General features: G+C 38.3%; 6 protein-coding genes, 1 long non-coding RNA gene, 8 other non-coding genes and 2 pseudogenes across 18 annotated transcripts; 5 read left to right on the top strand and 12 right to left on the bottom strand.

The window, feature by feature from the left end:
• Window positions 1-725: 725 nt before the first annotated feature.
• LOC132128934 (U1 spliceosomal RNA) lies at window positions 726-889 on the bottom strand. Its single transcript, XR_009428418.1, has one exon. It is a non-coding gene; the product is annotated as a U1 spliceosomal RNA (small nuclear RNA).
• Window positions 890-21,070: 20,181 nt separating this feature from the next.
• On the bottom strand, window positions 21,071-21,234 carry LOC132128950 (U1 spliceosomal RNA). Its single transcript, XR_009428424.1, has one exon. It is a non-coding gene; the product is annotated as a U1 spliceosomal RNA (small nuclear RNA).
• Window positions 21,235-23,103: 1,869 nt separating this feature from the next.
• LOC132113669 (uncharacterized) lies at window positions 23,104-24,436 on the top strand. Of its 3 annotated transcripts, XR_009425193.1 has the most exons (4): window positions 23,104-23,116; window positions 23,260-23,366; window positions 23,494-23,585; window positions 24,056-24,436. It is a non-coding gene; the product is annotated as an uncharacterized LOC132113669 (long non-coding RNA). The 3 variants fall into 3 exon arrangements; XR_009425192.1 differs by lacking the exon at window positions 23,104-23,116 and having other exon boundaries at window positions 23,141-23,366; window positions 23,494-23,581; window positions 24,052-24,436; XR_009425191.1 differs by lacking the exon at window positions 23,104-23,116 and having other exon boundaries at window positions 23,144-23,366.
• A 14,168-nt stretch (window positions 24,437-38,604) lies between these two features.
• On the bottom strand, window positions 38,605-38,795 carry LOC132128751 (U2 spliceosomal RNA). Its single transcript, XR_009428324.1, has one exon. It is a non-coding gene; the product is annotated as a U2 spliceosomal RNA (small nuclear RNA).
• Window positions 38,796-50,244: 11,449 nt separating this feature from the next.
• On the bottom strand, window positions 50,245-50,408 carry LOC132128929 (U1 spliceosomal RNA). Its single transcript, XR_009428417.1, has one exon. It is a non-coding gene; the product is annotated as a U1 spliceosomal RNA (small nuclear RNA).
• Window positions 50,409-52,294: 1,886 nt separating this feature from the next.
• Window positions 52,295-52,458, bottom strand: LOC132128923 (U1 spliceosomal RNA). The gene has a single exon (XR_009428416.1). It is a non-coding gene; the product is annotated as a U1 spliceosomal RNA (small nuclear RNA).
• A 1,319-nt stretch (window positions 52,459-53,777) lies between these two features.
• Window positions 53,778-53,968, bottom strand: LOC132128773 (U2 spliceosomal RNA). Its single transcript, XR_009428346.1, has one exon. It is a non-coding gene; the product is annotated as a U2 spliceosomal RNA (small nuclear RNA).
• A 10,489-nt stretch (window positions 53,969-64,457) lies between these two features.
• LOC132128917 (U1 spliceosomal RNA) lies at window positions 64,458-64,621 on the bottom strand. Its single transcript, XR_009428412.1, has one exon. It is a non-coding gene; the product is annotated as a U1 spliceosomal RNA (small nuclear RNA).
• Window positions 64,622-79,159: 14,538 nt separating this feature from the next.
• On the bottom strand, window positions 79,160-79,350 carry LOC132128955 (U2 spliceosomal RNA). The gene has a single exon (XR_009428425.1). It is a non-coding gene; the product is annotated as a U2 spliceosomal RNA (small nuclear RNA).
• Window positions 79,351-80,043: 693 nt separating this feature from the next.
• LOC132116343 (transmembrane 4 L6 family member 5-like) lies at window positions 80,044-85,160 on the top strand. Of its 2 annotated transcripts, XM_059525153.1 has the most exons (6): window positions 80,044-80,408; window positions 82,634-82,699; window positions 84,002-84,082; window positions 84,294-84,436; window positions 84,574-84,763; window positions 85,049-85,160. In XM_059525153.1, exons 2-6 carry the CDS (start codon window positions 82,670-82,672, stop codon window positions 85,064-85,066), a joined length of 462 nt encoding a protein of 153 aa, XP_059381136.1. In that variant the 5' UTR covers window positions 80,044-80,408; window positions 82,634-82,669; the 3' UTR covers window positions 85,067-85,160. The 2 variants fall into 2 exon arrangements, with proteins under 2 accessions (XP_059381136.1, XP_059381129.1); XM_059525146.1 differs by lacking the exon at window positions 80,044-80,408 and having other exon boundaries at window positions 82,385-82,699.
• Window positions 85,161-96,266: 11,106 nt separating this feature from the next.
• LOC132116282 (N6-adenosine-methyltransferase subunit METTL3-like) lies at window positions 96,267-104,942 on the bottom strand. Its single transcript, XM_059525055.1, has 11 exons — window positions 104,481-104,942; window positions 103,899-104,086; window positions 101,450-101,899; window positions 101,190-101,365; window positions 100,742-100,955; window positions 99,636-99,823; window positions 98,813-98,851; window positions 98,622-98,730; window positions 96,837-96,902; window positions 96,625-96,737; window positions 96,267-96,495 (listed from the first exon to the last, which is right to left on the bottom strand). The coding sequence occupies exons 1-11, from the start codon at window positions 104,587-104,589 to the stop codon at window positions 96,384-96,386; spliced, it is 1,764 nt and encodes a 587-aa protein (XP_059381038.1). The 5' UTR covers window positions 104,590-104,942; the 3' UTR covers window positions 96,267-96,383.
• Window positions 104,943-105,019: 77 nt separating this feature from the next.
• On the top strand, window positions 105,020-106,521 carry LOC132116290 (ribonuclease P protein subunit p20-like). The gene is made up of 2 exons (XM_059525067.1): window positions 105,020-105,118; window positions 105,709-106,521. The coding sequence occupies exon 2, from the start codon at window positions 105,729-105,731 to the stop codon at window positions 106,170-106,172; it is 444 nt and encodes a 147-aa protein (XP_059381050.1). The 5' UTR covers window positions 105,020-105,118; window positions 105,709-105,728; the 3' UTR covers window positions 106,173-106,521.
• A 474-nt stretch (window positions 106,522-106,995) lies between these two features.
• Window positions 106,996-114,862, bottom strand: LOC132116276 (erythropoietin-like; annotated as a pseudogene).
• Window positions 114,863-123,064: 8,202 nt separating this feature from the next.
• LOC132113662 (inactive Ufm1-specific protease 1-like) lies at window positions 123,065-124,592 on the top strand (annotated as a pseudogene).
• A 47-nt stretch (window positions 124,593-124,639) lies between these two features.
• si:dkey-85k7.10 (endonuclease domain-containing 1 protein) lies at window positions 124,640-126,849 on the bottom strand. The gene is made up of 2 exons (XM_059521532.1): window positions 125,891-126,849; window positions 124,640-125,475 (listed from the first exon to the last, which is right to left on the bottom strand). Exons 1-2 carry the CDS (start codon window positions 126,182-126,184, stop codon window positions 124,894-124,896), a joined length of 876 nt encoding a protein of 291 aa, XP_059377515.1. The 5' UTR covers window positions 126,185-126,849; the 3' UTR covers window positions 124,640-124,893.
• Window positions 126,850-127,680: 831 nt separating this feature from the next.
• Window positions 127,681-129,035, bottom strand: si:dkey-85k7.11 (endonuclease domain-containing 1 protein). The gene is made up of 2 exons (XM_059521519.1): window positions 128,669-129,035; window positions 127,681-128,457 (listed from the first exon to the last, which is right to left on the bottom strand). Exons 1-2 carry the CDS (start codon window positions 128,960-128,962, stop codon window positions 127,864-127,866), a joined length of 888 nt encoding a protein of 295 aa, XP_059377502.1. The 5' UTR covers window positions 128,963-129,035; the 3' UTR covers window positions 127,681-127,863.
• Window positions 129,036-130,350: 1,315 nt separating this feature from the next.
• si:dkey-85k7.12 (up-regulator of cell proliferation) lies at window positions 130,351-143,245 on the top strand. Its single transcript, XM_059525166.1, has 6 exons — window positions 130,351-130,450; window positions 139,055-139,107; window positions 139,270-139,375; window positions 139,488-139,745; window positions 139,852-140,112; window positions 140,215-143,245. Exons 2-6 carry the CDS (start codon window positions 139,084-139,086, stop codon window positions 142,686-142,688), a joined length of 3,123 nt encoding a protein of 1,040 aa, XP_059381149.1. The 5' UTR covers window positions 130,351-130,450; window positions 139,055-139,083; the 3' UTR covers window positions 142,689-143,245.
• Window positions 143,246-144,179: the final 934 nt, after the last annotated feature.

The raw sequence follows: 144,179 nt of genomic DNA, 5'->3' as shown, positions 1-144,179 counted from the left end.
ACGCCCCTACCTTTCTTTCCACCAATGAGAAACCTTTCAGCACGCCCACCTTTTGCCACGTCCATTGCTCCAGGCTGCAGTTACCCCTACTTGGCAAAACCATGCCTTTTTTTACTACCAAGATGTAGTTTCTTAGCGCGAGTTATTCCATAACGGACACAAAGGAATAATCCATATTACAACGTAATTGCTTCGTTGGACTAAAAATGCTCCATGAGATGTCGTTCAGTGGACCCTTACCTTTCTAACTAAACTGGAATTTACAGCTCTGGACGTGTTTGACACATTACGACGAATCTGATATGTACTGCGTTTTCATTCTTCATGTTTTGATGTGTACTGCTTGCACAAATCTAGCAAATTTGTCTTTATAAGTCTTTATAAGCTTTCCATTGAAAACCAGCAATCAGTCGTTGACGCTTGAGGCTTAGAACTTTATGATATATACTTTGTCAAGATTAAATACACTGACACGTGTAAGTTAAGGGGTGTTGTGAGTTGAGGGTTGTTGAGGACATGGGCTTCTGGGTGCAAGTTAACAGGTTAAACAATAAGCATTTTGTTATTTCAGGACAGATATTATATGTATTATGTATATGTATTATCACAAACAAACATACTGATATAGATATCCACAACTTATTCACAGATGAAATAAACCCCTTTTTAACTGGTAATAATTCCTTAAACTGTGTAACTTACGGTTCTGTTTTTAACCAGAAAATCAGGGGAGAGCGCGAACGCAGTCCCCCACTACCAGAAATTATGCAGTCGAGATTCCCACATTTGGGGAATTCGCAGGGGTCAGCACAACCGGAGTGCAATGGCTGAGCCTCGCCCTGGGTGAACCACCTTCTTGATCATGGTATCTCCCCTGCCAGGTAAGTATGAATTCTACACCGACCCTGAAGGGGGAGCACTTAAGGGAACATTATTGTCAGTGATGATGAGACATTACTCCATTAGATTCATCATCACGATCTAAACAATCTATTCTAAACTCCAGATCTTGTTGAACCACTGGTCCTTAAGTTGTTTTTACAGTAGTACAAAACTACAGTGATCATTGACAACTACATTCAGACAGTTGGGCCTTTTTATGAAAGACAGCTCACTGCAGAGAAAATGGGTGGAGCTTACTTGTAGCTCCCCCTCGCTTGACATCCAGCGAGGAGCAGCAAATATAATTTGTGCCTAATGGGAGGAGATAGAACAACCTCACCCTACCCACAACTCTATCCATCCACCTCATTTGATATCCAGAGAGGTGAAGCTGGAATTAATTTGACTGCAGTTAGTACCATTTGCATCCAATTTCAAGTACACCCAGATGCAACCTGCAGATCGAGGCAGGGCTGGACCTGGGGAGTGGTTGCACGTACAGCCACACCCCTAACTAATCTGATTGGTTTGATCTTCTTTACATTTACATTTATTCACTTAGCTGACGCTTTTATCCAAAGCGACTTACAATTTCCACATATGTCAGAGGTCACACACCTCAGGAGCAACTAGGGGTTAAGTGTCTTGCTCAGGGACACATTGGTGTCTCACAGTGGATTCGATCCCGGGTCTCTCACACCAAAGACATGTGTCTTATCCACTGCGCTAGCACCACCCCTTTCATAGACATACAAGATAGGAAATGTGTGCTTAGTAGGTGTAGGACAGAGTATGTTGATTAAAAAGCTAAAAACGCTGTGCAGTTTTACAAAGCCTTTACTATAATGTAGTTGTATATTGTTTACTCACTATAATTGAATCAAGAGATGTCTGCTGTAAATTTTATCTGGACCAGTCGAATACACAAATTAATCATTGGGACATTCATAAGTGTTTAACATGAAAGTACGTTGCCTTTCGCATTAAAACGGTGTTTTAAAGACCAAACTCCGTAAAAAAATTATTAATAAAGCATTATATTCACAGACAAGCAGATTTGAGGCCAGAATACGAACGCAACGTGCTTAGGGCGTGAAGTATTTTCCTCCCATAACCTGGTTGTCTGTAAATGGAATGCTTTATTAAAAATGTTTACTGAGTTTGGCCTTTTTAAAACACGTTTTAATGCAATAAGCCACGTTAAGCGTTTTCCTTTTAGTCTGATGGTTTTCTATGGGAGGAAAATGCTTAACGTGCAATTAAACGCATTGCGTTCTTATTCTGGACTTATCTGCTTGTCTGTAGTCGTGGGGGTAGTCGTGGCCTAATGGTTAGAGAGTCGGACTCCCAATCGAAAGGTTGTGAGTTCGAGTCCCGGGCCGGCAGGAATTGTGGGTGGGGGGAGTGCATGTACAGTTCTCTCTCCACCTTCAATAACATGACTTAGGTGCCCTTGAGCAAGGCATCGAACCCCCAACTGCTCCCCGGGCGCCGCAGCATAAATGGCTGCCCACTGCTCCGGGTGTGTGCTCACAGTGTGTGTGTGTGTGTTCACTGCTCTGTGTGTGTGCACTTTGGATGGGTTAAACGCAGAGCACAAATTTCGAGTATGGGTCACCATACTTGGCTGAATGTCACTTCACGAATGTCACTTCACTGTGAATAGCATGCTTTATTATTAATGTGTTTATGGAGTTTTGTCTTTTTAAAACACCATTTTAATGCATTAAGCCACGTTAAACTTAGTATGTCCCAAATCATTCCAGCTGATTGAAAATAATCAGCTCAATAATGGTCATGAAATGGGTATCAGAGAAGATACCAATGTAATATATTAATTTAATATAAATAGATGATACTTTAATAACAGTGGTTCCCAACCTTTTTCACCTCGCGGCCCACACAACCAAACACATATGTTTGCGCGGGCCACTGCAAAAAGATTTACTGACCCCGCCCGCTATTGTTGGGTTAATAACTTATTACTCAGAAGCTAGATTGTTAACTGTATTTACTGAATGAACTAGGGCTGTGCGATATGAAAAAAAAAAAAAAAAAAAAAAAAAAAAAAAATCGCGATTTCTTTGAGAAATTGAGATTTCGATTTAAATCACAATTTTGACACATTTCAGTCATAAATGCATTCAGGATGATTTTAAACATTTCCAAAAACAAAAAAACAAAAAAAAACAATTAGAGCTTTATCAAAATGTTGTAAACATCTCTAGAACAGACACAAGTCAAAATAATCACTATAATAAAGGTATAACAAAATGTAGACTTATGGCAAAAATATGAATAAAACAATTCAGATCCAGGGACTTTTTTTCTTTTTTGCCATGCATTGTTCATAGAGATCATTAATTGTAGCAGTGCCTCAGGTGTTGAAATAGATTTGTTATAAATTATACAGGTTCACATGTACGCCGTTTGCAGTGTGTATACAGTATGTGTGAGCGGTGCAGAAGCAGCAGCGAGTTATTATAACGCGAAAGCACATGCACGTGCGTGAATCTCTCTGTTCGCACGCAGATTTCCTTTGCTCCGTCACAAAACCAGACGTGCTTGCTCAGATACACACTGCTCTCTCACGGAGAGTGTACACTTAAAACGTGTCTCCTCTCACTTAAACTGCGTCCTGTGCACTCACAACTCTCTCTATGCTCATATGCTAGATTACATATTTTTTTATTTTCGCATGTTTTTATTTCTAGCCTTTTACCACGTGCAGTGTGAACGCTCTGATCCGTTAACATGGGCTGAGAAAAAAGGCGCATCACAAACAGTGTGTAAACCTGGAGTTAGGCATATGCCCAGTCTGTTCTGTTCTAGCATACTGTGGGATGTCAGTTCAGCGGAAAATTGTGCTATAAAGGCATTTAGAAAACACGCATGCTCAAATCGTGATTTTATGACGATTTCTACTAATCACACAGCCCTAGAATGAACAGGCAATGAACAGAAAATAACTCTGGCTGGCACCGCTCAGCAAAACCAGATCCAGGCAGAGCTCGGCAGCAGGTAGACAGTCAGCGGAGCAAGCAGTTAGTAGGGAACATGTTGACAGCCATTTATGCATGTTTGAATTTGTTGCTCTGTAGTAGAGATCGACCGATATGGGTTTTCTATAGCCGATGCCGATGTTTAGAAGTCAGAGTAAGCCGATGGCCGATATGTGCTGCCGATTTTTAGGGCCGATATCTTGAAGTTTTCTCCTTCATTTGCATGCTAAAATGAAACACTAATAATAAGTGGATGCACAACATTTCTAAACTTATCATCATTTATTGAGCACTGACTTGAACCATCTCTCGAATCTTAATTTTGTGCACTGCATGGTATTTAAAAAAAAATGTATCCAAAGTTAACCAAACAAAATCAATAAATTGACCAAGTATTAAATATATAAAACAGGTATATATATATATATATATATATATATATATATATATATATATATATATATATATATATATATATATATATATATATATATATATTTTAGGGATGGGCGTTTTCCGCAAATATCACATTCGAATATTTGAGCTCACAAAAAACGGATATTCGAATATTCGTTTATTTAAATTAAGTTTAATGAGACAGACGTTATTTTTTCAGCAATATTTGTTTTCGTCATTTTGAACAAGCTTACACACAATAAGCTTTAACATCACACATCGTGTTTTGTAGCTGAAAACCTTTAACAATGCGTGCAAACAAACAAAAGTACAGATTAAAAGCAAAAAAAAAAAAAAAAAAAAAGTTAACGAAGAAAAAGTTAAAGAGAAAACGTAAAGCAGCCTGCAGCAATTAGGCTATTGTGGAACGTAGCCTACACTTAACTTTGAAACTTTTAAACTGTCAGCAAATCTTTTTTGCTTTTTTTTCTATTGTTTTACATGTTCTTGTTAAGAAATACAGGCATGTAAATATGATCGGAGGAAAGTCGGCTCCTTAGTCTGTTAACAATAAGGCCAGCCACGGAGAAAACGCACTCTGACGGGCACAGACGTTGGCGGGACTCACTTCTCTCATGTTTTCATCGAGTAACCTGAGATGTTTGTGCCGAGGGTCTAGGGCATACGCGAGAAGTGGAGTTTTCACTGCATTCTCCAAGTTAGCGGTGTTTCGTTGCTTGAGAGATGCCGCAACAATGTTCTTGAATTCGGTCACTTTCTGTGATTCTCCACGGCATAGTTGAAGTAGGAAGACCGCAGTTCTTAGGGGCCGTTCACATATTGTGTCTCAAGTTCGTTATTTCCAATGTAGGCGCGCGGTATGCGCGCTCATAATGGAAGCGACGCGGTGCGGCGCGCCCGTTTTTTCCAAGCGCGTCCGCACCGCATCGAGTTAAAAACATCTCAACTTTTCAGAGAGCCGCAAGCAAACCGCGGGTCATGTGACAAGAACTAACCAATCAGCTTCATCCTTTCCCTTAACAACGTTGAAAGCTCAGCCAAGATGAAGGAACAGCTGATTATATCTGTATATGGATTGCCATTTTGAAATAAATTTAGTAGCAGGGCTACTGAAAGCCATTTTTTGTGCTGCAAATCCATTTATCCTTTGCTGAAATTTCCGCATCTTCATGGAGAGAGCGCGTCATTGTTGCTTAGCAATGACAGACGCCTCAGGAGCGCTTCTGTCTGAGCGCTTTGGAAAGAAGGAGAAAGCGGCGCGCCTAGCGTTTTCCATGCGTTTTTAGGCGCGATATGTGAACGGCCCCTTATTCATTAATTATTTTTTGCTTGCATACATCTTCAAATATGCCGTGGAGATTCACAGAAAGTGACCAAATTCGGTTTAATTGAGAACTTTTTTTTTTGTTGCGAAATTCGAATATCATTTTTATCGAATAATTAGAGCAGAACGAATATTCGAAAGTTCGACTATCCGTGCACACCCCTAATATATATATGTCAATTATTTGCATTAAAGTTTTAGAGCATTTATCAAGTAGAATTTAAGTTTGTTGGAACATAAATGTAAACTTAAATATACATTTAAATAAATACAATTTTAGAAATAAAAATCAATTAAACTGAAAAATATAAAATATAAAAAAAAATATATAAAAAAAAGATAACAGTAGTGCTGCAAACACACTAGCAACCAGCAACATTTGTGTTTGGTATAAATGACACAGAACATCTAAAGTGCATTCTAATTTCAAACTTACATCGCAGTCTGTTCATTATTAAAATAAAGTACAGTCAACCAAACATTTAAAAGGTTACACTGGTCAGTTTAAATAGACCGTAGTATACCGGTCCACTCTGCTGTTATTCCAAGGACGTTTTTGCTCATGTGTAGAGGATGATCTTTCCGTCTAGTTTACATTAAATAAATAAAAAATATTATAGTTTAACATTCAGATACATTGCGAATATGGAAACATTTGGTTATGTGCAGAACGAGACGTGAGCAATAACCTCCAAATACATCTAGTCAAACCCGCGCTCGCTCGTCCTCGTATGGAGCGGATCATTTTTCGGATCAGCAAAAAAAAAAAAAAGGCCAAGACAAATAATCATACGTTTTGTCTTTTTTTTTTATTAACATTAAATTATTAAATTAAAATATATGAAATCAACTTAAAGTGCACATAATATCTTTTTTAACATAATAGCCCGACTTCTCATCTCCCAGTGTGCTGTGATGAAGTGAGCAGTTATCGTCACAGAGCTCTCCGTCCCCCTGGACGTCCACCCTTCTGTCGTGTGCGCAACAGAGGATGCTCGGGATAGTTCATCCACAACTTTTTTCTTCTCCTGTTCATAAAGATCTGGCACAATTTTTTCACTCTAACCTCTTTCCTTCATCATTATATCTGACAGGGAATCCAAAATGCGCGGGGCGTTCAAGCTCCTCCGTTCCTCCGCTCGCATGACCACTGAGTGTGGACTGAACATGCGCAACTTTTTTTTTTTTTCATAAATCAATCCGGGGGTCACGTGTGTGCCGAACCGAAGATATTGATCAATGATGATCCGTTGCACCACTACTATAGTGTGTCATTTGAAAACATTGCTGTTGCTTTTTAAAATACAACAACGAGCACCACGAAACCATTTAAAGAGGCGCATTCAGCGGTCTTCCTTGATGGGAAACAGTCAACAAAGTAAAATGATCTCCAACATATGGCGCGCTCTCTTCATTTTATCAAATGATCATAATCACATCTATTCATTTTATAGTCCTGCTACTAGCATTTTATTCAGACTAAAACCCCTTTAATTCGGGTGAGAAAGCTTTTTTTCCAAGTGGCTTTTGCACAATGATAATACCGCTGCAGACGCATTTTGCAGCATTAAGGTAATTAATTGATCATTAATTTAAACGACGATCGATCATGGAAATTATCGAATTTTGACATCCCTAAATACAAATGAGTTGGATGGAAAACTGGTTATTGTCTGCATCAAACCATGCTTCCGAACAAATGTCATTCACCGTTCTGGGCAGCTCCAGGACAGCTGTCTCTCCGAGCGCGGTGCTGTCTGTGAGCGGCGGAGTAACCTCAGAGACAGTTTAATTTGGTAACGTCATGCTGCAGTGTTTGTTAGAGCTGTCAACTTCTCCAGCCCATTTACAGAGTGAAATTCTCTGACTACCTTTATCTCCCAGGACTGTTGTTGAATCTTCCAAAACTTTTGGCTTGGGGTGCTTCACATGCTGCAGCAGCAGCACTTTCCACCGCACCAATAACACGGGGCTGCCCGCCGACGTGCCTGACTTTAAATCGGCGCTACTAAACACGGATATCGGCCGATGCCGATATATTAAAAAATGACAAATATCAGCCCGATATATCGGCCGACCGATATATCGGTCGACCTCTACTCTGTAGCATATGCATCAAAAATATAAATTGGTGGTTTATTCCGTAGTTACAGTTTAATATTTATTTTATAATATTTTTGTTGTTTAATTATATATATATATAAAATGGTGTTATGTTATGACTTAGGCATTTTTACATATATTAACAATATTATTGTTTCTTTTAATAGTAATTGGTGGCCCACCTGCAATACCACTGGTTGAAAACCACTCCTTTATAAAGTTTCTCAATATTTCACTAAAATAAGAGCATAATGATCATGAAATTGCGTTAGTTACTATAGCAACAGATTACAGGTGTGTCCTTTCAGAATCATCACTGGCTGGCAGAAATAAAAGTTTCTAGATTTCTTCACTTTAAAATAACGAGGAGCAGCATATTTTTCTGAAATAAAGAGGAAAAAGTCTATGCTTTGCAATATAGTAAAGAAAATTAAAGTTTCATAATGTAAATCGCACACAGAAGACACATTACAGTGTCATTTATAAACTGCATGACAGATAATTATATGTAACAATGATTGTATTGTCATGTTATATAAATAAAAACGATACGGATACATCTTTTCAATTTCCTTACTCATACTCTGATAATATGAAATAATCAAATATTCATAATCATGAAATCATTATTTTTCTAACTGAAGACCTGATCTTTACACTGTGAATAAACGACCCAATTAATTTACTAAATGTAGTGGGTTGTTTGTCTGTTAGCCTAAAGATCAGCTTAATATAACAAAACATTCATTTTTTGTCATTTCAGGGACATGGCGAGTTAGAGGCTAATGTTTTTTTTTTCCTTCAGTGCATTATAATGAAGGCTTTATAAAACTGCACAGCATTATTAGCTTTTTAAAATCAACATACTCGGTCCTACACCAACCACGCACACATTTCTTATGTATGTCTATGAAAGACAATCGAACTAATCAGAGTAGGTATGGGGCTGGGCGACACGTGCAGCCTCGCCTCGATCTGCAGGCTGGGGTTATAACTAGGGATGCACGATCATGATTTTTCATGGCCGATTCAGATTTCTTAATTTTTTTTTTTATCTTTAAGTAACAAACAAGAAAGATAAGTGTGAATAAACAAGATGTTTATTTGGTATTTAATAGGCCAAATTGGCTTTTGGCTATTGAAAACGATAACCATAACCATCTGAAATTAAACGGCAGTATCTGAACAACTAGACTACATTTAAAGGTCCCATTCTTCGTGATCCCATGTTTTAAACTTTGGTTAGTGTGTAATGTTGTTGTTAGAGTATAAATAATATCTGTAAAATTCTAAAGCTCAAAATTCAATACCAAGCGAACAGAATTCGCCTAACAAAAAACAACCCATTGAAACTACATCCCTCTAGTTCCTGCAGTAATGACGTCACTAAAACGTTTTTTTTTGACTAACCTCCGCCCACATGAATTCACAAAAAGGGGGGCGTGGTCTTGTTGCGCTCAGACGGAGAAGAGGAAGAGCTGCCTTTGTTTGTCGCCATTTTGTCGAAACGCTGTTATTTTAATCTCGGAGTCCAATCATCTTTGTTTGGACTTGCCAGGGACGCTGTACTTGCAGATTAATGGTTACAATTTATGTTTAACTCTGTTCCCAAAAATTATAATCCACATGTAAAACTATGTGCAGCACATTTTGCTGAGGACAGCTTGCTGAGGACAGCTTGCTGAGGACAGCTTCCTCAATCTCAATCAGTTTAATGCCGGATTCGCACAAAGATTATTCTTGAAAGATGGAGCAGTTCCCTTTGTCTGGAGAAGGCGTTGTTTATGGACCACAACCGGTAAGTGTATTTTATTATTTAAAGAAGCATTGCGTAGGTTCTGAAATTTCTAACCGTTACTGATACCAGTGGCCGTTAGAGGAACTGCAGCCAGTCTCATGCTTGTTCTCAGTGTGCACGCCCTTTTTTTCTTTTTCTTTTTTTTACTTACGAGGAGTGTCTGTGGTTGTCTGAATTGTGCTGGAGGCTGGTCGCTTCTTCCCATCTGCAGAGTCCATTTGAAAACTCTATTGCCGCTGCTTACTATAATGGCTGGCGTGCCGTACGGTTGTAAGCCCAAGTAGACGAGAACGCGCCAATTCGGGCCCGACTCCTCCACACACAATTGAGCCTACAGGCTGATAGAGGCAACCGTGGTGGACATTCGGGGTGTCATTCTTTTTTTTACATCATGGTTGGCTCATACATGTACAAATGAAAACTCTATCTTAAAGATTTTTTTTAAGTAAAAACCTCCACATAGCTCCTTTAAGTTGGTGCGTTTAACAGTTTCTGTAACTTATTAAACAAAGGGCAACGCTGTTTAGAGTTGTTAACTAGATGTTAGGTCTGTGCAAAAAAATCAAATGCGATTTTCATGCGCATCTCGTCAGTAAAAACGCTCCTGTGATTATAAATACATCTCCAGCACATGCTCCTGCCAACTTGCTTCTCAAAACTAGTCCAATCGCGTTACCAAGAGGGCAGCCTGCGCTCAGCTGCTGTCGAATCACAACACAGGAACCGCTGGCCCAATCAGAACTCGTTACGTGTTTCTGAAGGAGGGACTTTATAGAACAAGGAAGTCATCAGCCCGTTTTTATGACCGTGAAAACAGCGGTATACAGATAGGTGAATTGTGTGAAAAAAATTGTGTTTTACACGCGAAACATGAACATGTTATATTGCACACTGTAAACACAAAGCTTCAAAAAAGTGCGAAAAACGGGACCTTTAATATAAACACAGATGGCACAGGCATCAGCATTTAGCTTTTGGTTTTGAATTGGATTGAAACTACATAGAACTGGTCTTAAATTAAAAGGTTAACTGTAACCATGTGAAGTTAAAGGCAATAACTTCATAGTTCTACAGTCTAAACAACACAATCAACACACATTCTATAAGAGGTTTCTTAGTCATCATTCAGTATTTGTTTTAGTTTTTACATTTGGTTTTAAATTAAAAAAAGGTATTTACCAGTGAGACTAAATAAAAGTATGCTATATAAATATATTCCAAAATGTTAAAAAATAATGTTGGTGCGAATAAAACAAAGATGCAAAGTGTTTCATTCATCCAATTAAAAAAAAAAAAAAAGGGTTATGATTCACATATTTTTTATACTTGAGCCAATGAAAACTAAATAATTGTCTCAAGTTAAAAAAATATAGATGTGAATCATTACCCTCAAATTTTTTAATTGAAACACTTTTTCAGTGTGCTACAGCAGGTGATTTTTAAATCAAATTAAGTCGATGTAATTTTAAGGTAAAATAAAAATAATCATCCTACACAGAACTGAAGTTTACTTCTGGCTTTTAAAACGTGTATGCAAGTTTTTTTCTACAGTTTTGTCACAGTTTAGTCCGTTTCATTTCTCATTCAACATGAGAGAAGTTGAGCAGAATATCCCTTCACTGTCTCCGCTTGTGCTGGGCGCGGACAGGTACAGTACGCTCGCGCAGCTTCAGTGAGCAGGAAAAGGACTCATATTTTGTACGCCAGTACAACAACAGCTGTTCGCTTCCTGGGATCTGTGCCGCAGACGTGTAGCTCTGCACTTACAGTGCTGAACGGCTGCCAGTGTCCTGCGCACAGATTTCAAAATATTTCCACACAAATGACATAGTGAACGATTACAATGTAATCTGTGCATGAGGGCGTAATTCTGGAAAAATAAGACCAAAAACCAAAAACCGGTCGATTGCTGATCGCGTATTTAAAGCAAAAACCGTCCGGTTCCAATTTATGGCCGGTCAACCGGTGCATACCTAATTATAATCAAGGCTGTCTGTTTTCAGTGTTATTTAGGTCTGTTGTGTTTCTGGGTGTTTCTGCTGAAACATTTTGAAGACACCTGTTTAAGGAAAATAAACTTCTGTCCTTAAATATAATTTGATTGCTTGTCTCTTAAACTGTGATGCTATTTGTTAATTGTTTTTGCCACAACAACAACAACAACATCTCCAGAACAGCTCTGAAAGTCACTTAATGAGCATTTGACCGTTTGATTTGAGAAAAAGCTTTAGCCTAAGTTCTGCCAGGAAGACTCAATTACTTCGTCACTAATTACCTTCCTCATTATCCAATCATGTCTTTATACTTTGGTATAAAAGATCGTACTTACACATGTTTGAGTTCACAGATGCCGACGTGATAACAGCAGATTCCGACACGATTGTTCCTTGCTCAAGCTGTCGCGTTAATTGATTTACTCGCTATAGTTAAGTTTGTGTCCTGCAAACTATAGCGAGTTTGACGTTCCTCTAAGATGTACACGAGATCGCTGGCTAGATACACGTGAACCTGCACGAATGAAGTCTCTCCGGAACAGCAGACAGGATCAAGGCTGCCGGTCTCTTTCGGCATCTCGCCTCCATTACTTCAATCTACAACATTATAAGTATCATTTTGTTCTATGCACTTGTGGCGTTCGGGCATTCACTTTATTCTCTGCAAGGCTTTATACTCACATGTTCAAGATAAAGCACTGGGCGTTTCATGCTTGTTTATCTAGCAGACTTGCACTGCATAATTAAGATGTTGATTATAGTGCATGCAATGTTTTGAATAACTCCTTCGTAATGAGACATTTTAAGGCTTGTATAAAAGCTACAATCTTTTATACTGATAAGGATTGTTCACATTTCTGTAAAAAAAATAAATAAAAATATGCTTCGTCTAGCACACTTAAGATTGTTGTTTTAATCCCATGCTATCTTTGTTTAGTCAGTCATTGTTCATTTTCGTCTATTCCTGGATGCTTCGTTCTGGAACAGGATTCTATGGCTGCAGATGTAGAGAACCGCTGCTCTCACCTCATCCTTTCACGGCTTCCTGCAATCTAGGCTTGTTTATTTCGGGCATCTACTGGTGTTGGTTCATTCTGTCTCTCATACCATCGACTTCAGTCTTACTTGGCTGTTGCGGCCTTCACATTACACTTTCAGACTTTCAGACAGCTGTGCCCTCAGCCAACCCCGATCCTTCAATCTGCCCTCTGTTAGCAGACATAATACTAACTAAACTAACTGCTTGCGTCAGCTAGAAATCACATTTCTAAAGGCGTCGCTCCCTCTACACTCAAAGCCTACACGTCTGCATGGTCCGCTTCCTAACGTTTTTTCCTTCCAAATTTCTGTTTACCTATCTAATTTTGACTGTTTGCTCCTTCTCGCTTTAATTTTAAAAATCGCAATCTTAAAATTTCTCTATTCACAGACTCCTTGCCGGCATCAATTCTACGCTAAAATTTTATAATCCTAATTTTCAAAGCCTTTCTGAATATTCCGTTCGATTACTACTTAAGGGGTTAGCTAAATCCCCCAACAAAATCAAAGACAAACGTCTGCCTATTACCATGCCCATATTGCAAAATTAATTACTTCCGTCCGCTATGGCCTTCTTTCTAAGTACCTCTACATTCTTCTCGAGGCAGTGTTTTATTAGCCTGGTTCTACCAGACTCTCGTACATTTCATTGGAGTACTGAAGGGAAATGAAATTGAGCGGAAGTACGTAGGAGGGCGGAGCCAGGCTAGTGTTTTATCTGCCTTCTACGGGTTTATGCGTCCAGTGGAATTCACTTCAGAAACTAATTAATTTGATCCTGCTCGCGGCATTCCTTTTCAGATCTACGATTCGGACCCAAATTCTTCACACTCTTCCGTAAGCACTCCAAACCGATGCGCAAGGCTCTGGCGCTACCTTAATTTCAAATCAATTTCTGTCCCTTCTCAGCCATGGTGAAATTTCTTAAAATCCGGCCTAGAACTTCTAAAAACGCACCGCTCTTTATTTTACCTAACGGAGCACCCGTTTCCAAGGCCTGTTTTAGAACTCACTTAACTGCCGTTCTCAAGCTGCAGTCTATTCCCCTCTCTCTATACCAGCCATTATTCAGAATAAGGCCAGCTACTTCAGCAGCTGAACGAGGAATCTCTACATCAGCTATTAAGATCATGGGCAGATGGTCTTCCTCAGTGTTGGAATCATACATCAGACCTGACCATTTCCCGAAGCTCAGCAAGCTCTCCTGTTAGAAATCAGGTAAATTTATGCAATTACTGGTGGTGGTGTTACTAGCTGTATTTATAAAAAATAATAATAATAAAATAAAAATAAAAACACACTATCTGTATGGTCTATTGAGGCCTGTCTGCGTCTGGCCTATCATGGCTATTTCTGTACGGTCTATCGAGACCTGTCTGTGTCTGCCTATCTGCGTCTGGCCTATCGTGGCTATTTCTGTACGGTCTATCGAGACCTGTCTGTGTCTGCCTATCGTGGCTGTCTGCGTCTGGCCTATTGTGGCTATTTCTGTATGGTCTATCGAGGCCCGTCTGTGTCTGGCTATCATGGCTATTTTACTGTACGGTCTATCGAGACCTGTCTGTGTCTGCCTATCGTGGCTATTTCTGTACGGTCTATCGAGACCTGTCTGTGTCTGCCTATCGTGGCTGTCTGTGTCTGGCTATCATGGCTATTTTTCTGTACGGTCTATCGAGACCTGTCTGTGTCTGCCTATCGTGGCTGTCTGCGTCTGGCTATCATGGCTATTTTTCTGTACGGTCTATCGAGACCTGTCTGTGTCTGCCTATCGTGGCTGTCTGCGTCTGGCCTATCGTGGCCATTTCTGTACGGTCTATCGAGACCTGTCTGTGTCTGCCTATCGTGGCTATTTCTGTATGGTCTATCGAGGCCTGTCCGTGTCTGGCTATCATGGCTATTTTTCTGTACGGTCTATCAAGGCCTGTCCGTGTCTGCCTATCGTGGCTATTTCTGTACGGTCTATCGAGACCCGTGTGTGTCTGCCTATCGTGGCTGTCTGTGTCTGGCCTATCGTGGCTATTTCTGTACGGTCTATCGAGACCTGTCTGTGTCTGCCTATCGTGGCTGTCTGCGTCTGGCCTATCGTGGCTATTTCTGCACAGTCTATTGAGACCCGTCTGTGTCTGCCTATCATGGCTGTCTGCGTCTGGCCTATCGTGGCTATTTCTGTACGGTCTATCGAGACCTGTCTGTGTCTGCCTATTGTGGCTATTTCTGTATGGTCTATCGAGGCCTGTCCGTGTCTGGCTATCATGGCTATTTTTCTGTACGGTCTATCAAGGCCTGTACATGTCTGAAATTAAACATATATATATATATATATATAAAAAAAAAAAAAAAAAAAAAAAAAAAAGAGATTTTTCATTTTAAACATGGGCATATGAGGTTAATCTAACGTTATCATACTGATCACGCTAACTCTCTCTTTATATCTTCCAGGAACCTTAGGATTCACAACTGGTTTGTATACTTTCATCTATTTTGGGGGGAAGGCCGGCCCCGTCTGGTGGTTTCATAATCCACCTATTTTTGGGGGTCGGCTGCGCCCCTGCCTTCGTCTTCAGGCAGGAAATGCAGATTCGATACCCTCGGATTATGAACCATGGACGGAGCCTTCCGCCAAAGAAATTTATAATTATGCTTGCTGAGCTGTCAATAAATGTATGCTTTGTACGTTTTATCTCCCGAGTCTTTCTGGTAGAAATGAAAGCTTTAGCCTAAGTTCTGCCAGGAAGACTCAATTACTTCGTCACTAATTACCTTCCTCATTATCCAATCATGTCTTTATACTTTGGTATAAAAGATCGTACTTACACATGTTTGAGTTCACAGATGCCGACGTGATAACCTCCACCCTCCCCACCACCACCAGGATGGTCCTGTCCTTACCTTCCAGGGGGGGTCGGCTGCGCCCCTGCCTTCGTCTTCAGGCAGGAAATGCCTTACCTTCCAGGGGGGTCGGCTGCGCCCCTGCCTTCGTCTTCAGGCAGGAAATGCAGATTCGATACCCTCGGATTATGAACCATGGACGGGGCCATCCGCCAAAGAAATTTATAATTATGCTTGCTGAGCTGTCAATAAATGTATGCTTCGTACGTTTTATCTCCCGAGTCTTTCTGGTAGAACTAGCATCATATCACATTCACAGAATTGTAAAGGTATTCACGGCAACCCATCCAATTAAAAGTCCAGTTTGTTTGAAGTCTATTTTTCAGTAGAATGTACATAGCCTACTACTACTACTAAAATAAAACCAACAATATTTTTAAAGGAATAAATCACATTTCCATGTTTTCATTTTAATAGTAAATCTTTTGTTTGCCAAAAAGGTTCTTAATTTTCATTAATTACAAAATAAATGAAAAGAAAAAAAATGAAGTTTTAGGCCTTCAAATAATTAGACATGCTGAAACACAGAATTTCTACAATAAACAAAAAAAGGGTGGGGAAAAAAAATGTAGTATTTCATAAGGCCCTAAACATGAAATTGATGTAAGTTGTATAAGTTTCATGATTTTAATTAATTAGACTTGCTTTTTGATTACTAAGTGGAAAAAAATGGAAAAAACAGAATCCAGAACAATTAAAATGGAAATAATGGAATTTTGAAAAAAAAAAATTTAGGAAAAAATTAAATCGATTTCCTAGTCACCTATTAAGAGTGGGGTAATTTCAACATTAACTATTATTACTTTTATTATTATAACTAATACTACTAGTAGGGTTCAGTAGTTTTTTTTTTTAAGCACTATTTTAGTTTTTGTTCAGTATCCATTTTAAAAACTATCTGTTAATTAATCGGCCAGTGTGGTCCAACCTAGCTATTGTATCGGCAAAATCCACTGTCAGTCGACCTCTAAATATTCATTAAATAAAGGCCTTCTATAAATACAATGTGTTGTTCTCAAATCTTTGGTTTGTACTTAGGTGCATTCCTATTGAAATATAGATCTTTTTTTTAGAACAACACATTGATCTATATTTCAATAGGAATGCACCTAAGTACAAACCAAAGATTTGCACAGAAAAATGTAGGAGGATTTCAATATAAAACAAAAGGAGACTGGTTTTCCTTTGCCAAAGAAAGGAAACTTTGCTTTCTTTACTCCAATAAACAAACTCGAGAGACTAGCATAGGTACACACGGTGCGCATACATCTTCAGTCATCCACCGGAACGGCTTACCGATAACTGAAGTGAGAGAAAAGTGTTTATTACATTTGAAATATGGATATTTTTCTTACAAAAACGTATGCTTTCACTACAGAAAGCCTTTTCATCCATCAGAACCGTGTGAGACATGTTTTATTATGAATGTACGGACTTTATTTTACGACTTGTGGACTGTTCAACTGCAACTCCTGCTGACTGCAATGATAGAGCTTGGAATAGCCAGGACAATTTTTTATTCAACTCTGACTGGATTTGTCTGAAAGAAGAAAGTTATATACACCTAGGATGCTTCAAGGGTAAAACACAGTCTAATTTTATATAAACATTTTTTATAACAAGGCTCAGGTAAGGTTAAACTTGAAGGGTCAAGAAACCCCCTTATTGGAGCACCAGTCGTTCACACCTTAGACCTGAAAGGATCAAAAAATAATGAGCAAACAAAGCTGTGATAAAATGGGAGGGTAAAGTGTGGGATGAGGGGTGAAGACAGTATGGGTGGGGAGGGGTCAAAGCATAACAATACAACTCAAGAGTCTTACAAATCACACTCACTACAGACACTAAAGAACTATTATGGCACTTTTCCATTACTAGCTCAACTCCACTGGCCTCGTCTTGCTTTTCGCAACATTTTCCATTGCAGATAGTACCTCAACAATAGTACCTGGTCATTATAGCGATGCCACAGGAACCTACCATGACGTAATCTACGCGACACACACCTGCTACCCACACACACACAGGGCAATGGAGGAAATCGAGTATGACTGAAACACCTCCTCGTTTGACCACGGTGTATTCTTCCGAATTGCCATAGTATCCATCCATCTTCTACTGCTTATCCGGGGCCGGGTCGCGGGGGCAGCAGTCTAAGCAGAGAACCCCAGACTTCCCTCTCCCTAGACACTTCCTCCAGCTCTTCTGGGGGGACACCGAGGCGTTCCCAGGCCAGCCGGGAGACATAGTCTCTCCAGCGTGTCCTAGGTCTCCCCCGGGGTCTCCTCCCAGTGGGATGTGCCCGGAACACCTTCCCGGGAAGGCGTCCAGGAGGCATCCGGAACAGATGCCCGAGCCACCTCAGCTGACCCCTCTCGATGTGGAGGAGCAGCGGCTCTACTCTGAGCTCCTCCCGGGTGACTGAGCTTCTCACCCTATCTCTAAGGGATCGCCCAGCCACCCTGCGGAGAAAGCACATTTCGGCCGCCTGTATCCGGGATCTTGTCCTTTCGGTCATGACCCAAAGCTCATGACCATAGGTGAGAGTAGGAACGTAGATTGACCGGTAAATCGAGAGCTTCGCCTTGCGGCTCAGCTCTTTCTTCACCACGACAGACCGGTACATCGACCGCATTACTGCAGAAGCTGCACCGATCCGTCTGTCAATCTCCCGTTCCATCCTTCCCTCACTCGTGAACAAGACCCCAAGATACTTAAACTCCTCCACTTGAGGCAGGAACTCTCCACCAACCTGAAGTGGGCAAGCCACCCTTTTCCGACTGAGGACCATGGCCTCGGATTTGGAGGTGCTGATTCTCATCCCAGCCGCTTCACACTCGGCTGCAAACCGTCCCAGTGCATGCTGAAGGTCCTGGCCTGATGAGGCCAACACGACAACATCATCCGCAAAGAGCAGAGACGAAATCGTGTTGTCACCAAACCTGACCCCCTCCGGCCCCTGGCTGCGCCTAGAAATTCTGTCCATAAAAATCATGAACAGAACCGGCGACAAAGGGCAGCCCTGCCGGAGTCCAACACGCACCGGGAACAAGTCTGACTTACAGCTGGCAATACGAACCAAGCTCCTGCTCCGTTCGTACAGGGACCGGATAGCCCTTAGCAAAGGGCCCCGGACCCCATACTCCCGGAGAACCCTCCACAGGCCGCCGCGAGGGACACAGTCGAATGCCTTCTCCAAATCCACAAAGCACATGTGGACTGGTTGGGCATACTCCCATGAACCCTCCAGCACCCTGTAGAGGGTATAGAGCTGGTCCAGTGTTCCACGGCCTGGACGAAAACCACACTGTTCCTCCTGAATCAGAGGTTCTACTATCGGCCGGATTCTCCTCTCCAGTACCCTGGCATAGACTTTCCCAGGGAGGCTGAGAAGTGTGATCCCCCTGTAGTTGGAACACACCCTCCGGTCCCCCTTCTTAAAAAGAGGGACCACCACCCCGGTCTGCCATCCCAGAGGCACCGTCCCCGACTGCCACGCGATGCTGCAGAGGCGTGTCAGCCAAGACAGCCCCACAACATCCAGAGACTTGAGGTACTCAGGGCGGATCTCATCCACCCCCGGTGCCTTGCCACCGAGGAGTTTCTTGACTACCTCGGTGACTTCAGCTTGGGTTATGGACGAGTCCACATCTGAGCCCTCAGCCTCTGCTTCCTCAATGGAAGACGTGACACCGGGATTGAGGAGATCCTCGAAGTATTCCTTCCACCGTCCAACGACATCCCCAGTTGAATTGCCATAGTAGTAATGGGTATATCAAATAATCTCTGGCCAAACTAACTAACAGACGCAGTGAAGAGTGACGAAATTGTGGTTTAATAAGCGAAAACGTGACACGATCAAATAACAACCAGCGTAGAGTGAGAGGCGCGCACTTTATAATGCAGTGTGGAAGCATTTAAACCGTCAGAGATAGAAACAAATCATAAGCACTGACAGCGAGAGACTGTTTAGTTCTGCAGCGCATGTCTTCGATGAGACAATGGAAGGGAGATTGTAGCAGGTCACGGTTGAAAGATTATTGGTTTTTAATTAACTTTAGTCAAATGTATTTTCAATCAAGTGTAGCCAGCTGTCTTGGTTTACAAAAGTGTGAACCAAATGGCCCATAAAATTAGCCTCTTAGGTCAACATCAGGTCAATGAATGGGCTCTCCATGGGAGAGATCCTAGCAAGTCATCATAAGGTTAAACTATCATTGGCTCTCCATGAGGTGTTATTGTATTGTTTGTAGCACATTTGTTACCAGGTATAAAGGTCTGTTTTCACAGACAGTTCCTTGGGTTAAGATTGTTTGAAGGATGACATGCTAACATCACTGCAAAAGAACTGCTACACTGCTACCTTCAGTAAATTATTTTCATCACAAGAACTTTGGTCAAGCTTACTTAATGTATTTGAGAAATCTAGCTCATTGGAGAGCCACCCAAACTACTGCTCAGCCGAATACAGCTAAATCAAACACTGTATAAATGACTGAAATCGCGAAATAGCCTTTAGTAAATAAGCTGCAGAATGTAATGTTTTCTAATAAATGCAAGAATTGTATGTATTCTGACAGCGCTGACAAGCTCGAGGTGGATTTGCTTGTTAACCAGGGTTAAAAGTCCAAAGCGCGAGGAAAATCTGCCCTGAAACAGTGTTACTCGTCAGTTGCTCAGACATTTCCATGATTTTTTACAAGGCATGTGAAAATGCAATACACGTGACATTCACAACAAGACTCATTTATAAATCTGCTGTTGTCAGCAAAAGCAGCACTGAGGTCTTCCTGTGCATTCCCGCCAAAATAAAAGTTGACAAAGCAAGAACTCGAATCAACATTCACAAATGTTAGTATTGTAATTTTACTGTTGTTCTGAAAAAATAAAAAGACAATGATGATAATTACAACAGCTGTTGATGCATTAGACCTGAATGTTCAAACTGGGATTGGTAATATTTTATGTTTTTTTTACAAAATTACACACCTGTTTCAATAAGGGGGTCTGATGGACAAAATACTTGACCAATTTATACATTTTAAGTTAAACTGTGCTTTGTTGGTATAATGTCTGCTAGAATTGTAAAATGTTGTGTTAAATATTTTCAAATAGTTTATTTTTTTAATAGAGGTTTCTTTGAAATGCAAAACAAAACAGTAAAAAGCTAATTTTGGCTAATTGATTTATGCAATGGTCAAAACACAATGGGCAAAATACATTGCGAGAAAAAACTTAGAAAAACCGTGTTTGGTATTTGGCCTAGTGTTCAATTTTCTTCAGTTTCGGCCAATATTTTTTTTCTTCAGTGCATCCCTAATTGAGGACACACTTGCATTTTTAAATTGCCCATATATGATCAAAGTAAAACTCTTAAGGAACAATATTTACAGCTATCATGAACAAATGAAGCAATTTTTTAAATTATACTTTCAGACATTAAATAGGCATTTAGTTATTTCATGGCAAAAATTATATCCATTACTTATAAATCATAAACAAACATACTGATGTATTAATCCACAACTTTCACACATGATAATCTCCCTTTGACCTAGTAATAATTCCTTAAACTGAAACTAATGAATCATGTCCATTTTATTTCTATTTTTAACCAAAAGATCAGGGGAGAGCGCGAACGCAGTCCCCCACTACCAGAAATTATGCAGTCGAGATTCCCACATTTGGGGAATTCGCAGGGGTCAACCCAACCGGAGTGCAATGGCTGAGCCTCGCCCTGGGTGAACCACCTTCTTGATCATGGTATCTCCCCTGCCAGGTAAGTATGAATTCTACACCGACCCTGAAGGGGGAGCACTTAAGGGAACATTATTTTCAGTGATGATGAGACATCACTCCATATGGTTCATCATCACGATGTGAACACTCAATCTACTCTAAACTCCAGATCTAGTTGAACCACTGGTCCTTAAGTTGTTTTTACAGTAGTACAAAAACTACAGTGATCATTGACAACTACATTCAGACAGTTTGGCCTTCTGATGTCAGGAGAAGGGTATAACTGCAGCCTGGAGATCTCCAAATAGGGGCGGGAACTCCAAAACGGGGTGGGGGATCCAAAACAGGGCGTGGCTTCTTCCCATTGAGGGACAGGCGCATGACACGCATGCACAATTTTCCCCCCAATCCACTTCAGTGCAAACTTCGCCCCACAACTGATTCAGAAGTTTTTATTGGTTGTGTCAGTTAAAGTGTTTCCTAAACTATGCAACAAAAAAATGCTAACCCCTAAACCTACCCCACACCTTGCCTTACCCAGTGAAATTGACTGAATGACGGGATTGGACCTGAATAGCGTGGTAAAGAAAGTTGCAGTTCAGGAGATAAACTGTTAATAACATTATGCGATATGAGACTCACCGCACAATAGCACCTTTTTATTTACACCCAGCATCACTACCCCCTCCTAGCCTGCAAATTTTGTGTTCCAGGACGGCCTTGTTGCTTAGAATAAAATGACAGAGTAAATCTTTCCCCTCCGCTGGGATGGCTCCTGGGTGATTCCAGTTTACATCATGAAGCAGAGGTTCAGACTTGGGTCCAAACACCACTGGCTTTGGCCTCTGCTCTCGTGGAGAATGTTTGTCGCGTATTTTATTTTAGATGAACTAGAAACAATGTTTCATTTATAAAGTTTTATTTTTAAATGTAAGTCAGTAACAATTGGCTGAAGGCATAGCCAATGATGAAAGTCTTTGCGAAAAGGAGACTCCGTCCCATTTTGGAGGTTCTGCCCAATTTTGGAGTTCATGCCACATTTTGGAGATATCCGGTCTGCAGTTATACCCACTTGGATGTCAGGCTGCTCACTGTAGAGAAAATGGGTGGAGCTTGCATGGAGCTCCCCCTGGCTAGATGTCCAGCTAGGAGCGAATATAATTTGTGCCTAATGGGAGGAGGTAGAATATCCACCCACACCCTAACCCTACCCAAAACTCTATATTTTCACCCCATTAGATATCCAGAGAGCTGGAACCAGAATTCATTTGACTCTGCAGTTATTACAACTTGATTCTGATTGGCCGCAGTGGCTGTAGGTCTTTCCACCAATCATGTAGAAGATGAACTGAACTACCAATCAAAGAGGCCTGTCAAATGACAAAATAACTTATTTGGACTAAGTGATCTGCCCAAGACAAACTAGACAAGACCACATCATCCAAATAAGCCTCACAACCAAACAATCCAAACAATACCTTGCTAACAAGGCGCCGGAAGATGGCTGGAGCATTTCAAACTCCGATTGGCATGACACGGTATTGGAGGAAATCATCAGGGGTCACCAAGGCAGAAAGTTAAATTGCCCTAGCAGTCAGTGGAACCTGCCAGTACCATTTTAAAAGGTAAAATTTGCTCACAAACATCACAGACCCCACTCTGTCCACACAATCTTCTATGCGGGGTAATGGAAAATAGTCGGGCTTAGTGATGGAATTTAGCTTACAATAGTCTGTACAGAATCTGCAGGTTCCATCTGGCTTATCCAGCCTGGAGCAATGGGCGCACCGAAAGGTAGGGGTGTGCCAAAAGGTAGGGGCGTGCCAAAAGGTTTCTCATTGGTGAAAGGAGTTTTACTGTGCTGGCCAATCAGCAGTAAATATACATTTACGTAATTTCCTTAAACAAGGTGGCTGTGATAAGACGTGAGGTAATTATTCATCGTTTATACCTTTATCTACACTTTATATACCACAAATATGTATATTAAGATAAGTTTGTTACAATACGATCATAATTTTTCCTTTGCGTTATATCTTGTAGCTTTAGTAATTAGTTTATTGTTGTTGACAGACATATGTACAGTGAGACAAAACGATGACCGCATCGACGGCGAATCCTTCAGAGATGATAGTTTATATCTGCGTCCTTTTTGTACAAGAGAGTACAGAATACATCCTGTAAGTATAATAATTATTACCACCTCTATTGTAACTGTACTATGATCAATTCACAATCTGAAGACGATTAGACAAAATAAAAATAATAAAAACTCTAATTTAGAGTTTGTTTCTACCTTTCTGCCAGGTCTCCAACTAATGCAGAGTATATTCAAGCTGTCAACACACTGGTAGTGAAGAACCCTTTCCAGAGAAATATAGAAAGAAATGACTGTGTAAGTTTTTAAACCATTGATTTATCTCTATCAACATAAATCACACACAATATTGTAGTAACAAGATGTTGTAATCTTTATTTGCTGGAAAATGACAATCAGTCAAGTTTGTGTTTTGAGCACATCTGACACATCCCTAAACCTGTAATGTAAAGCAGAACGTGCTTCACTGGCAGGTTATTGTAGAATATGTAAGAACACTGCCATATGCATAATTTATTTTTGCACTGTTAATCAATTTTACATTTTCACTTTGTGTAGGTTAATGTAAGGAAGATAATGTACTACAGATATTTAAATCCTTTTTGTATGTACTCCACTTCTTCACTGCCTGACCATCATCTTAATGTTTATGCAGTTCAATGTTTTTATTATTTTTTATATCTAAAACACCTTGTTCAGTAAGTATTTATATGTTTTTCATATCTGTCACGGTCTAAGCATGATCTGTTTCTGTTGTTCTGATGAAGGAAGCTTGTGTTGGGGAGGATTCAGTGTCTGTTGAGGCACATGTGAATGTGTTATAAAGTGAGTATCAGAAAACACATCCAGACACATGGACTGTCAAAGACCACATGACAGGAACATGCTCCTGGAGACGCTGAGAAAGCACGGAAGGAATGTCTGTGGAGGATGTACTCAAAATACACATTGTTCAGGACACCTTCTGGAGTGAGTATATTAAAGAAAAAAACTAAATCAACTGTAAAATATCTCGTTTCAAATCTTTTCAGGTAATATTTTATTCTTCTGTACCTTTTTAGCCCATCTGTTAAAAATTTTAAGCAATAGTTTTAGAAAACAATGTAAGATTTATCAGTCTATACAAGAAAATGAAATGCATCGTATTGTGAACCTTATACATTAGCTTCTGATTGTTTCTGCAGTTCTGCAGTGTATGTAGCTACACTGTCTGAGCCAAAGAGGATGCAACAGAATCTGATCAATCTGAAAAGTGTTTTCTTTTTTTTCTTGTTATTATTATTATTATTATTATTGTTGTTATTCTTTTTATTTATTTATTTTATGAAAGGGGGATCCCGCTACACCTTTCCTACCATACACCTGATGGATACTGATTGTAAAATGTCATAGGAGTTGATTCCTTGACTGTATCATTGCCCAAAGTAAACTCGAAGAACATTCACTCTTTTGAAGTTAATCCAACATGTTGGAGTGGTACATGCACATGAACGAAATAGCTTGCTCTATTCTTTTTCTATTCTATCGGTTTTCTTTTTATTTATAATATTATTTAAAAGCCCTTGCTATGTGTACTGTGTTAAGCTAACTGAGACTTGTTATAGCTCTTATATATCATTGCTCTTTTTGTTGTTTTTGATTGCTTCCACTTTGTCCTCATTTGTAAGTCGATTTGAATAAAAGCGTCTGCTAAATGAATATATATGTAAATGTAAATATTAGTATAACCTCTGGTATAGATGAGTGCCAGTCAACTTTTTTCTGATTCCATTCTTTTAGAAACCATGCACAGGAAGCATATGTACTTTTGGTACTCAGTGAAGAGTCAGTAGTACAGTTGTATTATAATATAATGGAGAAGGGTCTGGCTGCAGACTTGCACTCTCAGACACTTGCGCTTCTTTTTATATTGGATATTTTATTCTACTTATTGGTTACTTCTTTTTTGAATCTCTCAACATTTGGTTTTCTCTTGTGTAGGTATGGTTGACTGGAAATCTGTCAGTCCAGATGTGAGGAAGACATACAGAGTGGAGCTGGAGCTCAGCAGATGTGTGATGCTGTAGATACTGTGGTCTTGGAAAGAAGGGCATCTTCACAGCTTTCTATTCAGACAAAGACTTTGCTGGATTCTGTTCTATGGACTGCTACTACAGAATGAATGAATGAATTAATGAATGAGTGGTTTATCTATCTATCTATCTATCTATCTATCTATCTATCTATCTATCCTTTTACTTGAATTGGTGACTGAAACTGAAAGCTAAATAAATGTTTTAGTGGATAAAGCTGTGTCTGTTTGCTTAATTGGTTAATGGCACTTAAAACAAGGTTACTTAACTCTTCTGACTAATTTTTAAATTTGATAATTTAATAGTTTTGTCATATTTATTTTTCTCTATCAGGCAAAATCTAGTTTTCTAGTGTAACACTTTACAATAAAGTTTCATTTGTTGACTGATGTATTAACTAACATTAACTATGAGCAATACATTTGATACAGTATTTATTAAACTTGGTTAGTTAAAGTACGTTGTTTGTTCTTGTTAGTGCACTAATGTTAACAAATACAGCTGACTTTAAATGACTAACTTAAGAACAGCAAGTGCGACTAACCGTGTTAAGAGACGTTTGTATTCTCAAAAATAATTGTAATCTGTTTTTGATTATTGATAAATTAAGACCTAAACGTGTGGTGGTGATTACGTCAGTAAGCCATTTTGAAGGTACTTTCGAAAGTAATTTAAAATAATATTCTTTACATCATTAACGTTGTTTTTACATTGTATGAATTTCAATAGGTTTTATAGGATTGTGTGTTTAATTTATCGCTTTCTATTAATCTATAGGCCAATAGCGATTAAGAATATGGCTCGCCTTTAGGCGGAACAGCCAGTTTTCGCAAACCTTTTGCCACGCCCCCTACCTTTCTTTCCACCAATGAGAAACCTTTCGACACGCCCACCTTTTGCCACGCCCATTGCTCCAGGCTGCAGTCACCCCTACTTGTATTTACAAGGCAAGGTGAACTCCAAGCACTAAAACTGGGCTCAGCCAAGTTATCTAATAAGCAAACAACCTCCCTTTTCAACAGTTCACGCTTCATAGGATTTGCCCTCCAAGCATGCTGCTTAATTGAGAAGCACCCGGCTGCTGCCTGCAGATCGAGGCGGGGCTGCACCTGGGGCGGGGCTGCACCATCTACTCTGATTGGTTCAATCGTCTTTCATTTACTTACATGATAGGAAATGTGTGCGAAGTTGGTGTAGGACGGAGAATGCTGTTTAAAAAGCTAAAAATGCTGTACAGTTTCATAAAGCCTTCATAATGCACAAAAGAATAAAAAAAAACATTAGCCTGTAACTCGCCATGTCCCTGAAATGATTGTTTTGTTAAATTAAGCTGATCTTTAGGCTAACATACGAATATAGTAAATTAATTGGGTTGATTATCCACAGTAAGACGATCAGGTCTTCAGATAGAAGAATGAATTCTGAATTAAATGATTTTAGAAAATATGATTATTTCATATCATCAGAGTATGAGAAAGGAAAATGAAAGGGGTGTATCATTACGGTTTTAATTTATATAGCATGACAAGACAATTATTGTTACATATAATTATCTGTCATGCAGTTGATAAATGACACTGCAATAGTCTAATGTGTCTGCCAATTAAATTATGATACTTTTAATTTTCTTTACTACAATGCAAAACATAGACTTTTTCTCCCCTTTATTTCAGGAAAATATGCTGCTCCTCCATTATTTGAAAGTGAAGAAATCGATAAACTTATTTCTATCGGCCAGTGATGATTCTGAAAGGACCTGTAAACCGTTGCTATAGTAACGAACACAATTTCATGATAATTGTGCTCTTATCTTAGTGCAGTCTCACAGCCACTGTCAAATATTGAGATAAACTTTATAAAGTATCATCTATTTATATTAAATTGGTATCTTCTCCGATATCCATTTTGTGACCATTGAGCCGATTCTTTTCAATCAGCTGGAATGATTCGGGACATTCTACGTTTAATGTGGCTTTATGCATTAAAACAGTGTTTTTAAAAGACCAAACTCGGTAAACAAATTAAGAATAAAGCATTCTATTCACTGACAGGCAGATGAGTCCAGAATAAGAATACAATGTGTTTAATTACGTGTTAAGCATTTTCCTCCCATAGAAAACCATTAGACTAAAAGGAAAACGCGTAACGTTGCGTAATGCATTAAAACGTGTTTTAAAAAGACCAAACTCAGTAAACATTTTTAATAACACATTTTATTTACAGACAAGCAGGTTATGGGTGGAAATGAAACACTTTGTGTTCGTATTCTGTGCTCATAACTGCTTGTCTGTGAATATAATGCTTTATTAATAATTTGTTTACTGAGTTTGGTCTTTTTAAAACACCGTTTTAATGCATAAAGCCATGTACTTTCACGTTAAGTGTGCTTTTAGAGTGTCCCAATTATTCATTTTTTAATTAATCTGGTCAAGAAGAGTAAACTTGCAGCAGCTAACATCTCTTGATTCAATAAATCAGACATCGTGAGTCAAGTTAACAAAAAACTGCATCATACTAAAGGCTTTGTAAAACCGTACAGCGTTTTTAGCTTATTAAACAGCATTCTCCGTCCTACACCAACTTTGCACACATTTCCTATCATGTAAGTCAATGAAAGACGATCGAACCAATCAGAATAGCTGTGGGGCGGGGCTGCATGTGCAACCCCGCCCCAGGTGCAGCCCCGCCTCGATCTGCAGGCTGCAACCGGGTGTACTTGGCTTAATTGGTAAGGCAGTACCCACATCAATATCATGTTCAATAACTGTAGCGCAACAAGGAACATTAGAGAACAAGTTAGGAAACGAATGCACTAACTTAATGTCACTTTTCTCAGATAGAGAGAGAGATGGGAAACATGAGTCAAATTTTTCATGCATCTCAGAATCATTCAATCGGCCCTCAATAAACACCACGAGAAGGAAGATTAATACAGTCATCCCCAAAGCAATTCAAGGAAAACTTTTTTGAAAAAGAAGTCCCTTCCCACTTTAAATGTGAAGAACCATTTGACACATTGATTACTAACCCAACAGAAGATAAATAAGGCTTTAACAGATTTATATGCAAACCTGTACTCCCTTACGTCGTTCTGGGGTTTTCAGTAGATAATTCTGTCTAGGGAGGCATTTAAGGACAGAATAAGGACCTGCAAAACAGGCTTGGAAAGGGTTATTTACAAGAGGCAACAAAGCTAATGCTTGGTCTCCAACCCCAAATTTCTGAGATACTGCTTTTTTATTAAAAAAACCTCTCCATCTTACTCCGTGACTTCTCCACATTTCTACAGAGAATTGCTCAAGGCTCATACAGTTGATATCGAAAACCACTAACATAATCCAGAACATTTTTGGAGGGTTCATTGGAGATCCAGTTATCAGTAAGAACTGCAGTGGGACCACGAACTTCTTGTCTGAATACCAATTCATTTGGACTAAATCCAATACTCTCAACACCCATAAGCAACCAAGGCAGCCCCTCCTCCCAATCGGACCCAAGTTCCACCTCAATATGACCGCAGCAATGACTCTATGGTCTGATGTAATCTCTCAAGGGCCCCTTGAGTCTGAGGGTGATATGCACTGGAAAATGTTATGACTGATTTTCAATTGTCAAAGCCTTAGCAAACTGACAAGCTCATAAAATTTAGAGCCCTGTTCAGACTGGATAATTCTAGTAATGTCAAATGTTGACAAAATCAGTTAAAGCTTTAAGGAAAGATTTTGTAGTGATGGACCTGACAAGTTATGCAGATGGATATTGAGTAGATAGACATAACTAAGTAAATACAAATGACCAGTCTTTGATCAGGGTAAAGGACCTACACAATCATCAAGTAAATATGCAAATGGTTTTGACATTGCTGGAATAGGTTGGAGGGGAGCCAAAGAGATTTTCTGGTTTGGCTTAGCAGTAAGTTGGCACACATGACAAGCTCGAATAAACTAGGCCATATCTGTTTTTAATCCAGGCCAAAATAATTTGTTGCAATTAATCATGTTTTCCTCACCCCCATATATCCAGCTAGTCCATCATGAGCTAACCTGATCACAGATTGTCTAAATTTAAGCGGTACTACCACTTGAACAAAAACTTTAGTGACTGGATCATCTTCACTGATTCGCCATCTAAGCAACAACCCTTCTTTTAGAAAATAGCAGGAAGGTAGCAGTCTCAATATTGCCGCGTTTCCATCAAAATTACCCGGAACATTTGTACCAGGAACTTTTTCCCCCCCGAGACATGTTGCATTCTGTGTTTCCACCGTGGTCTAAAGTACCGGGAAGATTAGGCAAATAGTCTGGTGACATAGGTCTGCACGCGTTTCTCAAAGTACGCTGATTTTGGACTTGCATCCTCTGTGTTTCAGACTTTGCACATTCGACTCGGGAGTGTGATGTCCACGATGACGCAAATCTGGTAATTCTGCAAACAGCAGCATACTTTATAACATCAGTCAGCTCGCCTATTGCAATATTCCTATCTGTATATTTACAATGAAACGAAATAGGATATCAAATACCACTGGCTCCTTTTGTTTTCATTTGAACATAATAGCCGCAGAAATGTACTGAGTACAGGGAAATGTGTATTTATACAGCCATTATAAATGAAACAAAATATATAAATTTGACTTATTTTCATTTTAACAGATAAATTGAATACAGACCAAAGATTACCTGTTAGATTTACCCAAAACAACTTATATTTTCTGTTTAACCACTAAAGAGACATCAGAGCCAGCGGCACACATCAGAGGGTCTAGCCGAGGTGAGACTGCTCTCTGTGGACACATAAGTACGGAGCTGTCGGTGATCACCTGGAGCTGACCGTCTCCGAATTTGGCCAAACACATTTTTAAATAGGTGCTGTCTTTATGAATAAACTGCAGATTTGAGTTTTTAACTACATTCTCGCCTGAAATACTTTTGAAATTACATTTCATGACATAATAACAGTAATATTTTTTAAATGATCCGAATAAATACTGGTTGAAATCACAATGCTGTGTGAACCCAACCAATCAGCATGTTTAGCACCCAAGTCCTGCCCCCGAAAGTTCAGGAATTTTGAAAAAGTACTACCAGGCCAGCAGGGACTTTCTGAGGGGCATTTTTTTTTTACCTGGAACTTTATTTAGTTCCTGGTTCCTGTGGTGGAAACACAGAGTACCAGGCCAAAGTCCCTAGTTCCTGGGTAAAGTTCCTGCGGTGGAAACAGAGTACTAGGCCTGTCAACGAATATTCTAAATTCGAAAATGTATTCGAATAGTTTTTAAAAAACAAATTTAGAAGGTGAAAATTAATATTCAAATAAAAATAAAAAAATGTGGAAAAAAAGGCCTGCAGTAGTAGAGGCGTGGTTGTCTGCTTTGCGAGTGGACGCGCTAGCGCGCCTGAGGGTTCAGGGACAGGTCACAGCCTCACAGGAGTCGCACTGTCCGGCACAGCATCACTGCTGAAAGTTGACGCGTCTTCATGGAAGATGCCAGCAAGTGCAGAGCCCAACTCGACCGCAGCAGAGAAAATGAGGTAAAATTGCTGACCCACGAGATAAAGTTGTATGCAAGCTATTTAAGTTACAGTTAGCATAGCATTCGACCACTAGCAACACGAGGTCACATCTCAAAAATGTGCACCCAAACGAGCATGGCATAATGTGTGGAACTCCAGCTAAACAGTCACGTCTTGACACTTAACGTTACTTTGCATCGCTCGCCACAAGCACTTTGTCTGCAACACGACAAGAGGCCATAACGGATAAAATAATTTCGTTCATTTGCAAGGACATGAGACCGATCAGTATCGCGGATGGGGCACGCTTCAGGGAGTTCTGTCAAGCAATGGATCCGAGGTTTGATTATTTATCGTTTCATGTCGAGGAAAAGTTCCATGTTTACCACAGCACAGCTCGCTTGGAGCATTCAATGTCAGTTCTATATGCTGTAAAACTTCAATTAATATTAATAATATTTGTTTCAATCACTGAATGAAGCCTGCTATATTTGGGACAACAGTCGCGACCTTAAATTGCTTGCACAAAAATGTGTTTGTTCATTTAAACCATTATGCGCAGAGAACGTGAGGGTGAGAGAGCGTGAGGTCTGCAGTCTTGGCCATTAGTTGATTTCCTTGTTTTTGTGTAGGTAATACGTTGTCATATATGTTTAAACTAAAATAGACTATCTATACAATTAGTTATGTCTCTTTGTATTATTTTTGCCTGTTATTGACGTAATGCGCGTCATTGACAACATGCGCAACCAGATGTTCGAATAGTTCGAATATTCGTGTATTTTTTAGAGGGAATATTCGAACGTCAATTTTGAGCAATTTTGACAGCCCTACAGAGTACCAGGCCAAAGTCCCTAGTTCCTGGGTAAAGTTCCTGAGGTGGAAACGCGGCTTATGTCACTCAATATGTACCATTGAAAACAAAGGTTTAAGAGTTACATCAGCTAACTGCTCTTGAATAAAATTCTCCCTGGGGACATTAAAAATAGAGGGCAAAAGATTATCTGATATACCTTTCTGCTGAGAGACAAACTCCCGAGAAAAATAGTCCGAAGTGACGTTGTCTGTTAAGGTCATACCAAGTGGTTCACCTTCAACTGTCCCAACACCAACTTCATCTGATGAAAGACCACTCTCACCCACATAGTTTTCATAATGAACAGGTAAAGTTTACTCTATGGTTAAGTGACTGTCAGGGTCTAAAGAAACTTCACCTTCACACAGTCAGTCAGCTTCAAGTTGTTTTCTCCTGGCTCAGGTGACAGCACAGGAAGGAAACGCATGGGTAAATCTCTGACCGCATTCATCGTGAACATCTGCAGATACAGGTAGGGCCCTATGATTTCTGCGAAGCAGAAAACGCAGACGAAATCAAGGAATCCAGCCATAAAAACAGAATTTACAGTATAACACGGAATGTCACAGAATTTGTACAATTTTGGATGAATTAATCAAAAGTAGGTCACTGCACTTACATTAAATCACGATATGGACTAGTACCTGTAAATATAAAAATTAAATATGAATCCTGCATGTTCTGCGTGTCTGTGGTAATGAATGGCGCAGAAGTGCAACTTCGTTTATTACACACACGGAAGCACGCGTGACACTCGCAGTGATTTCAGCGTCCGGTTCAATTTAAAGTAAAGTATTTTCCAGAAATGTATTACTATTTTTTCGCAGAATGTACATAGTGCAAGATTATTTGTTTTTAATTAACTTTGGTTGAATGTATTTGCAATCAACTGTAGGCTGCTGTTCTTTGTTCACAATAGTGTGAAACAACTGGCCCACATAATCAGCCTCTTAGGTCAACATCAGGTCAATAATAAGTAATAAATAAAGTGAAGTGACATTCAGCCAAGTATGGTGACCCATACTCAGAATTTGTGCTCTGCATTTAACCCATCTGAAGTGCACACACAGAGCAGTGAACACACACACACTGTGAGCACACACCCGGAGCAGTGGGCAGCCATTTATGCTGCGGTGCCCGGGGAGCAGTTGGGGGTTCGATGCCTTGCTCAAGGGCACCTAAGTCGTGGTATTGAGGGTGGAGAGAGAACTGTACATGCACTCCCCCCACCCACAATTCCTGCCGGCCCGGGACTCGAACTCACAACCTTTCGATTGGGAGTCCGACTCTCTAACCATTAGGCCACGACTTCCCCAAAAATGAATGGGCTCTCCATGGGAGAGATCCTTTCAAGTCATCAAAAGGTTACACTATCATTGGCTCTCCATGGGTTGTTATTGTATTGTTTGTAGCACATTTGTTAACAGGTATAAAGGTCTGTTCTCACAGACAGTACCTTGGGTCAAGATTGCTTGAAGGATAACATGCTAGCAACACTGCTGTGGAACTGCTACACTGCTACCTTCAATAAATTCTTCTCCCCACAAGAACTTTGGTCAAGCTTACTTATTTTATGAAAAAAAAGATTAAATTAAGTTGTTTTATGCCACGAAATTAAAATATTGATATTCCATTTTTGAGAATCGATACAGTATCCCCAAACAAAATATCGGGATACTCACGTGTATTGATATTTTCTTACACTGCTAGTACTCCCCAGGATTTCCATTGGCTTTACATCTCCGATATGCCTGCTTGTTGAAACTAACCTAACTAGTCTGGGCTCGAGGCAACTTGAAACGCTGAACCTCGTAACAGCCGTTCTCCAAATGAGGTCAGCTGCACGAGAAGCGTACCCCCACCCAGGCTTTCCTTCCAAAAACTCAAATAAAATACAACCCGAATTCCGGAAAAGTTGGGACGTTTTTTAAATTTTAATAAAATGAAAACTAAAAGACTTTCAAATCACATGAGCCAATATTTTATTCACAATAGAACATAGATAACATTGCAAATGTTTAAACTGAGAAAGTTTACAATTTTATGCACAAAATGAGCTCATTTCAATTTTGATTTCTGCTACAGGTCTCAAAATAGTTGGGACGGGGCATGTTTACCATGGTGTAGCATCTCCTTTTCTTTTCAAAACAGTTTGAAGACGTCTGGGCATTGAGGCTATGAGTTGCTGGAGTTTTGCTGTTGGAATTTGGTCCCATTCTTGCCTTATATAGATTTCCAGCTGCTGAAGAGTTTGTGGTCGTCTTTGACGTATTTTTCGTTTAATGATGCGCCAAATGTTCTCTATAGGTGAAAGATCTGGACTGCAGGCAGGCCAGGTTAGCACCCGGACTCTTCTACCAAGAAGCCATGCTGTTGTTATAGCTGCAGTATGTGGTTTTGCATTGTCCTGCTGAAATAAACAAGGCCTTCCCTGAAATAAACGTTGTTTGGAGGGAAGCATATGTTGCTCTAAAACCTTTATATACCTTTCAGCATTCACAGAGCCTTCCAAAACATGCAAGCTGCCCATACCGTATGCACTTATGCACCCCCATACCATCAGAGATGCTGGCTTTTGAACTGAACGCTGATAACATGCTGGAAGGACTCCCTCCTCTTTAGCCCGGAGGACACGGCGTCAGTGATTTCCAACAAGAATGTCAAATTTGGACTCGTCTGACCATAAAACACTATTCCACTTTGAAATAGTCAATTTTAAAATGAGCCTTGGCCCACAAGACACGACGGCGCTTCTGGACCATGTTCACATATGGCTTCCTTTTTGCATGATAGAGCTTTAGTTGGCATCTGCTGATGGCACGGCGGATTGTGTTTACCGACAGTGGTTTCTGGACGTATTCCTGGGCCCATTTAGTAATGTCATTGACACAATCATGCCGATGAGTGATGCAGTGTCGTCTGAGAGCCCGAAGACCACGGGCATCCAATAAAGGTCTCCGGCCTTGTCCCTTACGCACAGAGATTTCTCCAGTTTCTCTGAATCTTTTGATGATGTTATGCACTGTAGATGATGAGATTTGCAAAGCCTTTGCAATTTGACGTTGAGGAACATTGTTTTTAAAGTTTTCCACAATTTTTTTACGCAGTCTTTCACAGATTGGAGAGCCTCTGCCCATCTTTACTTCTGAGAGACTCTGCTTCTCTAAGACAAAGCTTTTATAGCTAATCATGTTACAGACCTGATATCAATTAACTTAATTAATCACTAGATGTTCTCCCAGCTGAATCTGTTCAAAACTGCTTGCTTTTTTAGCCATTTGTTGCCCCCGTGCCAACTTTTTTGAGACCTGTAGCAGGCATTAAATTTTAAATGAGCTAATTAAGTGGATAAAAGTGTAAAATGTCTCAGTTTAAACATTTGCTACGTTATCTATGTTCTATTGTGAATAAAATATTGGCTCATGTGATTTGAAATTCCTTTAGTTTTCATTTTATTAAAATTTAAAAAACGTCCCAACTTTTCCGGAATTCGGGTTGTACAAAGAAAAAGAACAAAACAACAAAACAGTGTTCCGATGGAAGGACCGCTTATACGCAGACCACCTGAAACACCCTAACCGGGGTGCAAGCCAATTATCACAGTAAAATTGTGAAGAGACAAAAATGCTCCTTCTCCTGACTGGTAACAAGGATACCGTGGCGGCAAACCCCTTCATGAAAGAAGCCTGCCATCCTGTTTACATTCTGTGCGACAAACGCTTATGATCATCTAAATGATGGATTTTGAAAAGTATGTGAAATAATATAAAGTTTCTATGCCGTGAACTTTAAATATGTCAGAGACTTTTACACACCGTTCTGTTATTGTGGCGACATTTCCATGCCTCGAAACGAGATGAAGGTTGCTGGATGAAGGTTTCCTGCGTGTTCAGTCTTTTAGCACATAGAGTTATTCAATTTAGTTAGGTCAAATCTGACTCCATTTTATTATTTAATCTGACTCCATTTTAGTATGACCTTGAATTTAGGTTGGAATGCAAATTGGTTGTACGTCTTTTTCTAATTAGTAGACCCATTCTTCTGACATTTGATTATTCTACTTAAACTCTTTGTTTATATTAACTTGTGTCATGTCCTCATGTCGCTAACAAGGATTCACCATAAGACTCAAGAGTCAATTCTGCCAATTACATATCCAATTCAAACATATAAAAATCATATCAATACAAAACATCAAATTCTCAAAGATGCATCTTAAAGTAAAATATGCATATGCCAGACCTTAGAAAATGCATAGTGTGAAGTGAAGATACACTCAACACACTACATGCTTTCTGGCTACAGAATCGCCCTGATCCTTTTGCTGCAGTCCTTTAAATACTGCAGACCAAGACAAACATCCCCCGAGATGAAGACAGAAACTAACAATTGTAATTTGCATGAGTTGCCTGAGTGGTTTACAACTCAAAGGGAACAGAAGGTAATTTACATGGAGGACCCTGGGAAAGGGCACTCCCATTACAGTAATCAAAATTTCTCTTGACTCTTAGGATCTGTATAATCTTCTAATCTACTTTTGTAAGATTGAGACTATTGTACCAGTTGCACTGAGACATTTTAAATGATACCAAACATATAGTCACCTGTTGTATCCACTTAACATTGCACAGATTTAGAGTGAGTTTCAGGTGAGAGAGAAAGGATGTGGAATATAGAATGAGGAGGGAGTGTGATGGTGAGGTGTGAACGGCTAGGCGTGGTGTGTCTCCGATGGCACTTTTACCTATGCAGGAGGGTGTTCAGGAGAGTGTTCAAATGTTAATCATCAAGAAAGTCCTTTGTTCTCTTAGGGAGAAGTCATCCCTCAGTCCAGACAATCCAAGTGGGTTTACCGGAGACCGGAGATCTCCAAAATGAGGCGTGAACTCCAAGATTGGGCAGAACCTCCAAAGTGGGGCAGGGCCTCCTTTCGCAAAGACTTTCACCATTGGCTGTGGCTTCAGCCAATTGTTACTGACTTACATTTAAAAATAAAACTTTATAAATTAAAGTGAAGTGAAGTGACGTGACATTCAGCCAAGTATGGTGACCCATACTCAGAATTCGTGCTCAGCATTTAACCCATACGAAGTGCACACACACAGAGCAGTGAACACACACACACTGTGAACACACACCCGGAGCAGTGGGCAGCCATTTATGCTGCGGCGCTCGGGGAGCAGTTGGGGGTTCGATGCCTTGCTCAAGGGCACCTAAGTCATGGTATTGAAGGTGGAGAGAGCACTGTACATGCACTCCCCCCACCCACAATTCCTGCTGGCCCGAGACTCGAACGATTGGGAGTCCGACTCTCTAACCATTAGGCCACGACTTCCCTCAACATTGTTTCTAGTTCATCTAAAATAAAATATGCTATATAAATAAATATTCTCCACGAGAGCAGAGGCCAAAGCCTGTGGCCAGTGGTGTTTGGACCCAAGTCTGAACCTCTGCTTCATGATGTAAACGGCAATCACTCAGGAGCCGCCCCAGCGGAGGGGAAAGATTTTACTCTATCGTTTTATTCCAAACAACGGGGCCATCCTGGAAAATGAAATTTGCAGGCTAGGAGGGGGTAGTGATACTGGGTGTAAATAAAAAGGTGGTAATCTTATTAACCGTTTATCTCCTGAATTGCAACTTTCTTTATCACGCTATTCAGCGCCAATCCCGCCATTCAGTCAATTTCACTGGTTAAGGTGTGGGGTAGGTTTAGGGGTTAGCATTTTTTGTTTCATAGTTTAGGAAACACTTTGACAACCAATAAAAAGTTCAGAATCAGCTGAGGGGCGGAGTTTGCACTGAAGTGGACTGGGGGGAAAATTGTGCATGCGTGCGCATTAACAAGGTGATAGCCCATGCGTGTGTAATTTGCTTTGCGTGATGACGTTAATTGTTTTTGCGTCAAACGTGACATCATTAAAACGCATGTGCATACTTAACAGAATACTCTAATAAAATGTTTAAGTATTAAAGAACATAAAGGTGGGAAAAAAGAAGGGAAAAACAACAGTAAAATATGATGCATCAAGCACGACTTATCCGTTATTTTAAACATGTTTCATCTGAGGTAAAATTGTATGGAATTAGAGCGGAACTTAGCGATTGGCTTTTTTTTTTTTCAACAGTTTCCATGTGTGTGTTTTATGTTAAATGTATCTGCATGATTACCATCTGTTTGAGTGCAAATCAGCACAAATCGGCTCGCTATTACTGTATAATCACAGCTATCATGGTTATAGATGAATGCCATCTATATGAATAGAGAGTGGTTTATTGACTTCAAGGTGTATTACATGTATTCATGTATTTTTATATCAAATAAAAAAAAAATCAGTGTAGTAAATATTGCATCTGAGATATAAATAAATGTTCTCCTTGAGAGCAGAGCCCAAAGCTTGTGGCCAGTGGTGTTTGGACTCAAGTTTGAACCTCTGCTTCATGTATACGGGAATCACTCAGGAGTCGTCCCAGCGGAGGGGAAAGATTTAATCTATCGCATTGTTCCAAACAACGGGGCCACCCTTTTCAGACAATCTGACTCCAGCCTTACAAAACGAACTGTGATTGGTTGTTTGACATGTCGGTCAAATGGCCTCATGGGAGGGCCTTTACCAATGAAACCTGCTATGAATTCCAGACCTTCTATCATGCTACCTTACTACAAGCTGCAGTGAGAACCTATAAACATTTTTACCCATCACTTTTGTGAAAACATACACTTACACAAAGTTTATGACTAAACCCTATTTTCTTGCCTGCTGATTAAATCAAACATACAAAAATAAAAAGTATCTCCAGCATTACTACTCCACATTTTATAAAGGTTAAACTACACTAAACCAAAAATGAAAATATTTCTTTTTTTAAACCATTTTAGGGGGGTGCACCGTTCCCGGAGGTACTGCAATACCGAGTCGATGCGTGGAGTGGACGGAGCAAGCCCCTATTCCATCTCCCTATTCCAAAAATCAATTTAATATATGGTGCCCGGGTAGGGCACGTATCAGATATTAAACTGATAAGAACAGATACTACACTTGATCTTAGCCAAAAGGCCGAGAAGCGATACCCACAAACAGTCAACAGCAGGAAACAGATTCTTTGACACAGCAGATATGATGCTGGTAAGCTTTATTTTATAAATTTTTTACCTCTAATACTTCTTGTGCAGAGTGCTATTGTTAACCCAGCTCAGGTAAAGTAAGGCTTAAAGGGTCATTAAACTCCCCTTACTTGAGCACTGGTCGTTCACACCTTAGACTTGAAAAAGTTTCAAGGAATGGGCAGACAAAGCGTTGATAAAATGGGAGGGTAAAGGGGTGGGATGAGGGGAGGAGACAGTATGAGGGGAGGGGTCAAAACATAACTCAAGAGTCCTACAAATCACACTCACTACAAACAAAAACAATGAGTGGAGATAGACACACTGCATTTAAAAAATATGACCATCAATGATCAAAGTAAAAGCCTTAAGAAACAATATTAATAGAACTATCACAAGTTAAGCAAGTTTTAAAAATTATCCTTTAACCTGTTAGCCAGCACACAATTTTGGTGTCTTTAGAAAAAAAGACCCTTTGGGCTTTACTTTATCAACCAAATTTGATAATGCTCAAAAATATTCAAAGTTAGACACTGAAGTGGCCTTGCAATTTTTACTACACCGATTTTTTTTTTTAAATTTGATATAAAAATACATGAGGCCGTCCTTAAAAATATTCTTGTTTGCCGTAACCCGACCGACCCTGTCAATTTAGCACCGACTCAATTTTTTATTTTTTTTTCCTTTTAGTCCGACCGACTTGCCGATTGTAAATATGCGTTAAGACTGACCAATTATTTTTTTACTCTTCAAACAACTAATACAAACGCAATAAAATACTATTAATTATATTTAAGTATTGTAAATATATAAATTGCCTTGGCCTACATACAAATGAAGGCTATCTTCTTTAATTAAAAAAAAAACCCTTGACATCATCGGTGTTTACACGGATGTCACACTGTGGCCTGTGCGTTCGCTTCGTCTCATACTCACTCACTGTCAGAGTCAACGGCTCGCGCTTGGTAATGATGGCTGCGGCTGGAGTAAACTAAATGTTCGAGTCACTGTTCAAAGTCATACGGGTTCGGGCACCATAATACATCTAAAAAAATTCATTAAAACAGCTTGACACCACTTTAACTTGGCACAAGTTGGCATCAACCAACACAAGTTTCGGAAACGAAAATAAGAAAAAAATTATTTTAACGACCTTTTCTCGGAGCGCGTCCAGTTTTTTTTTTTTTTTTTTCTTTTGAACAGGCGTCACACAGCAACTGCAGCTTCGGACAAACACGCATAACAGCAAATAATGGCTACTTCTGCACAATGTTTCTCTTTTTACAACAGAAATGTGAATTCAGTCGGTATTCAGTCTCATACAGTTTCGGGCTTGAATCGCCTAGGGCTGTCAAAATAGCTGAAAAAACTAAATTTGAATTTTTTACTTAAATGTGATCAAAATTCGAATTGTATTCGAATTTTAAATGCATAATTTCAGTTAGGGTGAAGAAAAGCTTTTTGCTTCTCTTCTGAGGCTCAAGATAGCGCATCGAGCAAAATATTAATGCATGTTTATTCAAAGCATTAGAATACATGACTGTGAAAAAACATAATATTTTAAATAATGTTTATGGACCAATTATTATTAATTAAGTTGCTTAAAGAACTATAAACAAAACAGCATCATGTATGCATGCATTGTTAAATGAATAAAAAGGGTGGAAAACCAGTCACACAGGATACATTTTTTCATTTAAAAACAAGATGCGCGAAATATGCGTTCTGTGTGAACGGCTTGGTTTCAGTTTTGATGTAAACAAGATCTTCTCCACATTGATTTTTTTTTTTTTTAAGTGGCTTCAACTGGATAGGCTAACATAACCTTATAATGCAATGACACATATATTGTCATCGCATCTCGTGTGCGTACACGAGGTGAAAGATGAGAAAGCAGATCCTGCGTGTCGAGCTCGTCTGCCTTTGAAAGTTGTGTAGACACAGCTGTGCGCGCGGCGAGATGGAATGGAACACGTACCAGGGCTCATAAGGCAGCTTCCTTAATGCACACCTAAAATTAATATGCGCATTCGAATGTGGATTTTTATTTTAAATTCGACGAATATTCGAAAAAATATTTTTTTGATAGCCTAAGAAAATTGCCTATGCGATATTTTTTGTTGTTGTTGAAATTTAATCGCAGTAAAAGTTTTGCATTATGGCAGTCCACTCTGCTTATTGTTTTTCGAAAATGTTGCACTCCTCTTTGTCATTTTGCACATAACTTCACGCCAATAAATCATCAGAAATATTGGTATTTACCAATATATTGAATCTTTACATTCCTCCTGCCTGTTGTCCGTGGATTTACCTATATTTGGTGTTATTTGCCGTATTAAACTTTAGACATGCAAAATCGATTTTACAATCTATTCAATGAACACTCGTCACAAATCAAACAGGATTTTTTTCACAAAAGTGACAACCCAAGAAAGCAAAGTAAACGTTCTCTCATTTGTAGGTTACATTGATGCGTAGCAGTGGATGCAAGTAAAACAGTACCGTCATCACCATCACAAAAATTTACTTTTTTTTTTTACATTGAAACTTGAAAAAAAAAAAATATAGACCGACCTACCAACCCTTTTTTTTTTAAAAGAAATACTGTTACTGCAAACCAAAATAGTTTTAAGGATGGCCTGAATACATGTAATACACCTTAAAGTCAATAAACCACTCTCTCTATTCATATAGATGGCATTCATCTATAACCGTGATAGCTGTGATTATTAGGGATGCACCGAATATTCGGCCACCGAAAATTTTAGGCCGAAAATTGCATTTTCGGTTTTCGGCCGATAGACTTATCACCGAAACAACACGGCCGAAACAGAAACCGCGACCTGCACGTGCACCTGCATAGCGCAGACCACGAGCTCCCCGCGACATTCACTTCACACCAGTGAGAACATTCTCTCTCTTCTTATTCCTTTATTCGCAGCACTAAAGCGTCTCCTAACGAAGAGATTAAGACCACGAAGTGAAAAAGAAAAGTAGAGTCTGTTAGCACACGTCTCACTGAGATCTTTTCGGATCCTCTGCACTTCATCGCGAATGTGCTTGATCCGCTTTATAAAGACCGCATTCCGCATCCATTACTTGGATGCGGAAATAAGGCAGCGCGCACGAGAAATGATCCAGGCAGCACTGGATGCGGAGAACCCGCGTGGAGACGGAGAAGCGCCAAGCGCAGGAGACTGAGATCAGAACGCAGAAAAAAAAGACTTGTGTCTGCACCAGATGAGGGGCATGCACCCTCGTTGTCTGATATGTTCAGTGAAACTCTGCAAGAAAGTGCTTCAAATAATAATAATAATAATAATAATAATAATACGTTGGCTATTTTGTTCTTAGGCTACTATATGTGACAAATATATATATATATATATATATATATATATATATATACACACACACACACACATATACATAATATCAGATTGTAGCCATTTTTCTGCTAGATTTCTGCTTTAATTTGATAAAAAAACAGTAGGCCTGTACATTATTATTTAATATACACCATGAGTGGGATACATTTTTAGTTTGAATTTTATTTTAATACTGTGCATTGTTGCAATGTGCTTAATAAATATTTGCATAATTTGTAATTATGTATTTTTATATTTTTTTAAATAATTTATGTAATTGTAATTATCTTTGAAACTTTAATATTAATTTATGCAATTGCAATGTCTTAATTTTTGTAAAGTAAGTACACGGTCATAGCAATAAATGCAATGGTACTAATAATTGGCATAATTTCTTTCGGTGTTTCGGTTTTCTCGTTTTCGGTTTTGGCCAAGAATTTTCATTTCGGTGCATCCCTAGTGATTATACAGTAATAGCGAGCCGATTTGTGCTGATTTGCACTCAAACAGATGGTAATCATGCAGATACATTCACATTCAACATAAAACACACACATGAAAACTGTTGAAAAAAAAAAAAAAAAAAGCCAATCGCTAAGTTCCGCTGTAATTCCATACAATTTTACCTCAGATGAAACGTGTTTAAAATAACGGATAAGTGGTGCTTGATGCATCATATTTTACTGTTGTTTTTCCCTTCTTTTTTCCCACCTTAATGTTCTTTAATACTTAAACATTTTATTAGAGTATTCTGTTAAGTATGCACATGCGTTTTATTATGTGTCACGTTTGACGCAAAAACAATTAACGTCATCACGCAAAGAAAATTACACACGCATGGGCTATCACCTTGTTAATGCGCACGCGTGTTATATACATACTATAAGCCACATTTCCACCGAAATTACCCGGAACAATTGTACCAGGAACTTTTTCCCCCCCAGACCTGTTGCTTTCTGAGTTTCCATAGCAGTCAAAAGTACCGTGAAGATTAGGTAAGTGGTCTGGTGACGCAAGTCTGCCCACGTTTCTCAATAGAATGTATGCAAATTTCAGACTAACATCCTTTGATAGTTTGGACTTTGCGAGCTAGACTCAGGAGTGTGATCTCCCGTGGACAGGACGACGCAAGTCCGGTAATTCTGCAAAAAGCAGCGTACTTTATAACATCAGTCAGCTCGCCTTGGATACTGCAAGTTTCCTCACTGTATATTTAAAATTAGGCGAAATATGATAAACACCACTGTCTTCTTTCGTTTCATTTAAACATTAATAGCCACAGAAAGTTCAGGGAAATGTGTAGGCCTATATAGCCTAAATTACAATGAAACAAGATTATATCAAACGGTATTGCCTCTTTATTTTCATTTTAAAATACTAATAGATTAATAGAATAATTATCAAATATGACATATTAGATTTACCCCCCAAAATTTTATTTTATGTTTAGCCACTAAAGAGACAGAGCCAGCAACAGATATCAGAAGGACTGGCAGAGTCTAGACTGCTCTTGTTCGGGAAACATGATCACTGAGCTCCCGCTGTTCGTGTGGAGCTGATAGTCTCCGAAATAGTCAAAATACATTTTTAAATAGGCGCTGTCTTTATAAATAAACCGCATATTTGAGTTTAACAACTACATTCTTGCCTGAAATACTTCTAAAACTACATTTCATGACACCATAACAGTAATATTTAAAAAATGATCTGAATAAATGGTGGTTGAAATAACATTGCAGCAGGAACTCAACCAATCAGCATGTTTAGCGCCCAAGTCCCACCCCCGAAAATCCCAGACCTTTGAAAGTACTACCTCACCAGCAGGAACTTGCTGAAGGGCAATTTTTTACCCGGAACTTTAATTAGATCCTAGTTCTTGCGGTGGAAACACACGGAGTGCCAGCCCAAAGTCCCTGGGTACAGTTCAAACGGTGGAAACGCGGCTTTACGTCACTGTGCACATTAGGGCTGGGATAAACGATTATTTTTTAAACGATTAATCTCGCGATTATTTTTGATGCATCGATTAATCTAACGATTAATTTTTCAGGCCGATTCGATTTCGATTAGGGTAAGTGTACCCATTAAGCCCATGTACCCTTTAAGCCCACCATCAACTCTGAAGTCAAAAAAAAAAAAAAAAAAAAAAGACAATCATATTTTTTGCCGCTCATTATTTTAACCAATCCAGTGATTTGTTACTTCTCTGACATTTTTTTATTGCATACCAATCACATTTGTAAATTTTGAGTTAGCCCCACCCATGGGCAAGTTGTCTCAGGTTACCTCACACAAAGTCTCCCCAAAACTTTGGTGTTTTGGCACTCTTCAGGAATCAAGACATTTTTTCATTTTTCAGCCATTTCTTCGGTAGGTACATTGATATTGTGTCAAATAAGAGATAAATGTATTGTGTGATAAATTAAACTTTTGTGCATGAACAAATAGTACTTTATCATTTTATATCATTTTCCTTTAAATGGAAAGAGGAGTTTTATTAGCTTGCGTTCAAAGCTAATCTCTAGGTCAAATCATTAGCCTTACAGAAAGATAGACTGCCAAAGAATTAAGCATGTGAACTACAAACATTAAATGTCTTGTGATTAATTATACATTAATTTACCAATAAATACATCAAATTGTTTTGTAGAGAAGATTATTTTCATAAATTAACTTTTTTTAAAGGCTTAAATGGTACAGTGCCACAAAACGCATGCAAACTATAGCCAACACAAGCTAACCTTAAATGTAAAAAACATAACATTTCTCAATGTGAGCTCAATAAAAATAACTTATGCTTAGTCCACATTATATTTAAGATCCATACATGTCTTTTTAAACAAATCTTAGATTTTTAAAGGAAAACTATGTCTTTTTTCACCATTACTGACAGTGGTACCATTTAAGCCTACCTTATGTGTTTCAATGAGGAATTCCTCAAATTACAAACTTTGATCAGTTTTCTGTGTGAAAGTGTTAGGCTAAATAATAACATTTCTTTGTCTGCTTTTATCTTCCATACTACCTTAATTTACAACTATATTTTGATAAAAATTAAACATTGTGTAGCACCATTATATAGGCCTAATAGATGTCTGCTAATGTGTATCATTTGTTTTCAGTGAGAAAATGCCAAAAAGGAAAAACTACAGCACCTGTTCAAAAATCGTAGAGAAATGTTCTGTAGCCAATGTTTTTCATGTTGAATGTTATTGGTACAGGTGATGAGTACTATGGCAACCATTAGTAAAAAAGCAACATTTTAAATAGAGTCACTGAAAAAATTATATTGTTGTTTTACTTCTTTAAAATCAATAAACCTTTAAATCATTCATGATGTGGGCTTATTTGGAACACATATGCGGGCTTAAATGGTGCCAAAGTACCAATTAAGCCCATGCCAGACTTCTGACTTTATTCCTAAATTCTTAATTTTATATTCTAAATTGTACATTGACTAATTAATACAATTTCAAATGAGAGATTAATCTTTCATTTTAACAAATTATTTTTCTTATAAACTATGTCAATATCTATGAAAAAACCCTAAACTTAGATTTTGGTGGGCTTAATGGGTACACTTACCCTATCTCCCCATTAATTGACTACTAACAATTCATACATGTTGATTTACATATCTGAATGAAAAAAACATGAATTCCTTAACATTGCAATATATGTTTATTGCTCTTAAAATTACAAAATAAAAGACTAAGAATGCATTACTTTGCACTTGTATAGAGATAGCATTCAATAAAACCTTGAAGCCTTGAAAACACATAGCTTACTGAAAGAAGCTTACTGAACACATAGGGCCTAGCATTCAATAAAAAAGTTCTTCTTTCAGATGAAAATAACAACTTGATGTCTAGCATTCAATAAAAAAGGTCACCCAAAATACTTGTTTAGAGCGATTAAAATACAGTAATGAATGTAAACTTGAGGGCTTTAAGCTAATACAGAGAGTGCTTTTACAAAAAAAAAAAAAAATTAACAGTGGGAGCCAGCAGCCTGTCATGTAGAAAAATAAATCTCCGAATGCTCCACGTGAAACTTTGGCGTTCCGCCTTTTTTCTATCGTGTCTAATGATTTTGGTTAATATGCACGAGAGAGAGAGAGAGAGAGAGAGAGAGAGAGAGGAGAGCGCTCGTGTAGTTTGAAGACTGTGAGTGCGCGAGCGCGCGTGAGACTTTGGTGTTTCGCCCTTTTTCTATCGTGTTTAATGATTTTGATTAATATGCACAAGGGAGAGAGAGAGCAAGAAGCACTCGTGTTGTTTGAAGACTGAGTGCGCACGCAGCCGGGGCTCTCTCTCGGACGCGCCCTGTCACTGTCACTCACCGATCAAATAAGGCTTTGACAGCCGCCAAAAAAAAAAAAGATCAAAGCAGAAAAACCCCTGGATTGGTTATATAACGTTGGACAGAATGTTGATCCTGCCATCGCGTATATTCAGCGCACATAAGGTAAACGTTTTGCAAACGTGTTTTAGAGAAATAAAAACAGGTCGACGTATCGATGCGCATATTTTGCGTCAACGTATTTTTTGCGTCGACGTCATCGATGACCTCGACGCGTTGTCCCAGCCCTAGTGCACATGCGAAACGCCGCTTTACGTCTCTGTGCACATGCGCGCGGAGTGCCAGCCCAACGTTCCTGGGTACAGTTCAAGCGGTGGAAACGCAGCTTTACGTCACTGTGCACATGCGCGGTAAACCCGACCTGACATAGGTATGTGATCACGCTACAGTCTGCAGCAAGGGGTGTCTCAGTAGGAAAGCCATTAAAAAAACTCAGACAGAGCGTTTTATGACAGAACGTACATTTCTTGGTCCTTCTACAGAATATATAAATAGAGATAAATATATTTAGACCACTTAACTTAAATGACTGCTATAGGAATGTGAAGAGACTTAAAAAAAAATTCTGAAGACAATCACCTATTGCACCTATAATAAACTTAGCCATTGCTTTGGCACGCACACAAAATTGTATGATTAAATAATCCCCATTCTCTTGCATGCTAAATAAAAACAAACAAAACAAAATCCATTACTCCTTTAATCCATCCCTAACAATTAATCACTAACAATTTTAAAATGAATAAAAAAAACATTTCTTTAAACATCTATTGCTATCAAGCATGACAAAAATAATAACTTAACCATTTTAGGGGGGTGCACCGTTCCCGGAGATACTGCAAATAATTTATTTTATTTATTTTTTTACCTCTAATACTTTTTGTGCAGAATGCTATTGTTAACACAGCTCAGGTAAGGTAAGGCTTAAAGGGTCATTAAACTCCCCTTACTTGAGCACCGGTCGTTCACACCTTAGACTTGAAAAAGGTTCAAGGAATGGGCAGACAAAGCGTTGATAAAATGGGAGGGTAAAGGGGTGGGATGAGGGGAGGAGAAAGAATGAGGGGAGGGGTCAAAACATAACTCAAGAGTCCAACAAATCACACTCACTACAGACAAAAAAAAAAAACAATAAGTGGAGATAAAGACACACTGCATTTTAAAAATGACCATAACGCCCGTTTCACACATACTCCGTCTGCAGTGCGTATGCGTTACGTATTTTTTTACGCACCAATGTTAACGTATTCCAATGTTCACACTGCACGTGGTTGCGGTCCGTCAATGCGTTCCAGGAGCAGTGCGTCTGCAACAGTGCAGCAAATGTTTACGTACAGAGTCTATTTTTGCTGTGCTGTATGCGCTGAATTAAAGTGACTGCGCTGCAAAAATGAACATGGATTGACACGGAAATGCAGTCATTTCACAATAATGTAAACTAATTAAAGCCTAATGTGTTTCAAATGCAACACATGGGTTTTAAAACAAGAAAAAGAGCAACTTTAGAGAAACAAAGCAACATTATATATGCACTTTTATAGAGGTGCATATATAATGCACTATAGTGCACTTTCTTTTAAATGTTTGTGATATCCTAACAAGAAAAGTAGGCAAATGTTGTGTTTAAATGTGTTGCAGCTTGTTTTAGCAACTTATTATAAAAACCTAGCAGTCAAATGCATGTTTTTTTTTTCATGATTTGATATCAAAATAATGGACAAATGTTGTGTTTTGTGGCTTAAACCGCTGCGGATCAGTAGCGGACTGCAAACGCTTCCTGTGTGAAAGCACAATGAGTCCGTGCTGCTTCAGCATCACATACATAACGTACTCGGACTGCATACGCACTGCAGATGGATTATATGTGAAACAGGCATAAATGATCAAATTAAAGGCCTTAAGAATCAATATTAATAGAACTATCACAAACAAATTAAGCAAGATTTAAAAATTACACTAAACATTTTGTTATTTCAGGACAAATATTACATGTATTACGTATATGTATTATCACAAACAAACATACTGATATAGAAATCCACAACTTTTTCACAGATGTAATAAATCCCTTTAAAACTAGTTGTAGTTCCTTACAAACTATGTACAGTCGTGGCCAAAAGTTTTGAGAATTACATAAATATTGGAAATTGGAAAAGTTGCTGCTTAAGTTTTATAATAGCAATTTGCATATACTCCAGAATGTTATGAAGAGTGATCAGATGAATTGCATAGTCCTTCTTTGCCATGAAAATTAACTTAATCCCAAAAAAACCTTTCCACTGCATTTCATTGCTGTCATTAAAGGACCTGCTGAGATCATTTCAGTAATCGTCTTGTTAACTCAGGTGAAAATGTTGACGAGCACAAGGCTGGAGATCATTATGTCAGGCTGATTGGGTTAGAATGGCAGACTTGACATGTTAAAAGGAGGGTGATGCTTGAAATCATTGTTCTTCCATTGTTAACCATGGTGACCTGCAAAGAAACGCGTGCAGCCATCATTGCATTGCATAAAAATGGCTTCACAGGCAAGGATATTGTGGCTACTAAAATTGCACCTAAATCAACAATTTATAGGATCATCAAGAACTTCAAGGAAAGAGGTTCAATTCTTGTAAAGAAGGCTTCAGGGCGTCCAAGAAAGTCCAGCAAGCGCCAGGATCATCTCCTAAAGAGGATTCAGCTGCGGGATCGGAGTGCCACCAGTGCAGAGCTTGCTCAGGAATGGCAGCAGGCAGGTGTGAGCGCATCTGCACGCACAGTGAGGCCAAGACTTTTGGAAGATGGCCTGGTGTCAAGAAGGGCAGCAAAGAAGCCACTTCTCTCCAAAAAAAAACATCAGGGACAGATTGATCTTCTGCAGAAAGTATAATGAATGGACTGCTGAGGACTGGGGCAAAGTCATATTCTCAGATGAATCCCCTTTCCGATTGTTTGGGGCATCTGGAAAAAAGCTTGTCCGGAGAAGAAAAGGTGAGCACTACCATCAGTCCTGTGTCATGCCAACAGTAAAGCATCCTGACACCATTCATGTGTGGGGTTGCTTCTCATCCAAGGGAGTGGGCTCACTCACAATTCTGCCCAAAAACACAGCCATGAATAAAGAATTGTACCAAAACACCCTCCAACAGCAACTTCTTCCAACAACAGTTTGGTGAAGAACAATGCATTTTCCAGCACGATGGAGCACCGTGCCATAAGGCAAAAGTGATAACTAAGTGGCTCGGGGACCAGAATGTTGAAATTTTGGGTCCATGGCCTGGAAACTCCCCAGATCTTAATCCCATTGAGAACTTGTGGTCAATCCTCAAGAGGCGGGTGGACAAACAAAAACCCACTAATTCTGACAAACTCCAAGAAGTGATTATGAAAGAATGGGTTGCTATCAGTCAGGATTTGGCCCAGAAGTTGATTGAGAGCATGCCCAGTCGAATTGCAGAGGTCCTGAAAAAGAAGGGCCAACACTGCAAATACTGACTCTTTGCATAAATGTCATGTAATTGTCGATAAAAGCCTTTGAAACGTATGAAGTGCTTGTAATTATATTTCAGTACATCACAGAAACAACTGAAACAAAGATCTAAAAGCAGTTTAGCAGCAAACTTTTTGAAAACTAATATTTATGTAATTCTCAAAACTTTTGGCCACGACTGTACATTATATTTCTATTTTTAACCAGAAAATCAGGGGAGAGCGCGAACGCAGTCCCCCACTACCAGAAATTATGCAGTCGAGATTCCCACATTTGGGGAATTCGCAGGGGTCAGCACAACCGGAGTGCAATGGCTGAGCCTCGCCCTGGGTGAACCACCTTCTTGATCATGGTATCTCCCCTGCCAGGTAAGTATGAATTCTACAACGACCCTGAAGGGGGAGCACTTAAGGGAACATTATTTTCAGTGATGATGAGACATTACAAAATATGGTTCATCATCACGATGTAAACACTCAATCTACTCTAAACTCCAGATCTTGTTGAACCACTGGTCCTTAAGTTGTTTTTACAGTAGTACAAAAACTACAGTGATCACTGAAAACTACTTTCAGACAGTTGGGCCTTCTTATGAAAGGCAGCTCACTGCAGAGAAAATAGGTGGAGCTTACGTGTAGCGCCCCCCTCGCTAGATGTCCAGCGAGGAGGAGCGAATATAATGTGCGCCTATGGGAGGAGGTAGAACATCCACCCACCCCCTAAACCCTACCCACAACTCTATCCATCCACCACATTAGATATCCAGAGAGGTGAAGCTGGAATTAATTTGACTGCAGTTAGTACCATTTGCATCCAATTTGCCACAGTGGTTGTAGGTCATGCGGATGAATGAACTACCATTCAGACAAGAGGTGCTCCAAGCTCTGATTTTGTCTGCTCATTGACACCATCACAAACATCATATTTTCAGAATTTACCAGGAATATTATGCAGGATTATATGACAAGAATGTGTACAATGAAGGCTATAAGAGAGGAACCAAATGTTTCTATTTGTGAATTTTTTATGAGATTAAATACAGTTAAATACAGCTACAGCAAATGGCAGGCTTTAGATAGTTCCCTAAAACACAGTCCAAAAAAGCATAAACTGAATGTCATGACAATAGACTGACTAGTTTTATTAAAAAGGCCTAGATTTAAACATCTGGAATTAAAAAACATGGAAAACATGATTAGATTAAAACATAGTAAAAGTCAAGTTTTTCCATGTTCTATCATGCATGCAGATTATATTTTAAGTTCAAAATCAATGAATTCATAAGACTGGTTACATGAGCAGAAATATTAGGGATCTGCTGATAGACGTGGCTTTCGAATGCTCCCGTGTGTATCTGTGTAAGCAGGGGTGGGCAATGGCAAATCTTATATCAAGATACGAGTAATTTTAATGATAATATATTTCAAAGTTAAGTTATTTTTGCTTCAAATAAGGTCTTTTTAATATCAATGTTTGATACCATAGAATAATCTTTTAATGTCACCAGTGTCAATCACAAACAACTAATGCTAACCCTAACCCGAAAACAAGTTAACAGCCATCAATTAACAATTAAATAAATGCTACATTGTGTAATCAAATATATAAAAAGACCGCATATTCTGTGCAAATAAAATGTATATTTCTTCTTATTAAAGTTACAAAAGTGATATAATTAGGGTTGCAAAGGGGTGGAAAATTTCCGGTAAACGTCTGGGTCTGTCCTCGCTGCAGCCTGATGTAGTAGCTGGACTATATCCCTTACATAGTGGATATTTTACATGCACGCACTGTAGCAGGTCTCGAATAAATTCATATTTTTATTTTACATTTTACCACAGCGACTTAGTCTAACGAGTTGGTCGAAGTCTAACGCAGCACACGTAGCAAGGGTTTTGACCTACAATTACATTGTAAAAATTGTAATGTCTAAATTAATTTGCAATGTTTATCGCCAGGATGCACATCGGTGCTGTAACCATTCCATACAACAAGCACTGCAACACTGCAACGATTGATATTTGTTGTTTAACACTTATAGGGGAAATAAAAGGCACAAGCCTGTTTATTTTTCAGTCGATACTGCATTGAATTTTTGGTTTTTATCATTAACTTCATGTTCATTATCCACTTAGCTTATTAAACAATCCACTGTATTAACACAAACAAACATACTGATCCACAAATTGCTCACATGAGTGATAAACTCATAAACTACTAATAATTCCATATATGTTAGAATTCTATTTTTAACCAGATGATCAGGGGAGAGCGCGAACGCAGTCCCCCACTACCAGAAATTATGCAGTCGAGATTCCCACATTTGGGGAATTCGCAGGGGTCAGCACAACCGGAGTGCAATGGCTGAGCCTCGCCCTGGGTGAACCACCTTCTTGATCATGGTATCTCCCCTGCCAGGTAAGTATGAATTCTACACCGACCCTGAAGGGGGAGCACTTAAGAGAACATTATTTTCAGTGATGATGAGACATTACTTTACTCCATATGGTTCTTCATCACAATCTAAACTTTCAATCAACTCTAAGCTGTATACCTTGTTGAACCACTGGTCCTAAAGTTTTTACAGTAGTACAAAGGCTACAGCGATCATTAACAACTACATTCAGACAGTTGGGCCTTCTGATGAAAAGCTGTTCACTGCAGAGCAGATGGGTGGTGCTTATGTGTAGTTCCACCTCACTAGACCTCTAGCGAGGAGGAGCAAATAGAATGTGCCTAATGGGAAGAGGGAGAACATCCACCCACACCCTCACCCTACCCACAACTCTATCCTTCCACCCCATCAGGCGCCCAAAGAGGTGGAGCTGGGGTTCATTTCACGCTGCAGTTAGTAACACTTGCTTCTGATTGGCCACAGTGGCTGTAGATCTGTCAACCAATCATGTAGAAGTAGGCTTGCCACGAGAGACGGTGCTGACGGTGTTAAGCCGCAACACCAGGCATGTCACTTGCCCACTGCGGCACTGACCCCAATGGCCCCCAAAAGCTTATGCTCTTCTGTGTTAGCAGTGACACAAAGAGCATTTACGCATTGATTTCAACAAAAACAGCGCATCAATGCAGTGCGGATGACACAGAAGGGTGTACGCGGCTTGTGTTAAGCCCAAGTTGCCCAAAATGGCGCTACGGTGATGCAGAGACACAGAGGAGACAAACTGTTGAATGAAGTTATTTTTGTTTTCTTCAATGACAAAAGCAGTTTGATTAAGATATAAATCATAAAATGCAAAAAGTCTGGCTGTGCTTAATGGGTACGTTTATCATGCAGCCCTAGGCAGGCATTAGAAGGTTCTGTCAAATAGTACTAGTCAAAAAATGCAAAAAAAATTAAAGTCATAACAGTGATTTGACAGATGCCACCACATGAACACACATCCCACTTTATTCTTATAGACAATCAGAATACTTGTTTAAAATTTTAATAGCCATAAAGGCTATATAAAAAATGTACGAAAAACAAATTGGTGTACTTACAGCACCTACTAGCAGGGGTAAATGAAGCCATCCAGCAGAACCTTTACCCACTGCTTTTGCACACACAAAAAGTTATGATTGAAAAATCCTTGTTCTCCTGCATTTTCAAACAAAAAAAATTAAATGTAAACACTATAGCAATCCATCCCAAAAATATTCACTAACAAACAATTTGAAATATAAAAATACTGACTATGTCTTAAAATGTACCAAAATCTCACAAGAACAATACATATTATTAACCATTTTAGGGGGGTGCACCATTCCCGGAGGTTCTGCAATACCGGGTCGATGCGTGGAGTGGACGGAGCAAGCCCCTATTCCATCTCCCAATTACAAAAATCAATTTAATATATGGTGTCCGGGTAGGACACGTATCAGATATTAAACTGATAAGAACAGATACTACACTTGATCTTAGCCAAAAGGCCGAGAAGCGATACCCACAAACAGACAATAGCAAGAACCAGATTCTTTGACACAGCAAATCTGATGACGGCAAGCTTTTAATTAGTATATTTTCTTAAAATGGGTCTTTAACAGTTCTTGTGCAGTATGTATTTAACACAGTTCAGATAATGATTAAAAGGTCACAAAGAGATAAGGATTAAAGGGTCACAAAATCCCCCTTACTTGAGCACCAGTCGTTCACAACTTAAAAACATAAAAGAAATGGGCATACAAAGCTGTGAAAAAGTAGGAGGGTAAAGGGTGGGATGAGGGGAGGAGTCAAAGCACAAAAACACAACAGACCTACACTCACACTGACTACACGCACAAAAAAAAAAAAAGTGTTGGGAAGCACCACATTTAAAAATGTTTTATGTTTTTGTAAATATATGCAAATACGTTCAAACACTGAATAAATATTTCGTTATTACAGGGCATGTAGTCGGTAATTATAAAAATTGAGGACAAAAATTTAAAAGATGTTTTAAAGCCGACCATATCCTTTTACAATATCTTCATCACTGTCATAATCACTACAAACTAAAGATGTAACAATATAAAAATCTCACAATGTAATATTGCGATAAGAAGTCAATGATATTGATATATTGAAGAATTGGAACATTTTTTTGTACATTTTAAAGCTTAATTTAATGCATGTTGAGAATTCAAAATTAAGAGCTCCAACCTATGTTCTTAAAGAAAACTTATAGGTGTGTTTTGTATCACTAGTTCAGTGTCTGTTCTCTGAGCATTTAAGCCCTGTCGTATTAACTCTGAACTAGGGATGTTCATTTTAACAGGTTAACTGACCGGTAGGAATTTCGACCGATTTATACAATCAGTTAAATGGTTTAAAAGTCATTCATTTCTTTATTTTCAGTAATTGCAGGAAACATTTTTAAATATTTTGATCATTGTTAACGCCACGTGTATTAACAAATTTTGTGTTTTTTTTTTTTTTAATTTAGAGAGAGAGAGAAAAATAAGTCACTTATTTCATTCAGAAATAGGCCTATTGCCAACGTGAAAATGTTTATAAACAAACACTGTAAACATGGCTAAGCTACTTTAGTTCCCCTCACTCCACAACAAATCCTTTCAATTAACAATATTTAGAAAATAATTAAATATATAAGAAGCTATAGCTATATAAACCACAAGCCAAAACAAATTAATTTACGCTAAAACGAAACCGAAACCATGTTGGATCTCTCATTCAACACAAAATTGAAAATGTTTCCATATTCGAAATGTATTTGAATGTCAAATTATTATTTATTATAGCCTACTTCACTCGCGTTCTAATATCCACGTAAAACAATGTTTTGCATAACATGATGGCAGAAAGAACACGTAACAGCACAGATTTGATAACATTTAAATTAAGCAGTGTGTTTTTTTTCCCCATGTGTTTTCCTGACTATTTGATTATGATAATGAACTAGTGTTGTCACGATACCAAAATTATTGTTTCGATACCGATACCAAGTCAAGAATTGCGATCGATACTTTTTCGATACTTCCCCTGAAAGGGGAAAATACACTCAAATATCATTGCTGTGCTTTATTTTAAAACTGGGACAGCATTCTAATCATATAACACCCTAATAATTGAACATATGAACAGCAAATATATGAAACATTTGAACAAAATATGAAATATCAAAATCTAAAAAATAGAGCAATGACATTCAAGGTAAAGAATAAATTTAGCAGCATTATCTCAGTTATCATAAGAAACATGAGTAATATCTTTATCTTGATTCTGAACTTTGAATAAAAATACCAACAGCAATTATATTAAACAATGTTTCTGAACTCGGAAGATTAAACATCAAAATATAAATAATATCAATTTAAGCAATGGCATTCAAGGTAAAAAAAAAAACAAAAACAAAGTGATACAAACAAATCATAGTAGTTTTAACAGGTCACAGACACTTATCCTTTCTAATTTAATTCAATTCTAAATTTAATATAATCTTGTCGGTTAACGGCTAATAATCTGTTAATGAGCATTGGTTGTCGGTTAGGAAAAATGAACATCCCTACTGCACTCCCTTGGGTCCGAGGCAACAGACTTGCCACACGTGAATTGGATGAACGATTCTCGACAAATGCAAACAGACAGAGATTCTTGCCTTTTTTACACCAGTGTCTACACCAGACGCAACCGTTGTCTTCAAAAATCTTTTGAAACTTGTGTCAGTATGTCATAAATGGAACTAGGGCTGTAGCTATCGAATATTTTAGTAATAGAGTATTATATCAAAAATTCCATCGATTAATCGAGTAATAGGATAAAATGTGTTTTAGCTTAATTAAAGTGCAATATTAATTATGCAAGAGAAAATAAAGACTTCTGGGTCTCTTAAAATGAACAACTAAGTTTCGTTTTTTATTTTTTTAAATGCATAGAATGCAATGCATACATCAAAAATAAACGCGCGTGCGCTTCCGTGTATGTAATAAAGGATGTCGCGCTTCTGCTCCATTCATTCAACAAAGACACCCAGAACATGCAGGATTCATATTTAAAAAGACTGTTCCGGCTTAATATTTACAGATATTAGTCCATATCGTGATTTGATGTAAGTGCAATGACCTATTTTTGATTAATTAATTCAAAATTAATCCAAATTCTGTGCCATTCCGCACGGAACTGTAAATTCTGTAAATTGCGTCTTTATGACTGGATTCCGCGGTTCCCTTCGCGTTTTCTTCATCGCAGAAATCATAGGGCCCTAGTTGTGGTATGCCAACTCTATCTTGCAATGAACACACGCCACGACATTCTCTTTGCGTTTGCACCCGCCCTCAAATCAAAACACTGCTGACTTGCAGTATGCGATCTCGGACGCAGCGCTTGTGTCTCCTTCCACTTTCTGGGTAACGTAAACGCGTTGTGTCACATTAAAAAAATCATTGCGAAAGAACCTGACGTGAAATTTAAAATAAATTAAAAGAGGCTTCGAGGCAGAGGAATTTGCCTCAATCATTTTTTGTAACAGAGTTACTCGAGGAATCGTTTCAGCCCTAAATGGAACACAGCAGCAGTTTACTTCAAGGAATTAATCTTGCCTCATAATTAATTTTTAAGTAAATTTAAGGCAATTTCTGACCCATTTTAAGAGCTGCACATCTGGCGCAGCTTTTGTAGTCTTTACGATGGGTTAGTGGAAAAGCACAGACAAATTGCATGGCAGTAAACACTGCAACTCTACAGAGCAGAGAGAGAGAGAGAGAGAGAGAGAGAGAGAGAGAGAGAGAGACAAGTAACATGAAAAAGTGGTAGAAAGAAAAAGATAGCGATACATGTAGAAAACAATGAGAGAGAAACAGCAGAGATGGAGAAATGGAGATAAGCAGGCGAGTGAGATGGAGAAAGAGTTACAGAAGAGTTAGGAGATAGAAAAAAATAGTCTCAGAGCCCAATATGGCAAGTCAACCAAGATCCTGAGCCACACATTTGACTGCCCAACAACTTGCTCATGAGTGTTCCCCTCAAACGTTGTAATGGCATCTTTCATATCTAATACCATGAGTAAGCTCACGACTCCACCTTGTGGACACCTGTGTATTGCAACAACTTTAATAATTTAACGTATTATTGAGTGAATGTTAATCAGCTGTATATCTAGTATTTCTTATTCTTTGATTTTTTTTTTTTAGACCACTCACTGTTACCACAGTAAACTCCTAACTTTGGTTCAACTGAGTCTTATGTGTTCTTACCAACACACCAGTGTGGATACAAAATCACCTATTCCAGCACAAATACAGTCCTAACCCAATACTCCATAATTTAGACCTTTGAGCTGGATGCTGCGTCTACACTTGTCTAATGATGTTAGATGACCAGAATGTAGAGCATCAAGTTCAAGGAGCACACCCTAGACGTACAGTTTTACAACTGTACCTACTTACAAGATTTTGAATTGCAGTTCGCTGGGCTGCCTAGAGCTAATGTCCTCCTGCCACAGTCAACCCCTCAACCACATGGGTCATATGACATTCAACAGTATGATTATGACATAGATCTTCCTATGGCCCATCCGAGTGCATCTAGTATTCATCATGATCAAAGAGAAGAGGTTGTTGGATCACCTGATTCTTTAGAATAATCACGCTTGACACTGGACCCCTGGTACCTTACCACGAATTATTGGAGTGAGAGAGACGAACACAACCGTCACAGGACTGCACATTCATCATCACTCCCTAATGGTCAAATTGCAGTGCATGATCTAGAACAAGAGAATAGATGCCTCTGTGCCGTTCAGTTATCCATGAGGGAGGAGCTCAGCCGATTGACACTGGACCCATCTCTTTAACCTGGCTTACACATAACATACTAATATGCTTTTATTATCCAAATCCTTTAAAGGATTTTTAGGCTGCATTAATAAGGTAAACCGGAACCGGAAACACTTCCCATAACACCCTATGTACTTGCTACATCATTAGAAGAATGGCATCTACGCTAATATTTGTCTGTTTCTCTCTTATTCTAAGGTCACCATAGCCACCAGATCCAGTCTGTATCCAGATCACAGGGTTACTGCAGTCACCCGGATCCAGTACATATCCAGACCAGATGGTGGATCAGCACCTAGAAAGTACCTCTATTGCCCTGAAAGACAGCGGAGACCAGGACAACTAGAGCCCCAGATACAGATCCCCTGTAAAGACCTTGTCTCAGAGGACCACCAGGACAAGACCACAGGAAACAGATGATTCTTCTGCACAATCTGATTTTGCTGCAGCCTGGAATTGAACTACTGGTTTCGTCTGGTCAGAGGACAACTGGCCCCCCAACTGAGCCTGGTTTCTCCCAAGGTTTTTTTCTCCATTCCGTCACTGATGGAGTTTCGGTTCCTTGCCGCTGTCGCCTCTGGCTTGCTTAGTTGGGGTCACTTCATCTACAGCGATATCGTTGACTTGATTGCAAATAAATGCACAGACACTATTTAACTGAACAGATGATATCACTGAATTCAATGATGAACTGCCTTTAACTATCATTTTGCATTATCAGAATCAGAAAGAGCTTTATTGCCAAGTATGCTTGCGCATACAAGGAATTTGTTTTAGTGACATAAGCTTCCAGTACACAGAGACAACAACACACAGACAAAAAAAAAAAAAACAATTACAGGAGAATTACAAATTGGCAAATAAATAAGTGTATAAACAATTGTGCTATAAATGATAATGGAATAGGATTGAGTGAGATGCAGGAATGTTCTAGGATGGAGGGGTAACAAATAAATAAGGATATTTTTTATTTATTTTATTTTTTTATTTTATTGACACACGGTTTTCCTAATGAATATTGTTCAGTTGCTTTGACGCAATGTATTTTGTTTAAAGCGCTATATAAATAAAGGTGACTTGACTTGACTGAACCCCTGGTACCTTACCACGGATTATTGGAGTGAGAGAGAACACAACCGTCACAGGACTGCACATTCATCATCACTCCCTGATGTCCAAAGTGCAGTGGGTTTAATACTTTGGGCTGAGGTGTAGGATCTGACCTTAGACTTGGCTAATAAGCATCTCCTGCATGCTTTTCTGGATCTCTAAGTCGGCTTATCTCCTCCTTATGCAAATGTCTTTGTTCCAGATAATGTAGCTGCTCAGATTTACTCTGGTACTGTTGACACTCAGTTACTCAGGACACAAGACAGCCAACAACAGGAAAGAGAGCTTCTGTTACCTCCTCACCTCCTTGCTACTTTTGTTCTTCAGATACAAGCCCTTGTAGGATTCCTTATGACATTAGGTGATGAAGGAGATGTTGAATTGCACTGTGGATCTCATGTGTCTCGACTTTTGTCTAAACTCCCTCCAGAACAAGGAGCATCCTTTTGCAGACACGTGAGTTATGAACCAGGTGGAGTATACACTCTCCTTGACTTAACAAAATGGCTTAAGTTCAAGTCTTGGTTCCAAGATCCAGAGAGCTTTGGTGGCCCCAGAAAGATATAGTCCGTTCCCGAGTAGATCAACGGGAGACTAAAGCAAAGACTAGACAGACTACAGACTAACAGATGCTGAAAGTGTGGACGCAATCATCGAGCTGCACAGTTTACTCTTAAGAAACTCTGCCATTTGTGTAATGGACAACACCTCCAGATTCTCCATGAGGTAAACAATTAAGCCAGTAAATGAAGGGACCTGTTTAGTTAGTTTAACTAGTAAAAGGCTATGCCTAGATCGCCCTCAAGGATTTAGTAGCATACTTCTGAAAGTGGTCAGAATCATTCTAAAGCATTAAGGGGCAGAGCCTAGATACTTACACTGTGCTTGATGATGGTTTTGAATAAACTACGCTATTACCAATGGCAGCCAGAAAGCTGGGACTCACAAGCCAGGCAAAGGACTTAGCCTTGTGAACTATAAGGCAAGACATTACTAGGCTTCGTGGTGCCTCAGTGTCTTTTCAGATTTTAACTCCATCTCAGCCAGGCAGGAGCTACAACATAATGGGAGCCTTCACTGCAGAACAACTGAGCTTGACTGACCATACTTACCCTGTTGCAGAGCTTCAGTGACGTTACCGACTCCTACCAACAGAGGCTTACCATTACAGCCTGTACACAAAGCCTGTCCCCTGTTACTGATCGGAGTGGATCATCCTCACCTTATCACTCCTATCGAACCAGTATGACTTGGTCCACCTGGAGGTCCGTCAGCAGTCAGGACATGACCAGGTTGGTCTTTACAAGGTCCAGCAACAGTCTTCAGAGATGTCACCTCCCACCAGTGTCTGCACATTGCAGTTAATCCCTCCATGACAGAGTTGTTCCAGAATGTTGAGAGACTCTGGCAAGCAGACGTGATTCCCGACAGATCAGAGAAATCTATTACTCGGTCTAAGCAGGACAAAGAAGCCCTTAACTTGCTCTAGTCAAAGACTATGTGAGTAATGATCGATGGTATGTCGCTATGCCACTCCTTGCATAAGAATATGCTCAGTCTTCAAGCTTCCATGGAGGCAGTGCTTTGTAACCTTAGGAAAAGAGAAAGACCTGGAGAAAGACCCCAAAGCGGCTGCCTACCAACAGGAGATGAAGAAATTTCAGACCTTGGGTTGTCGTCAAACTCCTACCTGGAACATTTCATTTACACAGCGAGTCATGGTTCATCCCTCACCACCTTGTGCAGCACAATGGTAAAAAACAGAGTGGTTTTTAATTGTTCATTTAACTTTTTGAAGGATATAACCTGAACAACTATTTACTGCCAGGACCAGGATTCCTACGCTTTCGTGAACACCCAGTGGGAATAAGTGGCGACATTAAAGGGATGTTCCATCAGGTTCGTCTCCTCCCAGATGTCCGTCATCTTCTCTGCTTTATATGGCAAGATTTGAACAGAACTAGACCCCCAGACGTTTATGAATGACAAGTGCTACCTTTTGGTACTACATGTAGTCCTTGTTGTGCCATTTATGCTGCCCAAAGACATGTTATGGACCACACTACTCCTGAAGACAGTTTCAGAACCACTGTAGAAAGGAATGTTTACGTGGACAATTGCTTGAAGAGCCTCGCATCACCTCAAGAGGCAAGGCAGCTTGTAGACAAACTCTGTTCCCGTTTTGCCAGCGGTGGTTTTGAACTTCACCAGTGGGCAAGTAATGACCCAATTGTGCTAGACCACCTATAGACAGAAGCAAGATCTACCAGTACAGAATTGTGGCTCTCTCTAGATCGTACCGATTTGCAAGAATCTGCACTAGGTTTAAGGTGGCACTACAAATCAGATGTCCTTTGGTATAATACCCGTCCTGTCAAGCCTGGGCCATGTACCCTTTAACACATTTACAGAGTATTTGCAACTGAAGTTAGTTCAGAGATATGGGACAAGCAACGAGACTGGGATGACCCAAATCTACCTGCTGAACTTTTGAGATACTGGAGGAAATGGGAGGCAGAACTGCCTACGTTGGCAAGTATCTTCACTACCCTGCTTTGTCACAACCTCAGGTATTGATCATTCTCACAATACCAAACAGAGTCACATCTTTTGCGACACATTTGAGTGAGTGTATGGATCTGTTGTATATTTGCATATGGAGGATGCCAACGGTCATTTTCAGTTAGGCTTTCTACTAGTAAGGTCGCCCCAAAACGATGTCTGACCATTCCCCAACTAGAGCTGTGTGCTGCCCTGAACGGTGCCCAACTAGCCAAACTCTTACATACTGAGCTCCCCCTCCAATTCAATACAGTGACACAATGGACAGATCCCACTACCATTTTTTGCCTGGCTCAAGTCTGAATCATACAGATTCAAGGTGTTTGTTGGTACCAGGATAGCCGAAAATCAAGAGCTGACAGCTGAATGTACCTGGCGATATGTAGATTCAAGTAGTAATCCTGCTCTTTCCGAACTTTCAATGCCCAACAGATGTAGCCAAGGACCATCATTCCTACTTGAGTTTGAATCAGCATAGCCCGTCAACCCCCTCATACAGCCACCGGAAATCAAGACAGAAGAGTGTAAATGAATCTTCTGTGGCCATATGACAAAAGTTGCTGTACCTGATATTCCTGACTTACCACAAACAGTACTTGGAACTAGTTAGTAGAGGCCACAGTTCAAGGGCTTAAAGATACAGGACCTCCATCAGCAGAAGACTACCAAACTGCAGAAGGGCACATCTTGCAGAAATCTCAAGTTGATAGTCTTCCTGAGGAGTACAAACTGCTAAAAGCTGGTAAACCTATACCTTCCACTAGTAGACTATTCGCTCTTGCCCCAGAATTTGATGACTCTTTCCAGCTTATCCGAGTTGGTGGCCGTCTACGTCAAGCTGAAGGACTAGAGTTTTCAGTTATACACCCTATAGTCCTTGACCCACATCACTGGGTCACCAAGTTACTGATCCGAGACTATGATAGTAAACTCTGGCATCCTGGTAGATCTACCACAAGTTAGACTCAAGACTACTCAAATCTCCATTTTATAGTACAGGCATGGACTGTTTTGGATCATTTCAAGTCAAGATTGGCAAAGGCAAAAAATAGGTGTTGAATAATTTTTAAAGGTCTCACAACACAAAGTATTCACCTAGACCTCCTTAAATCCATTGATACGGATTCCTTTCTAATGGCCTTGAGGAGATTTGTAGCCCGTCGTGGCACACCTGCTGAGCTGTATTTAGACCATGGCACTAACTTCCATGGAGAACAAAGAGTTGCAAGAAGCCTTTGTGTCACTCACTTTCCAGATCCAAAGCTAAACAGAAAATTGCATTCCACTTCAATCCACCTGTAGCCCCAAACTTTGGGGGTGCTTGGGAAAGAGAAATTAAGTCTGTCAAGAACTGCCCTTCGCATCACAGTTAGCTCCCAATTCGTGACAGAGGAAGTACTCCAAACAGTGCTCATCGAAGTGGAGGGAATGCTTAACAGCAATTACCATTTCCAGTAATGTAGCTGACCTCGACCCTGTCACACCAAATTATCTGCTCATGGAGCGGCCAGATAGCTCACTACCCTTTGTAGTTTATCCTGCTACAGAACTTATGGGCAGACGGAGATGGAGGTAGAGTCAAGTTCTAGTTAAGTTTCATCCATCACTACACAGACACCAGTGAACATTCTACTGGAACTATTGTAATGTTCATCGATCCACAACTACCACGAGCATTATGATTAGTAGACAAAATTGTAAAGACATTCCCAGGTTCTGATGGCCATATCAGAGCTGCAGAGATTCAGGTTAAAGAAAAGATCTACATCTGACCTGTTACTCGTCTGATTCGTGCAAATATATATACACACATACACATATACATAAATAATATGTGATGCAGTTTCTCTGACACGTCTTTCAGATCTAATGCCATGAGTAACCTCACGACACCATCTTGTGGACAATTGTGTACTGCAACAAATGTAACCTGTATTATTGCTTGAGTGTTATTTAATCAGCTGTATTTCTAATAATTCTTTGATATTTTCAGACCACTCACTGTTTCAACTCATCCTAATCAACAGTAAACTCCTAACTTTGGTTCAGTCTTGTGTGTTCTTACCAAGACACCAGCGCAGATTCAAAATCACATATTCCAGCACAAATACAGTCCTTAACTAATCCTTTAAAAGCTACTGTATACAACTGAATGCCCAAAAAAGCTGTTCACATTTTTCTGTTGTCATACTTACAATTAAAATTTATGTATATTTGTTTAAATATCCAGGAGTCATTCTCACTTTATACCTTAAATCCTGAATTATTAGCTACATTGTCTGATAAAATCAACATACTTCTAACACTTACTATACTTTTGTTCAATATTTTCATTCTATTAAAATGTTAAACAAATTATTTATTTTATAAGTATAGACAATGTTTTGTATTTGTGCTTTCAGCATTCTACAAACACTTTATACACAGAAACTTCAACACAGACTAGATCTAACACCACAAAATTCAACTCTATTTTTAACCAAAAGATCAGGGGAGAGCGCGAACGCAGTCCCCCACTACCAGAAATTATGCAGTCGAGATTCCCACATTTGGGGAATTCGCAGGGGTCAGCACAACCGGAGTGCAATGGCTGAGCCTCGCCCTGGGTGAACCACCTTCTTGATCATGGTATCTCCCCTGCCAGGTAAGTATGAATTCTACACTGACCCTGAAGGGGGAGCACTTAAGGGAACATTATTCTCAGTGACGATGAGACACTACTTTACTACAATCGATCAAACACACAAAAAAGTAATAATATTTTCACCTGTTCTTAGAAGGTTTCACCGCAAATCTAACTATTAACAGCATATCTTGATACTTTATAGAGAAAACATTCCCATGATGCAACAGTAGAGTAAATCAGCATATAGAATAATTTTTAAACAATTTTAAGAGCTCCTCAGAATATAGAAACCCAACCTTAAAGACCACAGACAATTAGCTAATCTTCTCTGATTGCTAAAAAACTGTTGTAAAGCGGAGATTCTCTGCTTTTCGGAGATCTCATGTGTCATATTTTGATATTCAGCGGCTCCTAGTGTACGTGATTACGTCATCACATTTTGACAACATTGATTCGTCAGAAGAAACCAATGCATTTCTTTGCTTTGAGCCAAACAGGAATGATTGTTGATGCTAAATCCCACCCCCCATGCCCAGATTGGTTCAAACTGTCCCATATTCAACCAATAAACACAGGTTTTGGTCTTCTGAACCGCCATTGAGGATTTTTAGCATGGTAAATTTGAACAAATTCAAAGTGAAAGTAAAATCTGTCATGTGTGCATGAAAACTAACACAAAATACATTTGCATAAGATAACTCTTTGAAAAAGCCCAGAAAAACATACAACTGAGTACTTTAACATAACACAGGGTTTCCCCTACCATTATATAAGGGGGGCAGGCACCCCCCTAATGGCTCGGCCCGCCCCCCTTGAAAGTCAAGTAAATTTGATTAGATTTTCTTTATAGCGCCAGATTACAATTTGTTATTTCATTAAACAAACTAAACCGCCCTTTAGTAATATGTTATTTATCTTATTTCCCGATGGCATGTCTTTTCTGTCTGTGTTTCACATACAGAGGAGCACTAGCGGTCCGAGAGCGCGCTGCGGGAAATATGTCGTGTCAAACAGATGAAAACCAGACAAAAATATACAAAAAATATTTCCGTTTTTTAAACGCTCACAGGGAACTGAAGATGGCAATACTCACTGTACTGAGAGTAGCAGCCGGAGTAGCTCTCCTGCTCCAAGTCTAAGTGCTGCGCATCCTGCCCCTGACAAGCATCAAAAGTCCACTCATCACCGGATGACAGGTTTAGACCCAGCATGGCTGTTTATCCTGAATCGTTTTTAATTTGGCATTTACGTTATCGTGCATACATTGTTAACAAGACTTCACTAGCGATCATGCTTGTGGTTGCCAGATGAGAAGAGCTCTAAGCCCCAAAACAGAGATGGCGGAACAAGCGCTGATGATGATTATATGAAAACAGCCTATGAGTTTAGCGATCTCTCCACAGCGATATTCTGCTTACATGAAAATGTCTGTGGCAGGGGAGGCGTGGTTCAGCGAGGTCTGTGACGGGAGGAGAAGGGTATTCCTGCACAACCGGAGGCTGCAGTTTCAGGACCGCAACTCTTGGACCGCAGCTTTAGGACCCTAGTTTTTTTGTGACAGCGCCACCTACCGTACTGGATCAACACTAATTAAAGATGGACGACGTGGACGAGAAGGGTATTCCTGCACAACCGGAGGCTGCAGTTTCAGGACCACAACTCTTGGACCGCAGCTTTAGGACCCTAGTTTTTTTGTGAAAGCGCCACCTACCGAACTGGATCAACTGCTACCTATGAATTAATAAATAATTCCCACCAAATTAAGAATTTGTGAGCTAGTTTTATTCATTACTACGACGTTAATTCATGGCCATTATTTCATAAATCCTTGTTGAGTTTTAATGACGAAGTATTATAAGTGAATCTAGCCTGCACATTAATTAAACTTATCAGATGACAAGAGCATGGTTGATGTAAGGTTTTTAAGATTTACCTGCAGCTTAATGTATTAGTGTGAATACGGGCTTAATAGTCATTGTTTCACCATATTTATGTATAAAATATCTTTCATAATTAAACTGCACTGACTGCCTAGTTGCAGTATGTGTTAGCCTGTTGTTTTGGCATTGTTTTGCAATGATGAATGAGGCGTTTGGCAATTTTAATAGCTTGTTACAATTTGGCCTAATTTGCAGATACATATGTGGTTAAAACATGGTGTCATTTGATTTGTGAATTGACTTCATTACCCAGGATGCATTGAGCAATGGTAAAGGTCATGTGATTCACAGGGGGGTTTGTGATTGGTTCTGGTGAATTCTACAACGGCCATCTTGTGAACGATTTGCTGAGCAAGCACAAGCTGTATTTTTTGTTACTTTCGCTTTCCTTTTTCCTCATAAAAAACGTATGAAACGAAGCAACGTCTCACTTCATTATTCTTAGTTTTCTAAGACGATAAATGTACAACAATTTTTGGTGTCGAAACCCGGGAATCAGAAGACTGAGTGACGAAGAGCGACCGACCGGTGTGGAACAATATGAACGGTCCAAAAGAAAGCGTCGGACGATACGGAGTTCCACAACGAGACTGCTGAACCAGATCGACGTTGAATTATTAAAGGAAGACAAGGATATCGATCGTGTGCGGGACATGTTAGCCGTGTTGTCAGCAAAGGAGGACAGTTTGCGCGAGCTGGACAGCATAGTGGAGAAACACACTTCGCTGGAGGACGTGGAGGCGGAGATTGAACTCGAAGAGGAATAGAGAGACCGCGTCATCGAGATGAAAGCGCGAGCTCACCGAGTGATTCGAGAAAATGAAACTGAGTAACCCACGGCCTGCTCAGTCAAGTGATGGTAACATTAGCGAAAATAAACAGACAGTAAGACTGCCCAAGCTACATATTGAGAGGTTTAGCGGAGATGTTAGTGTATGGCAGGAATTTTGGAGCCAGTATGAGACTGCTATTCATAGCAACAGTGCACTTTGCAAAAAAGAAAAGTTTACCTACCTAAAAAAACTTATCTTACTGGAACAGCTGCAAAGGCAGTAGCAGGACTCACACTGACAGACAGTAACTATGATGCTGCAGTTGATATTCTCCAAAGCAGATTTGGAAGGAAAGATCTCATTGTAAATGCTCACATGTCAAAGCTTCTGAATCTCACTCCTGTAAAGAAATCCTCTGATGTCAGTGCATTAAGGCAGTTATATGATGACTGTGAAATTCAAATCAGAAGCCTAGAGTCATTGGGAGTGGTATCGGACACCTATGGCGGTATGTTGTGCCCAATATTACTCCAGATGATGCCAGACGACATGGCTCTTGAATACAGCCGTCACAGAGGGGATGATGCAAGGATGTCACACTCTACAGCAGATACAATGAAGTTGTGGAGGACTACTTAAACCAAGGAATGGCTGAGGATTTGCCAAGGGAGCATGCATCATCACCAGGCAGTCAGATATATTACTTACCTCATCACGCTGTATTGAGAGAGGACAAGGCAACAACGAAACTGCGGGTTGTGTTTGATGCATCATCCCACGAAGACAGAAGTCCCTCACTAAATGACTGTCTTTTAACAGGTCCCAATCTGAATCCAGATCTGATGAGTATTTTGATCAAATTCAGACTGCATGAAATTGCATATATGGCAGATATCAAGAAAGCATTTCTGCAGATATCACTCTCAGAAAGAGATCGGGACGCTGTAAGATTTCTGTGGTTCACTGGACCACCAACTGAGGAGAAGTATGTGACGCTGCGCTTGCTCAGAATGACGAGAGTGGTGTTTGGAGCTTCGTCAAGCCCATTCTTACTTGCAGCCACCATAAGGAAGCATTTAAGACAGTACGAGCTCGAACACCCACAAGTGGTAGAAGCCCTCAGCTCCTCACTCTACGTCGATGATTTCATTTCAAGTGCATGTGGGGTGACAGAGGCACATACAGTGACAACAACAGCCAGGAACATTATGTCTGCTGCAGGCATGGAGCTATGTAAATGGATGACAAACTCTCCTGAGCTCAAACAAAAATGGCAGCAAGGCTTGATGGATTGTGCTGTGCATCCAGAGTCACACGTGTCTGTGCTGAAGGTGCTGGGTATGGTGTGGAGACCAGCCACTGATGACTTTGTGTTCGACCTCAGGGGGTTGCTTGATATTCTGAAAAAGACAAAACACAAAACGAAGTGTTCTGCAGTCTTCTGCTCGTATTTTTGACCCTTAAGGATTCCTGACTCCTTTCACCATCAGGATTAATTGCTTGTTCCAAGAGATGTGGGAGAGAGGGATCAAGTGGGACGAGAAATTGCCACTTGATCTGACGAAGAAATGGCAACAGTGGTGCTCTGAACTCCCTCAACTGCATCAGCTCTCAACACCAAACACACATACCACGGCAGGACGGTCAAGTGTTGAGGCTACATGTGTTCTGTGACTCGAGTGAAAGGGCGTACAGTGCAGTCGCTTATCTTCAAGGAGAAACAAAAGGAGGAGAAGTGACCGCAAGCCTGGTTGCATCTAAGTCCAGAGTGGCTCCACTCAAAAGGATGACACTGCCACGCCTGGAGCTAATGGGTGCTGTAATAGCACCCAGGCTGGGGAACACCCTCATGAAAGCACTGCAACTAGACAAGACGCAACTCAGACTATGGACAGACTCAATTATAGTGCTGCATTGGATTTGTGGTTCTGCTCATAAGTGGAAACAGTTTGTAGCAAATAGAGTCACGAAAATCCAGTCTGATCCACAGTCATGGTCTCACTGCAAAGGGAAAAATAATCCAGCTGATCTTCCCACCAGAGGTCTAACTGTGCAGGACCTGAAGCAGAGCACATTGTGGTGGAATGGTCTTTGTGTTCTGATGTTAACTGATCAGTTAGAGAGCACTCAGGAAGATGAGGTAAAGTCTGAACTCAGATCCAAATACCAGATTGCTGTACAGCTTGTTAAGCCAGACCAAGACTTCTTAAGCCCGGTTTTATGTCTGGAGAAGTACAGCAAACTAAAAACAGTGCCCCGGGTAACAGCCTGGATAAAGAGGTTTATCACCAACACCCGCTCAAGCATAACCATCAGTGGTGAACTGACGGCAGAAGAGCTGAATGAAGCTAATAAAAACTGGATAAAGGTGATTCAGAACCAGAGTTTCAGCTCTGAAATTGATCTGCTGAAAGCAGGAAAATGTCCCAACACTGACTCCAGAATCCGAGAGCTAAAACCATTTCTGGACGAGGATGAGCTGCTCAGTGTGGGAGGAAGGCTCCAGCATTCTGATCTCTCTTACAGAGAAAAGCACCCATGGATTTTGCCCAACAATCACCGATACACAGAAATGTTGGTGCAGTATGAACTAGAGCCCGACCGATATATCGGATATAAGCTAATTGCATTTAAATCGGCATCGGCATTTATAACGGCCGATGAAACATGAGAAACAGAGTCTCATGCTTCACTCATGTTATGAGTGTTGCATAGTGTGCCCACCAGAGGGAGCTCTGCAGCTCCAGAGTTAACAACAGCGCCAGAAGTCCACTACAGAAGAAAGCGATCAACTGTTTTGACGGTGAGTCTGTCGTTCGTCATGTGAAATGATTGTAGATTTAGTTCATACCCTGTATATAAAAACTGTGTGGTAGTTCTAGCTAACGGTCCTATCATTATTACTTCTAAATATTCTGTAATATCACTTACAGCCGCTAATGCATTGCTATATTAGATTAGCCACAAAGCTAATACCATGTTTATCAGTGGAAGAGCTCGAACGTTAATAGGAGGTCAAACTATAACGTTAGCGTTTAACTTATTCTTATTCTATTGCGGTGTGTTTCCCACATAATTACCGCGTAATTGGGCCTTTCACACAGTACGCAGTATGCACGGTGCTTGCCGCTGGGCTCAGCGTTGCCCTTCAGATACAACGCGATTTGCGCTGCGCTATGGCATAGGCGGAGTTTTAAAAACGTTTAGCGGGAGCTCTTTCATAGTCTGTTCCTCCTCCTTTCGGTCACCAGCAAACATGTATCTGTCCCGTTGTAAGAAGTGAGCGATAGCGCTAGTCCTGCTGATGAGAATTAAGAGAGAAGCAAGGAAGAAGAGGCTACCCTCAGGTCCAGAGAACAATTTGGTGAATTCAGGCTGGTTACGTTACTCTAACGCTAATAGCTTCCTTTTTAGCAGGCCCCTTAAATGCTTGCTATTAACTTGTTTGAAGGTGGTTCTTCTCAAAATTGACAGCGGTGTGTTCATGACACTAACGTTAACCATTCAACTTTGAATTGATTCCGTAATCTTCCGGTAATAGTAGGCAAGACGATGTTTTGATTCAGACTGCACAAAGAGAAGAGGAGAAGATATACGGGTCTGTCGTGAATGTGTCTGTGAGAGCAAATATAGTGTAGTTACAGTAACTACAGTATGTGCGTCAGAAATGATTAAACCAGAGGGGACATGTAAATAAATGTGAGCTGAACAAGCGCTTTTTTTTTTTTACATATTGTTTCAAAGCAGCTTTACAGACATAACAGGAAAATGTTGAAATAATATTGTTAAATATAAGTAGGTAATACCTATTGCTTGACAAATAAAAAAATATATATATATTTCTCATTTTTGCCTATGTAGGAGATCCCAGTTTATTATTATTATAATTCTAATGATGACATGAGTAATGATACATGGTGATATTATTAATACACATGCTTATTCTTTCTCTGTCTCTCTTTCTGCCTACAGATGGCTGAAAAAGGTGAATGCTGTAGCAGCAAAGTGTGGGACTAATTCTGCAAATACTTTAACTTTAGTATTATAATTTATTTACAGTACACACACAGACTGTTAAAACCAGCTTCAACTGGAAGAAAGTAAGTGTTAAATGTTTAAAACCAGACTGTTTTTTGATCATTAAAAAATATATACTTTTGATGTGCAATTGTTTAGTCATTGAGACTGTAATCTAAGGCTTTTTTTAACATAGTCCATTCTGGAAAATGGTTTATACAGCCCACATACATAGAACAGGCAGATATTTTGCTATTGAATGTTGTGTAAATGCAGTTTATAGGAAATGGGTCTAATATCCAGATTATTTTTAAAATCAAAATATCGGCTTATAAATCGGCTCTTTTCGAGTTAATATTGGCATCGGCCCCCAAAAATCCATATCGGTCGGGCTCTAGTATGAACATGAGAAGATAATGCATGCAGGTGTACGAGACACTTTAGTACAGACAAGAGAGAAGTATTGGATTTTGAGGGCACGACAGGTAGTGAAGAAGGTTGTGTCCAGATGTGTAATCTGCAAGAAATTTAAAGCAAAGGCTGGACAACAGACTACCACGCTACTGCCGAGAGACAGGATAATAGAGTCACCGCCATTTGAGATCACTGGTGTGGACTTCGCAGGGCCACTCTATGTCAAGACACAGAACGTTATGACAAAGGCGTTTATAGCACTGTTTACTTGCGCTGTAACAAGAGCAGTGCACTTAGAGCTGGTCTCAGATATGTCCACAGAGAACTTCCTGTTAGCGTTGAAAAGATTCATCTCAAGAAGAGGATTATGCAAGGTGATTTATTCAGATAATGCCAAGACATTCAAGAGAGCTGATCAAGATTTGAAGGAGCTCTGGAAAGGCATTAAAGATCCACGGCTACGGGAGTTCTTCTCAGAGAAAGGCATCACCTGGCGGTTCATCGCTGAAAGAGCAGCCTGGTGGGGCGGATTCTGGGAGCGGTTGGTTAGGTCAGTCAAGGTTATTCTCAGAAAGGTGCTAGGCAGAGCTAAACTCAACTTTGAAGAAATGTGCACCATTCTGACTGAAGCTGAAGCCATAATAAACTCGAGGCCGCTCACTTGTGCACAATGAGGTGGATGAGCCAGAGCCACTGACACCTGCTCATTTCTTGGTGGGTCAGAGACTGACCTGTTTGCCTCCTAAGCCATGTGCAGTTGAGACTAACCATCCAACAGCGAACAAGGAGGAGATGAACAGAAGGTGGCGTTACAGACAAAGACTTATGAATTAGGGCTGTCGCGGTTAAGAAATTTCCCCTGCGGTTATTATGGGTGGCTCAATAGCGCGATATGCGGTATTACCGCAGTTTTTTTTTTTTTTTTTTTTTACATACCTAATTTATTCTGATTTTGCTGCATACAAAGCTCTATCGTTGAGTTATGTAGCATATATTGTTGCTTTTTTTAACTGACAGAGACGTTTTAAAACATTTTTATTTATTGTTAAATGCCAAACAGCAACAAAAACATGCGTTTTCCAATAATTTTTTTTTTTTTTTTAGAAATCAAGTTCTAACATGTATTACATGTATGTGCGCGCGACTTTGGACAGCAGCGAAAATCTAGACTGATTATCGCGTCACCACTGGCCCACCAGGACAGTGGATTCGCGCTGGAGTCGATGCACTCCTCATGCAGATAGCGTGTGAGCTCGTTATCTGCTCACGCTCTCTTGGGTATGGGCATTGACGCAGAGGTTGTCCGTGACTTCAGCAGGTATGACACTCTAAAACGCTTAACATGGCTTAATGTACTAAGACAGTGATATTAACAGACCAAACTCACTAAAAATCATACTAATAAAGTATACTATCTATAAAAAATCAGATGAGCCCTGAATATGAATGCAACTCGTTTAATAACACGTTAAGCCTTTTCCTCCCATAGAAAACCGTTATAAGAAAACGCTTAATGTGGCTTAATGTACTAAGACAGTGATTTTTAAAAACCAAACTCACTAAACATTATACTAATAAAGTAGTATACAATGTACAAAAAACAAAACAAAAAAACAGATGATCCCTGAATATGAATGCAAGTCGTTTAATAACACGTTAAGCCTTATGATGGTTTTCTATGAGAGGAAAAGGCTTAACGTGTTATTAAACGCGTTGAATTCATATTCAGGGATCATCTGATTTTTTGTAGATAATATACTTTATTAATATGATGTTTAGTGAGTTTGGTCTGTTAATATCACTGTATTGGTACAATAAACCACATTAAGCGTTTTTCCCGTTAAGCGTTTTAGAATGTCTCGATGACCTCAAATTAGATGTATTGCAGTGTCACAGGAAACATTTTTGCAGCACATTTTGCATATCGGCTCATCTATATTCGCTAGGGCTGTGACGGTGGCTGATTTTTACCCCCGCGGTAGTCATGGACTAACAACCGCCGGTGGCGCGGTGTTGATAAAAATAATAAAAAATAATATATATATATATATATATATATATATATATATATATATATATATATATATATATATATATATATATATATATATATATATTATTTTTTTTAATGTATAAATATATTAGTGTCAAAATTTGCTCGTTAACGAAGGCGATAATTTTTTCTTTTCAGTTTAATGTATTCTAAATATTTAACGTAGGGGCGGGGATGGCCACCCAGTCACAACTGCTGCTTCTGTCACTTTTTCTCATGACAAGAAGTGAATGTATTCAGTCGCAGAATGACTGAACAGGAGACGTTTCAGACACGTGCTCCACTTCACTCTAGTATTATCAGGTGCGAGTTAAGCGAGCGCGGAAACGGTCCTGTGCTCAAAGGCGCCGGTGCGCGCTTCCTTTGTGCGTATCCTTTCGTATCAAACTGCGAAATAAACTATGTGCAAGCAGTGTTGTGGTCCGTTAATTCATGGAATTACCAAAAAGGGTGATTAAAGCTGACTTAAACTGTGCATGCATGTAATACATTTTATATATATTATATACAGGATATATTTATATATATATATGCATGTCTATGAAATCAGACCAGCACTGTCTCACTCATCTAACACATCCTATTTAACACGTCAGTTCGTGTTTATTTGAGCACTGATGTCAGTGAACGCCGCCTGCAAAACACTAAAATAAATATCAAAGAAATAATACAGTTAAACAAGAAAGTAGCCTAAATAAGCACCCTAACGGACGCGAGCGACGCAGCGCGACAAAATACTCATTATAATCAGTGATGCTACACTGGATGCTGCATGACAAGACATGATAAATCCCCGCCCGGTCTGTGAGATACTGACACAGAGTTCAAACGTCCTGTATAGACACAGACTAAACCTGTCGCAACGCGGTTGTGTTGCGTCCGGTTTACTTTTCCGCCACCAAGCGAGCTCATTAACTCCTCATCTGCATGCGCTCTCTTTGAAATGGGAATCGTTGCCATATTTCTTTTTACCATCTTTTATTTATCGCTGTCTCGTTTGTATTTGGCCAGTTTGGAGAAAGCCTCAACAAACCTGAGCCAAGCCAGCGTTTGCGAACACGAGAACTTGTGCGAACGCTGATGGGTGACATGAATGCAGATGACTTCAGATCGGCGATGTGGTATTATCACACCACTATTACAGTCATTACACTTATACAAAACTTTGTATTATGCTTGCTATAGAGTTTGTGATGGCAGTAGACAACCGCGATAGCAACCGACCACCGCGGTGACGCGGTTGTCACGGCAACCGTCACAGCCCTAATATTCGCTGGCTCGTCCTTTTCATTGGGTTGAAAGCCAAAATGTTCCCAAACTGGCAACGTGACATTAGGTTTTGGGACGAAATCGAGCGCCTCCCATCGTTTCAGCCGGCCTATTCAAAACTAACTAAGCACCATAAAGCTACAACGGCTCACGAGAAAATTACAGTCGTGACCATATTGTATCATTAATATAATTTATTTAACATTGAATGCACAGTGACAAATTGAAAAAAAAAAAACAAGGCCACAGCCTCATAAAAAAAAAAAAAAAAAAAAACCTGAACACTGTGGTTGCCGCGGTTGCTATCTTTCCTCTGCGGTTTGCTTGTCAATAGCGCGGTATTACAATTTTGCGGTTATCGCGACAGCCCTATTATGAATAACATCTTTTGTGATTGGTTCTGGTGAATTATACAACGGCCATCTTGTGAACGATTGGCTGAGCAAGCACACGCTGTGTTTTTTGTTACTTTCGCTTTCCTTTTTCCTCAAACGTATGAAACGAAGCAACGTCTCACTTCGTTATTCTTAGTTTTCTAAGACGATAAATGTACAACAGGGTCATTGTAGGACAGATGATTAAAAAAGGCACTAGGGATATTTTCATGATCTCAAAATATTCTAACAAGTAGGCTCCAAAAAGGGAGATCCCTGACCGAACTGAAGAGATGCACCACATGCTGCAAGGAGATATATATATATATATATATATATATATATATATATACCAGTTGATTATGTTAAACAAATGTTTCTTATTTATCTCTCTCTGTCTCTCGCTCTCTCTTTCTCTAGAGCTGAAGCCTACAGCCATTCTATCCATTCAGCAACTGATGGAAAAGGGGTTCACTTTGGTGCTGTTGTCGCAAAAATTATATATATATACAATTTGGTCCTGAGGTAAGTGGGTTAAGTGAGAAACGAGTGACACCAGCTTCTCATTGCAGTGATTGGCGTGGGGAAGCGGTATTTAAGCCAGCCGCTAACCAGCGAGGGCAGAGAGAGCTGAGGACTCGTGGGGACTCAAGCAGGATCGTGAAACGCAAGACTGTGAATTGCCTAGCAGTGGTTTGAATTAAGCGAATGCGCAGGTGGCGCAACTGTTTTATTTTTGTTGATTAATAAAGAAACCCATGAGCCTCAGAAACGCCGACCCTGGTCTCCTTCCTTCTCTGACATAAGAACATTATCACAGTGTCATATAGACAATGTGTGTTTTCACAAACCATTTGTACTGTTGTGTTACCAAATTGGTCATGATCAAACTTTCACTGAGTTTCAATAATGGATCTGTTGTGTTTTCCTCCCTTTGACAATAAAATGAGGAAAAATTTACATATATTGGAATAGCTGGAATTTATAGTAAGAATTTGTAGTTTTTTACCAGTTTTCGTGTTGAAAATGGCATGGCAATGTTAGTTTTCAGTGTGTATTCACGATTTTTGAGCAAATTTACTGTGCGATCTGAGTGGCTTTTTCCCCATTTGCAAAATGTAATGTGAATACAGATGACAAAACACTAACCAAAACCAAGAGTTTTGTATTATCATAGTTAGTTAAATAAAGTCAGTGTATAGTCAGTGGAGGTTGTTTAAAGGACACATTAAATGTTATTGCATTTCCCTGCTGAATTAAAAAAAACCTAAACTCAGCCTTTGACAGGTTGACAGACTTTAGGGGTTTTGACCACTTCCTTAGCTGGTCAGGCTGGGATACCAACTGGAACAACCAGCTAAAACCAGCTTGACCAAGCTGAAAGACCAGCCTTAACCAGCTAAGTCTAGGCTGGTTTTAGCAGGATTTTTTTTAGCAGGATAGAATAATCGTTATTAATAATCGTGATTTTGATTTTAATCAAAATAGCCGTGATTATCATTTTTAATCATTATCGTACAGCCCTAATAGATGGCACATAAAGAATGAAAAGAAAGTTATTTATTTTAAATTTATTTTGGTTTTACAAATGCTCTGTCGAATATGTAGACAACATAAACAAGAAGTTGTGAAAGGAAATCAGACCTGGCTTCAAGTGTTAGTGTCTGTGTCAATTTTCACCAACCCCCCCAAAAAAGCTGTAAACCTAGGGGAAACACTGAAACAAACCAAAAACTTTTTCAGTTGCAACAGGCGTATTTCTCATTCATATTGTGTGTAGTTTGTAAATCATCTGCAATGTTTTTATTTTTGTTACAGAAGACAATTTGTACAATTGTTTTAACTAAATAGCTGCAAGGGTTGTTTTGTTGATCACAGATTGAAAACATTTCTCTGAAAAAGTCACTTTTTTTTTACTGTTTTGTTATTATATAAACAGATTCAATTTTCTTTACTCCCTAAATGTTTTTATGGACACATCTATATTGTTTGTAAACTAAATAGACCTGTTTTTCACTGAAAGGGTCTCTATCAATATTGAGAAACAATAATGTTCATTGTGGAAATTAATGTGTTGTTTGAACCTTGAACCTAGGCCTGTCATCCTTTCCTTTTCTTGAACTTTTATATGAAACGCCACGACACTCGTTTTAAATCCGTTATCTTAAGTCAGATATATTATTTCGCCTTTTTCTTTTTAATGAACACTGTTATTTTTATATTTTAGGCCTATAACTTATATAGGCTATGCATTTTCTTTAAAGGATCCCTTTTTTACATTAAAAATTTGTTTGATTTATTAATTTGTTCCCTCAATTCAATTGTATTTGAATTGTTAAGGAACAAAATTAATGAAACATGAGCAGTTGCCACAAATTAATAAGTCGTAGGAATGAACAGCCTTTCTGTCCTGTGTTCCGCAGCCCTGCAAAGCGCACGATATGAAATAATCATGTGGTGAAATTACTTAGTTACTACATTTCTATTTCTTTCAATGATGAAGAACTTTGTGTTGTTTCAATTTTAATGTACTTTTAAAGTTTAAATCACATTAAATGCCTAATTTGTACATTATGATTGAATGATGATGCATTTATAAAGGGCCACTCACAGCTGCTCGCACATGTTTTGTGCATGAGCCGCATGCATCCCAACATTAAATAAGGTAACTGGCCGTCGATAACTTTAATAGATTCAATCTCTTATTGACAATTAATCCATTGATTAATCGTTGACATCCCTATGACAGACAAAAGTCTGTAAAATGCCGGAGACAACCAAGAGGTCCTCGCTGCAGCCTGTAGGATCAGAATATCAGAATATGTATTGGATGTTTGACGAGCATGCTCAGTATTGGATTTTAATGTGCAAAGTGGGGCTGTCACTAAATATAGTATTTAATGTAAATTAAACCGTTATTATGAGATATAGATGCGTTTCATAGGCTTACACAAGTTATATTATACTGTGATTTTAAACTAGTAGTGTATTCAAACTTTAAGCAATTATGACAGTTTTGAAATAAAAGTTTGGTATGTAAGCTGTATATTTTTATTAGTTTGATTAATTTTAGAAATAAAACTAATTACAATTTTCTTTGTTCTTTATGAAAAAAAAATGGGTAACTTTGTTTATTACTTTTTCCTCTGATAGTCTAATAGTTCTGTCAATAATTCGTTCAGCAATCGAATATTATTTTTCGTTCTCACTCTCTGTGCTTTCCGTGACAGAGTATAAAAGTTATAGGCCTACTGAAACATGCAGATATTTATTTATACCATATAAATATAAAAAAGAAAAAACCGTGCGCGTAAACGTAGTATATCTAGCCCAGCTACGTTATCGTGCAGCGAGGACAAACTCGAGACAACGAGAATACGAACAATAGAACATTTCATCATTTTGTCAAAACACTCACTGGTAGAAGCAGCATGCGACAAGCAACAGCAACCTACTTCAAGAAACACTAGAAACGAGCGTGCGCTCGACAACCACATTTATTCATTTTGCACACACATGCAACGCGGTTAAATACTTTAAAAGTATTTTTAGGAGAATATGGGATAATGCAAAGGAAAACAGGCAAAATATATAATCATACTACACAAAGAAAAATCCTCAACACAACATACAGACCACCACGGTGATAAATATACACTTCTCTATTAAGCACATTACATTAATGTAATCGACATGCGTTGCAATTCTTTTTTTAACCATTTTAGGGGGGTGCACCGTTCCCGGAGGTACTGCAATACCGGGTCGATGCGTGGAGTGGACGGAGCAAGCCCCTATTCCATCTCCCTATTCCAAAAATCAATTTAATATATGGTGCCCGGGTAGGGCACGTATCAGATATTAAACTGATAAGAACAGATACTACACTTGATCTTAGCCAAAAGGCCGAGAAGCGATACCCACAAACAGTCAACAGCAGGAAACAGATTCTTTGACGCAGCAGATATGACGACGGCGTGTTTTATTATTGTTTCTTTTTAACCGACAATACTCTTGTACATCATGGTATCTTGACTACACACTCGTATTACCACTTGGTAATATCATTTAGTTTTTAAAAAATCGGAGCTTTCTTCAACAGAGGCTGAAAGGAGGCGTGTGTATTACAGTGAGGTAATGTGCTTTTTCACCAACCAGAAGCTTAGAAGCAATTCTAGGACTGTAATAAAATAAAGCTGTTGTCATCATAAAACGTATCAAACGGAAATGAAAATAAAGTCACTCGGAACATGACAGCAAAGGTAAAATTCACGGGATTTGTCGCGTTAACGTGAAACATCGCCTTCAAACGCAGGAAGGGTCTGCCCCCCAGCGGACAAAACAAGAACTACCCTTCAAACAGCTCAGCGATGACGCAGTTACAAATAAATCATGTTAAATACATAATACTTCTAGGGGAACTAAAGATATACAAAACAACGCTATGACTAAATAAGTGCATACATCGTGCTTTTTTCCTGATAAACCTAGTACAAGCACATGCAGTGTCTCATTCCTTAAACTTTTTAACACCATTAATAAACATATCATCTTAAAATTTACTACATGGACACGGAACCACATTTGTATCTTTGAATCAATATATTTAGACCCTGTAACTTTACTCAACTAGCAGTAACGTTACAAGTTTACAACGCACTGCTAACTTAAATGCTCCAGGGCAAATTATAGGCTAACATTACTCATCTTCATGCTAATTACATAGGCTAACTGAATTTTCAGGTAATATCATCCAACAACACACATATTTTATGTCAGATAACGCAATAGTTGAAACAACACCTCGATGTTATAAACTCATATGTTTTGAGTTCATATAACCTGTCCTTCATGTTAACATTAATTGGATGGCATTAACGTCACCTGAATTTGAACTAGCAACATCGAAAAACAACCAATTGAGAACAAATCGTCGACGCCTTCGACAAAACACATCAAATAACATCTGACTTTCGGTTAGTGTTACACAATAACTTGTTTTAAATGACTTACCTTGCTTTGAACCCGAGCAGTTGTGACATTTGTTAACACTCAACGCTTCAAATCCTCTCGCGAACTCGAAAAAAGCTCACGTGCACCCGTTAATGACGTCACAGATTTACGTATCCTACAGATTACAGACCAACAAGGCCAAATATTTTAAATATTAAAATTTTATCCTCCTTTAAAGTTTCAAAGAGTAGTATTTTATTTCTAGTACTTAAAAAAATGTATAAACAAGTTTTACTGTTCTACCGTTACCCCTGGGCGTCGTGACGTCATTCCTTGGCGTGGCCGCCATGTTAATGGCCTCCTTTACTGCCACTCGGATTACTACGCATTGTTTAGACGTACTCCCTCTCAGCCGTGTGTCTTAATTTTATTAATTAAAAATCTATTCCAACCATGGTAAACCATTGCTGGATTGTGGGTTGTAATAGCGCAACCTGTTTTTATACAGTCTATGAGCGCAACACATAATCGCCATGGGGAAATAAATGAGAATGGATTAACTTTCCACCGCTTTCCTGCTTGGAGGCGCGACCACGGAGACCGTAACATCTGAATATTAATTTATATAGCTTAAGTCACCATTGACCATTGAAAATAAGGGACATTTCCCGGGCTACTCATCTAAAACACGGGCAGATTTCAACGTTCATCTTTGACAGGTCCGATGGAAGGGCTTACGGGATATTTTACAGGAAAAAAAAATAAAACGGGAAGACAGCGGGAAAAGAGCTCAAATACGTGAGAACCCCGGGAAAAACGGGAGGGTTGACAGCTACTGACTAAACTTTTTAAACACATAGTTAAAAGCACACGTGTGAATGGTTGTTAGCACTAATGGTTACCAAACTAGGAGCTATGTGGAGCGCAGCTTACCTTTGTCCGGATTACTGTATACTGTTTGCCTGCTTTATGACCTGCAGCTCCTGAACCCATCCATTTGTGAACCACACATGAGACTCCAATGACTTGTAGCTTCCGAACTGTTCTGAAGTGTAGGCGCTCATAAAACAAACAAGGTAGCCGAAGATATCCGTATTGCAAAAGTGCGGCAGCAAGTCGTCGTCGTTGGTGGCGCTCCACTCTTTGTTGGGAATTTCATATAGATCCAAACCATTAATAGTGCCGATTTTGTCCACATTACAGTCCCTGTCATCCCTATTTAGCGTATCCCTGTAAATCCCACAGCATTTCGCGATTTTAACATCTTTTTTCTTTCTCCCACTTCTTCTCGTTCGACTTGCTGTATGTTTCCATTCGCGAGGCCATCAACATGACCGCTACGTCCCAGAATGCAACGCGGCGCCCAAGCCCTATTATATTCAACAAAGAAAAAATATACTTTTTTTATGACTACTTTTAATGTCCATATTATTTATTTTCTGTCAAGATGTCCCTTCAGTCACCTCAACAGTCGTTTTAACCCTTTTAGGTATTGAAAACCATTGCTAAAAACTATTTTGAGTTTTACAGTAAGCTTCTGTTAGGGTTTAATGTTCCATGCAACTTTTTTGAAAAGAATGTTATTTGTCTTAATTGTCATGGTCCTTTCAAGCTTTTTCACACTTTACAATCCTTTATGAGAACATCTAGCCTATTAAAAATGTTATTTCAACAAAAAGTAAACTACTTAAACTGAAGTGTTTTAGTGAATGGTACTGAATGAAGAATATCTGAAAAGAAATGACGATGCAGAAGTATCATTAACCTTTACAAAACCATTATAAATAAAGTGCCATTTATAACACAAGATATTATAAAACAGGCTGTATAACGGGCCTTGTTGTTTTATCAGGATTCATTTTATGGCTTTACTGTAACTATTGTCCCCACACACCTTACACTGATCAAACCAGCCACAATACACGTACACACGTCAGTAATTATCCAAACCAGAAACTTCAGCCACTTCCCACTGTTACAGTAATGCACCATAAATGGCACTGATAAAAGCACTGTAAATATTGTCAAGTCTTAAATGGCATTCTGTGCAATCATTCAGAGCCTGTGCTGCACTGAGAAGAACACAGCCTTTGACAATTTCTCCTGATTTATAACGTTTTCCTTTTTATACAGATCCATTGCAATGTGTACTGGGAAGTGTGCACGGTTAGTGGGGCTAATTCTTCTGCCCACAGCTTTTTTGTGTATTATAGCCAATATACTCTTATTCTTCCCTAATGGAGAACAGCTGGAAACTGGCCAGATTTCCCTTCAAGTCTGGCTTATGGGAGGTGTGCTCGGCGGTGGACTAATTGTGAGTAATTCAGTCTGTTAAACTGATCTCATCATTAATGCAGCGTTTGCCTGAACTTGTTTCCTAAAAAACTAAAACAAATCTGCCTGTCTTGTATTTATGAGATGTACTCACGAAAGCTGTCACTGGGGTGCTGCTTTTTTGAAAGGTACAAATATTAATATGCACCAATATGTATACTTTAGGTATTAATATGTACCTTTAAGGTATTATATACACCCTTAAATAAGGTTCAAATGTGTAAAAGGGTAGCACCCCAGTGACAGGTTTTGTACCTTTTAATTTTCTGAGAATGTGAGATTATTAGTGGAGTATTAATGTTTAATGTTTAAATGAACAGGCCTAACCTGGTCTGATGTTTTAGGTAGAACATCAGATACTTCAAACACTGCGACAAGGCTTTGTGTGCTATTTATTTTATTCATGTCTATGATAATACATGGCACACCAATCAATAAAGAAAACAAGTATGGTTGAATTAGCATTATAAGTCAATAAGAATAAAGGAAATTTAGATTGGAGGAAGAAAATATATCTGCGGTCAGCAAATACAGTGATGAGAAACAGTGGTCCACCATGCAGAGCTTCACCGCTCAGAACGGAATAAAACAGGTACAAAATCTGTCACTAGGGCAGTACCCTTTTCGAAAGATACATGTTTGTACATTTTTTTACACTTTTTTTACCCCTGAAGGGTGCATATAAGGTACATTTTAGTACCTTAATGGTACACACACACACACACACACACATATATACGTGTATATATATATATATATATATATGACCAGATATGACCAGGATGGATTAATCCTGAGTAAAGTTATGTAAGCTGGCTCTGGATCACATCAAGCAATAAGTGCATTTACAGAGGAACATGCTATGAGCAAGTACACATATCACAGAAAAAGTAGACTGAGTCTAATGTGTGATTAAGCGCATTTTGATAAAACAATCACTCATAAAGGTTCCAAAAACTTGATTTTGCACAGTGATGTCAGAAGAATTTAGGGTTTCCCAAAGAAGCATTTAGTGAACAGTTATTTAAAGAACACATTTTCTCAGTATGAAGCACTTTTTAATAATCAGAAGAGCATTTTTTCACTTTAAAATATGTTAAAAGTTCTTAATGGAATCATGGATGCCAATAAAGAATCTTAATTTTGAATTGTTCAGTACAAATTATTTATCCTAGATTAAGTCATTTACACAAACATTGTTTAACCTGCTTTACGGCAAACCTTATCTCGTTGAGATCACAGTTGACGATAAGTTAATATGCACTCACTTTTTATTCATCAGATGATGTGTCCAAGCTGCTCAGCCATCAGAGCTGGGGGCAAAGGCTGTTGCGGGGCTGGTTGTTGTGGAAACCGCTGTCGTGTGAGTAAATCTGACAAAGAAAATCACCCTAAAATGTAACAATTAACAAAAAAATTTAAAATCACTATCATTCACAACAAGAAGCTCACTAGTGGAGCCGTACAATTTGAAAACATATAAACAACATTCTCTTTTGCATATACAGTATATGCAGTCTATATATAAATGTTTTTGATAGTTTAATGTTTCATGTTCTTTTTGTTTCGTTCAGATGCTGAATTCTGTTTTCTCTTCTGTATTTGGCATTGTTGGGTCGGCCTACTGTGCCTCTGTTGCCATTGCAGCAATGGCTGTTGGGCCTCTATGCAAAGACAAGAATGGTGATTGGGTATATCCCTTTGAGGATATGGCAAGGTAAGAACACCTAAAATCTTAAAGAAAAATGAAATGAATGCAATGGAATTGCTGTTCTTTGTATGGCCACTAGGTGAGCTCTTATCCTGCACTTCAACTAAAGCTCCTTCTCTCTTCTTTTCATCTCGCTGTAACAGGAACAGCAGTTACCTGGGGGATAAGACCACATGGTCCGAGTGTGTCTTTCCCGAGAATGTGGTTCTCTGGCACATCGTGCTGTTCTCCATCCTCTTGGGACTGTCTCTGATCCAGATGATACTCTGTGTCATTCAGGTTGTGAATGGATGTGTAGGCTGCCTCTGTGGAGACTGCCGGAAAAAGAAATCGGTAAAGTTTACACAACAGCATTTCATTTTACAGTAACACTGAAACAGTTGTGAGTTTAATTTCTTGAACAGAAGCTACATCTGACAGACTGGCATGTAAAAGAGAATCGCTTTGTGCTGTCTATTAAACAGAATACTGGCAGCATGGACAATAGTCTCTGTATTATAACCAGCTAACACAGACAAACGAATCCAAACTGTGTAAACATTCAGATCTCTCAACACTAAATAATAAAGAGATGCCTTTTTTATGTATTGGGAATGATAGTTCTTCTTTGTATAACAGGATGAGGGAGGTCTATGAGATCTGCAGAGGAGGAATACAAAAACAAATCAACAACCATTCAATCTGGAGCTTTCTCACAACACTAACTACTTGCAATCCAAGCCATCACTAATGTACTAACACACATTAACTAACACACATGTTGTGTGTAAACTTTATTTTAACTTTATTATGTGTTTAGTGCTACCGTAACAGTAAATTATAATCAAATATAATAGAAATTGTATAGAAATGTAAAAATTATTTGTCTTTTTTTTTTTTTTTTTTTTATAAACGCTGTGCATTTTGGAATACTTAATCATCAGGTCCTAATGATACACTACAGCCTTATTTTTTTTTTTTTTTTACAATAAACATAATTTGCTGACATTTATTTTGTCTCTCATGAGCCATTATTAACTTGAGTAATGTCTATCATTAGAGTTGGCCTAAGATTGCATGAGAACGATATTTCTCTACAGGTTACAGAAATACCCTGAGTGTTTTCTTTTTCTGGTGTTCTTGGCAGGAGGCATCAAGTGTGTGAGTGTGAGTGTGTGTGTGTGTGTGTGTGTGTGTCTGTCTTTGCTTTTCTATTTTCTAGTTTAGTGCAGTGAGACTCTGAAACCTTTGGCTGGCTGTTTTCCATTTGCTTTCTAAAAAAAAAAGTCTGATAAAAACCACCATGTTCCTTTCTGCTTTCCTCTCTCCATCTCGGCATCTGTGTCATTCATTCTTATCACAACTCACTGCTTTCACTATTGTAACTCTGACACCGGAACAAACCGGATCTTGCAGCACGCAAAGGAAAACAGTAAGTCAAACCCCCTGGTGGTTAAAACCAGACCTGCAGCTGTAAAAACATTCATAAATTTTAACCAGGGAGTGTTTTAAGGGGCATTTTCAAAAAGAGCATCAGATATCTTTAAAGTACTCAAAAATGTATATTGCTATTAGCTCCCTGAACTCTGAGATACTTATCGAGTCTATAGACCCTGTGCTCATATTTAGCTCATAATCGTTGTTAGCACAGCAGCCCTCCACTCTAATTGCTAATCCTGCGCACAAACACCTATTTGAAGCTCATGCTAGGATAAAGGCTGCAGAATCTGAAAACAAGCTTACAGATTGCCCAGACCAAGCAAACTGATCATTGTAAACATGCCATATATGTCTCAGCCACAAGGGGAGCGAGTCAACAGCATGTCCTAGTACACATTACTAAATCAGCTTAATGTATAGACCTTGTTCCAGTGTGTTCCAGAAAAGGATGTTCTGTTCTTACTGAGATTACATATGTAAACATACTGTACACATAATTGCATGACATACTGTACATATAATGATGTAAATGTATAAATATTTTATTTGAATTCTATATAATTAACCCTAATGTTTTGGTCATTTTGACCTGGAGAGGATTTTATTTTTTGTCTAGTTAATGTTGAGAGGCGGTTGTACTAAAGGCTTTGGCATGGACCTGGCCAGACTAATTCGATGGCCATCCACCATTTATACACAGAGAATAGGCACGAAACACTCATCAACTCCCACAATGGCTCCAGATAACAGCAGAGGGGAAACAGACCAGAAATCAGACTGAATGGAGCATGTGAACGGATGTTATGGAATTTATTAAATTCAAACCATTCTGTTTAAAGGTTCATTCAATTCATATTTAAACTTGATTTTTTTTTGTATGCCTTTAAGAATGTAACATACATGCACACACTTGAGTTTTTGTAAAATTATCTTGAATTTCTGAAGAATCATCAGCTTTATGTCACTGCACATCTTTCTCTGCGTGATTCATTACCTCTGAAATCGACAAATAACATCATAGTCATTATGGTTTATGTGAATGTAGGAATTTGACACTGCCTTGTTGTGAGCTCACACACACCCCAGAGAAAAGTGGGTGTTGAGGGGAGGTGGATTGTTGACAGGGACAAAATTAGCGAGGTGGGGGTTGCAGTTTTGGGGTGGGAGAACAGGGTGGGAAAACTGGTAAAAAGCGATTCAAGCCGGAATAGGGCAGATATTCTATGCACTGACACCAAACAACAGCATGCATGTAAGCTCTGCTGCTTTAGTGTGCATGAGAAAGTAAATACTCATTAAATCACTCATCTTCCTCCGAGAGTTTGCACATATGCCAACTCAAATAGAAACCATCAGGCCTGTCATTTCTTTTTGGGTTTCTGCAGAGGATTTTTGTCATTCTGTTTAAACTATTGCACTTATTCTAGCTTGTGATTTATAGAACAGTTTGTTCCTCCAACACATTTTTTTTTCTTTAGCTTATTTATCTCTCATTTTGAAAGTGTATATCATAAATCAAGTCTTTTCTATAATAAACACTTATTAGAGATGGTGTTGGTCATAGGTAATTATTCTTCTCACAGTGCCACACAAAGCAGGAGACATCACCAGCGATCACCAGTGATAGTGGGAGAAACATTATGGAAAATACATGTGATTGGATTTTACAAAAACAACAAAAGATCTCTGTCCATCACACTAACGCTGATTAAACATGATGCTCTCTTATTATTTGCAGTATTAGGCAAGTGACAAACCATCTTTTTTTAAAATGATCTGATTTAGAGACAATGCTCATGGAAAGTGAAGCAAAACAAAACAAATCAAAAGTATACATCGTATCTTAACCTGTGATATCTGACCTCAACAACACTATTTCGTTAAACAGCCTGCAGTCAAACAATCAATCTAATGTATATTAGGTATCAGATCCCATTTCATGTTCATGACAATCATTCATTTTTTTTCTTACATGGGTAAACAGGTTTTTAACACAGGGTTTGGGATGCTCCCTATTACTGTCTAACAACAAAGTTACAAACATATATTTTGCTCTTAAGCATGGAAGTAGAGTTATAAATCTACTTTCTTTCTGTAGATGTCAAAATTTAAAAAAAAAAGAGAGAAGGGAGGAGCTAAACAGGAGAAACAAGAAGAGAAAGAAATTAAAATTAAACTTGGAGCATTAATATGGCTTAATTTTTTTCCTTTATTTTTTTTAGGTCGAAAATTATACATAAAAGGGAGTTGGGTTCAGATAATGAAATGGTTCTCAACTAACTGAAACATAAATTAATTAAATAAATATAAATCCCACAACTCAAATCCCAAAACAATTTCCTGCTTTCCCACATGGATGATGAGAATTCAAAGAAAATCTCAGAGTTTATTTATCCTTTTAACACTGTTCTTAAATCAGTCTTTAAATGGAAATAACTAAAATAACTAAGTCTTTAAAAGTCTTTAAATGGAAATAACTAAAAGATAGGACAAACTTCAGACTGCTCTCTGATCAGTAGCATATGGGTTAATGCTATTGGTCCTAAATCACACAATAGTTACCAGCAATGGGGGGCCTTGCCCTTCAACCCAGATTGTGCAGCAGACTTGATGTTCAGAATTCTAATTGGTTTGTAAATTTCCACCGGAAAAGAAAAACAGCTAACAGAATGTCAGCTAGAAAATAAAAATGAATAAAGGTGTAAATACACATTTCCTGGTCTATGCTGATGTCACTGGTATACATGTTTCTTGGAAGTGTAAAGATTAGCTTTTTTTGTGTGTGCTTGATCTTTTACTCTTGAGAAGTTGAATGCTATTCAGATTGAGCGTATGAAGTAGTGTTCGATGTTGCCCTGAATGTAAACTGGAGCCATGGGGACTTGTGGAGACTGGTCTACTGCCTAAAACTGCAGTTATTTTAAGCAAAAATGCAAATGGCCAAGAGTTGTGATCTAAGAATATCTTAAACACACTATAAAACTCTGATTATGCGAAATAATAATCATAATAATATTAGTAATAATAAAACTTCTAAACACTTTAACAATGATGATAAATCTAAAACATTAAAACATCTTAATGGTCTTGTGGATGAAATCTTAAGTACAGCATGAGACTGAGGTTAACATTTTCTCAGTGGCTTCCGATACTAATGCATGAACATGCCCTCAAGAACTTGCACGTGAGAAAATTATAAATAGTTTAATAAATTGGTCCTGAATAGTTAGAATGTTTTTCTCATGCTGAGCTGGAGACGTGACAGCACACAAGCAAGCTACTGAGTGAAAGAGAAGGAGGAGGAGGAGGGAGAGAAAGAGGAGGAGGGTGTGCTGCTCAGATAAGCTATTTAAAGCTGTGCTCAGACCTGAAGCTTTTAATGTTGTCGTAGCTGAACGGGTTCAATCATTGCCAGTGATCTGTCAGTGAGTTGGAGAACATTTCAACTATCAATTGGAATCTGAAGAATTCTTTGCGTGACGTGCCAGAATAAGTGCGTTTCAAAAGAACAAACGGTGAGTCAATTGATTAGACTATTTAATATTAGGCTGTGTATAAAACTGTACACACTGAATTATACAAATATGTAAAATTCAGTCCTATAAAGGTTGTTAAACAATATGGAGGTGTGTCAAAGAGGGAGTGTCTAACAATATTCATCTCAAAGTTGCTTCAGGTAAGAAAATAGGCGAAATGTTTTTGAAATAGTTAGTTATTTTAACAAGAAAACCTCTTAAGCTGTTAGTGGAAATATATAATTTTATTGTAAAACTGCTTTTGTGTATAAATTACCGCAGCCTATATAGGCTGTAGCGTAATTGCTTCCAACAAGACAATACATCTTTACAGTAAAATTTTTCAAACTGTGTTTAGTACGAAATACAAATCAACTGTAATTTATCTGCAATGAATGCTGCTTGTGTTTTACGCTATATTTTAAGTTTTTAGGTAGGCTAGCCTAATCTGTGAAGCATTGTTTGTTTGTTTAGTGAACACTGCAGCAGTGTTTGTTTATTTGTTCTTGCATAAAGTCAGATTTAGATTAAAATTATTCTGGCTTTATGTTTTATCATCTATTTTACGAATAACAGGACGCCTATAAAATATAGCCAGACAGAAAAATATCATTCCACACACAATCCATGAAACCTTTTAACACGGGTTTTAAGGATTTTTAGGCTACATGTGAAAATTTTATTTTATTCAATAACCTTGCTGCATGCACATGGAAATCACAAGTGATCTTGTAAACATCCTTTCATATTTAAACATTTATATGCATTTTCCTCCCCCCCTTTTCCCTGTCACACCACAGCGTGCTCGAGTGTCACGTACTGCACATACACACACAGCAAGTCTCAATGGGAAAGCGCGTGAGCGCGCTCGAGCATGCAGCCAGGCGGGAGAGGGGGGAGTAGCAAGCGATTTAAGATTACATTAAAATCATAAAAGTCACTTAGAGATTCTAACACCTTTGAAAGCATCAACACTCAAATCTATGAACTTCCTGCAAGAACTAAATCACATGCATGCGTCAAAAGTCTATTTTTATTTATTGGACGCCAAAAAGGGCAATCAGCCTCATAAATATAGCCTAGCCTACACCACGTAAACAACGAAACTGAAAACTAGTGATACTGAAAATAGGTCTTATTAATCATTTGGATATTCACCTACAGCTCACAGTTTCAGATGTGAAATTAGACCTACAGCTTTGATCAGAAGAAGGAACTTAAAGAGGTGTGAATTCACAGGTTATCCTTATCTCCTTCAAAAATGCTGAAGATGTTATTGAACACACAAGCTTGTTGAGAAAAAGGCGGTTTGCTTGAAATGATTGGAAAGGCATGAATCCTATGCATTGCTGCAATCCACAGTCCAGGAAAAATCCTGTGGTGCTGTAAATCAGTGAGAAATTATGTCTCAGATGACAGCCCTGGTTTGTTTCTGAGGGTGTGTAATTGAATGTGTGCATAGCCAGTGTCCTATTCTAAGAAAGAGGCTATATGAAGGAGGAGGCAAAGTATAATGAAGTGTCGTAACTTTAGTACATATGTACACAGCCTATACTGATACACAAACACATCTCACAGTGTTTGGTAAATGACCTGGAGTGGGACATCATGTTAGGTCACAAGTCTAGATGACAACCCTATAAGGATTTTCTCTGTGTTTGTGTGTATGCTTTATGTATACAAGATCTTGCTTGTAGTACATTTATAAGTGCATGTCTAGATCACTAGTAAACAACTTAGCTGTAAATTGTACACTAATTACATAATTTCTTCGTCTCTGGGCAAAAACCTTGCCAAAATTAAACCATTAGGAAAGAAAATGTAACATTTCCTCTGTTCTGTAGCCTCCTTATCCACTTTTTCCCAAACTGGTTTGGGCATTTTTTCTTTCGCTTTTCGCCATAAACCGAACACACAAAGAAATAAGAATGGAATCTTAATTCCCCTGATGAACGCTTCCACATAAATTATGTTTTGCTTGAGTTATGAAAAAGCGAGAGGAATGTTTAGGATAGGCACAAGAAGTGACAGAAATGTGTGTGTGTGCATTAACTGGAACAAAGGGAATAAGAAAAACATTTGGTTTTCAGCGTCAGTATTGGCAAATATTTTGGACACAATGTTCTCCACAAAAGCTCAGATGTTTGTGGTTTGATGCAAGGACTGATGCAAACCATCTGAGGCTGATTTTTACACCATTTATCAAACACAGATAATTTCATCTGCAATCTGAACTGGTGACACTTCATGCCTATAATGAAAAGAAGACATTTGCAGAAGCCTGAAAACTTGAAATGAAAAAAACTTGAGTTAAATCAAGCAGTCCCTTATCATGTAGCCTCTTTAATTAATCAAGATCTTAAAATATAAATCAACAAATGATCATAATGCTAAAACTCAAATCAAAGAGCAAAACAAATGCTCATAACATGCTGTTTGCAGGCAGATCTGAACAGATGTTGTTCCAAAATGTTCACTTTTCCACAAAACAATGAGCTATTCCAACACTTACAAAATTCACACAACTGATTTGCAAAAGACATTTTTTTAAATGTTTGGCCATTAGCTTTTAAAAATTAAAATTCAGAATTGTGCACGTTTTGTCCTCAGGCAATTTAACGAAGCTGAACAATAGCATGAGAGAACTCCTCTGATTTATGAGTTCATAACAGAAATAAAAGGGAGGGGATGAGTAGGAACAGAGTGTTATGTATGACAGTGAACGACAATGACATGTAGTGACATGGTTCTGTAACAAGTTTTACTAACACACAAACACTCTTTAATGCGTGAGAACGACATGTAGTTGGATGGAAAACATGTCCTGTTTTTTTTTTTTTTTTTTGATGTTATGACTTGCATTTCAAGGCTGACAACTATGATCTCATGACCTATTACACAAGCTTTATTTTTATGATCTCATTCAGCATGTATTATTTTAATGTGCAAACATTAACCCAAGAATAATATGCAGCTCGGCCACTAAGGTATTACATTGGTTTCTGGGGCAGACTGGATTCACAGAGCATATCAGAACAGTGTAAATGCCAAGTCATTAAAAATTAACCATTAACCCTGTATACTACAAAACCAAAGGCCAGAAAACCCTGGGAAAGGGTGATAAGAGGAGCACTGGTCACTTCGTCACAAAAAGCTCTTAAGAAGACATGTTTCTATTTGTCTTTGGATAGGTTTCTGATGAAAATGAACCAAGTCATACACTAAGTAAATCAATCTGTAACCCACATACTCAACAACTGCAGGGCATGAATCACTTCAAACACGAGTTTATAAACTAATTATGAATAATACACTTTAGAAGCTGTCAAAAGTGATTCATAAACTGCAAGTCGAACTCCTAATAGTGCCAAGATGGCAAAACTGCCAGCCTCTATCAGAGAACTTGACCTGGCGTGTAATACCCCATGCACGGATTTATTCGATCGGATGACTCCGTCTCCGTTCAGTCTCACTGACGTCGTTGCATTGGATTAGACGGCAGAACAGAGGTTTGCATACACAAGGCTGTAATGAGATTATACAGTAGGCTACAGTACATACAACCAATAATCAAAACAAACAACAGCGGTTTTACCTTAATGACCACAGTAGCAACAGGAGGGCAAAAAACAATAGACACTTTAGCTAGTTTAGAAATGTTAGTGGTGGACGAAGTACACAAATCAAGTACTTGAGTAAAAGTGCAGATACGTGTAATAAAATATTACTCCAGTAAAAGTACTCCGTTTTGAAAACCAACGGATTTTCACCATGAAGAGAAAAAGTTTTTTAAAGTTTGTTGTTGTGCACAGTTATATAAATGACATGAGAATAAGGCCTGAAGTAAGGAAGAACATTTTAAGGAAAATATAATTATGTTTTCATATTTTCTTTTCTTCTCAAACCTTGTCTATGGTGTAAAAACATCAGAGGACATCACTTCCCACTTTGATAATTACTGTAGTTACCATGTTCTGACCATCACATCATTTCCTTTCCCTCCAGATGTAATTTATCTAGGTGGTTGAATAAAAATATTTGGACTTATATCTAAAAAAAATACCTCAATTTAACACCAGCAAGCTTGTTAGCTAGACAGTTAGCATTAGCTAACAATATTTATTATTTTCAGTATGGTTATGAATAAACATTCATATCTGTCTACTCGGCTAGTTAATCCAAACAATATAAAAATGTATAATGTTGATAAATAATATAAAAACAGACGTCACATAGGACATGCATATAATTTAAATAAAACTGTTAACATTACGGCAGCTGGGAATTTGAACGTGCAAGAGTTATTTTATTTAATCTGTGTTATTTTAATGTTTCGGGTTTTTTAACAGAAACACTGATGTTGATGTGTCTGCATTCAAGCATTTCAGTGGGCTTGAATAGATCACCCTTTACAGCAGATTTAGTTCACAAACAACTGACAGTTTTGATCTAAATGTGATTTTCAGTTACAATAAATAGTCCTAAAATTCGACATTAGTAACTTACTTTTAGCAGCATCAGTCGCGCGCACGCGCTCACTCACGGTTCTTACTTGTGAATTCATTTCACTGGAGACTCGCGCTAAACGGTTCATTTGAATCATTGAGTTGTCGCTTCGAGAACAGCTGCAAACGGATCATCCGAATTCGTAAAATGAATCGTTTGGTGCGATTTGCGAGCCGATTTAAAAGGTTCACTAAAAAAGAATCAGTTCGTTCTTGAATCAGACACGGTTGGGGCACGTGATATATTATAAGGAGTAAAGATAAAGAAATGTAGGGAAGTAAAAACTACGATCTTGTGCTTTGGAATGTACTGAAATAAAAGTAATAGTTACTCAAAATAAAACTACTCCAGTAAAGTACTTGAAAAATGTAATTAAGTACAGTAACGAAGTAGAGCTGTCCACCGCTAGTTATTTGTGATATAGAGTCATGGCAGGTCACAGTCGGTTTGTCTAACATGTATTTCTCTTGTCTGTAGCTCCCTCTAGTGAAATGGGTGTGAAAATGCTGCAGTGCTTTCCTTTCTACAGACGCTGCAAGGAGAAGTGCAAAAAACAGTGCCCTCCTGAGACGGGTAAATCATAATCTCAGACTTTATCACTTTTTCAGATAAAGCTAAAAGGCAATTGAAAACCTGGTCAAATGATAAATTGGTAGTTGACATGAAATCCGTGTCCTCTCTCTGTGACAGCATAAACTATATATGTTTTTTTTTTTTAAGTGCATTAACATTTTATTTTTATTATGTTTTTATGAGGTGTGACGATTTTAAATTTTTATATTATTTTTTTTTATGAATGGAGATAATTATATAATTTTCTTTTCTGCTTATTCAGCAGTAGCAAGTGAGGAGGTGAAACCTCGGCTGTGTTCCACTACCTCCTGGGGCAGTGAAGGGGACAGCAGCTGCAGTCCGAGGTGCCCACAGGCCTATTTTTCCCACAAGGCTCGGCTCTCGCTGAGACACCAGATGGATAGCAACATCAATGCAGTGGATGCAACATACTAACTTTGTTCTGCAGGTGGTCTCTGGAGAATCCAGATTTACAGCCCCAGTCCAGTTTAAGTTCCTTACTGGAGAGTTTTTGCAGGGAACTGGAGAATGAGCCAATAGGAACAAGAAACATGGAAGTTTGCCTCTCCTTGCACGCCCATGGACACTCATTAGCATCAGCTGTATGCATTGTAATATCAATGTCAAGATACTTGTCTGAATTTCGGTACAGCAATGAGTGTAAAAAGGTACAACTGAGTGCAATTGGGTGAAAGGGATATTTAGAAACAATCTTAAGAGTTATGTTTACATGATAACCATTAAGTGCTTTTTTTCTAGCCTGTAGCATTTGCCCTCCACAGCCTAAATCTAAATGATCTCAACTAGATGCTGGTTTTATCTGTGGAGACACTGACACTATGATGCAATTTAATTTTTTGAGTCAGATATAAATTTGTTCAGGATTTTTGATGAATAGGATACCTAATAATATCAACCACACTTTGCCTTGCTTGTCATAAATTTAGTGTGTAATGTGAAGCAACAAAATGTTTTTTTTTTTCACATTAACAGAAAGGACATTTTTTAAGCTCATTTGGCTTTCTATGTAAGTGTTATTTTCTTTGCCTTGCAGCTGCATCAAGGTCCATTAACATAGTGTTTATAACACAGCCCTGACTTTAATTTCATTTTTATTGTGTACAGATTTCAGGGCTTTTTGACATGCCATGACCATAAACCAATTTAGCTTGAGGGGTGTTTTTGGAACAATTCTAAAAATGATGGTTATTTCACAGACTTTATGTAATTATGAAATTTTGCTAACTAATATATTATTATGAAGATGGCCCAGTTTCTAAATCTTTGTAAGGCTTTCTTCTTATTGCATGCATAAAACTATTGAAATGAATGGAGATGTTTGTCATGATCCACTCATTGCTTCTGTTACGACATGTTTGAAATAACCGGTTTACCTACTAGTGATGTGTATCTAGACTTCTTCACTTTGTTGTGTGCACATGTATTAACATTTGTTTTTTAAATGTTAAACGTGGATTTTTACACTCAAACCCAGTAAAAGAACAGAATTCACTAGACACTGTTACACCTTTGAAGTCACAATATGAAAGAGAAGATATTTTTGGTATGTTTTGAATGCAATGTGTAAATCAATTTTATTATATTAAACAAAATGTAAAAAACAGCAAACTAAATTATAATAGAATTAAAACAGCACATGTCCTGTTGCTTTCACTGATGATTGTAAAAAAAACAAATAAAAAAAAAAAACTTTTTCAAAAAGAAACATGCATCTTTTTTTTCATACAATTCTAACAAAAAAGTTGTCTATAAAGAATTACCTGTGAAATCATTAATCAGTCTGTACAGAATGACGACCAAAATGTGGTTCAGTGTTTTTATTTTAAAAAAGCAAAGTGGTATAAAAGTTTGTTCTTTTACTCGTGAATCCTGTGGCAGAGTTCAACCAATAGCTGTACATTCTCTCACTAGCCCAGTCCTCACATGTTTTTAGGTTTGGAGATGACTCCGTCAGGGTAGCGCTTCTTAAAACGTGCAACTACTTCAGGGTCTAAAAGGTGAATACCGTCCAGCTGATTACCAAGAGTTATCCTGGAAAACGAATCAGGGTGCGAAAGATCAGAGAAAACTAGCAAGTTAGCAATAAAGCGAGGCATCACATCTGATTACTTAAACGTGCACTTTTTGGAAATCAAAAAAGTTCCTGAGCGTCTGACTCACCAGTTAGGCTGCACATTGTGTGGTCTCCCAAACAATTCAATCTTTCGTGTACCAGGTGACAAACGCTCAATCATTCCATAGATTTCATCTGGTTTATGACTAGTGGAGCGGACCTTTAGATGTAGACAGATGACAGATGTTATTTTAGTGCACTGATCATCACTGACTTTAAATTCATCACTGTTTTATCAGCAATACTGGTTAGGACTGACCTCTGCCACTATAACATCACAATCAAGGCCTCTGTTAAAACCTTGTGGGTTTCCTTTTACTCCCACCTGAACAAACAAACAGAGAGAGAGAGAGAGAGAGAAAGAAAAGGAAAGAATACAAGTAAGGTATAATGTATATTCACAAAAATATTAAGCTGTTTTCAAATGTAATAATAATTTATGGCTGCTGAAAAGTCAATATATGCAGCCTTGAGAAGATCCCTGCAGAAATGGGGATAGATTCTTGTATAAACAGGGCAAATACACACTGGAAAAGGAGATCAGAGTAGCAAAGAGCAATTATACTGGAAAGCTAAAGAACCAATTATTTTCCAGTGATCCTGTTTCAGTATGGAAAGACCTGAAGGAGATCACCAACTACAAGACACCATCCCCCAGCACTGTGGAGAATCAACAACTGGCAGACGATATGAATGAGTTTTAAAGCAGGTTTGAAAAAAACACCCCCATGCTTCATAAGCTCCACCATCATCCCCGTCCCAAAGAAATCCAAAATTACAGGAATAGATGACTACAGACATGTGGCTCTAACGTCTGTGGTCATGAAGTCATTTGAAAGACTAGTTTGGCTTGTCTGAAGGACATCACTGGACCTTACTTACTTGCCTCTGCTTTTAACATTATCATCCCAAACCTCCTCCTGCCCAAACTAACTCAGCTCTTCGTGCCCACCTCCATCTGTCAGTGGATCAACAGCTTCCTGAGAGACAGGCAGCAGCTAGTGAGGCTTGGAAAACTCTCATCCACCACCTGTACGATCAGCACTGGTACCCCCCAGGGCTCCATCCTCTCCCCACTGCTCTTCTCCCCGTATACCAATGACTGCACATCTGAAGACCCCTCTGTCAAGCTCCTGAAGTCTGCAGATGACACCACACTCATCGGCCTCATTCAGGGTGGTGACGAGTCTGCTTAAAACAATGGAGATGATCGTGGACTTCAGGAGAAACCCCCTGCTCTCCCCTCATTCCCCATCATAGACAGCACAGTGTCTGCAGTGGAGTCATTCAGGTTCCTGGGCACCACCATCTCCCAGAACCTGAAGTGTGACAATCACATTGACTCCATTGTGAAAAAGGCCCAGCAGAGTTCAACCTGCCGCAGGAGCTGCTGAAACAGTTCTACTCCACCATCACTGAATCTGTCCTCTGCACTTCAGTAACTGTCTGGTTCAGCTCAGCTACCAAATCTGACCTCAGAAGACTACAGAGGGTAGTCCGGACTGCTGAGCGAATCATCGGTACAACCCTCCCTTCTCTCCAAGAACTGTACATCTCCAGAGTGAGCAAAAGGGCCAGTAAAATCACTCTGGACCACTCACATCTAGCACACTCCCTCTTTGAACTGTTGCCATGTGGTCGACACTACAGAGCTCTGAGCACCAAAACGACCAGACACAGGAACAGCTTCTTCCCTCAGGCAACCCATCTCATGAACACTTGATAATAATCTTGGATAATACACTATACACTATATATATATATATATATAAAACACTATATACATTACCTATTTAACACCATACTTGTTTACATTTAAAATTTGCACCTGTACATCATAATTGTCGATATTATATTTAGTTTTTGCTTTTTTGCCTCTTTTGTATATTTTTATAGTACTCTTCTTATTATCTGTGTCCTGTCTTAAAGTCAGTCATTCTGTTGTACTGTGGAGCTTCTGTCACTAAAACAAATTCCTTGTATGTGTTAACATACCTGGCAATAAAGCTCATTCTGATTCTCATTCTCATATTCTCACACATACCAAGCAATGCTCTTTGCCATGATTTAGCCAGTGTCCAGTCCTCCCAGTACGAATGATCCTCTGAAGCTGGTTAGTCTTTACCCAGATAATCTCATCGACACGCTCATAGCTAATTGAAAGACAGAAAAACAAAAATATTAGTTATATTTAAAGAGATCACCATCACATTTTCCACATGTAAAATCACCTACCCCCATAAGCTTAGACACTCTCTGCCCAGCTCCATAGCTCTGTGAAGACAGAAAATGAACTATTGTTGACCTGCATTTAGTCTGTTGGTAAGACGGCATTAAATTACCCTTTTTTCAATTCTTCAGATCATTTATTTATAGATAGCTGACCCTGAACCACAAGACCAGTCTTAAATGTCAATTTTTCAAAACTGAGATTTATACATCATCCAAAAGCTGAATAAAAAATAAATAAAAAACTTTCAACTGATGTTTGTTTTTTTTAGGATAGGACAATATTTGGACGAGATACAACTATTTGAAAATCGGGAATCTGAGGGTGCATAAAATTCAAAATATTGAGAAAATCGCCTTTAAAGTTTTCCAAAGTAAGTTCTTAGAAATGCATATTACTGATCAAAAATTAAGTTTTTATTTTACAAAATATCCTCATGGAACATGATCTTTACTTAATATCCTAATGATTTTTTGCATAAAAGAAAAATCTATAATTTTGGCCCATACAATGTTTTTTTTGGCTTTTGCTGAAATTATACCCAAGCTACTTGGTTTTTTGCTCCAGGGTCACATATGATTATGGAAAATGTATTCAGACACAGATTTAATCAATTGTGCAGAGTTATTAAAAACCTTTGGAAAATGTATCTCTGAAATACCAAAAACATCTGTGATATAATCACAGATTTTTATTACAAGATGATTTGTCTTTGTATTTAGGTTTACATTTATCAGTGTGATAAATAAAAGTGATGCAAAATCTTAATACACTTAGATAAAAGGGTCTTAAGAAGCATTGTGCTGAGTCACTCCCCAGAGCACCTACCTTCCTGTCACCCAGAGGAAGAGGAAACCGTCATCCTGCAGAATAGGAATGTTGAGTTTCCTCATCTCGTCGTCTGTGAGTGTTCCATATGGAAGCTCCATGTGAATGTCCCATGGCGGGTCGGCCATCACCACTGCAAACTTCCCCAGGATGGACACATCCAGAAAACGGATGTCACAGCAAATCCACTGAGAAGGGGATAAGGTTAGAGGACATAATTCTGTTATGTCTCAAAATAAAAATGCCAATCACAATTTTAATAAAAAAAAAAAAGTTTTTCTATATGTAGACAAATACAAGAACAGTGACAGCAAATGTGAGAATGAAAGAAGAATGCTCTGAAAGCAATTACAGGACAGAAAAACATCTAGGTCCAGTTATATCAGCTGTACATAAGTTACAACTATTTTTGATTTAAAGTTACAACTTACACACCACTTCTACTTTTGTGTTGCACCATTAAACTTACTCTACATTCACACTGAATATTAACAGACGCTTTCAAACAGGTGTACCTACATCAGTAGACTCTTGTTAAACCCGGTAGACTTCAATCTTTTAGACAGAGAATAATGTTGACATTTACACTTGCTTATAATTTGAGAGAGAAAACATGTGAATCATATGTGAACGAGTTACTCTGTTAGCGTTTCTCAACAAACTCAGATTGCAGGTCAAATAAATCAATCATAATATATATCTAATTTCTTTGCATTTGTTAAAAGAGGCAAAATAAGTTACAAGGATTAACTGAAATTGGCATTGCAACAGATCTACTGCTCACGTATCATGTATTTGAAGGCTGCCTTTAGATCACTGAGGATACACGTCATTTGACTATGCATAACTTTCCAAAGCTTACAACCTATTAGCTAAAGAACAAATGGTGTCACCAAATAAAGTACTGAGTTAGTTTCATGCTAGTTAGTAGCATACTCTCTCTAGTGTAGACTTTACATTCCAGTAGGAGTAGGAACTTATGAACCCAGGAGAACATGTCTATTCCTATATTATAGTGGTTTCAGCTAATTTGGGCTTCAAGTCAATTACTGTGTACTATAGCATAATAGAAGCTGTGGAACAGGTCAATATATATGATACTTTACCTGTGAAGGAAACAACTTGCCATCGTTGCCGTCTCCCACAGTGGAGTGCAGTCCAAGCTCAGTGGCCCCTGCCTGGGGCCCCAACATGTCACCCTCAGCTTCAGGAGGGCTGTCAATCTCATAGTGCACATATTTACAAGTGTCCATGTGGAAACAAGTATTCAGAAAGGAGCAGTCGCCAAGGCTCTCATCTGTGTGTTTGTTGATGATTCGCCTTTGAAGGTTGAATTAAAACATGTATACATATATAAGGCTAAATTATTTGTTTATAATACGTTCAGATAATATTATCATAATCCATAGTAAAAAATATTAATGATGATTATTTTTACCAGTTTCTAAATGTATGATTATATAGTTAATTGATAGACTATTAGAATTCTAATTTATAGATATTTTATACGGTTATTTGTTTTAATGAGAATTTTTGCAGTGTTTGTGCACTGACCTGAAGTGCAGCTTGGTGCAGGGCTGAGGTGTGTCGCCCGACTGCACACACTCTTCTTTCGTCCCATGATCACAGAACTCCTGCACTTGAGCTCTGCCTCGCGATCGAAACTTCTCCACAATCGACTGTTCCTTTGCTGAACTGGTGTTTAACAGCTCTAGGATCTCTTGGCTCACCTGAGGCACATGTATACATACATCAAACTCCACATACACATAAATGCACAAGGATTTTATGGACTTGCCGCTTAATTATTATACCTTTTTGCTTTGCTGTTCCTTAGTGGACTGCTGGCTCAGTAGACTTTCAATCTCCATGTCCAGATGAGATGCTTGTACTTTGCTGCTCCGCCCTTTTTTCTCAGGCCCGCCCCCTCCAGAGGATCCTGTAAGCTGCGAGTTCAAGGCAGGACCCAGTGAAGCAGAGGATTTTTTAGGAGGTGAAGATGGTGCTTGAAGCAAAGGGGAGGAGCCAGGGGCTCTTTTTTGATGGATGATGTCATCTCCTTTTCTTTTAATGGCAGTTCTCTGTGGCTGGGCTGTGCTGCCAATCATTGCCCATAGTTTGGTGTGGTCGACTGAAGTGACGAGGGTCGAGGAGGAAGAGGACGAGGAGGCGGTGATGGACGGCTGCCGAACTTCAATAAGTTCTTGGGCAGAAAATTTGAGGAGGAGACTTTGGATGCATGCATGGGAAACTACAGACTCAGGCTGAGTCAAAGATGCAAATGAGGGAGATTGAGAAGGACAGAAAGACAAAAAATTATTTATATTTCTATAGTATTCACAACAAGTTTAGATAAATGTGACAATTTATGTTTCACATTGTCCATATACTTAACAGTTTTAACAATTTTACAATTTTGTTTGGGAGGTAGTAAAAATGAGTAGACCTACATGTCCAGGTTTTTGACTGGGAGTTAATGATACATGGGGCAACTTTTTTTGAGCAATGCTGCTTGGGCACTTTCACACTGATAATGGGTAACAAATTGAATACTTTAAAGGGGTAGTTCACCCAAAAATGAAAATTATGTCATTAATGACTAGGGCTGTGCAATATGGACAAAAAAAACCTATCACGATTTTTTGATCCATTTTGCGATTTCGATTTTAATCACGATTTTGACACACACAGACATGCTTTACAGTCATAAATGCATTCAGTATAAATTTGAAACATATTTCCAAAAGAAAACCAATGAGAGCTTTATCAAAAAGTTGTAACATGTCTCTAGAACAGACTTAAGTCAAAATAATCACTAAGTAAAGATGTCAAACAAAATCAAGACATATGGCAAAAAAATTATAATAAAAAAATAAAATAAAACCCGTGGTCAGAGAGTGTTTTTTTTTTTTTCATGCATTGGTCATAAAGCACACTGTAGCGGTGCCTCAGGTGTTATATGTTTTGCCCAAGGTTCACACGTACTCCATCTGCAGTGCGTATACAGTAAGTTATGTGTACGCGGTTCAGAAGCAGCAACGAGAGCGCAGAGCATTATTATAACGCGAAAGCACATTAAAATAATGCACGAGCGCGAATCTATCCACTCGCACGCAGATTTCCTTTGCTCTTTTAACAAAACCAGATGCGCGTGCTCAGATCATAAACTGTATAAGGCTCAGATACACACTGCCTTACAACGTGTCTCCTCTCACTCAACCTGTGTCCTGTACACTCACAACTCTCTCTGTGCTCAAGCGCAAGATATTAAATCTTTTTAAGATTTCTATTAATAACCTTTTCTGTTCTCATCTTTTACCGTGTGCAGTGTGAACGTTCTGTTCCGTTAACATGGGCTCGAAAAAAAAAAGGCTACGCATCACAGACAGAGTGTGTGAACCTGGAGTTAGGCATATGCCCAGTCTGCTCTGTTCTCGTGCTCCACTTAGGCGTGCTGCATCCTGATTGGTTCAGATAACATACTGCAGGAGGTCGGGGCTGCGGAAAATCGTGCTATAAAGCGATTTAGAAATCGCGCACACTCGAATCGCGATTTTATTTCGATTTCGATTAATCGCACAGCCCTATTAATGACTCACCCTCATGTCGTTCCAAACCTGTAAGACCTCTGTTCATCTTCGGGACACAGTTTAAGATATTTTAGATTTAGTCCGAGAGCTCTCAGTCCCTCCATTGAAACTGTGTGTACGGTATACTGTCCATGTCCAGAAAGGTAAGAAAACATCATCAAAGTAGTCCATGTGACATCAGACAGTTAGAATTTGTTGAATCATTGAAAATACATTTTGGTTCAAAAATAGCAAAAACTACAACTTTATTCAGCATTGTCTTCTATTCCGTGTCTGTTGTGAGAGAGAGTTCATGATGCTGCTGACGTGTTATTTGGTTCTAACTGACCTTTTGATGTCACATGGACTACTTTGATGATGTTTTTCTTACCTTTCTGGACATGGACAGTATACCGTACACACATCTTCAATGGAGGGACAGAAAGCTCTCGGACTAAATCTAAAATATCTAACTGTGTTCCGAAGATAAACGGAGGTCTTACAGGTTTGGAATGACATGAGAGTGAGTCATTAATGACATCATTTTCATTTTTTGGGTGAACTAACCCTTTAACTGGATACTTTAGATCAGTCGTTGTCCCTTTGTCTTACCTGGTTGCCCTGCAACATTGCTCAAAAAGTTTCCCTGTGTATCATCTCCCATAGTGTACACAAGCATGCACACAGATCTTACTGTGTTTAGCTGGTTGGTGATAGCTAGGGAATCAGTTGGGAGAGAAAGACTCAGTTCAGACAGGTATCCCAGCAGCCTCTTCTCTAGTTCTGGGTCTGGAGGCTGCTCAACGTCCACTTGTGGAGGACTCTGAAGCGCCGGTCCAGGGCTGTCACTCCTTGCAGATCCACCCTCAACACCTCCAGTCTCTGTTAAAAACAAGGAAAAATGCACACACACACACACACACACACACAGTAGGTGGCACCATAGAACCACTAAATGCACAATTGCAAAAAAAAAAAAAAAAAAAAAAAAACTTGATTCATTCTTCCTTTGGCATGCATTTAAAGATAGTTTCAGCATCATGATACCACACTTCTGACAGAATCCTGTGCGGTCTCTATATTCAGCACTTGATATCAAGCTAATAAAGCTGAATGTATGAACAACATGGTTTGCAATGATATCTCTCATTACATATCCAGGAAGTGTTTTATTTAATAATATAGATATTTTTTTACAAATATCTCAAATGCCATTTATGGTACAGTTAATCGTTTTGCAGATCTCACAGCACGTGACGTTAGTTTATCAACACACCGATGCCCAGTTGAGTTGTCTGAGTGTCTTTTCTTCTCCTCTGCAGCCTCTCGCGCAGGGAATCCAGCTGCTTTTTGTGCGCCTGGATGTGACTCCATGTGTCTGACATAGCTTGAATGAAACTAGATAAACAGTAAAACTAAAGAACAGACAAATTAGACAGATATTTCATAAAGTTCGGTTCACTTATAGTAATCCCGCGCTGAGTGACTGTTCTCTCCGGACACACAATTCCGCAAAACCGAGTGAATTTCAAAATAAAAGACCCTCAAGAAGTAATAACCGCAATTTTAGCAATGTCCGCTTTCAAATTAGTACTGAGACGAATAGACACAGTTTATTCTATTGTGCTTAATTTATAATGATATAATATACGAAATTAAAAAACATATGTTTCATCCAATAATACAGCAGTATGTATTATGTAATCGAACAGAGCGTCTTAAGGTTTCAGTTCCTGTATAAGTGAGCGGTCTTCCGGTATATGAGGAGAGAAGACAATACTGCAAATACACAGATGGTGTTGGTAGATACACCTTTAAGTAAAGCGTAAATAAAATTAAAAGAAGAAATACGAAGATTCATTTATTTACCAGCTAGTTTGAGTGCAGCTGAAAAACAAGCCCATCTAATTCAAGGTAGTACTCGCTCTCAAAAACAAATAATGTAGTATATGGATAATGATGATTATGGCTTAGTTATTTCTAGGGAACTGAGAACAGGTTTCATTAAAAATAAATGCCAGGACCGAATGTTTACGGAACGGAACGAAAAACAGTAACGTTAATAGTGTTTCATTTATTTCTGTTTCGCCACGCCGCAACGGTGTAACGTTAACGTTACAGTTAAACAAACAGCGCGACCGACGATTCATGAACGAGGACTCACATGAGTCGGTTCTTTTTAATAGATCTCTAACATAGAGTGTAACGTTAGTCCGATTCCGGAACCGATTGACTCATATGAATCGGTTCAATCAAGTCAATCAAAAGACTTTTGATTTAAACAAACAAAAGTCGCCATTTATTTAGCTATTTTGTACTAATTGATATGTAAACCTAAATAATGAATATGTGAATATATTCAGTTGCTAACCTTAGTGCTAATTTATAACATTTATGAGTGTTCACAGGTCTGCTGTGTGTCATTTTCACTCGCTGAAAACAACAACAACAACCACAACATATCATCATTAAGCGTTGATTAACTTCTTGTTCTTTCGGTACAGAACTTTTCCCGTGTTTTGACATGGCTGAGCCACGCATCCCAGTGTCCCCTTCTGTAGCCCATAACCCGATGGTGCCCGCCCCAGAGGGCCCAACGCTTGAGATGGACCCGATGGAGTTCACCCTCCGCAAGCGTCTGCCTCGCAAACTGCCCAAACGACGGAACGACGTCTACGTCAACATGAAAACAGACTTCAAGGCCCAGCTGGCGAGGTGTCAGAAGCTTCTGGACGCTCATAGGGAAATCTGCATCCACGGTCTGGGACTGGCCATCAACCGGGCCATAAATATCGCCCTGCAGCTCCAGACGTCCAGCCAGGGTGCTCTGCAGCTGGCGGCCAACACGTCCACCGTAGAGCTCATAGATGACCTGGAGCCCGATGACCCGGATGAGTCGGCGGAGCCGCTCACACGCACCCGTAATAACTCCGCAATACACATCAAGGTGTTTTATCCCAACCCATAGAGCCAGTATAAGTATTAACACAACAAATGACAACCTCAAAGACTTCATAAACATTCATGCAATGTTCGTGTTATGTGTGAGTGGTTTAAAGGTGATGTCTGTTTTATTTTGCATGACTCTGTTCTGGTTCGGCCTGAAGCTTATTTAATTTCTGTGGTGTTCTTGAATGTTTCATTTGAGCAACAATGTAGAAAGGAAATGTGCCGTATCATATATTTTTCCCACCTTCAGAATTATATGTCAGATTATGTATTTGTTTTCTCATGTGTAGTGAAAATGTAACCAAAAGATCACGCATCAGTTGTGTTTCAAAGCTCAGTTAAATGGAAAGTAAAAAGACATTGTTAGACTGTGGTTTTCCTCTTTCTGTTTATAGTTATAGTCTATTTTAAGGATAAATTATTCTATGTATAAATAAAATATAAAATAATATTATTATTATTATTAAACTTTAATGTTATAACTTAAGAATAATACCCATATTGTTCATCTGTAAAATGCTTTTGGCTATTATTGACAGATTTGACAAGGGTCTGCTTTCACCAAGTGTGTGGCTATGGGGCACAGATGCCATAAAAATGGTAATATGTATAACTTTCTGAGTGGGAAATGGAGATGGCATGTTAGCAAGGTTGGGAATAAACAGCTAAGCTTAAATATATCTGAAAGATGCAGAGGGTTGACATCTGATGGCTGATCAGTCATAGATCAGATTTGCTTTTATTAAGTATACTGTATCAAAATGTTTGTCCATCCAATCTTGACCAAACTAAAAGAGCAGATATTTTGGTGGCAAGTAGAGTGAAAAGGAATGACACAAAAGGGTTTTCAAAAATATTTAGTGGTGTGACTAAATTCCTTCATTGGAAACATGACAAAAATCCAGTACTTATTTTATAATCCTCCTGTCTAAGGCATAATGTATGTCTAGTTCTCTCTATCATAGCTAATAAAGCACTTGTTTTCTCATCAAATTCTTTGGAATTTGGAATCACATGTATTTACAGAATTGTGAGCAGTGTATTGACATTCTCAGCAGAGATGCTTCATAAGACAAAAAGAAAAACTTCCTCTCTCCTTGTTTTTACATTTCTATTTTAAGCTAAGAATAGTACTTTGTATTTGAATACCAAATGACATTGTGATGAAAGCACATCAACCACACAACAGCAAAACAACAGGAAAAAAAACATCTACAAACATACTTTGTAGCATCTAGACGGAGACTGATTGACAGACGTAAAAAAAACAGGCTATTTACGAAAAACACAAGTTTCACAGAAAAATAAAACAAAATGTCAACCTTACGATCATTTCCCAAAGGCAAATATGCAGCGTCGTGCGTAAAGTGGAAGCAGGCCAGGATGTTCGTCATACACACACCAATCAATATTTTTCCTGGAAGCGACGTTATCTGCACAAGACCGCGTAATTCAGACATGAGCTAACGCAAAGCCTCATCAGCTCTCACGAAAGCTTCCAATTCCCTCGACAAGCAGCAATCTAGTCCTTCTTCCTGTTCACCCCAACTGACCCGTAAGAATTCAGCATTACAACCTTCCACCCCGAAGCTCAAAACATTCCCTGCAGCATTCACAAAAGTCACACATACGTACACACACACAGACGTAACACCGAAGTGAATATAAAACCTACAGTGCATATTTAATATTGATAAATAGGCTTCTCTATCAACAGTTCAATGTTTGGAGGTGCTTCAGGCCACAGTAAATGGAGGAAGAAAGGTCTTCACTTGAATAGTCTCAGAAAAGAACCTGGAAAAGCAAGTGATTCCAGCTCTAAGAAATATCATCTATATAAATAATGACAATTTTATAAGCAATACAAAACACTTCCAAAAAAAAAGTCCCAGATAAACCTTCCCAGTCGAGCTGGGCAAGTGCCAACAGTCATGTGGGGAAAGAGGAGTGATTTCTTGAAGTTTCATGATTGCGTTTGGTTGATTTTGCCAAGTAACATAGGTGGGTCTGCAAAGGCAGCCAAAGCGGGCGCTTTGCATTCTTGGGGATGTCTTCTTTTCCCTTTGTGAGTAAATCTTTCAAAGTGCTACAACTCCCAGTCATTCAAACCTCAGCAACATATCCTTTGTAATAGCCCATTATCCTGCCCTCCTGATATGAGGAGCTCCAATTAGTTTGGCCCTTTCTCAAAATTGTCTATCAGCTGACACCTTGTTTGCAGACAGGTGCACTGGCAAGCAGATGACGCACTTTTCCCCGCAGGAAGTTGCTGTGGACCTGAAACAGCTCTGAGATAGATGATACTTTCTGTGTCTCCTCGTCTTCTCCACCGCTGGAAGGAGGTACATATTCCTGAGGGACAGAGGGAAATGGGTTAGAGAGTAATAATGCAGTGCAACTAATACTTAAAATTCTCATATTAGTGCTTTTAAATTCTAGATAACTTTTCTATACTGACTGGAAGAAAAAAAACACAATCTGTAACAAAACTACTGGTGATTTTCTACTGGAACATTTTCCATTAAGTTTTACTTTAAATTTGCGGAAAATGTACTCGACCTCAGATCTCAATAGAACAGAACTGGAGACATTTAGCACTACATTACTTACTCCCCAATAGATCCTCTGCAGTGAATGGGATATCATCAGCTGTTGGGACTCTCATTCTGACGGCACCCATTCAATGCAAAGGATCCATTAGTTAGCAACTGATGTAATCCTAAATTTCACCAAATCTCTTCCAATAAAGAAAAACGTATCTGTTTCATGGATGTCCTCAGCATATTGTCATAGTTGGGTGAACTGTTCCTTTAACACAACACAATATAATGCTTAATTTCCATTTTATTTCTTAATTTCTATTCCTATTGTTTTCAGCTGAGAGTGTAGTCCCATAGCCTCTGGTTGTTTTTATCTGGCACTACGACACAATGACACAATCACCGTGATGTGACGAACATGCTTTCTTCCTGTAGTTGACAAAAGTTTGTAGTGCACTACACTTGATTAGCATAACATCCATTTTCCTGTTCCTGTAGCTTGAGTGGTAGAGCAAGACGTCAGAAAACAGAGAAGCTGATGTAATTTGTGTATATTGAATGAAAAGTACAGCTTAAATGCACTGTACACATGCCAAATGCATGCAAGTATATGTCAGTTTGGTTCTGCTAATGAAAAATGTCATTCTAAAGCACAATGGTTCAAAAGTTTACTCGGCAAGAACAGAAAAAGTTACAAAGAACCTGTTTGTTTTAACACCGATAATGATAAGAAATGTAACAATCAGCATATTAGAATGATTTCTGAAGGATCAGGTGACACTGAAGACAGGAGTAATTCAGCTTTGACATCCCAGGAATAAAATATATTTAAAAATAGAAAACAATTGTAACAACATTTCACAATATAACTGTTTTGAATCCATTTTAACTGCAGCCCTGGTGAGCATAAGAGACTTCTCGTTCTCCAAGTGACCTGTATGAACTCACCGGTATGCTGACACTTCGCAGCACTTGTCTGATGCTGGCAATGTTGCTAATACTGGCATCTACGTGGGACTGTAGCACGTCAGTCTGATTAGATGCCTGTAATGAGCTGATGGCCTCGTTCAGCACGTGTAAGCCTGACTGGACCTCCTGAGCTTTCTCCTCTATCTGAAGTGACATACAGAATATATTCATAAAGGAATGTGTTAACCACATTATTTATAAGATATTCATCTATATTATATTAAAATCTTCACAACGGGAACATGCAGGACAACTTACATTCATTGCTTCCCAGACATCAAAATCAACTCTTGTCAGAGGAACAGTGAAGTTTGTTGCAATGCTGCAAGCATCCTTACACGCTCTCTGCGATAGCAAAAACATTCAAGTCATTTATTAATGCAGCACGTTACACAACAGAAATTGTTTCAAAGCAGCATAACAGTCCTACACAAGAAAATAACAGTATTAATGTTGCAAACCCCTTAAATTCTGAAACAAATACAACGGCTCCAAAAAGACAAAAGCATCATTATTCAGCTCAGATTAGTTCAATGACAGTGTCAGTATTAGCAAAGTTCATTAGGAAACATGATTTAACTTTTGAATTGGCATTATTCAGCTCAAGTGCGTTGATTGTTAATTCAGCTTGTGCTAGGTTAATCAAAATATAAAACGTTTAATTCAGCTATAAGCAGATCTTTATTATTTTCAATCAATTAATTTCAATAACAGTTATGAAATTTAGCTAGAAAGCAGTTCTACAGAAGACAATTTATCCAGCTTCATTTATTTCAAAGTCATGTGGGAACTCTGTCAGTGGGTAAGGAGTCATTCACAAGTGATCAGAAACCGCTAGAGAGGGCACACGCCAAGAGGACGGACTGCACACTTGGCATTGCAGATATGTGCTAAAGAACTGCACAGATGAAAAGAAAGAAAGTGAACTGCTTGGAGTTACAATGAAACGTGTTTATAAAATTACAGCCATCATGTGCATGTCTCTCACCATAGCAGCCTCTGCATCCCAAGCCTCCTTAATAAAATGGTCGAGGACGCGCAGGTCACAGATGGGGCGTAATGGGGAGGACAGGCCTGGACGGGTCCACTCCAGCACCATCAGCAGTACGGTAAAGAGTCCTGGCATGCATAGAACAAATGAAGGTCAGTGTAAAACTGTAATGACACTTTAATACGATATTACACATTTAAGAGAAACAGATATTAACATTATTGTACAAAATTATTTATTATGTACAAAATGTTTCTATATAAAACATAAATGTTGAAAACAATAAATTGCTTTGAATCATAATTGAACAAATATTCGTTTAATTTGTAATTACAGTTTAATTATGCTTTATGTTTAATAACTCAGTTTGTTGTATTTGATATCATTTTGACAAATATTTAAGGGCGTATATACTCACTTAAAAACAATACAACTTAATACTCAAAAATAACAACAAACCTGACTTTGATTTTATCTTACAGAGACTAAAGCAAATGTGATTTTAACCCATAGTAACAAGACTTGCCACAAGGTGGAGCACTCCTATGTTTAGGTAAAGAGGTATATGAAGTGATTTTGTATTAATATGAAGTACTTCTGCTCATCTGGCATCTTAACTACACCTTTTATCATCTGTAGTCCAGCACCTGTTCATGCAGCTCTCAGTTTTCACAATGTTAACATCAAGAAATAATAACTACTAAGACAACTATACGATAATGTTCTGCTTATTATATGGACATGCTTCAGTCATGTCAGTTATATCTGTTGCTTTCAATGCTCAAGCTGAATGATGGATAATGACTAGCTCAATATATTACCATTCATCAGCTTAAAATAATTTTGAATGTGATTCCAATGATGTTATTCTTCTGTGTTGTTATCATTACAGTTATGGTGCAAACTTCCCAATTCTCATAGAATTAGAGCCATTATTAAATATTTATAATTACAGTTATCATCTTTGGTGTGGTCTTTAGATCCTGTGATTTCCAGTTAAAATATGAAGTGCCACTCTGTTCCTTGTTGCTCTACAAGATTAAGATGTCTCAATTTGTAAAAGTGAAAGATTTCCATCATGTGCATGCTGTAAATAACCATTTGACTGCATTCTCTGTCTAAGATAAATAAATCGATAACTGTAAAGAACTAACTAAAACCACCAAATATCATAACCAAGATACAAGTCACCAACATTATGCCCTGAAAAAAGCAGAAAATTCTATTCATGAAGAAAAAGACACACCCACACCGTGCTGAATGCTCTGTCTATCAGGAATAAAGAGACAGATTACACAGAAAGAGTGTTTGTGTATGTCTGGTCTGCAGCATCTAATCCTCTATCACATGCGTGTCAGATTGTGTGAAACCTAAGGTCTGAGTCAAAGCAGAAATTAAACGATAAAAATACATATTTGCAGTGGCAACAAATGGTAATTCTAATCTCTTCCTATTGCTTCCTAAGACACACTTTTTACACAGTTTAAGGCAGATAAGTCCCGCATGAATAAGTATACATTCTATGTAGTTAGTCGTGTGATATTCTGGCATTTATGTCTTTGAATGCAGTCTTTCAGCTTTAGTGGGTTATGACGCAATAGGTCTCTTATCAAAGCAGATGTACCCTCTGGAGATGCTCTGATTTTGAGCACATGTAATGTAGAACTCCAGGTTGGTCAAAATTTAGTGTAGAACATCAATGATCAGAATTTCCTTTAGACTTTTAGATGAGTGGATGTGATCTCACTTTAGGCCTCAGCTTGACAAATGACTTTACTGCTGATCTTGGCAGAGAATGGCGTCTTGTCACGAAGGCAACAGAAGTTCTGTTGACACCATGACCTGTCGAAAATCTAAGAACTGTCTGAATGCTACAAAGCGCACGTCCACCATGTAATCAGACCATCTCTAACAGCTTTTCCAGGAACTAGACCTATATTCCATCTGACCAAGACTCCAGCATTTCACAGTCACATAATTTAATTACGTGTGGCCTCCCCACTTCAACATATGAGCACAGAGCTCTGTTTATTTTAGGTAGCCCCCACCTCCACCTCCACCTCTCATAGTGACCCAGCTACTACAGGTCACTTAAGAGACCACCATGCATGGATGCTGTCACCTCCCCCCATATATACATTTGTTTTAGTTTCTGTTCAATAGTTTAGGGATCAGTGAGATTTTTTCTGTTTTGAAAAGTAGTATCTAATGCTCACCAGCACTGCATTTTATTTAATCAAAACAGTAAAAACAGTAATTTTGTGTTTATATTATTACAATTTAAAACAACTTATTTTAAATGAAATATACTTTGAAATGTAATTTATTCCTGTGATGACAAAGCTGAATTTTCAGCAGCCATTATTCCAGTATTCAGTGTCACATGATCTTCAGAAATCAGTCTAATATGCTGATTTGCTGCATTTCTTTTTATCGCAGTTAAAAACAGCTGTTCTGCTTAACATTATTGTGTAGATTGTGATAAAAAATGTTCAGGGTGTTTTGAACAACATGCGATTCATTTTTGTGAAACTGGATTTGTGTGAAACAATGTAAACGTTTTATTTATTTATTTATTTTTTAAACCAACTGACCAACTTTTAGAATGGTACATTATTTTACTGGGTTAGAACATATAATAAATAATAGAAATAATTATATATAAAAAAAGAGTGAAATCTTGAATTACAACCATTAGATCAAACCAATATTTAAATTGAAGCATGTATACATTGACTACATGAATAAATATCCACTACATCAATAAAATAAAGATTTTTTTCGAAGTTTTTAAAGTGTATTTTGGCAGTAGAAATTATAGAAAGTATAACGACAAAGAGCTCAATCAGGAAAATACACTTAAACCTGAATCTACAATGTTTCTCATTGCATTTTTTTTCTTACAGGTAAAATCAAGGGAGAAGCCATGTGTGATCATCCCATGATCTGCAATTGAGATTTTTCTGCAAAGTCATTGTCCCATTACACGGGACCTCATTTCAGAACAGAATTTGCTAGTCCACTGTCAACTTTTGATGATGCAGCAATTTTACAATGAGTCAGCTCTCATTGTAATGTAAAACTCATGTTTAATAAAGATGCTAGGTCATGCATGGGAAAGTCCAACACAAATAGATTGCAAGCTGAAACTTCCTTGGTCAATAATATCTTTAAAAAAGTGATGTGACTGAGCACAATGGGAATTACAGTTTTAAATCAATGTATTGTTATTATTTCTACATGCACATTTTTTTAATTGCAGTGATAAACTGCCCCACTATCCCCAAGCACTTTCGCGTGTTCACTTTCGTAGTGTCAGAATAATACGATTTGGGACTGTTTGGCTCTCCTCTCAATATAATGCATGCTGTATAAACAACGTTAAACATATTGTTTGCCATTCATTCCTTTCAGTATGAATTTTACTCGACAAAACAACAAAAAATATTTTTTTTAAATGCACGTTAAGACAGTAAGAATCAGTTTGATAAAAGCGTATCTTACCTGAACCGTGAAACATTCGCAAAACAACTTGGCATTTTTCAAACACATGATTAAAAATGACAAATATCGCGCAAAGCCTGCTCAGCTGGTGGCACAAAAGACATGGATAGCCTCGAGCACAGACGCACGAGCCTCCAAGCACTCTGTGGGACGCACACGCGATCAAATACAATGACACCGTCCCTTCCCACGAGCACGTACTGCGATCCGCTCGGCTGTGCAGCACCCTATTGGCAAGCTTTCTATGAATGTAAATTCCCCCTCACTCCACGAAAGCGCACCGCGACATAGCAGAAAAGGTGGACCTCTCTCTTTAATGTTCAGAAAGAGGTGGAGAATGGAATCAGACTGCTACAAAAATTGATAAACTTCAGGCAGGATAAAAAAAAAAAAATAAAAAAAAAAAAGACAGACAGACTTAAGCCGTTTAATTTACTCACTGGTTATCTGCATCTCAGAATCCAGTTCTTACAGGATCCTCTCTGTTTCGTCCATAGCTCCGTCTATTGCCCATTAATTGCAACCGAAGCTTTTTAAGGTATTGTCAGCACTCATCGGTTCCCTAATGCGTATTTATTTATTTTCAATTCATGACTTTGAAAATAAAAATAAAATATAACAGTCTCGTGATAGTTATCAGATCAACTTCCTGTTTTGGAAAGGATTAGTCTTTCATTGTTACTCACATAATATCAGTTTTCTCAAAGTAAATAGCGCACCAAAGAGGGTTAGCACGGCTTCCTCTCAAGGCAATTTACAATGATCTTTTAGCTCAATTTTCCACTGTATACTTCCAAACAAGGGAGGTAACACTAAGAGATGAAACAATACTCATGTTTGCTTGTGTTTAGGGTCTGATAAGCAGTTCTTCATGTTCATTCAGCATACCTTTAAATTGGTAAGAATTAGGTCCTGTTTAAATATATGTGTATATAGGTAGATAACAAGTTGTATGCCAGTAGTAAACTATAGCTTGGAGATCTCAAGCCAACAAGGAGGTAAATCAAACAAATTACTACGGTTTTGCAATCATCCAAGACCAGGGGGACTATCTTTAGAGATGTTAAAAAGTAAAGTAGGCCTATAAATAGGTAACTTTCAGGTAGCAACTAAACTTTTATCATTTTAGGTCATTTTGCAACCATAACATTTAGTTATAGGCCAAGTTATAAATTAAAGTTAATCACAATAAAGATGTATACATCATCAGCAGATTCCCTTCACCACATTAACTCCACCTTTCACTGTAAAAAGAAATAATTAAATAAAATACTGGCAGATGATTACACGGGACATCATCCATTAATTTTACAGACATTTGTGTTAACTCTAAACCACAATGCATTGCAATGTTAAATGCAAAATACTAGTGAAACCCTTAAAAAAATTAATTCCTTCAAATTATGTATAGTTTCTTTTTTTTTTTTTTTTTTACAGATTTTGTTTAGTGTTATTTCTTATTTATATTAATTAATTGGCAGGGGAACTTTAACATCATGAACCACCATGAACCGCATAATATGTTTAAATTCATTACATGATTATACATTAAAGTCCTTTAACGGCATCTTTGGTTTCATGAAGAACCTTTAACATTCATGGAACATTTCCATTCCACAAAAGGTTCTTTATAGAGTGAAAAAAGCTCTTTAGATTATTCAAATGCTCTTCACACTAAGAAAATAAATGTTTGTTTCAGAAAGGTTTACTGAAATGTCCTTTGGGAAACCCAAAATGGTTCTTCTCTGGCATCCCTGTGAAAACCTCTTTTCGGAAACCTTGTGTTCAAGTGTTAAATTTATTTGGAGCTCAAATTTGGAATCTCTGGAAGTTGTTTCAGATGTTGGCTCTGGCAGGTGTAGTCTAAAATTAAGGAGAAAAAGTATCAGTACTACTTTATATTGTCTGGCAAATGGACAAATGTGACCCTGGACCACAAAACCACGGGTTGTGCACTGGTATATTATAGCAACATATGGGTCAAAATGATACATTTTTATTTTATGCCAAAAATCATTAGGATATTAAGTAAAGGTCATGTTCCATGAAGATATTTAGTACATTTCCCACCATAAATATTTAAAAACTAAATTTTTGATTAGTAACATGCATTGCTATGAACTTTATCTGTACAACTGTAAAGGCGATTTTCTCAATATTTAGACTTTTTTTTTTTTTGCACCCTCAGATTCCAGATTTTTCAAATAGTTTCTGACAAATATTGTCCTATCCTAACAAACCATACGTCAAAGGAAAGGTTATTTATTTAGCTTTCATGGCTGGTTTGTGGTTCAGGATCACAAAAAACATCAGGAATATTACACTTCAAAAGGTTTTAAATATAATTGGCGCAGAATAGTGTAATTCAGGAAGGTAAAGGGAGTCTATCCAGGAAAAAAGACTGGGTCACTGAGAAGAAAAAGAGTGTACAGAGTTCAAAGCTACTGAATTTACCCTCAGGAATCAATAAAGTTTATTTATACATCTCTAGAGGGCATTCACAAGACAGAATTTCTATGGATTTTGTCGAAGGCACAAAGGTTACTTGTGTGGCTTTTTTCTTTCTTTTTGGCCAGAGTAAGTACAGCCAAAGATTACTAAGCTGAATTAGATATCGGTTTCATTAGTCTATAGTCAGTCTTAAATAAGTTTCCTTTCAGTGCATCAACAGAAGAATACATTTTTTACGTGCAGCACATGTACTTCCCGTGCTCTTTCAGGCAGGTCTATTTGTTAAAGGATGACAGAATACAAGTTGTTTGGGCAGCAGTTGTACAATGTATATGATTCCAAGTATATGCACGAGGCCCAACTCCTCTCAATTCTAAAGATAATCGATAAAGGTCTCTCTATTTGTTCAAATGCTTCCACCAATATGAGAATTGTTGTTTTCTTGTTTATAAAATATAATAACCTCAAACCTCTTTCCTGTTTTACTTATATCTTTCTATATTTGCTTCTAATATCTTTACCTGTTTCCATGAGATATAACACACATTCACTGTATTTTATTTCATCTGTTTCAATAAACAAGAATTCTAAGTTGTTTGCGCACACACACACACACACAGCCAAGTTCTGTATCGCTTACACTGTTTGTGATAGATATCATGCTTTGCAGCTCACAAAGCCATAAAAACTGTTTGGATATCACCGTTTATTATTTCCTCTGTTTTAGTAAACATCACAATAATAAGGTGTTTGCGAACACGTAGACAAGTTCTTGTATTGCCTACAGACACCATGTTTGTTGTCATGGCTCTAAATCTTTCTAAATCATTTGTTGTCTTGTTTGATCAAACTACTGTTTGCTCTGCCTGAGCCAAACCGAGAGCAAAGAGAGACAAGGTACGTGCTGTGGAACATGTGTGATGGCTGGGGAGGGGGCGAGGGCGGGGGAGTCTCGGCATAGTGACTCCGAGGCTTGGACCCTGTCATTGAAATTGGGATGACTAAAAAAAAAAGTGAAGGGGGTTATGTGTGGGAGGAAGACCCAAGGACACCCTCCCCTTTTTACTAGAAAACAAAGACAACCAGAAGCACTGCAGAGATGAAGAGAGAGACAGTGGGTGAGAATAAGAGGGAGACCTGCATAGTAAGAGAGAATGACTCTCTTTATTCCTGAATGGAAAGAGAGCTAGATTAGTCTCCTTGTTTGAGGTCCAGTGGCGCGCCACAAGACAGGAAACTTACATAATAGAATAGAGGACGGGGAGGTCGGAGCCTTTAACGTGGCCTGTCGGAAGTTATTGTTTCTGAATAAGAGGCATCCTGAATTAATTATCTTGAGTTCAACGGGTAAAGCTTTCTTTCAGACTGTTGCCCTGTTAGTGGTTCTCTTTATAGTCCTTACATAGAATACACACACACACACACACACAACACACTCTCTCTCTCTCACACACACACACACACACACACACACACACTGTTCAATAGTTTTGGTAAGTAAGATTTTATCATCAGTAAGATATTTTTTGGCAACATGGCAGCATATTTAAATAATAATAATAATAAATGTAAATATATTAAAACAGAAAACAGTTATTTTAATCATATTTCAGCATTTTAATTTATTGTTGGTCAAATAAATGCAGTAAACAATGATAACAATATGGTTAAAACTATTATTATTCAAGATTATAATATTAATAAATGTTAATATTGCAAAATAGTCTTATAATTTAAAATAACTTTTTCCCATCATAATACATTTTAAAATATAATGGATTCCTGTGATGGTAATTACATACTTTAGAAATCATTCTAACATGCTTATTTGGCACAAAGTAAATATTATTAATGTTAAAGACAGCTTTTACTGCAAAATATTTTATGAACAGTGTCATATACAAACATTCACTTTCACTACAGATAAAGAAAATAAATAGTTTTATATTCAGCAAGGATGCATTAAACCGATGAAAAGTGCCATTTAAAAAAAATGCATTTATATGCATTCTTTTTCAAATAAATGCTCTTCTTTTTAACTTTCTATTCATCAAATAATCTTGTAGAGTTCCCTTAAAAATAATAATTAAGCACAAGTAATAATTGATAATTGAGCAACAAATCAGCGTATTAGAATGATTTGTGAAGGATCACGTGAAACTTAAATTCAGTTGGTTTTAATTTACATGCATGCACTACAAAGTGAAGCTCCAACTCTGTTTCAACATAAGGGTCTTTAGGCCAAAAAAGGAAACCTTCAGATATGGCAGTGTTCTCCCACACACAGCCTGCTGGTGGCTCTACGGTTTTAAACAACCTGACTGATTGTTTCAGGAAGACCTTTTCCTCTCACCCTGAACCCTTCATCTTCAGCTATAAATATCACACTGCTCTTTAGGAGGTGTTGGGATTTTAATAGACTGGAAAGAGCTTCATTTACTGATAAAATCTGCACTTTGCAATGACAGACTACCAGCTTTTTCTGACTGTAAGCATATAAGGATATTTCTAGCTTTGGTCTTTTCTCTCATAAGCAGAAACAATAGAAATCTTAATTATATTTAGCCCTTCAACAATAAATCATAACCTGATTCTGTTTTTTTTTTATTCTCTTCATTCAAATAAAAAAAAATGTCTTCAATAAATGTCAGTGTCATTTCACATGATATCAAACGACCATCATTCACCAGCTTATTTTTACCCCCAATGCATATCATGTGCTATTTGTGCAATTATACTGATTTTATGTAAAATGCAGATGTCAAATAGTCACTGCCCATTTCTTTTAACTTTCAGTTAGCATAAAACATGCTGTGCATAAAGTCACATAGCCTACATGCCCTTCAAAGCCAATAAATAAAATAATTTTTTTTGTCTTAAACAGCAGACACATGCTAATCATGTCACTATGCCAAATTCACAGTTAAACCATTTAGAGAATGACCGACAGCTTGCTAGTGGACAAAAAGAAATCCTGAGGTCATTTCATGAATGAAGACAGCAGTAATTAAACAACTGCTGAAGTTAACAGAGAAGACAGTAATGCAGTCACAAGTGTCTTACATAATATTACAGAAAGGTTCACAATACACATCAACGAAAATGTTAAACCTGAGAGCTTAGTAAGGTTTTGACAACAAACATTTTCAAAAAGTGGCAAAACTTAACTTAGTGATTCCTGTATGCTATTAGCATGCAATGTTTAAGCAATAAAAATGTACACATTCGCAATAAAATCTCTGAAAAGTTGCATGCAATAACAGTGTAATATGTTCTGACCCTGCCAAGCCTCCACTCACCTACAGTTTTCCGTACAGTCTTGTGTCCAGCTTGAATCATAACTACACGCCCACAAACAGTGTGACCTCTTTAGGTACAGGGTTTTATTCTTTCCATTCTAACCACGGTATTTTGCATCAGGGGCCTGATATTAAGGTTAGTCCTGGAATTTCTCCAGATTTGTGTCTGATCTTAAGTGTTCATCTTTATTCTATCTCAAGTCAAAACATTACATTTCAGGCCAGCATTCACGTATCCCTTATCATACATTGTTTATCGTAGTCTATTCTTTGACCTTGTGATCTGTTTTTATACATGTTTTTTCTGTGTCTCTATTATCTACCTGCTGTGTCTTGACCTTGGTTTAAATCCCTTTCAGTTTAATGGATCTTATATGCATCCACTAAAGCCAACTGTAAACTATAATATTGATTTTGATGAAATATTTTAACCTTAATCCCTGTATTTTATTTCAATAATAAATATTTGGTTGCTGGGTTGTATAGCTTCAAATGTCTACCGTTTCACAATAGGCCGACTATAAATGGTAATGGCATGGGACATTTTTTATGTAAAACAGGATATCTATTTTAATGATTAAAAGAACATAAAGCCGTATCATGCATAAAGTTCATCATGCAGCTAAATGCATGAACATACATGATAGGTCAAAACAGTGTTTACCATACCATTTGTTTGTACTCCTACAAGTTGTTTTTCTTTCCGGCGACAATGGCATCCAGTCTATCCAGAGATATTTTGGGGATTGTTCCTGCTTTGAAACCTTTATTAGCAGAGTAATGTGTGATACTACATCTGCCAGTGTTGCTTCTCTGGTTGTAGAGGTCTTTGTTTGTCTTGGGAAATGGACAGAGGACGGTTAGTATTTCTGTCCATAAGAAAACAACTAAGCTTTTTCCATGCGGTTTAGCCATTCGTCCACACACAAACGCAGCAGCAGGTCACAGAAACCAAGCATTTTTGAAAACTCCTGCCAGGTGAAGATTTCACAAACTCTGGCTGCAGCGTTATCGTGTACAGTACACAGTGAAACTACAGATTTTGGCTTGTGTCCATGCTCTGTTATCTCCGCCTACTATAAACTTTTTCAGGCTTCTGATTGGACAACATGGCTTTACGGTTGTCACCTTTTGGCTTGGCGTGCTCTTGACAGTGCTTCATAGCATGCTTTTGTGTTTTCATGTGGATGTAGATTTATTTTAATTTTTTTAAATGGAAGAAGGAAAAACTCAATTGATAAAAATACTGTGTACGTGTGGACATGCCCTGAAAAACAAAAAGAATGTAAGCTCCAATCAAAGTGTTAAGATAACAATAAAACTAGGGGAACATACAACAAGGGGAACAAATAAAATGTAAAATATATAATTCCTTAATGCATTAGTCGAGAAACATGATCTTTTGACAATCGATTAGCAACTGTAACAATGCATAACAATAAAACATATTCAATGCACAGAATGTTCATCTCTAGGTTGGCATTTACTGCACAACCGAAATTTCTAATTAATTAATAAACATGTAACAGAACGTAGCTTACCTGATTCATACACTGTAAAACCGAACATTGAAAATTAAAGAAAAATTAAAGTTCATTGCAGTGCTCCCCGAAAGCCAGAGTCCAATGGATCTAATTTTAGGATGACTGGCTCCCCCTACTGATGAACTGAGCATATGAGCATAATCAGGGGATGTAGGATATCTTTTTGTTAAACATCCTAAAAATAAAATAATTTCAATAATGCATCAACAACTTCCTAATAAATGCCAGCCAGTGCACCAAATAATTAAAAGTGAAAACTAACAAATGACATGCACATATGTCTGTAACTGTAAATGGGAAATCCGCACTAACCCAAATACAGCAGAAATATTTTATCAGAGTTGCGTGACCATGCACAGCGTCTTTCAATGAGTTGCAAAAAACAACCACACAGCGCGAAAAGTGAAATTCGAATCACGTACAAAGGAATAAATGAACAAATCAATAGACCTTACCAGTTGTTTTGATGAAACGTTCAAAAAGTTTTACATGTTTAAATCAGCCTGCCAGTCCGTCTTCGAAGGAACTCAACGGTTATAATGATACTTTTTCAACTTTTCACTCACTTAGGCTACTGAATTGCAATTTATTATTACTTTAATTGATGTCCGTCTCGAAGTGACCCAATTTAAGTTGTGTGTTAGTGAAAAATCTGTTTAATTGCTGACTAATTGTTCAGATTCAAATTAGTGATGGGTCGTTCTTGAACGATTCGTTAATTTTGAATGAATCTTTAATGTGACTCGGGAAGAACGAGTCGTCAGGGAGTGATTCGTTCAGTCGCGCATGCGCGAAATTCTATAGATTCTATTCTGAAATTAGTCTAGTTCACCTGTTTTCTTTTACTGTCTATTGGTTTCAGTCAATGCAGTCTGAGCTGGAAAGAGCATTTATTAGTTCATCTCATGATTGTTCGGGTTTTTCGAGTCGTTCATTAATCACGTCACGGACCCATAAGCTTTGACCATAGACCATAGCTAAAAAAAAAAAAATCATAATTTTTTGTTGTCCGAATTTGTCAGTGCATTTTCCCCCCATCATGTATCACTGTGTAATCAGAAATATTTTTTTGTACTTTTCTTTTAGAAATATTTCATTCGTTTTATGTATAAAGGCCCTAAAGAGTCATTTACCTTCCTCAACATTATATATGTAGGCTATAATAAAAATACTATTTTCTCATAAAAATACGTGTCTGTAAATCTTGCCTTTAAATTAGTGGAATTTTCTCCCACAACTCAATGTTAAGATCTGAAGCACTCTAAAGTCTATGTGCTCTCAATAAGAAAATATTTTAATCTAACAGAAATTCAGAAATCATTTTATAAAGTGTCAAATTACCTCGATATCAAAAGGAAAGCAGATTTTTTAATTGATCACATTTTGTGTTATTTAAAAGGCTTTAACCATGATTTCAGTAGTGTCATGTGCTCTAAGCATTTATGCCAGGAAGGGGAGTTTTTGGCAAAAACATAAAAATCAGGTAAAATTATAAAGGCTGTTTTAAAATACAGTGATCTTAAGAACAGAATATAGATTTTAAAATGCACACTTATATTGAAATCACTTCACCTGAAAGCTGATATGCAACTCTCTAATAAACCCACAGAAGAAGAAGCGATGAAACCACATGAAACGTTAATTTGTATTTATTTTTAGTGCTTGAACGGTAACTATCCCTTATATTCACGTGCAGACATGGAAAGAGGGGCACCTAAGAAAACAGAGTGTATAGATTGGGGTAGACATGTTTGTGGACAAACTCCGATGACAGCCAATAACGAAACATGGAAGGATGCTTTAGTAAAGAACGCACATGATGGGCTGACGTCACCTCAGCCATCTCCAGACTGTGACAGATGCTCAGTGATATCAGGAGACTGCCTCTATTATCATTATGGTTGTGAAGGCAAGGATGACAGAGGTTGGGGTTGTGTATAGAGGACTATTCAGACCATAGCTTCATGGTTGAGTTTTAATCAAGCTCACAGTGTGAGCCACAGACACTCACCTAGTCTTTTTGAGACCCAACAAACTTTGGTGGAAATTGGGGACAAACCTGATGCATTCCTGGGATCTAGGGAGTGGATTGGGACATTTGAGGCAAGTCTTATTCTTGACCAGCTGTATGATGTTTCCTGTCGGATAGTGCATGTGCAGTGTAGCGAGGAGCTTGACCAAGCCCTGGAAGATCTTCTGACCACTTCCTTAGCCGTGGGTCACCTGTTATAATGGGAGGAGACAGAGACAATTCCTCAAAGGGGATCTTAGGTGTGTGCACTGGCAAACGGGGGAATTATTTGCTCGTTATGGACCCTCATTACTTTGGCTGTCCCTTGGATAAAAAGTCATTGCAAAGTCAAGGTTGGGTTTCATGGAAAGCAGCTGGTTCTTTGGATCAGTGCTCTTTCTACAATCTTTGTCTCCCTCTTACTGCTAAGAAGTGACTTTGTTTTTCTCCCCTATGCAATATGCATTGACTTAATCCAGAGATACGGGTGGAACAAGGACTATTGTTAGGTGAACTATCCTATAAAATGCAATTTTTTTGGCCTTGTCAGCAAAATTAGTAATTTTTCTGTTTTAACCCAATCATATGATTAAAATAACAAAATGAAAATGGCATTGACATCCATGCTCATTTCTTTCTTGCATTATCTTGTGCCTCAAAGCTGTCACAGCAAGAGCAAAGTAGTATTTGAATATCAAACCATGACAAAGAACTGATAAATGAACCGCATAAGACTTTTTTATTTTAATATTTATTTCACAGCTGAAACTGAAGTGTTAACAGCATCCTGAAGTTTGTCTGTTCTGTTTACATTTGTAGTCATTTAATCTCATTAACCTACCCAAAATGTGCTTTAGCTTTACAGATGGGAAGTACAGCATGGTATTAAACAAACTAACATCTAGGCTCTAAAAAAGGTAAAGATCAGAAATTAAGCTGTCTAGCTGAAACCTTTTGTCCCCAAGTAATTTATATCAGCTTGTATCTTTTAATGGTTTACATGGCTTTAAGTGATAGCTCATGCAAAATTGAAAATTCTTTCAGCATTTACTGACCGTCATGTTGTTCCAAACCTGTATGAGTTTCTTTTTTTCTGCTGAACACAAAAGAAGTTGTTCTAAAGAATGTGGGAACCAAACAGTCTACTGACTTCCATAGTATGGAAAAAAAATGGTTAAAGGGCACCAATCACCCACATTCTTCAAAATATCTTCTAGTATGTTCAACAAAAGAAATAAACTCATACAGGTTGAGTAATGATGACAAAAGTTTCATTTTTGAGCGAACTATTCCTATAATTTGATGAATTAAAATATTACCATTCATTACACACAAATGCAATGCATATTCTTTTGTATTAAGTTTAATATAGTATCTGCCATCGTTATGATAATGAACCCATTGGACTGGTTTATTATCCTATTCTAATCTTTATGCATCTGACACACAGTCACTGTAAAAGATCTGGAAGTTCTTGTCCACCTCCATTTTGCCCTTGAGAAACTTCTCCAGATTTTTGATAGGAACCTCCACCATGTGGTTGTTCACGCGATCATTAAGACCGTAGGCGCCGAACGCTGGAAACTTATACCGCTCTGAGTAGGGAGCATTGTGATCGTAATCTGAGCAGCAATAGGCTGTCCACATGAACTCTGGGATGGCCACACGATCTAGGTTATCACGTCGGATCATATTACCTGATGTTGTCACCCCAGTGATCACATAAGCCTTTCCATGACAATAATTATTGAGCCGTTTGCGGGTAACCTCCACCTGTGTGCTCCAGGGACCAAAATTGAACTCCCTTATCAGGGGAACTACATTGGTCAGTGTGTAGGTGGCAGCTTTGTCCAGCGGGTCTGCCTGATGCTCATCGGGACTCATTTGGCCACGTTCATATTGCACTACATCAACGTAGTCTTCTAACACAGCCTGCGTGTCTTCAAAGTTTTTGTGCATTAAGGAAGACTGAGGAAAGGGTTCCATGTTACTGCTTCCTTTATCAGTTGCCAGCTGTGCAAAATGAAAAATGCAGGTGATGAGCATGAGATTAAGATGAGTTTATATTCTCAGATCCATGAAGAGAACCTAACCCAGATCACATTTAAACATTTCAGGAGAGAAATATTCAACAAGAAACATTTTTGTTGTTGTTAATATTATCAAAGTTGAAAACAATTATGCTGTTTGATATTATTGCTTGATATTATTGTGGAAACGTGATACGTCACACAGGAATGTTACAAAAAACAAAACAAAACACACAATTAAACAACTTTTTCAGAAAGTTTTTACTACATTTTTGCATTGCAAATTCTGTATTAATTTATTGCATCCTCGCTAAATAAAAACAATAATAAAAAAACAGACCTTAAACTTTTGAACAATACAGAATATACTAATCATGTTTTTGTTAACACACACTCACCTGTGGCTCAAACATCCAGGGAATGTCTACCCGTTTCTCCCCATCTGATTTCTTGAAGGTGTATGCTGAATATATGGGGATGTGTTTTTGGGGGTCGTAGAGGGTAACAAAGCGAGGCTTGTCCACATGGCGCTGGCAGATCTTCTTTAGGGAAGTAGTGAGGTAACCTCGTGGTGGAGTGCCCATATAAAGGAAATCCTTACAGCGATCTACTTGGGAGAAGTCGTCCACAACTCCGGCTTGTGATCTTAATATCAAACACATCAGTGACCAGCAATAGACTGTGAGCTTCATGTTGTCCTAAAGACTTTAAATTGTTGTCTGTCTTCTCTGTAAAATGTTCTTAGGACTGAAAGCATCACAAGAATAAAAAAAAATTGACTGCCTCTGCACTGGTAGGAAGAGAATAAAATGAGGACCATTAAAAATTCTAATGCAGAGTACAAAGTACATGCAAAACCATGTTCGGATAGTCTGAACTAACTGATAGATGAACTTCAGTGTGCCATTATCTTCATCATGCAAATCATCAAGGTGAATTTGCTCACTGCTGGCCTAAAGTTCATTGGCTCCTTAAAGGTAAATATAGTTTTCCAGTCAGCCTGCAACCTGAGCCTGAATAGGAGGTGATAGAAATTTCACGAAATTATACTTTTAGAAAAGTTATGAATGTAATTTCGGGAGGGGTACTCCCATCTAATCTTCCAATTAATATCCAAGTATAAAAAAACATCCTCTTACCACTTCTGTTGTTAGTTCTTTCAGCATCTCCTCTTCTCCTTTTATGCATATTCATTTATCTTTTGTCTCTCTGAGCCCTCCATTGGAGACATCAAGCCAAATCTTACCACTAATGCCAAGATTATGGACACACAAACTTGTGAAATGTTTTCTTCGTAAATGTGAGAAGAATAAATTTAATGCTAGATGGACTGTTCCTTGACTTATCTTTCCGTGTTGCACCTATTGTACTCAGTTCAGTAAAAATGACAACAACTCAAAACCTTCAAACAGTAGAGCATAGTCACCACTGAGATGTGTTCACAATTTCAGCAGTTATAACATCTTCAAATTCACATTCATGTCACTATATCAACAAAGTGATATTTAAATGCAGTGATACAAGCCGTGTAAAGTCATGGACACACAACTTGCTCTGCAGTGTGCCATGATAATATGGAAATCATCTACAAAGACTACGACAAAGTCTGATAGGTTACTTTACTCTCTTCACAGGTAGTCTTGCCTGACTGCATTCAAATTGAATAAAATTAATATTAATATTAAAGCACAGGCTACTGCAAGCCAAATTCTCTGGATATATATCTCTTATTTACTTATTTTTTAGTTTGTTTACATTATGCTCTTGAATGGTTTTTACATTCATAAAGTAAGAACCATTTAAATGTAATCATAATAATAAAAACTCCATAATCATCGGGAAGAAGGACGCGGAAACCGGCGGACAATCAAACAAAGACTTTAATAACAAAATAAACACAAAACAATAAAACACAAATAAAAACCAAAACATAAAATAAAGCCCAGGCCTGGTCCTCTCTCGTCCTTCACTGTCGTCGCTCCAGTTTTATATCCTTCCATCTCCTCTGTGGGACTCGAGACCGGTGGTGGGTGGCAGGTGTCGCTCATTTCCCAATCACTCCACCGGCCTCGCTGGTTCCCACATCCCTCGGCCCCGCCCCACTTGTCACAGTAATTTTCACAAATTGTTCTTAACACTAAAATAAATCAACATGATCAAAACCTTATGAAAAATTTTGCTCAATTTGGGACTATAATTGATGTGTGTTTACTCCTCGAGTATAAGCTCCATATTCCCAGTATTATGTAACATTTTTAAAAAAGAGTACTTTTCTATAGATTCAATACATTTTCCATTTAAAATGAACCGATTTTTTTTGGAGAATTATTTCATATGTCTGGCTGGAGTGTTGAGTCGCTTCATTCACTCCCTAATTGGCATGTGTATTTTCTGTGAGACAGTCTTTAAAAAAGATGCTCACGCTTTTGTCCATGTCAGTCTGACTTTTCAGAAAGGCCTCTAAAGCTTTCAAAGGCACTTCAGTAACACTGTGTCCCACTATCTCATTCAAAGCATATGCTGCATAAGTGGGAAACATGTATCGTACATCATAGGGTGAGTTTCGATCAAACCTTGGACAGCAATAAGCGGACCACAAGTGCTTTGGGACAGCCATGCGGTCCTCTCTTCCTCTTTGGATGGTCACCCCTGATACAGTCACCCCAGTCACCACATAGGCAGCACCACGGCAGAAGTTATTCAGGCGGCGACGTACCATATCGATATAAATGGACCATGGACCCTCCAGTAAGTCTGTGATCTGAGGTACTACATTTGTGAGAGTATAGGTAGCTGCTTTGTCTTGGTTGTCCGCCTGGTGCTGGTCAGGGTTGAGTGGGCCACGCTCGTACTCCACTGCATCAACATAGTCTGCTAACACAGCCTGGCTCTCCTCAAGCAGTTGGTCGGTTTCACCACTAGAAGGCAACTCTCTCATGTTCCCGCTTTCATCAGCAGAAACCAGCTGAGGGGGAAAAACAAGAAATAAAAATCCATAGAAACTCATATTGACGGAACAGCAACAGTACCATTTTACTGCTATGTGATGAATTCTCTGTTGTCAAAACAAAGACCTATTTTGTTCAAACGATGTAGAATATTTAAAATGGTATAATAGACTACACAAATGATTACTTTATTAATTAAGATATTCATTTTCTAAGGTAATCTGCTACCTGTGGTTCATACATCCAGGGTGTGTCCATCCTCCGCTGTCCATCTGACTTTTTGAAGGTGTAAGCCGAATAAAGCGCCAAACGGCGACTGCTGTCATACAGCGTGGCGTAACGTAGTTTATCTCCGTATCGTTGGCATATCCTCTTCAGATTGCCCCCTCGGACACCTGTGGGTGCTGTGTGCATGTAGAAGAACTGACTGCATTCTTTAAAGCTGTCAGAGACTGTGCCACCTGCCAGACGCAAACCTGTTAATAGAAGAAGCCTGAAGATAAAAATCTTCCAAAGAGCCATCAGAAAGTGAGATGTTGAGAAGTTCTCAGTATTTGTGACAAAATTTCCAGTTTTTAAATGCAAAAGCAGGCAAATCCATTTGTTCTTCCATGGTGTTTCAAGCCCGACTGATAACTGAAAGTGTGAAAGCTACCATATGCAAAGCATAACCTTTTTTTACCCTGCCATATAAACCTGTTTGACCAATGGAACACTAGGAGGTTTTGACAACAGACTGAATGATCAGAGATTCTGCTCATAAAGGAATCTGGCTTATTGATGGAAATCACAGTATGTTTATAAAAATAAAATATAAGCACAACCCATTGCTCACACAATAATTTACCAGTGTCTAATGGATTTTAACAGGAACTGACCGTACAATTTCATCTCACCATATGTTTTTGTAATACATCTTGGGCTTGGCATAATTCGTACACCCTTAAAAATAAAGGTGCTTAAAAGGATCTTCACAGCGATGCCATATAAGAACCATTTCTGGTTCCACAAAGAACCATTAAATCAAAGGTTCTTAAAAGAACCATCTCTTTCTTACGCTCTAAAAATGTTTGTTTCAACCCAACTTTGGGTCAAATATGGACTAACCCAACCATTGGGTTAAATTTTTACATTACAATTTTAACCCAAAAGTTGGGTTAGTCCATATTTGATCCAAATTTGGGTTGCAACAACCCAGCATTTGTTAGAGTGTAACTTTTTATAATCTGAAGAACTTTCTTTCGCCACAAATAACCTTTTGTGAAACAGTACAGTTTTTCATATGTTAAAGGTTCTTTATGGAACCATTTAGACAAAAAAAAGTTATTCAATGACATCGTGAAGTACCTTTATTTTAAAAAGTGTAGTTTTCACCTGTAGAAATGCACATCTGGAAGGCAAAATGATGGCCATCAGTTTTTTGTTTTTACCAGGATTGTATTAAGTACTAATGTACTAAGACAGTGATATTGACATACCAAACTTAATAATACAACTTTCTGATGACGCAAATTATGTACAGGTGGGCAGATCCGCACAGAATATGAATATAATGCACTATGAACATTAAATGTTTTCCCACAGAAAACCATTATAAAGAAGATGTAAATAAATAAATAAACCGTATGAGTGAGCAGATTACCGGGACAATCAACCCCCCTTACCCCCCGACACCATTTCTCAGAAAAGTCATGTTGTGTATCAGTTTCGTTTTAGATGTAAATCAGAGTTTCATTTTCGGCGTTAGGACCATACCACTGAAATGTGTTACGTTAATGCGCAAATATAATTAATATCTTTTAGTTAATTCGGAGACAACGAAAATGAAAGCAAATGTTTTGTAAGAACGTACACTAACATGGTAAACGCTCACGCAGTGCATTTTTTATTGCAGTTGCCTATATGGTTTAGTCCTGTTGAGTCCCTAACTCAAGAGTATAAAAGTGTCAGGCGTGGTTAGATTCCTTTGAAATGCGGAGGTTTTCTTTCACTAGACGTGGATAACCAATTGTAAGTAGCTACCTTTAGTACTAATTGAAAGTATTTGCTGAATCACTGTCTTAACCTGCCTAAAGTGTTATTTGTTAGCCTATTGTAGGCCTAAATTTTTAAAAATAATCTTTGTCATATGACAAAAAGCCTACATTTTTCTCCGACACAGGTTAGGATAATAGACTACAATTCAGGGTGGTGAATGAATATGTGTGTTACAGGCGTTATAAAAGATAACAAATGAAAATAAAGGACAACAAAAATTGTGGTTGGTGTTTAATTGCGTTGCTACGCAATTTTAGTGAGCGCACGCGAATCTCTTCAGAGTTTTGCAGTGGGACGTGATTATCTTTCTGACTTCACTATCAGGGACCAGTTGGGTCCCTGTAAACATGTGGTGGGGGTTTGTATTGCAAAGGGGAAAACAACTAGATATTTATACTGTAGATACTGCTATATTATCTACATTAACTAGGCTATAGGCTGTTATATGTAGAAAAAAAACTTTCATGGGCAGCATAGAATATCATGCAGTTTCACAACAAAATAAACTTTTTATCTTTATTGAATAATAATAATTATACTAGAGCCGTTATGCTTGAATCTGATTGGCTGACGAACGTTCTGAGGCGTGCAATTATTTTCTAGGAAACGCACGGCGAAAGTAGTTCCAGGCAGCTCTCCTGACCGCATTACATTTCCATATCACTTCGCATAGTTAACAGTAACGGTCACGCAGTTTGCACAAAGAATGTGTTGTCAGCGCTGCCTTAACGATTTTATCATGGGCGTCAGTTTGGTTTGAAATGTGGTGGGGACAGAGACGCATTCAGAAGTGCATTTTCAGAAGTGCTGGGTACAATGATGCATTTTTTTTTCTCTTTCGCGCAGGTCATGTTTTGAAAGACGTCCTGTATCTTATTAATGTAAATAAATAAAAATGTATACAAAAATGTGATGATGTCCGACTCGTTTTATGAAGAAGAAAGCCGTACAAAGTCAAAGTCACCTTTATTTATGTAGCGCTTTAAACAAAATACATTGCGTCAAAGCAACTGAACAACATTCATTAGGAAAACAGTGTCAATAATGAAAAAAAATGATAGTTAAAGGCAGTTCATTATTGAATTCAGTTATGTCATCTCTGTTCAATTAAATAGTGTCTGTGCATTTATTTGCAATCAAGTCAACGATATCGCTGTAGATGAAGTGACTTGTTGAGGCTTTATTTTTCGTTAATTTAGCCACTGTATTGAATAAATACCTGGGGTTGTTTGTTTTCTTCTAAAAGAGAAGAAAAGTAATCGGATCTAGCAGTTTTTACATTTACATTTACATTTAATCATTTAGCAGACGCTTTTATCCAAAGCGACTTACAAATGAGAACAACAGAAGCAGTCAGGTCAACAAGAGAACAACAACAGTATACAAGTGCCATGACAAGTCTCAGTTAGTCTAGTATAGAACGCATAGGTAGGTTTTTTTTTTTTTTTTTTTAATTAAAAGACAAGAAAAGGAAAAGTGCTAGTGTTAGTTGGTTAAGTGCAGGCGAAAAAGATGAGTCTTTAGCTGTTTCTTGAAAATGAGTAAAGACTCAGCTGTACGAATTGAGATTGGGTTTTTAATGCTTTTCTGTAGGATATGTTACTTTCCCGCCAAGCAATACGAAATACCTCTAGTTTTGTTTTCCTCCAGCTGCGCTCCATTTTTCGGGCTGCTCTCTTTAGGGTGCGAGTATGCTCATTATACCATGGTGTCAAACTGTTTTCCTTAACCTTCCTTAAGCATAAAGGAGCAACTGTATTTAAAGTGCTAGAAAAGGAGAGTCCATAGTTTCTGTGGCTGTTTCTTGAAAATGAGCTGTTTCTTGAAAATGAGTAAAGACTCAGCTGTACGAATTGAGATTGAGTTTTTAATGCTTTTCTGTAGGATATGTTACTTTCCCGCCAAGCAATACGAAATACCTCTAGTTTTGTTTTCCTCCAGCTGCGCTCCATTTTTCGGGCTGCTCTCTTTAGGGTGCGAGTATGCTCATTATACCATGGTGTCAAACTGTTTTCCTTAACCTTCCTTAAGCATAAAGGAGCAACTGTATTTAAAGTGCTAGAAAAGGAGAGTCCATAGTTTCTGTTACATCATCAAGATCTGAGGTTTTGGATATGCTAAGGAATTTGGATACATCAGGAAGATAACTTAAAAAGCAGTCTTTTTGTTAGAAGTGATTGTTCTTCCATACTTGTAACAAGAAGTAGGATTTACAATTTTGGCTATATGAAGTTTGCACAGAACTAAATAATGATCTGAGATATCATCACTTGGCTGAATAATTTCAAATTTCAATTGGCTGAATATGATACAAAGCATTAGACATATGATATATGACCCACTAATCTGCTTCATATCATCATATAAGTACCATGTTGACAATATGACATGGCCATGACGTGGTTTAATGTACCTAAACAATGATTACCAAATTTCTCTTTCATGTTGCTTTGTTATAACCACTGAAAACGGGGAAAAAAATCTAACCCAAAATCGGGCCTCGCTCTACATTATCCCGCTTATTACATGGCTACCCACCAAATAAATCAATAATTTGACACAAAATATTGATTTAAAAAAGAGTTTATTGATTTAAACACGATTGTATTGCTTCCGCTAAAGAAAATAGTTCCGTCTCTACGATTAGAATCCTGCCGCGTCCATAGCAACGCTCTGTTTTTCATGGCAACGGTGTTATTATCAAGAAATAACAGACTTCATTCTACAGTGGAACTCAACCAAGCCATGTAATAATTTGATTTAATTCCCAGTACAATTTACCATATCTACGCACAACACAACTTAAGCACTACAAATTTTATCAAGATTGAAAAAGCAAAAATACGTGTAGCACAGATGAACACTATTGACTATCACACCATGATCTGACTGCTCTCAATTCACAACAACATTCTCTTGGTCGGCGTTACGTCACAAATCATGTGACCTGCATAGCAACAAGCCGCCGCCGTGTTTGAAGGGTAAAACAAACCGAAGGCAATCAAGGCAAAACCCGAGGAAAATCAAAAAGGTATCTATTCACAGAAGTTTTGTTGTGGATTATGTCAGTTATGGATACTAACGGTCTACTTTGTATTAATGATGAATGATATCTGTGTATGCGAATGTATGTCGGTGGTGAGAAGTGAAGTGAATGTAATAAAACACTCATGTAAAGCGCTTTGTGACTAACGTTAGCCAACGTTACATGTATGTGAAAGGCGCTAGCAGCTATACAAATACAGATCTTCTTTCTTCTATTACAGAATGTCTTATCAATATATAGAAGGTCTACTTGCGCCTGCATTGACCAGGTACCACAGAAAGCTGTCGCTTGTAGGTTTAACGTTACAATCTTGTCCCTATCGACATCCAGCTGAGTCCTGGGAGAACAACCCAAAGGCATGGCCCAGGCTCGAGTATCCAGACATATACAATTACCTCATCAAATCCCCTGGTATGAACACCATGTGTACATACCATGTGTCCTACACTTGCAGTCATGTTTAAATACCCATCAAGCGTCGATTACATTAACTGTTCATTTAGAAAAAAAACATGTTTATTCAAAAGCACTTTGTTACACAATGGCTGTATTGGGCTCAATCTGTCAGTGGCACAGCTTGTACAGTGTCAGTGAGGGACACAGTTTTTTCAAAAAAGCAAAAATAGACTAACTGCAGAAACGTATCTTATTCCCCACACAACTAGTGCATTTCATTGTTGCTTATCAGTGTAGAGCTGCCAACCATTATGCATAGCAATGTCATAACATAGCAACAGAAAATTGAGTGGCCATCTCTGCAGTGGTATTATTTTGTTATTCTTTGATTTGCCGAATCATTGCTAATTTTTTAGGCATGATTCTCGGCAGTTTTCTCGACAGATCTGCGCTCGTTTGTCTTCCGCTTCGTGTTGCTTAATGGCGAGCGCTTGTTTGTTGCGCGCAGTGCATTATGGGAGTAAAAGTCCCGGATGTCCGACCTCGAGAATGGAACCATCCAATCTACATCAGGCATTTTGACTAAAACTTGATCCATTCCTCATCATCATCATCATCATCATCATCATCATCATCATCACAACTATTCCAGAATTCAGCAATAGATTCAAGCAATAATTAAACAAGATACTGACTACTCAACAATCATCTCCCCCAATACTTGCTGTATGAACGCAAACCGTAACTAGCTAATTAAGTTGGTGGCTAAGGAAGTCTAACGTAACATTAATTGCAAGAGAAGAATTAAAACAGCCGATCCCTTGTGTGCAAATGCACAAGACCAAGCCATAATACCAGCAAATCTTAATAAACATAAGTTATCGCGTCTTACCTTTGTGTCAATGGTCTGCAGACCCATGCTGTGTGTACAACAACATCCATTTGTTCTACAGGTTATCACTTTGATATGTTATAGTCCATTGCACTAGGATAGTCCTACTCACAATAGCGATTTAAGTACAAAAACCCGACGAATCCCTTTACATAAATCATCAGATCGATGTCTTGAGGTATGGTAACCGTAGTATAAGCGGAATAATGCATTATTTTTCTAATAATTCAACGGCCCGTCGTCAATTACTCCTATACATCATCTTTGTTCTCTTTCTCTGTATCATTGTTTCTACACTGGTATTTTTTTCAACTAACTTTTTTATTTATACCAAACAAGGCCATAATCATATCTAGAACACAAGGGTGTAGGTTTGCTTTTGACATTAACCTGAAAATAACACTTTATTAAGCTACACTTTGTAATGTTCAAATTAATGTTTATACAATGTTTTATTTTTAATAAAATGTAAGTGGAAAGAACATTGTAGGAACATTATGCTAACCATAAAATAACATTCCAGCAACGTTAAGTAAACTTGACATTTTAACGTTCTTGGAATGTAAAATAAACGTTCATAGGATAGTTTTTAAATAAAAATTAGGTTGCAAGTACGTTGCAGGAACGTTATGCTAACCATACTGTAAAATAACGTTCTAGCAACGTTAAGCAAACTGAACATTTTAACGTTATCGGAATGTAAAATAAACGTTCATAGGATATTGTTTTTAAATAAAAACTAGGTTGCAAGTACGTTACAGGAACGTTATGCTAACCATACTGTAAAATAACATTCTGGGAATGTTAAGCAAACTGGACATTTCAAAGTTTTTGGAACTTTCTAAATAACGTTCCTACAACCAAAAGGGAACGTTAGGAAAACGTTCTCAGAACATAAATTTGTTAGCTGGGTCAAGGGTATTTTACTCAAATGAAGACAGACAGCATTCCAAAACATACTTGACTGTTTAGGAGTTATGAATATGTTGTAAAACATCAAAACAGCGAAAATGATTGGGTGTTCTTTTATTTTATTTTTTTATTTAATACTGTTGCAACATTCTCTTTCAACATAATGTTTATTAACACAACATTCCAGATCCAAGCAAGCATATAATTACATGTGCATTTCAACAGGTATCTGAATTATTAAAGATAATCACTTTCAAAAATCCCATTAACACATTGAACAGACTGGTGAAAATTTCATATCATGTAAAAAAAACATTAAGTCCCCTGTAGTCAAATATTGTATCTAAATTCACATTAAACCACAGCTTAATGGTATTTTTTTTTTTTGCTATAATTTATTTTTAGTTTTGTGCTTGTATGCTGGTATTGGCATGCTAATGATAGGAATTGATTCTTAGATGCGATTGGTTATTGGATTGTGACGTAGCAATATTTAAAACCACAAAGACAAATAAACAGCATAAAAACTTGATTTTCACTACAGAGGTACTTTAATATTTAGTTTAATATTTATGACAATAAACTATAGCTTCATAGCTAAATATAAACTATCATACGAACTTTTTATTATTGAAAACTTCTATATGAATTTGTGTGTGGGGTGTGGGTGCTGAAAAACTAGCACTGTGGGAACTGTCCGGTCTCTCCACACTCCATCTGTAAAGTAAACAGATTAGCTGATGTTACAAACTGTGTTATTACAAATTCCTATGAAATAATAAGTCTACTGCCTAGACTTCCAATGGAAAGACAAAAATGATGAAAGATTATAAAAAATAATAATTATCTAAAGATTAATACAATAAAATCAAAATGGGTTTGAACAACATGAGGGTGAGTAAACCATGACAGAATTTAAAAATTTTTGTGGTTCACCTATGTTCAACTTAAGGATGAACATTTTGGTTATTTTTCCCAACCGACAACCAACGGTCATTAACTGATTATTAACCATTAACCGACAATATTATTTTAAATTAGAATTAAATTAAATTAGAGAGGATCAGTGTCTGAGACCCGTTAAAAATACTAACATTTGTCTCCCGGGGATTAATTTGACATGTACAAAAAGCAGAACATGAGTATTCACAAGGTCTTCAAATCATATCACGCACCTGCAGCGCTTCTGCAGGAGGAGAAAAACATAACAATAAACAAATCTGCCCTATATTTATGAAAATGATCGAAAAATGCAGTTTCGTTTAATTTTTTTGCTGCACAAAAGGAAACAGACAGTAGAAAGCGGCATCCTATTTTTTTTAGGCTTATTTTATGCAAAAAGATTTGTTTTTATTATGAATCTGCACAAATAAAAGCAAACTGTTTACAATTCGGATTATCTTTACAACTAAAAGGAGTAGTTGCTGTTGTGGGAAGTCGTGGCCTAATGGTTAGAGAGTTGGACTCCCAATCGAAAGGTTGTGAGTTCGAGTCCCGGGCCGGCAGGAATTGTGGGTGGGGGGAGTGCATGTACAGTTCTCTTTCCACCTTCAATACCACGACTTAGGTGCCCTTGAGCAAGGCATCAAACCCCCAACTGCTCCCCGGGCGCTGCAGCATAAATGGCTGCCCACTGCTCCGGGTGTGTGTTCACAGTGTGTGCATTTCGGATGGGTTAAATGCAGAGCACAAATTCTGAGTATGGGTCACCATACTTGGCTGAATGTCACTTCACTCACTGTTAAAAGGAAAAACTCAAGTGATTGCACTGGTGCTGCATGCACACTCACAGTTAAACTTTGCTACTTGGACAATGCAGCCTGTTCATTATCATTAATAATACAGTCAGTCAAACATGGGGGGAAAAAAACACACTGCTCAGTTTAAATATGCAGTAAAATCAGTGCTGTGAAGTGTTATCACTGTACTACCGTAATGTTATGCAAAACATATTTGATATTGGAATGCAAATGAAGTACATAAATCATATTTTGGCATTCAATTACATCGTGAATACGGAAACATTTTAATTTGTGTTGAATAAATAAATTTAATTGAAATGATATGTTGTGGAGTGAGGGGAGCTAAAATAGCCTTTAGGCCTATTTCTCTAAAAGAAAAAAAAAAAATATTATTTTAATAATGTTTTGTACTAACATTTACACAACTTTTAAAGAACGTTAGTGAATGTTCCTTGGAACGTTCCCTGTTAGCTGGGGAGTTGTTCTTATCTTGGCGCTGCGCTTCTCTTCTGGTGAACTACATTCGCCATGTAATAAATACGCACCCTTGAAAGTGCACAGTTTTCTACATAAAACTTTAATTGCATTTCTTAGGTAATATCAATAGTATGACGTTTCAGATGTGTAGAAAATTACAAAAACATATACATATATTTAATTGTTTGATCAAAATTATTGCCCGGGCACTCGCTGGATATTGGTAGGGACATGGCGCCCCCCCCTAATTCTACGCCCCTGCTAGAACATTACATTATAGTTTTGAGGAAAATATTAGGACAGGACTACAGTGGTAATGGTAAAGGAACTATATAAATAATACCATATTTTTGTAAAGTAAGTAATCTGAACTGCAAATAACATTTTTAGCCATTTTAAAATATGCATCCATTTAATTTTAGTTGTATTCCTAATATATTGAAAGCACAAATGTAAATCGCAGCCCAACTCTCAATTCAAAACAGTGGAATAAAAAAAAAAAAAAAATGTATATATATATATATATATATATATATATGTATGTATATATATATATATGCTTATGCCCCATCCATGCAGTGAGCGCACCTTATTGAATGTTTATTTATTTATTTATCTTTTAAAACATTAAAACTGCTCAGGTAATTTCAGTGGTAGGCTATGATACATATTCGTGTAGTAAACTTCAGCATGACTTATATTCAGCTAATAAATAAATATGCTGCATTTTTCTGAAATTATTGTATGATTGTTTGGGCAGTCTCAAGCTATAGCTTAAACATCTCAAAATACAGTCGGCTTCAGATCAGTTTTAATCTATGCACAAATAATGCAGCCAAATAATTCTGATTGGGTGGGCAGGATGGTCATTTGGGTGGACTCAGCCCACCCCTGCCCATGCCTGGAGCTGGCCCTGGGTGCTATACCACGTGTTTGTTGTTGTTGTTGCTGTTGCTCTTTATAAAGCTTTGGATAGTGTGAGATTATTTAATGTAAACTTGTACACTAATGTAAATAAATGAAGTCACTATTAATCACTTAAAAATTAATTATTGATTTATAGTCTACTAATTTATTTGGGCTAATTAAAACTGGATCAGTTTTCCTTTTAGGAGTCTCAGTCAACTCACAAGTAGTTGGAATGGACTGTTCCAGTGAGGAGGAAGTAAGCATCTCTTCCTTTCACTTTCACGAGACAGATTTGTTTGCAAATGATGTGCCTTTTATTAGTCACTGAGAGATGCATACACTTAATAATATTTGTCAAATTTAGTCTTGACAAACCTGAGTTTGCATGCCACTAATGCTTTAAAAACTTCAAATTAAGGAATTTGCAGATGCTAGTGAATACATTGAAGATGAACAACAAACATTTACTTCAGGAGCACATGCTGTTAAGTCATATCAGAAGGAAGATGTTTCCATGTTACAAGGTAACAAAATGATGTATATGAATGCATAACAATATAAAGGCTACTGACTTTGATAAACTAAATGACATTACTTTTCAAATGATAAAAATATATTGGTCTTTTTTTCCCTCAGATATCCCTGCACCAAATGCAATCTCAGTGCAGCTTATTGGGACCAGTTCTGTTACTCTTGCTTGGGATAATCCAGACAACATAACTACATTTGAGTTGACCTACTACAGTCTCACTTCTACAAAGACCACTACTATCACACATTCCTCAACCATAGAGGTGGAAGATCTGTGTCCAGGGACTGAGTACACTTTCAGCCTTGTTTCAGTATCAGACAATGGAGAACGCAGTGTGGAGGTTAAAGCGACTGCGTGCACCAGTAATTATCTTTCTGTCTGAACCTAGAATTGTATTACAGTGTGTCTGTATAATTGACCAAAAAAAAAGAAATTACAATATAAATATTTGTATCGTGTTTATTGCAGGGCCACTCCCACCTGAAAACATCAAGGTTGAGATTGTGGGCACTACATCAGTTTCTCTTATTTGGGATGCATCTGGCAGTGAGGAGAACAATTTTCATGTTGCTTGCATCCAGAATGGAAGAATGATTCAGGAGAAGATGACAAATTCAAGAACTATGGCTTTCTGTGACCTAAGTCCTGGAAAGAAGTACTGTTTTTACATTACTAAAGTGCTTCCAAATGGCAACAGAAGTAAAGAAGCAGTCACATATGCTCAAACCAGTTAGTAGAATAATATCAAATTCTATACAAACATTGCCTTATTTTAAACATTTATATAAAAATGTGTATTGAGTAAAATCATTAAAAAAATTTTTTCAACAGAAACAAACATCCAAAGCCTTTTACAAGAATTGGGTTTGGAGAAGTACTACCCAAATAAACTCTCCCTCAGTGATGTTCTACAGATTGAGAAGAGGTCAGTGACAGATGAGCCAGCCCAGTCTCTATCATCCTTACCATGGCTGTTTCTGAAGAAACTGATGATGGTGAATGTGACTGCAAGAAGTGTCAAATATTCATCTGATGAGAGTGAAGATTTGTCAAGCTTAGATTTTAACAACGAATCATTGGATTTTCTGAATGATCAGTACACCAGTGTAAATCCTTTAGACATAGTGTCCACCCTTTTCCTTTGTTCAGATGGTTTCCTCCAACAGGAAATGGTCTCAAAAATGTCAATGTGTCAGTTCTCTGTGCCTTTGCTTCTTCCAAACAGTGACACTCACCAGTGCATGTTAATGCTTTGGGCCATGAGAGATATTGTGAAGAAATGTAGACCTCATTATTTGTCAGACCCAAGAGGCTTTGTGGAGGAGAGAATTGTTCACTTTGAGCTGCCCCTAGTTTCTTTTGTTAGACTTGGTGACTGCAGCATTTCTAAATCTCAGATCTTAAACAAATTGCTTAGCAACCCCCAACAGTATCATGACACCTTTGTACATCGAGATATGGATTGTGGAGACATTCCAAGAAAGATATCAAATGGGTTAGTGGAGATGAGTTGGTATCTACCTTGTGGAAACAAAAACATTGATGTTTTTCCTGAACCAGTGGCTGTTGCAAACTTGAGAGGCGACATCAGTACCTTTGAAACACAGTACACCTTCCTATGCCAGACCTCCACTGCCGTTTTTGTGTTCTTTGACAATCTGGACACAAACTACAAGTTACTCACCAACCAACATGCTAAAGCACAGTTTTTTTTAGTGGGCAATAGACAGAGCAAAGCATTTGATTTGGAGCAGTTGAAAAGGACAGCTTCTGAAATGAGTCTGAAGAAAAACAACATAATTTTTAAGACCAATCAAAATGATGCAAATTTTGTTAAAAATCTGCATTCTTCAGTAAATCTCATAATTAATAATCATTCCAACAAAGCACGTCTGGAGGGAATGGACACCTTAGCACATGAACTCGGAATCTTAGTTGATGAAGACATCCAGGAATGTCAGAATGCTAAAAATAATGCACATGGCTTGACGAAAAATATACAGGACACACTGCAGTTCAAAGAGACACAGCTTCCCCTTCAGGGTAAAATCTGGAAAGATTTGGCAAAACTGGAGAAAGAGGAATGCAGACTCCGGAAAGCTGGTGATCAAAACATAGAAGCATACAAGAGTGATCTCCAGATCAAAAAGACTGAACTCAGGAAACAGCAGAGTAAATATGATATCTCAGAGGCCATGTCCTGCTTTGTTAGTGCACTATCAAGTTCAAATCAGGAGAGAGCCTACTTCTTGAAGTGGATGCGGATGAACCTTGACAATATCTCCCGAAAAAACCTCTCTAGTCTCAGAGAACTGTACAAAGAAAAGTGTCAACAATTTTCAGAAAACAAAGAGGAAATTGCACGGCTTGACCAACAGATCTCTAACAGTTCTTTAGGAGTAGAGCACTTCCTGCGTGAAATGGGACAACTCTATGAAGCTGCAGTGTCGCTTCCAGAAAATGTACAATCACATCAACAAATGCGCCACTTACCCCGGCTATGTGCTCAGCTGATGTTGGATGGGTTCCCTCTGGAACTGGTCGATGGAGATGCATCAAATATTCCTCTCAGATGGGTGAGTGATGTGCTTCATTATCTGAACATTTTGGTGCTGCCCAATAATAAAATCATAGTGGTCACAGTTTTGGGAGTCCAGAGCACAGGGAAGTCCACCTTGCTGAACACCATGTTTGGAGTTCAGTTCGCAGTGAGCAGTGGACGATGCACTAGAGGAGCTTTTATGCAGCTGATCAAAGTCACAGAGGACATCAAGAAAAATCTTGGTTGTGATTATTTAGTGATAATTGACACCGAAGGTTTGAAATCTCCTGAGCTGGCAAAACTAGATGATAGTCATGAACATGACAATGAATTAGCCACACTTGTTGTTGGTTTGAGTGATATTACAATTATCAACATTGCAATGGAGAATTCCACAGAGATGAAAGATATTTTGCAGATTGTGGTCCATGCTTTTCTCAGAATGAAGGAAATAGGTAAAAAACCTAAGTGTCAGTTTGTCCACCAAAATGTTGCTGATGTATCAGCCCATGACAAGAACATGCAAGATCGAAAGCTTCTGCTGGAGCAGCTGAATGAGATGACAGAGGCAGCAGCTAAAATGGAGAACAAGGAAGAGTATAAAATGTTTACTGATGTGATGGAGTATGATCCAGAGACTTGCAATTGGTATATTCCTGGACTCTGGCATGGAAATCCTCCAATGGCACCAGTGAATGCTGGCTATTCCGAGTCTGTCTATGACCTTAAAAAGAACATGATTGATGTAATTGGAGAATGCTAACTCAAAACATCTGGAAACAACATAACAGAATTTTTGGAGTGGACAAAAAGCTTGTGGAATGCAGTCAAATATGAAAATTTCATATTTAGTTTCAGGAATAGCTTGGTTGCTGATGCATACATGAGACTGTGTGCAGAATTTCATAAATGGGAATGGTCTTTCAAGAAGCATATGCACTCTTGGTTAACAGAGGCTGAAACTACTGTGTCAAATTTTGAGATGATGAAACTTGAATCAGACAAGTCAGACATGCAAAATCTTCTGTGCAGACTGAAACAAGAAGCTGTCACAAAGCTTGACTCATTGGAAAAGAAAACAATGGAAAACCTTTCCAAATACTTTGAACAAACAGAGGGTCATGTCTATCTAGTGGAAAAGTTTAAAGAAGATTTTGTGAGCAGTGTAAAATCTCTCAGGAGGGAAACGGAGAGCTCTCTCCTGACTCACCTTGAGGCAACAGTGGAAATCAGAAAAGGAATGGATAAACTTGATTATATCAAGAAAACATTCACTGATACAATGGAGAAAAAAGTGTTGGGTTTACTGGAGGAGTTACGCAAAAATTCTTCAATGAGGAAAATAGAGAAGTCTGATGTAGAGCTTAACAATATTTTTGAAAAGATTTGGGAACAAACTGTCAGTGAATTGTCAGTTTGTGGTTTCTCCCGAAAAAACATATTTGATAGCATTTTCAAGCAACTAAGAAATAATCTAAAACAGAAAGGAGGTTTTTTTGCAGAGCAATTAAATCAAGTGAAACCAGAGAACTGTGGCAGAGAGCCCTTCAAAGTAACCACAGAAACCTTTTTCAAAAAAGTGAAGCGTTACCTTTTTCAGGACGATGCTCTAAGTCTACAGGATATGGCAGATAATATAATTCAGGAATGTGGTAATTTAATTCAAGACAAGGCTGAGAGACATTCAGATTACCATGACACCTTTATTCAGGAAATCCTAAACATAATTGACGAAAGACTGACATCTCACAAAAAGATGGGATTTTCAGACAAATTTGAACTGTCCCTAAAACTGCACATTTGTGGGATGACTGCAAGAGAATTTCAACAAATTCATGATCATTACATTAAGGAGAATGACCCACAAAGATGCATTTGTAAGGTTAAAGACAAATATCGCAATGATTTCAAAGACCTGTTCCATGATCGTGATCAGTGTCAGAGAAAGGCTGAACAATTCACTACACTGTGCTTAAAGCCTGCAGTTGAATCATTCATCTACAGTTCCTTGGGTCCAGACATCATTGATGCAATGCTTCAAGGTAAACATGCATTCCAGTTCAGCACTCGTGCATTTTTCCAGTACTCACTTTTGAAGCAACTTCTCAATGAAGATAACTTTGAAAACTATGTGAAATTCATTTGTTCATATGAAGGTTTTGTGAAATGTTGGATATTAGATCAAATTACCGAGCAATTTTCACATGGGGAGGCATTGTTTGAGATTGAGGAACGTCATCTCAGACTGGCCACA

This window comes from Carassius carassius, chromosome 3 (genome assembly GCF_963082965.1).
Source record: "Carassius carassius chromosome 3, fCarCar2.1, whole genome shotgun sequence".
NCBI classification, from domain to species: Eukaryota; Metazoa; Chordata; class Actinopteri; order Cypriniformes; family Cyprinidae; genus Carassius; species Carassius carassius.
The sequence above is the reverse complement of the archived record's forward strand: the minus strand, read 5'-3'. Positions and strand labels throughout refer to the sequence as shown.

What these genes read in the sequence shown, in the direction of transcription:
- LOC132116343 (XM_059525146.1), top strand. Translation starts at nt 82,529, where the DNA reads ATGTGTACTGGGAAGTGTGCACGGTTAGTGGGGCTAATTCTTCTGCCC. An exon ending in TGCTCGGCGGTGGACTAATT is followed by an intron (nt 82,700 to 84,001) that starts GTGAGTAATTCA and finishes TTTATTCATCAG; the next exon opens with ATGATGTGTCCAAGCTGCTC. An exon ending in GTTGTGGAAACCGCTGTCGT is followed by an intron (nt 84,083 to 84,293) that starts GTGAGTAAATCT and finishes TGTTTCGTTCAG; the next exon opens with ATGCTGAATTCTGTTTTCTC.
- LOC132116282 (XM_059525055.1), bottom strand. Translation starts at nt 104,589, where the DNA reads ATGTCAGACACATGGAGTCACATCCAGGCGCACAAAAAGCAGCTGGAT. An exon ending in AGGAACAGCAAAGCAAAAAG is followed by an intron (nt 101,366 to 101,449) that starts GTATAATAATTA and finishes CATGTGCCTCAG; the next exon opens with GTGAGCCAAGAGATCCTAGA. An exon ending in ATGGCAAAGAGCATTGCTTG is followed by an intron (nt 96,903 to 98,621) that starts GTATGTGTGAGA and finishes TTGTTTGTTCAG; the next exon opens with GTGGGAGTAAAAGGAAACCC.
- LOC132116290 (XM_059525067.1), top strand. Translation starts at nt 105,729, where the DNA reads ATGGCTGAGCCACGCATCCCAGTGTCCCCTTCTGTAGCCCATAACCCG.
- si:dkey-85k7.10 (XM_059521532.1), bottom strand. Translation starts at nt 126,184, where the DNA reads ATGAAGCTCACAGTCTATTGCTGGTCACTGATGTGTTTGATATTAAGA. An exon ending in CCTGGATGTTTGAGCCACAG is followed by an intron (nt 125,476 to 125,890) that starts GTGAGTGTGTGT and finishes CATTTTGCACAG; the next exon opens with CTGGCAACTGATAAAGGAAG.
- si:dkey-85k7.11 (XM_059521519.1), bottom strand. Translation starts at nt 128,962, where the DNA reads ATGGCTCTTTGGAAGATTTTTATCTTCAGGCTTCTTCTATTAACAGGT. An exon ending in CCTGGATGTATGAACCACAG is followed by an intron (nt 128,458 to 128,668) that starts GTAGCAGATTAC and finishes TTTCCCCCTCAG; the next exon opens with CTGGTTTCTGCTGATGAAAG.
- si:dkey-85k7.12 (XM_059525166.1), top strand. Translation starts at nt 139,084, where the DNA reads ATGGACTGTTCCAGTGAGGAGGAA. An exon ending in ACTGTTCCAGTGAGGAGGAA is followed by an intron (nt 139,108 to 139,269) that starts GTAAGCATCTCT and finishes CTTCAAATTAAG; the next exon opens with GAATTTGCAGATGCTAGTGA. An exon ending in AGTCACATATGCTCAAACCA is followed by an intron (nt 140,113 to 140,214) that starts GTTAGTAGAATA and finishes TTTTTTCAACAG; the next exon opens with AAACAAACATCCAAAGCCTT.